Raw genomic sequence first — 144179 nt, 5'->3', positions numbered from 1 at the left:
AGAAACATCGACGTGAAGGGACACATCGAGTGGCTGCCACCCGCACGACCAACCAGGGCCGGGGACAAACTGCAACCGAAGTACGTGCCCTTAGCGGGAACCGAACCCGGGTCTCTCCGGACCGCAGGCCGACACTCTAACCGCTGAGCCAAACTGGCCAGGGCCAAAGCACCAGATTTTTAAAATCCTTCTTATGTGTCAGTCTCTGTCGGGGTGAAACACTCTTTGTCCACAAAGTTTGCCCGACCTGCTCTCGATCACCTCTGCCCCTTCTCCCACATCCCTCTCTCCCCTCTCCCTCTCTCCCTCCCTCCTCTCCTCTCCTCTCATGGTGTGAGATCTCTCTGTTTCTCTTCCAAGTACTCTCTGCCTCTTTTCATGCTGGCAGTTCAGGATTCCCCGCCCTTTCCAGTTCTGTTTTTCTACCTTTTATTCTAACACAAACAGTGCTGCCTCCTCCTTGAAGTCAAGGCTGGGACGTTGAGCTGTGGGTACTGTCCCTTTTCTCTTTCCATCCCACAAATCCGAGAGGGCACCACACACAGGGTGTATGTGTTTGCTGAGGAGAGCCATCTCTTCAGCACCAACTTAACATGGGGCCTGGCTCAGAGTTAGTATTGATTAGCTTTACTTTTGTAATCGAATTGCTGAGAAACAGAATTTCAAGGTTCGGAGGAGTCGGAGGTTCCTGAGCAGGCACAAACACAAGCCCCGTTCTAGGCGTGCGTCTGGCGTCTGTAAAGCAGAGCTAAGGTGTTGCAGAAAACTTTCCAAAGGAGTGATGGAGAAAAATAGCAATTACTTTGTGGTACCCTCGCTCTCTAGTTTTCCCCTCGCGAATCTGGGAGGAGATGAGAAGAGAAGAACGAAAGAAGGAAAAAGGGGTGGAGCATGGCCAGGGCCACCACCGTTCCAGACGTCCCCCAAGTCTCCGGCACCAGACCTGGTCACCGGAGGCAGGGCTGTCTGCGCAAAGACCAGACGAGCGGTAGCATGTGCAGTGTAGCCCATCCACCTTTATTTATGTATTCCTCAAAAATATTATTATAACAACAATATCGTCTTGTTTCAAAAGAGTATCGAGCGGTTTAGCTAAGTTTTTATGGCAATCTAATTATAATGTTCCTTTTCAGTAAAACTCTAGTTGCATGTTTTTCAGGAGACCAGATACTAAAACTCTTTTAATGGGCTCAAAGAATATCCCTACGGTGAGAAATGGAAAAACACACAGAGTGAACATAACCCGTAAAAGGTTTGTGAAAGAAAAACATCTGAACCACTCCTGAAGATACTTGTGTGCTACATAAACATAGAGGATTTTCCCCAGAACACTTGCATACGGCATGAAACGCTGATAACTAAGAGCCGAGTAGCAAGATGTTCTTTCTGGAGCACTGCAAATCACCCTCGGAGCTTAAGGACGGAAAGATCAATGTGGAACACATTACCGTGGCAGAAACGCAAAAGAACGATGGCTGGGAGCCACGGGTTCACTTTTCCAGTAGTTGTTAGAAGCTTTTGTGTGTTCTTGTCCCTGCATCAAAAACCCGAAATCTGTGAGCTCTAATGATAGATTTACACTGGGATTCGAAGGACAGCCAGAATGCAACAATGATCTCAGGTTGCCAATCACAGACGCTAATTTAATACAATGAGGGCCAAGATCAAGATTATAAGTGTTTAAGGCCCCTAGTTAGAGCCGATGGAACTAGTTAATGCAGTTTCCATTTTGTTCACATCCGAGCTCAGGAAATTATGTCTCATCCATTTGGAAACAATACCTTGGAAACATTAAATTAAGGGCAGGAAACTATATACCAGCTGAATGAAAAAAGAAGCAATTCCTGGGCAAAGTCTATGTGAAGGTGAGGCCTGACTAGCCCACAAATTCACCAGATGATGGAGTCGGATAACCTGCAAACCATTGTTCGAAATTCCAAAGGCTTACAAAGGGACTCAGTTTCCAGTCCATGCTATGAGTTGGTATGATTCCACTTTTGCATAAATTAATCACAGAACTATAATAATTTCCTGCTAGGGTTCCAAATTTAGAACCTGGTTCCGCCTTCCAGTCTGTACTACAGATCTTTCTAACGCAAGTCAAGTATTTGAAGGAGCTGACAGCACTAACCTCAGCCCAAAGTTTTTGATCTGCTTCTTGTCTCTCATCTTCTTAAAAGCATTGCTCTCTGATTTTTCTCTCTTGCCTGCTTTAGTGGTAGATCTCCCAAAAGATGTATAGTTTGGGTGGCTTTGGCAAAATGCTTTTATGCCTTCCCTCTTACATAAGCCTGAAATTGTTAGATCTGGATTCAGTTTAAAAGGCACAGAGTACAAAAAAAAAAAACAAAAAACCCCACACACAACAGAAAAACAGAAGGAATTATTTTGATTCTCTCAAACTTCATCATACACATGGACAGACATATAAGGAAGAAGAGTCTACTTTCTTGATCGCTTTTCTAAATAAGTATGTTTGAATGCAAAAATCTGTCTCATACAGGGAACTTGAACATCGCTAACCATTTCTGAATGCATGGAGCCTACGTTTTAAACAACAATTTTTTAGAATGCTTCATATTTCTTTATGACAGGATCAGGACCCATCAATTCACTGTCTCACGCACCTCTGAAGTATTTCTCCACACCCCAGTTGTCGGAGCCCTGGTTTAGGGTTTGAGTATTTCTTGCTGGGGTATGGCAATGGCTTCCTTGAGTCATCTCGCCAGATTCTAGCGGCAGCATCCTTCATTCCAAATACTTGGTATGGCACCCGCAGTGTTTGGTGGCTTTCCTTGCCATTGTTCCTGTCTCACCTGTGCCCTGCCCACAAACACTCTGCTGTCATCCGCTCTCCTGCCATGCGGTGGCCTTGTGCTGGAAACATCTCTGATTACAATCCCATTTTCACCAGATCTCTGCTAACTCAAGACATAGCTCAGCACCACCTGTGCTGGGTCAGTGATAAGACGAAGCATGGTACAGATTAGTGGATACATATTTAGGTCAGTGATAATATTAGTCTGTCTCCTATGTGAAACCATACTTTAATTCAAATCCTTTTACACCAAGCTTCCTGTACATTCCTAATTGTTGGGTCATTTTAAACAGATACATGGGGCGAAATGGCACAGAACCATAACAGAAATTGCAGACACTAAGACACAGGGCCAACATTTTAAAAAGTATAGATGACAGGGAGAACTATGTTCTCCTAGACATTCTTGGTGTCACAGTACATGGGATGGGCATACAAGCCTTACTGTTGGAAGAGTAAAGAAAAGATGACCCCTGAAGGTAGAGGATACACAGGTGGCAGATATTTGGTTTACATGCCAGTCTGTCTAACAACCTCTCTGCCACCTCTCATCTAACTGTCATTATCGTTGTTTGATGCTTGAGGGCATGGGGACTTGTGGAAGGAAACTCCAGGTTTTCTCATGCCTATTAGTAATCATTAAAAAGAGCAGTTTTCGCCCTGGCTGGTTTGGCTCAGCGGTTAGAGCGTCGGCCTGCGGTCCAGAAAGACCCGAGTTCGGTTCCCGCTAAGGGCATGTGCCTTGGTTGCAGTTTGTCCCCGGCCCTGGTTGGTCGTTGGAAGCAATTGGTTGCTTCTCACACATATCCCAACCAAGGCCCTGCAAACCTGCAACCCAGGTACTTGCTCTTGCCTGGGAATTGAACCTATGATCCTTTAATGAGTACGCCAGTGCTCTAATCACTGGATTACACCTGCTAGGGCCATTTTAAAAGGATGTTAAGTAACAGAAAAATTCTGAAATGATATATGTCAATTAAGAATATTAAGAAATTGCCCTGGCCAGGTGGCTCAGTTGGTAGGAGCATCGTCCTATACACCAAAAGGTTTTGGGTTGATTCCTGGTCAGGGCACATACTCAGGTTGCCATTTTTATTCCTGGTCAGGGCGTGTACAGGAGGCAACCTATCAGTGTTTCTCTCTCTCTCTCTCTCTCTCTCTCCTTCTCCTTCTCTCTCTAAAATAAATAAAAACATATTCTTGGGCAAGGATTAAATATATATATAAAGGAACTAACAAGTTCTGACCAAGATGTCCAAGCAGGTTGTGGTCAGCAGCAATGTCCAAATCAGTGGATGCATCTCAGACAGTCTTGCCAAAACCATCCAGCTTACAAAGACCGGCCGGCATTTCTGGAGGGTCCATCGGAGGAAGCACTTATTCAAACTTTATCTTTGACTGTCACAGAAAGGGAGACAAGGATAGGGGCATTGTCAACAAATGAGCTGACTCTACAAATAGCTGGATGAAGAGGAGAAGACACACAGAACCAATTGAAAGTGAATCAAGTGGAGACCAGCAATCTGTTGGCTGATACAGAAAATATCAGAGATCAACTAAAGGAAAATCCTGATTCTGTCTTAAGTGCAATTGATAACCTAGCCACTCTTTGGGGAGTGACAGAGTCCGAATTCAAAATGCTAGAAGCAAAAGTGGACAAGATGTAAACCAATGTGTCTTTTTTACATTCCGGATCAGTGTAAAGTCTTCCTCCAACTGGGAAACTATACCCAAGTCTTCTTCCAGATGAAACTGACCTTCCACAAGTTATCATACCTTTTGGTCCACCAAGTCAGACACAGAGCAAGCCTCCTGATCCATGGGAGATTGGTAGCTGGTCAACAATCACCACAATCTTGAATGCTTAATGTGAGAGATGCTACAATGTCTCTGCCCTGATTGACTACTATTTCATCATGAGAGTGTCCCAGTGCCATGCACTGTGTGCATCGTTGCCATGACAAACAATAAAAATAATGAATATGAAATTCTTTATTGCTTGTTGATGCAGTTCACGTTCTACTTATTTACTTATATGACTGTGTATTTTTAATCTTCCCCCCAAAATGAACCTATATTAGTTATCTAAAAATATCTTTCCAATTTGCTTGAGGGGTGCAGAAGTCAGATTCACGATGAAGCTGTAGGTCCAGATTAAAGTAGATCTCAGAATAGAAAAAAGGGCTGATTTTTGTTTTCCTGTTAACTTTTATAGCTACATTCATATTCACAAGACAGGACACTATTAGGCCAGATTTATACATCAGGACATGAAGTGGAAAGTAAGCAAGTGATTAATTATTCTGTTGTATAAAGACAGAGAAGACAGGAAGTGGTTTACCCAAAGCCCCTTCGGTGCTGATCACAGTGTACATGAGCAGAGTTAATCTATGATTCAGTCTTTGCTCAGCTTTATGTTCTTCATATAACAAGAGTTTTTTGTTTTTGTTGTTTGTTTTTATAGTTACCGAATTGAGGATTGCAATTTTCTGCCTATACTTGGCTTGTGGAAATTTTGTTCTGTCCCAGTTTATTAAAGACATATATGAACTATCTTGCCCAAATGTTGCATCAGTATAAACTGACTAATAATACTTAAGATCTAAGGGCTTTATGAGATTTGGCAAATTAATGTTGAGTTTAAAGCAGTTCTAGGCATTCAACTCTAACACATGAACGTGATGTATTGCAAACTAAACATTTGACCATCATATGCAAATTTACTATCTGGTCTCATGGAAAAATGCCAATGAGGCTACAAAAATATAATTCCCCTAAAGGAAGAGACTATAGACACCCCATTGGATGCACCTGCAAGATGATACGTAAGAGACTGGAGGAAAGGTGGCTGAAGCTACTACTGGAACATTTAAAGCAACTATTAGGAGCTTTTGTGCATAAGTCACATATAACCAACCTTGAAGTTGTGAATCCTTTTTTTTAAATCCTCAACTGAGGACATTTTTCCATATTTTGTTCAGAAAGAGGGAGAGGGAGAGAGAGAGAGAGAGAAACATCGACGTGAAAGGGACACATCGAGTGGTCGCCACCCACACAACCCAACCAGGGCTGGGGACAAACTGCAACCGAGGTACGTGCCCTTAGCGGGAACCGAACCCGGGTCTCTCTGGACCGCAGGCCGACACTCTAACCGCTGAGCCAAACCGGCCAGGGCGAAGTTGTGAATCTAAATCATAGCTTTTGTCAAGAGATTGAACATTGGAACATCCTTTTAAAGTGCCTAATGACTGATAGTAGCTCGTCTTGTTCATGCTTAGGTGAATCTTGGTTGTGAAATTTGGTATATGTCTAATGCCAACTACTGCTCTGTTCCACTTCAAGTTGCATAAGCTTGATTTCAGAAAACTAATAAATGAACCTATATATAGAAAACAATACACACACATACACACACAGCTTAGTTCCACATGCGATATTTTGACAGAGAACTAATATAGCATGTTCAGAGTCAAGTTTATATATTTAAGCAAATATGGTAAAAGAACCAAGCACATAATGCCTTGGCAAACTTAGAAGGGGTTATTTGGATCAAAACTTCCTAAACATATTTCATCTGATTTCATACCCATGAAACATAGGTTCTGAAACCACGCTCAGCCACGAGAGATCATCTGTGCCTTCAAGATAAGTTAACTTTTTGGCAGTTGCTAATAAATGAACCTGTGACCCTCTGGCTGGCAGCTTGTTTACTGGAAAAACTTTTAGAGAACAAAGAAAGGGTGGGAATACATTTTGTATTGTCTGCTTCTGTTTCAGTAGAGCTCTGGGCACCAGTTACTGTTTCTTTCTTTCTTTTCTTTTGTCTATCATTCTTGGAAATGTACAAAAACCTTCTCTTGCTGCTGGAGACTTGTGTTTATTGCCTTTGGGGAGAGAAAGAGAGAGAGAGAGAGAAAATAAGAGATAATAGGGAGGTCCATTTAAAACAATAATTTTTTTCATTGGGAGTGAATTATTGTTTGGAACTTTTTTTTTTTTGGTACGTGCCCCTAGCAGGAACCCAACCCGGGAGGGACTCTCTAGTCTGCAGGCCAACGCTCCAACCGCTGAGCCAAACTGGCCGGGGCTGTTTGGAACTTTTAAGATCAACTGCTGATACGTGATAGGTGGTTAAATAAACAATTTAAAGTGAGAGACACCTTGCCATTCAAGAAGGATTTTTCTTCCTTTTTCTCTATTATATAATCTTGAAATGAGTACAATGGCCTACAAAATAATAATGGTTTTAATACTGCATTTGGACAACCATTCCCAAGAACTGAGGTCTCTGTAGTAAATAATTACCCAACAATCTCACAAGATAAAGGCAAGGCCCCTGTAATTAGTACCACCTTAAAACCTGACTGAAAGTAAATCAAATAATCTAATATAAAAGGTTGATGTATTTTTCAACATTCCAAGAATTGGCAAAATATTTTTCAGCTTGACAAAATAACAGAGGTTGAACCTATGCAAATGTGATTTAATTTAGTCTTTCTTTGCCCATTTCTGGCATTCCGATTTCTTCTCTGCTCTTTCCACCACCGACCAGTGCAAGCAAATTTACATTTAAACCAGAGAAGGGAATATTTCTGTTCCCACACTTGGAAAAGGGGAAGCATTTGTTGCTTCTACCCACTCCTTCCCCCTTAATTTTGTTACATGGGATTTTTTCTTTTATTAAAGACTGGTTGAGGGTATGTGTGTGTGTTGAGTCAGGGGAATCTTAAAAATGAGGCATCTGGTTACTCTAAGATCAAAACCAAATCTTCTTTGGTCTCACGTGAAGTACAGTTGGAACTTGCTGTTCTTAATTCAATTACAGCCCCCCTTTTTATTTATTTTTTTCCCTTAAATCGAAGGCAGAGTACAATACAAGACAGACAAGAAAGAAAAAAAACAACAAAAAACAAAAGGATGATCAGACTCTGTAGGCTCTCGAGAGATTTTCCCCTAGGCTTCAAATCGACAGCTGAAGTCAATTTCACCCACTCACAAAGAGTGGGATCCTTTGTTATGGGGACTGCATCCCAAGCTGCTAAAGATGATGCTTAGGGGCTTGCTCCACCCACTTGAAATTGTCAGCTCCCCAAACTAACTGTTCCAGGCATCAGACAGGCAGGACCTAACCCCTTCTATGCTTCCATTGTCTGCTTTCTTCCCCTCCCCCCGAAGTACCTAATTCTTTATTTGTTCTCGAGCACCTGCTTTCATTTAGGTTGATGTGACTTTCTTCAGTAGCATGCTAGCACCTTCCACAGAAGGACACGCTTAAGGTGTCCTGGCTGCATAGTTTATATTTTATGTTTAAAGACAACGCTACCAAATCCCCATTATCCATGCTAAACTCTTGGCACGTTTTCTATGTTTTCTCTTGCTGGGAACAGGACCCATCTGAAAGTATTTTTACATGGACACAGGGATTTTACTCAGAAAGATTGATTAGATACTTATTATTCTCTGAATCTACGTCGTCTGAACTTTTTGATCGTGTTTCATAAGTAAAAATCATTGAGCATCCTGTATTGTGTGCTTATGTTTACGTTATCTACATGTACTTCTATATAAAATACTGTGAAGCATTTACAGAAATGGAAACCAGAAACTGATCTCAATATATATAAATAATACATTCTCATCCCTTTTTTGTCTGTTTCTTTGTACATGTCCTCAGGTAAGGACATGGCACTTTGGAGACCAGCGCTTTAGTCCAGTAGTTTTCAAACTCTAGCACATAGATTCCTAAGCCTATCACAGAGCTTCTGGGTCAGGATTTTTGGGGTAGCACACAGAAATTTCTATAAAGCTTCCAGATTAAGGACTGCACTTGAAATGATACAGCCCTGATCTATAGAACAATTTCTTAATTGGACCACTCTGGGTCCAGGTTCATTTTTAATGTAATCTTTCACAGAGACCCTGAATGTAGGATCTGAATACATTTGACCAGAGTGTATGTGTCAGCTGACCATGATTGTTTTTTTCTCCTCCTTTGACAGTTATTTTTACATACCTAAATAAATATGCATTTACACTTCCCCAAGTCAGATCAACTGGAGTAAAGGCCATCTGAATTCGGTGAACGGGGCTTCTTGAAATACAACTGCTGTGGAAGGATTATCTGGAAATAACCTACAGATATAAGAATTAGATTAAAGTGCAATGAATACCATAGTATTTAGATTCAATTTGATGACTTCGAAGTAATTTGAAAAGATTGTGTCCTTAGTAAGTCAAACAGTCTCTGAAATATTGTTTAAACTTCCTGGAAACGTGCTCACATAATCAATTTGCTTAGCAAACTTTTAGGTCAAGGACATTGCAAACCTCATAGATGCTCAGAGACACCGAGCATTTTCCAGGCTAGTGAAATTATATGCTATTTTTGAGAACATGAGCATCCTCAAATTTTCTATGCCTTAAAGTTTGATGGAAGAGATTTCTGTGCTAAATAGAACACTTGTTTATCCCAATCATTCATTTATTCAAGAGAGTATTGCATACCCACTGTGTGGCAGATACTGGGCTACACATTTGTGATAGTGTACGTGTACGCTGCAGTTGTGAAAGAATTATACAAATACAGGTACAATTGTAACTAGTAAGTGAGCTGCAAGGAGAGGTGTATGACGTTATGAGAGTGTGGTGGGGGAAATGACTGAATTGTCCCAGGGGAAATGTGTACAGTTTCTTTCTAACCTAGTGGCTTGCTCTTAAGTATTTGATTGGTGGGAATTTCAAGGTTGTCAGCACACGACTAAAAGACAGAACATCAGATTGAACAGACTTTCAGTGGTTATACAAATCACTGGATATACTGGTTCCAAATGGTTTCAGAAGAGCACCAAGAATAAATAATACAGCAATGAGAGTGGCCAAGACAATGGCTGAGGACCTGGGGCCGGCAATTGACTGGTTGTATTAAAGAATGGGGGTGAACAACTAACTTCCTTGCCAGGAAGACCCTGAGACGCATAGCTGTTACTACCAGATTTGCCAATTTTTTTTAACAAATATATTTTTATTGATTTTTTTAGAGAGAGAAGAAGGGAGAAAGAGAAACATCGATGTGAGAGAGAAACATCGATTGGCTGCCTCCTGCATGTCCCCCACTGGGGATCGAGCCCAAAACTCGGGCATGTGCTCTGACCTGGAATCAAACCGGGACCTCTCAGATCTTGGGTTGATGCTCAGTCTGTTGAGCCACACAGGGGGGCTGCCAATTCTTTATTTTTTTCTGAGTGACGTGTGACCCCCCCAATTTCCCAAGTAAGCAAACTGTCCTTGCCATTTCGAAAGGTTCACTTTTGTAGCATCTCTCTCTTAGTGCACATGACGATGAAGTCCTTGTGCCACACACAGGGACCCTCTCAAGGATCCTTCAGGTTTCAATCTGCTACATGCACAGAAGGCATTATTACCCTTAATTTAATCACAGAGTAACATTTTCATACTAATCAGAGACTTGCTGGCTTTAATTAACATTATTCTGTGGGAAGGAAAAAACCACTCTAACAAATTTTAAAATAAGATGTTAGCAGGAGTGTGATAAGTGTGTCATTCTTAGCTTCTCCTGGTCCACTAGTCAAAGGGGTTTATTCTGGGGACCTTGAGGATATTTTCACTTGTATTTAAACCAGACCTCTGTGCAGAACTTTGTCCTGTGGAAATAGATATCTGTTGAAACGGATTCTCTTTTCCATCTTCTTGCAAGAAGAAAAATATGTCAATGTTGCTTTTCGAAGGAAACCGCCTTTTTAAAAAACGATTTGCAGAATGTGGTTTATTCTTGAAACTGTCTCTTTCTGATCCCTAAGCCGAGGTAACTTGGTAGTGAAAATTCACCAGGTTTGGTAATACCCATTATGATAGGGATTAGCAAATTTACTTGAAACAGAGGAAATAGCTTGGCCAGTGTGGCTCTGTGGTTGAGCGTCGACCCCTGCACCAAGGGGTCACTGGTTCGATTCCCAGTCAGGGCACATGCCCAGGTTGTGGGCCCGATCCCCAGTGGGGGGCATGCAGGAGGCGGCCAATCGTTGTTCTCTCTCATCGATGTTTCTATCTCCCTCTCCCTTCCTCTCTCTCTAGAGTCAATAAAGAAAAGAACCAAACAAACAGAGGAAATATAGTAAGGCCTGATTTGTAAGTGAGCTCACTTTGGTTTCCCTGCTCTTCCTCTTTTCAGCCTCGTCTGGGGAGATGAACGGCAGATCTGCTCTGCGGAGGCCTTATTAGAGAATTTATAAACTTTGCAGTGTGCGAATCTGCCAGGATGGTACTCAAACAACTATTCTTCTGAAGTCATATCACTTAGCAAATTTTTCTGAATTAATTAATTCTAAAAAGCATGAAACTTTCTGGATATTGGTTTTTCCTGACTGATGAAATTAATATGTCTATAGCAGTTTTGAGTAGAAATCTAAGTTTCTACAGATTTTCACCAACGGATCTGTTCTTCACTCCCCGAATTATGTGGCAGCTAATACTATTGCCACTCAGGAATCTAAAACTCTCTCTCTTTTTTTAAAGGATGAGGAGTGTTATTTATTTATTTTATTTTATTTTATTTTTTTTATCCTCACCAGAGGACATTTTCCCATTTTTTGTTCAGGTAGAGTGGGAGGGAGAGAGAGGAACAGAGAGAGAGAAAGAGAGAGAAACATCAATGTGAAAGGAACACATCGAGTGGCTGCCACCGCACAACCGACCAGGGCCGGGGACAAACTACAACTGAGGTACATGCCCTTAGCGGGAACCGAACCTGGGTCTCTCCAGACCGCAGGCTGATGCTCTAACCGCTGAGCCAAACCGGCCAGGGCTATTTATTTACAGTGATACCTCGGTTCTCGAACGCCTCGGTTTTCGACCAAATCAGGATTCGAGAAACTTTTGTCTCGGAATCCGAACAAATATTTGGAACTCGAACTTCCGAGTTGAGCCGAGTTGAGCCGAATGGTGTTCATTCGGCCCAGCGCGCCTTGCTCGCGTCATCAGTGTGAGTGCAGAGAGAGAGCCACGCTTTGTGGAGTCCGCTTTCCTATTGGGTTTCATTGCTTCGGTTCTCGAACAATTCGGTTCTCGACCGTCCTCCTGGAACGAATTATGTTCGAGAACCGAGGTATCACTGTATTTTATTTATTTGTAATTATGTTTTCATTGATTTTTTTAGAGCGAGAGGAAGAGAGAGAGATAGAAACATCAATGTGAGAGAAAAACATCAATTGGCCGCCTCCTGCATGCCCCCTACTGGGGCTTGAGCCCACAACTCAGGCATGTGCCCTGTCCGGGAATTGAACCAAGACCTCTCAGTCCATAGGACAGTGCTCTATCCACTGAGCCACACTGGCCAGGCAGGGATCTAAAACTCTTTTTTTTTTTTTAATATTTATTTTTTCTGTATTGATTTTGGAGAGAGAGGAAGGGAGAGGGAGAGAGAGATAGAAACATTGATGAGTGAGAACATTGATTGGCTGCCTGCTGCATGTCCCCCACTGAGGGTCAGGCCCACAACCTGGGCATGTGTCCTGACCAGGTATCAAACTGGTGACCTCTTGGTGCATGAGTTGGCGCTCAACCACTGAGCCACACGGGCTGGGCAGGAATCTAAAACTCTTAATCTGGTGATGCTACCCTACAGTGTGTGCTTAAAAAGGAGCCACTTCTGCTATTTATTACAGTAAGGTTGTAGAGAAAGTGGAAATCCATTTTATTTACTTTTTATCTCCCATCTTTGGACAACTGCTGTACCTTAAGTGATGACTGACCTACTAAAATATTAATGCTTAGTACCTCACAATTACTTAATTCTGTTTCAAACATGGAAATTCAACTTAAAAAAAAATAAAGCCAACAAAGGACCTACTACTTTCTTAGAACTGCTCAGAAGGGAATAAAATACAGTGTTATTGATGAAACAAACCATAAACCCACACAAAAAAAGAGAGCATTAAGCCTCCAGTAATATGAGGATCAAAGATTATGTTATACAAGCATATGAATAATAACCATGCTTGCAATTCACCTAATGCCAGAAATACTACTTAAACATAGGTCATTAGCCTGGCCTTGCTAGTGTGTAGGTCTGTGTTAGATGTCCTGTTTCACTGAGGGGGTTCATGGGAGGACACTGTCAACCCTTTGATATCCAGGACCAATCTGACCGACCTGAATGTCTAGCAGATGTCCTCATCCTCCTTTGGATGAAACTTGTTCCTTTGGAGACTGGTTCTATGGCAGCCTTATCTGAGAAAGAAAAAAGCATTTATTAGTCAAAGTTACCAAATAAGTGTTCTTTCCCAATAGGGTATAGGATTCTAAAATTTTTATTGAGGCACACTCTTGGAAAAATTTGGATTTGGAATTAAAATGGGCTCCTTTTACTTTATTTCTGAGTTTCTCATGTGGAAAGTCAGGCTATCTAGTCAGAGACCAAATAAAAACAGTCATTTAAGATAGGTTACCCCTCCAGATAAAGGGAGTTGATTTCCTCCACTTGTTAATATTTCAAAACACAGTTGGACCAAACCCAGCTGCCTCACTAGCTCTGTGCACAGCGATGCTCGCGTGAGCCCTGCGTGGTCAGGAGCGGAATCAAGACCACTATTCGTAGATGGACTGTGGCGTGAAAACTCCTAAAGTAACCAACAGGAAGGGGTGGGGGGACAGACAGACAGACAGATTCACCACACGAGGGGAGCCATTTGTAATGCAGGCGTGTTTATGAAAACGTACGTTCTTCAAAAATAAATAATTCATTACATACTTGTTTACTCTGGAGTTAGATGGGACTTTGATCTCTTACCAAAGTAGGCTTCAGTTTCTGTCCTTACGACACTAACACTAACCGTCCAGATGACTGACTGGATTATTTCCGTTTTCATTCAGTTTTGGTGTCTTCTCCATGTAAATTATGTTAACACATGCCACGGAAGAGCAATTATAGAACCATTTAGTGGAGGATAATTACTAGTCAGACCTTCTCCACAAATACTAATGAGAGCCTCAAGAAGAGGATGCACTTGGGTCCCTGTCCGTGAAAGAAACAAACTTGGCAGCAGGCTCATCTGGAAGATTTTGTTAATATGATTTCATAGGCACATTTTGCCAACACATAGAAACAGACAGAGTTGAGACCGCCTAATGTCATCCATGTATACCAAACATAGGCTCATCTGCTCATTTACAGCTGTTGGTCATTTCACACTTGACAATGAGCCTGGACACACTTTTTTTTTTTATAGCATAGCCAATTTTATTGATATGCATAAGTAGTAATTTTACATAATAATATTTAAGTTACCTGATATTGAGGAAAAGAATAAGCATCACTCAAGTACCTCCTCTTCTGCAGAAAGGGTTAGTGCATTTTTGGTTATATTCGGGATAGTTGTATCATCTTGGAATTATGATTATGTTACTGTCTTTACTTTGAGAGTCAGTATGGTTGAAGGAGATGGGTATGAATATCAAGTTGATAAGAGGTGAATTTTTGAAGGTTATTTTATGTATCAACTTGACTGGGTCATGCGATGCCCAGATACTTAGCTAAGAATTTTTCTGGGTGTGAGGGTGTTTCTGGATTAGATTAGCCTTAGAATTGGTGGGTTTAGTAAAGCAAATTTCCCTGCCAATGTGGATGGGCAACACCCAATTCACTGAAGGCCTGAATAACACAAAAGTTTATACATATTATTTTGCTGGAGTACACTAACGAATACAAAGTATTCCTTTCTTCCCTTCTCTTACTTAATATTCCATTTAGATACTTCACATAATACCTGGTCACATAAATTGGACCCATCCACTTTTATTCTCATTTGAAAAGCTTCCTAACCCCTCTCTCTCTGGGTCTTGTCAGTCTGACTTTCTCAAGTGTGTCCATAACACTTAAGAGTTGAGAGCATTTTTAACTTTAGGTTTAATTGTAAAATTCATCATATGATTGGTTTTCCCTCTGATGATTATGATTTCAGTTCTATATACACAGTGAGTTTATACATTGACATGCAAAGTACATTTCAACTCTTTAAGAACTGTATCTACATTGCTATTTAGTGTGTGGCCTCAAAAATCAATCTCAATATTTATGATGAGTTTGATTGATTTTAGTTTAAATAAAAGATTCCATTTGAAAGTGATCAAAAAGCCAACCTTCATAGCACTAAATTATTCCTTATGGAGAACTCAAGTATAATTATTGTGAATGAATATCTTTTTAAAGTTACTTTCATAGGTTTTTTTTTTTTTTTCAGAAATAATGCACATGAATAGAGGTTGTCATTTCTAAAATTTTCAGTTAACTCTTGGAATCTGCTGTTAAAACATCTCACCAGAAAAATAATTGTCTATATAACTCATATTGCTAGCCCAATGATGGTTTGAGGAGACTCTCATTCAATATATACCCAAAAAGTCTGAGCCTATAACTCTTAACTCCTAATTTAAATAATATCAAATTTAGTTTATTATAATTTGATTTTAAGGTCCACGTATTTTACTATGAAATGACAATGAAGGGTGTAATGGGTTTATTGAGGCATCTGCTCATTGGAATATACATATGAAATGGTTAATTTCTCTCTTGTATCCTTCTGGGTAATGAGCTCTTAGGACAATCTTATCTGGTGATTTATGCTCAGTTCTCTTTCTTTAAAAACACTGTTTTTTAATCTCAAGTTTAATTCAGTACTCCTCTCCTCTCCGTAGTGTGGGTACTGGAAGAGAGAGGGAACATATGGTCTTACCCCTCGTCCTTCTCTCTCTTAGAAGTGCTAGCCTTTCCAACATTGGTGGCAAGAAAACAGAATTGGATGGCAGAGGTTCTTGCATGTGAATGTCTTTACATTAGTGGTGGGGAAATGTCCTTTTTCCTGTAACCGTGGCCTCTGATATTGAGATGGTCTACCTAGAGTCTGCATATTGGTTATGTTGTGGCTTTCTTGTTTAGCTTAATCCAGTCCCTTTCAACTTCTCCCTCAGAGGGACAGATGTATACCTCTGGAGCAGCTAGAGGCACAGACAGCTGGACCTGGACTTGTGCTCCAGGTCTGTGCCTCTGGCTGCTCCAGAGGTATACATCTGATATTTTCTTCCTGTTGGGCATTCTAATAATCGCTGGACCTGGGGCATCCTACAGCAACTTCCCTTTCAAGTAGTTCACTGAAATGAATGTGGTACATTTTCTTCCTTCTGAGATACAGACAGTGCAGAGATTGTGTGCAATCTGCTCTATATTTTAAAAATTCTAACTCAAGAATATGTTGTTATTGATTTTAGAGAGAGAGGAAGAGAGAGAGTCAAGGGTGAAACGACATTGAGAGAGAAACACTGATCGATTGTCTCTCCTTATGCCACTATTTTGATTACGTAGTTATATGGAAACTATTAAAATCAGACCTTGTATCTGTGAACTTGCTAAGTTTATAATTAGTGTTGCTGATTCCTTAGGATTTTCCACATAAACAACCATGTATTCTACAAATTAAAGAAATACTTCTCTCGTTTTTTATCTGGGAGTGTTTTTCTTTTGTGTGCCTATTTGCACTGATGAGGACTTCCTGTACAATGTTGAATATAAGAACAAAAAGCAGATGTCTGTCTTCTTCACAGTCTTAGAAGGGACACATTTAATATTTCACCATTAATATAATATTAACTCTAGGTTTCTAAAAATGCTCTAAATTAGGGATGTTCCCTTTTATTCTTAATTTCTAAGAGTTTGTATTATGAATGGTTGATGAATTTTGTCCTTTAGATTGCTTACCTTAGTTCCACAGATTTCAGCATATTTTTATTATTAGTTAGCTCAAGATATTTTTAATTTTTTTGTAATTTCTTTTTTGAACTATGGGTCAATTAGTTGTTCATTGCTTATTATAAGTATTTGTGGAATTGTTTGTTTTCCTGTTATTATTATTTTTTTTATTTTGGTCAAAGGATATATACTCTATTAGATTTCAGTCCTTTAAAATATATTAAGACCTGTTTTATGACCCATTATATTTTTTTCTTGGTAACTAGTAAATGTATACATGTATATTCTGCTAGTTATCAATGAGATCAAATTGGTTGTTCAAATCTTCTATATCTTTATTATTTTATGTCTTCTTCAATCATTCACTGAACAAGGAGTATTAAAATTTTCAACTATGATTGTGCATTTGTATATTGTTCCCTTTTGTTATGTCAGTTTGTGCTTCATGTATTTTAAACTCTGCTATCAGATGTAAACATATTTAGGATTGTAATATCTTTTTTTTTTTTTTCTTTATTGATTTTAGAGAGAGGAAGGGAGAAGGAGAGAGAGATAGAAACATCAATGAGAAAGAACATCAACTGGCTGCCTCCTGCGTGCCCCCCACTGGGGATTTGGCCCCAAACCTGGGCATGTGCCCTGACCAGAAATTGAACCAGCAACCTCTTGGTGCATGGGTTGATGCTCAGCCATTGAGCCACACCGGCCAGGCTGTAATATCTTCTTGATAAATTATTCTTTATTATTATAAAATCATCTTTCTTATCTCTTTTGCTGTTAACTACTTCTTTTCTGATATCAATATAGCTATATTATGCTTATTATTTGCATAGTATACCATTTTATACCTCTATCTCCAACTTGTTTGTGTACTTAAAATGTACCTTTTCTGAACATCATTTAATTGGTCTTGGTATATCTAGCAGATGTAACTACCTTTGCCTTTTAGTTGGGGTCATTCACCCCTATACATTTAATGTAGATATTGATAGGATTTCTAACTATCATCTTGAATATTTTTGTAGCACAAGTTATGTTGCCATTGTTCCTTTTTTTCTTATTTTGGATTAATCAATGGTATTTTAGTATTTCATTCTATCTCATCTATTAGATTTTACGTACATTTCTTTCTATGATGCTGATAGTTGTGTTCTAGTGAATAAAATATGCGTTTTTTGCTTATCATAATTTACTTTGTATCAATACTATATCAGTTCATTATAAGAACCTTACAACCATATTATTCACCCACCCCACCATACTTTGAGCTACTGTGTTATGTATTTTACTTCTAAATGTTATAATTTTTCAAATTCATTTTAATTTTTACTTTAAATAATAAATTGACATTAAACTAATTTAAGAAAAGAAAGTAAAACAGTCTATGTTTAGCTACATATTTACCACTTAGTGTTCTTTTATTATCCTTTAAATTTCCATCAGAGTTTTTATCTCTTTTATTCTAAAAAAACCTTATTATTTGTAATAGTGAAGATATGCTAGGAACCATATCTCAGCTATTTTTTTCTCAAAATATCTTTATATCAACTTCAAATTTAAAAGGTATTTTTGTTGAATTTAGATTTTTTAAAAAATCCTCACCCAAGGATATTTTTTAGAGTGGAAGGGAGACAAGGAGGAAAGGAGAGAGAGAGGAAGAGAGAGAGGAAAAAAAATTGATGTGAGAGAGGCACATTAATTGGTTGCCTTCCAAACAACTCTGACCAGGGCCAGGATCAAACCTGCAACCCTTGTACGTACACTTTACTGGGAATCAAACCTGAGACCCGTGGTCCATGGGCCAACACTCTAACTGCTGAGTCAAATGTGCCAGGGCTGGATTTAGAATTCTTGTTTGACAGAACTGTTTTATTTTATCTTTCATCAATTTAAAGTTGCCATCCCATTATATTCTGCCTTTCATTGTATCTGATAAATTATCTTTTTATTGGTGTTCCTCTTATATACTATGGTCTCCCTCACTCTAGTCCTTTGGCTGTTCTTGAAGATTAATCTTCTATCAAGAAACCTACTGAATAGGAGAAGATAGTTGCAGATCATATATTCAATAAGGAGTTAATATCCAAAATATATGAAGAACTCATACAATTCAAAAACAAATAACCCAATTAAAAAATGGGCAGGGATCTGAATAGACATTTTCCCAAAGAAGAGAGGCAGATGGCCAAGAGGCACATAAAAAGATGCTCAACATCACTTGTGAATAGGAAAATGCACATTGAAACCACAATTAGAATTAAAACCACCTGTTAGAATGACTGCTATTAAGTAGATAAGAAATAACAAGTGTTGGCGAGAATGTGAAGAAAAGGGAACCTTCATATACTTCTGGTGGGACTGAACATTGGTACAACCACTGTGGAAAACAGTATGGAAATTACTCAAAAAATTAAAAATAGCAATGCCATATGATCAGCAATTTCACTACTGGGTATTTATCCAAAGAATACAAAACTCGTATTTGAAAAGATATATGTGCCGTTGTGTTTACTGCAGCATCATTTACACTGGCCAAGATATGGAATCAACTACGTGTCCATCTACAAATAAATGGGTAAAGAAGATGCGATACCTATACACAACACAGTATCACTCAGTCCTAAAAAAGAATGAACTCTTACCATTTGCAAAAGCATGGATGGACCTACAGGGTATTATGCTAAGTGAAATAAGTCAGACAGAAAGACAAATACCATATGATTTCACTCATCTGTGGAATCTAAAAAATAAAACAAAAGAGAAAACAACTCAGAGATACAGAAGCAAATTGGTGGTATTAGAGGGGGTGGGGGGGTGAAGAGATGGGCAAAATAGGTGAAAGGGATTTAAAGGTAAAAACCTCCAGTTGTAGCCGTGGCTGGTTTGGCTCAGCAGTTAAAGTGGTGTGTAGACCAAAGGGTCTCAGGTTCGATTCTTGGTCAAGGACACATACCTAGGTTGCAGGTTCGATCCTGGCCCTGGTTGGGCTCGTGCTGGAGGCAATTCATCAGTGTGTCTCTCTCACATAAATGTTTCTCTCTCCCTCTCTCCTTCCCTCCCGTCTACTCTATCCAAAAATCAATGGAAAACTATCCTTGGGTGAGGATTAACAATGACAACAACAGAAAACCAACTTCCAGTTACAAGGTAAATAAGGCATGGAGATGCAATGTACAGCATAGGGAACATAGTCAGTAACACTGTAATAAATTTGTGAGGTGAAAGATGGTAACTAGACTTACAGTGATCATTTCCTAATGTAAAAAATGTGAAATCACTATGTTGTACACCTGAAACTAATATAATATGGTACGTCAACCATAATTCAAACAAAAATAAACTCATGGACTGATTACTAGGTCCAATATCTCACCAAGAGGTTTGTAAAGCTTCAAAATTATTATTATGATGTTAGCAGGTAAAAGTATACCGTCTTGCTCATGAGCCTCCAGTTCTAATTCGAGATAAAGTAATCACTTCTGTTTTTACTCCGTCACTTTAATATTAACCCCGTCTTTTAGGGGCTGGTTGCTCTTCAGCATTTTGCTCTCCTTCTCCTTCCCTTTGTTCGCCACGGCATGCGGTCCTGGCCGGGCTAACGTGGCACTTGGGGATGACAGTGTCTTCCAGGCCTCCGTGTTCTCCTCTGACTTGGTCTTTGAGAATCGGCCTCTGTCCTGGCTGCTCCTGCTGCTCATGGCCCAAGTCTGTTCTCTTGGCATGAGCCATGCGGGCGACTGCTCCCTGCGCCAGGCAGGGACTGCACTGCACTGGCCCTGCCGACTGCACTGGCCCTGCGGGTCACATGCACAGTCCATGACTCCCGATCCATCTCACTCTGGAGTTTTCCAGCCTGAAGCCCTCTGCCACCCAGCAGCTTGGCCCCCAGGGCTGGCATTTCTAGTTTAACCAAAACCCCTGACGGGGCAGCCAACACCTTCTGGATCTCTGCAATGCTGCATTGCAGCTGAGGGTGACTCCATCCTGAAGAGGGTCTAGGCTGGGAGTGTCTTTCTCAATGTCCAGTTCTCTTCCTGTCCACTAGACCAACTTATCTCGTTAAGTGAGAAATTGCTGTTAATGTCACACCAGTCCACTGATTTTTGTTTTGTTTTTAAATGCTTAGAAGAGACAAATCAAGTGTTCTTCATTTCTGAGGCTGAACTTAAGAGAGTTTTGATTTGAACTCCAATAGAGATGTGGCCTGGAAGATGAATAGCCAAAGCCTGGAGCACCCAGGACACAGAATAAACTATAGAGAAGGGTGCTGCAGACCTGTTAAACAGGAATATCTGAGTGCCATTTGAGAGTCTCAGGTGTGTGAAGGGGAATATTTCTTTAAAATATGAGGAAGCCATTCATCTTGGGCACCCAACCCTCCTAGAGCATGAGGAAACCCGGGCGTCATAAATCAGTGTGAATAGAAGGATGAAACAGGATGTAGAGATTCCATAACTAGATAAGATGTTATTATTATTAATTAAAAAATATATATACCATGGTAGACACACCTGTTGACATTGGCTTTTAATAAATCTGGCCTTTGTTTTCTGGGACCAATTTGGGAGGCTGCTTATCATGACTTGACAATCAGTAAAGTATGTAATCAAAGACATTTAATTAAAGTGTTTTGGTATTTCTTTTAGATATAAGAGAATGAAATGTAGTTTACCTTTATTTTTCTGGGCGAGGCATATATTTCATGAAATGTAAGTGACCAAACAATAAATATTACTGGAGACAGTAGCAAACTTCCTTTGTCAATAGATATGGTCTGTGTGTCTGCTTGCTTTTAATCACTTGGTTAAACAGTCATTCACAGAGAGAGTCCTTGTTCAATAGATGAAGATGTGTTTGGAGATACACGTTAGAAAAGTCCCAAAAGAAGGAAACATCTTTCAATTCAATGAAATGGTGGCATCTCCTGGAGGGGGTCTGGGAAGATGGGCGAAATCAAGGAGGTAGAGGACATCAACTGGGGAGGCCGGAGGAAGAAGCTTGGTTAGAAGAGACTGGGCAGAGAGGAAAAGAGGAGAGAGAATGAGAGGGTCGTTTCTGGAGGGTGGTAAATCAACAGACTGCTTTTCATCTCTCTTTTCTGTGTCTAAGAAGTGTAATGTAGCCATTAAAAGCGAGTCTCTACTTACTGGTTGTCTCAATTGAAAATCTGGGTTTCACTTAACTTCTCCAAGGCTTAATTTTCACATCAATAAAATGTTGTTTACTAATTGTACCTAAATTTTATGGTTATTTAGAATATTAAATAAGATGTATTAACAGCTGTAAAGGATGTGAACAATGTCTGGCATACAGAAAACACTAAATACGTTTTAAATTTGATTATTTTCACTTTATTTTATCATTATCCCCTCTGCAAAACCAAAAGAGAGAGAGAGAAGTTGAAACTCGTTCTCAGAAAGGAACTGATAAACAAGTTCACACTGGGATATTAACAACTAAATATATTTGGGGGATTGGCACTTAACTACTAGAGACAATAACTTAAGCCAAAGTACAGCTTCTTCGGTGAAGGCTTAGCTACTTTTATTCTCAAAGGGACAACCCTCAGTCTTCTCAAGTAATACCCACAGACAACCACTGACATTTTCTTGCTTTAAGTCCAATTGTTCTTAACCTTTTATACAAATTCAGTCCTTTTACATATTTTTTATTTTGAAATGATTATTGTTTCACAGGAAGTTACCAAAAAAGTGTCCAGAGAGGTCTGTGCATACTTTTCAGTTTGCCCCAATGGTAACATCATGAAAAACTATAATACAGTATCAAAACTGGGAAATTGACATGGGTAGAGCTCAGAGAACTTGTTCAGATTTTATCAGTTTTTCACGTGCTTGTGTATGTGTATGAGGTGTGTGTGCGCATGTGTGTGCGCGCGCGTGTATGTAATTCAATGGGACTATATCACATGTGTAGATTGGTGTAACTACCATCACAATCAAAATACAAAGCAGTAGCCATGCCCATTCCTTTTGCTTGCCCCACCCCTAACTCTTTTTTTTTTTTTTTTTTAGAATGGCTTTTACATTTTTATTTTTTTTATTTATTTTATTTTATTTTTTTTTTATTTTATTTTTTATCCTCACCCGAGGACATTTTTGCATTTTTTGTTCAGACAGAGTGGGAGGGAGAGAGAGGAAGAGAGAGAGAGAGAGAAACATCGATGTGAAGGGACACATCGAGTGGTTGCCACCCGCACGACCAACCAGGGCCGGGGACAAACTGCAACTGAGGTACATGCCCCTAGCGGGAACCGAACCCGGGTCTCTCTGTATCGCAGGCCGACGCTCCAACCGCTGAGCCAAACCGGCTAGGGCCCCACCCCTAACTCTTGACAATAATTAATTTGTTCTCCATCGCTATACTGTGTTATTTCAAATATGTTATATAAATCATACAGCGTGTATCTGTTTGAGGTTGACTTTTCTTATTAGGCATAATTTCCTGGAGTTCTGTCCAAGTGTGTGTTACTCATTTCTTTCTCTGTTTTGCTGAGTAATGTCCCATGGTTATGAGTGTCCCACAGTTTACCCATTGAAAGACGTTTGTATTGTTTCTGGCTTGGGTCCGTTGTGAATACAGCTGCTGGGAACTTTTGTATACAGGGTTTTGTGTGGATGTAAATCTTCATTTATTTGGGATAAATGCCCAACATTGAGCCTTATAGTAGTTGTGCATTTAATTTTGTGAGAAACTGTCATACTCTTTCTCAAAGTGGTTGTAGCATTTTATATGTTCACCAGCAATGTACAGTGATCCAATTTTACAGCATTCTCACCAGCATTTAGTGTTTATCACTAATTTTATTTAGGTATTTTAATAAGTGTGTAGTAATATCTCATTGTGCTTTTAATTTGCATTTTCCTAATGGCTAATGACATTGCATACCTTTTCATGTGCTTATTTTCCATCTGTATATCTATTCAGGGAAATGTGTTTTCAAATGTTTTGCTTTCTCTCTAATTGGATGTTTTAAAGTGTTGACTTTTAAGAGTTCTTTATGTATTTTACATACTAGTTTGTAGACAGATATCTATATTAGTCAGATATCTTCTCCAAATTTATAACTTTTTTTGTCCATATCATAGTTTTTTTAGAACAAATTATTTTAATTTTGTTGAGCCCAAATGATTAATTTTTCCTTTTATGGGTTATGCTTTTGGAGTCAAGGTTAAAAATCTCTTTGCCTAGCCCTAGATCCCAAAGATTTACTCTAAATTTTTGAAAAGTTTTATAGTTTTACATTTAATTACATGGATTATGTAATTTTAAGTTAGTATTTGTATAAGGTGTGAGATTTAGATTGCATTATTAGATTACTTTTTTTTTTTTGCCTATGGATATCCAATTGATCTAACACCATTTGTTGAAAAAGCTGTTCGTTTGTTGAACTTGTAACTTTCTCAAAAATTAGTTGACCCTACTTATATGGACCTATTTCTGGGTTCTCTGTTCTGTTTCAGTGGTATATCCCTCTTCAACGTTGCCTTATTTACTGTAGCTATATAGTAGGCATTGCCATCAGAAAGAGCAATTCCTCCAACCATATTCTTGTTTCTAAAAATTGTTTTAACTGCTCTAGATCCTATACCTTTCCATTATAAATTTTTAGAATTAACTTGTTACTGTGTACAGAAATTTTGCTGGAGTCATTAAGTTTTTAAACTCATGCATAGACCAAAAACAAAGTACTTTATTACAATTTCTTAGCTAGCAATTAGCAGGACTGGTATTTGGACTTGGTCTGATTTGGAGCTGTCTCTACATATCATATTATTCCCAGAGACCAAGTGTAAGACAAGTGCGTCTCCTCTAGGGTTGAATCTTCTGTCTAAGGCTGGTGGAAGGTTGAAGCTGGGTGGGAAGGGGTGGGGAGTTTTTCTAAATCTACAAATAATTGGATACGTTCTACCGAAAGCAAACAATTGCAAGAAATAACATTTTGTCCATACTAGTTACAAGACACTTTTTATTCATTCAAAATTCCCTTTAAGCAGTGACCACTTCATTTACAAGAGCCCAACCTGTGAAGTGAAAAGGGGCATAATACTAAACCATGCTTTGCCTTAGGATGGTCTTGGGCTCTAAGTCATCCTTGGTAATAAGTGGCTGCCAATGTCTTAGAAGATAATTCGATAATTTCTATTTATAATGAGTCAAACGCTCCATCACTGAGAACATCACCACCAAAGCTGAAGAACTTGTTTTCCTATAAATATTTATTTTTATATTCCCTAAAGCTAATTCCTGTAAACTTTTTCTTCCATGGCTTGCTGAGGAGAAAATGTTGTGAGTTTAATAGTGTAGCAGGTACTTGCAGGAAAAGAACCCGGTGATGACCTGAGGTCTGAAGCGCTCATCTCCATTTGCAGCCAGCCTCCGGGCAGCAGGGATTCTTAGCTGAAGAATTAAAGGAGCTCTGCCCATGTCATTGGGTGAGTGAAGCAGGCACTAGAACAGAAGTCAGCAGCAGCTCATGTACTGGGCAGGGAGGGTGTGTGTATGTGCATGAAAGTGATCCGGCAGTTAGGACTTTTTATAGCTTGTAGTCTTCCACACTGTTGTATAAACTTTCAGGGTTTTATAGATTGCACATCTATGAACTTCTTTTTTTTTCCCTGTGTAAAATTTGAGTTTGGTTATTAGAGTCAGACAGAGGACGTTTTAATTCTCTCCAGAATGGCTAGATTGCCTTAGACCAGTGGTTGGCATCTATGCGCTGCACTTTTTTTCCCCTTCGTCAGCTGTTTTGATTCTACCATGTCTCCTCCTCCCTCTTCTCCCTGCATCGTAGGTGGCGTTTGACTCTGCGCCTTTCAGCCTGGGTTAGTTAGGATAACACCAGGTGATGTAACAAAGAAACGTCTGAATCTCAGTGATTTAGCATAATCAAATTTATTTCTCACTAATATAATATTCCAGAGTGGATGTTCCTGATGGGGCAGCTTTCTTTGCTGCAGGACTTCTCAGAGCCTTGGATGTGCACAATGTGAATCTTTAGTCTCCCAGAAGGTGGTGTCTTGAATTTCACTATTGATGGTAAGATGCACTAATAGTTTCTATTCCACTAATTAGGAAAAGTATGCTAATTAAATTGTTACACGTCATTGATCATGAGACACATCTCAACTTCACAGATAGCAAATGAAAAAAAAGCACGTGTCTAAGAATCAATGAAATATAGCAATGTTTAGTTTTTCCCTCCTAATTATTATGAGACCCCTCCCTCTTTTTGTGGGGTTTCTGGTGAGAAGCCTGATCCACCCAACACACTTCACCCATTTCCAGAGTGGACGCCTTCTGAGGCCGTTCCCCTCCAGCATTGCACACTGTGACTTTGAATTCCCCTGTGAATGAGCAGGGCTCAGCCTGCCGGTGACTGACCTATTTAACCCTGACCTCACTTCCCCCAGGTAGCCCCTCTTAAGAGTGTAGAAACCATCCTTCTAGACCCAGCTTACACACATACAAATGCATATTTACTTGAAGAAAAAAAAAGAAAGAAACATGCCCTGGCTGGTGTGGCTCAGTTGGTTGGGTGTTGTCCCATGCACCAAAAGGTTGCCTGTTCGATTACTGGTCAGGGCGCATGCCTGGGTTGTGGGCTCGATCCCCTGTAGGGGGCGTGCAGGAGGCAGCTGCTCATTGTTTTGTTCTCATATCGATGTTTCTTTTTCTCTCTCCCTCTCCCTTTTTGTCTTTTTAAAAGTCAATAAAAACATTTTAAAAATATAGAAACAGAGTAGTATTACATATGTTCTCATAAAACTTGTTTTATCCTCACTTAGTAGACATTTGCCTTCTTACACAGAGAGCCAGGAATGCCTAGGACTTTAGCTCTCCCTCCCCTCCCCTGGAAGGCCATTAACCAGTGGTTACATGTGCCAGAGTGGAAATACTAGAAATCCCCGAGCAAGAGTACACAGGGTGTGCCTACGCTGTCTCCAGCTATGCCCTGTGGGATGGAGTCAAAGTTATTTTGTCCTGGACACTTGGCAAGAAAAGTCTGAGCAGAGTGTTGGGGACAAAAGCATGTCTGAGTGTGTTGGAGAGAAAGTGGGTGGTGAGAAAATGGGAGGCAGTTGTAGACAACGCACACAAGACATTCTCCTATAGAAGGGAGCAGAGAAATCCGGAAATGCTTGGGGAGAGAAGTAGAATCAAAGAACAATTTTTTTTAAAAAAAGATAAGAGCTATCACAGCATGTTTGTATGTTGACAAGAACGATTCCGTAAAGAGTGATAAAACAGCGAGGAAGAGGGAGGATGTAACTAGTGCAGCTAAGTCCTTCAGTACGTGGGAGAGAAGGGGAGTTGATTCACATGTGGAGAGGAGGCTTTATATTGGAGGGTCAAGGTTTCCTCCATTAATTATGAAACATCTCCAGAGAATCTAAGACACTTCTGTCATCTCTGATGTTTTATTAGCCCCTAAGTCCCACCGGTTATCTCCTTCTTATATGTTTCCAAACTGCCTGCCCTTTCTCTGCATCCTTAGTGTCCTTGCCTTCGTCGGGGCACCCATAACCTGTCCCCTGGATTGTCACAGTGGCTTCCCATTGCTCCTGCTGCCAGCTGTCTGTCCAATCCGGTTCTTCCATGCTCCACCAGACGTCTTTGTAAAATGCAAATGTGAACGTCTCACGCCCCTGTTCAAAATCCTTCATCCACTCTCCTAGCAGATGAAATTTTTCATTCATTGGCCCATCATAAAGCCTTTGATGGTCTGTGCCCTGCTTATGCATCCTGTGTCTTCTCCTGAATGTCCTCCAGTTTCTCTGAATGTGACACACACTCCTACACCTGTGTCTTTTTATTTTTTGCTCCTTTTTCTCAAAACACTTTTCTTCCACTTGCCTGTCTGGCCAAATCCTGTATGCCCTTCCTATCTCAGTTCAAACATTACTCCTCCTGTTAAGCAAACAGAGTAATGATTGGATGCATAATAGTGTTAGTTACAGCAACTGGTCCAAATGCTCAATTCTATGTAGTCAAACTACAGTTTCCAATTTGGGGTTTAAAAAGGGGGCTGCGGAAAAAGGTAGGTGAGCCCAGCTGCTGTGGCTCAGTGGTTGAGTGTCCATCCATGGACCTAGAGGTCGCTGGTTTGATTCCTGGTCAAGGCTCATGTCCAGGTTGCAGGCTCAATCCTCAGTGAGAGACATGCAGGAGGCGGGCAATCAATGTGTCTCTCTCATTGATGTTTCTATCTCTCCCTCTCTCCCTTCCTTTCTCTCTAAAAAAAATCAATACAATAAAACATTTTTAAAAATTTTAAAAAGAACAAGGTAGGTGATTGTTTCCTGTCAAGGTGTGAATCAGACTTCAGTTTACCAGGGGCCATTTACATCTTCTCAAAGGAGTGAGAAGCTAGCTCAGAAGTGTACTGAGGAGTACTCCCCCTGTGTCACTTTCTGCCAAGGGGTAAAATCCATGGGCTCAGCAAGTATTGGGGAGACTTCCACGGCATTTGCAAGTCTACCTGCCCCCCGCCCTGTGTCTCATGGAAGAGGGAATGAGGATGGCATAATGCCCCCCAAACACCCAAGATGTCCTCAGGAGATTTTGCTGGACTTCCTACGAGTGGCTTATTTTGGCAGGTACTGACCAAGGGAAGTTCTGCCTCTTCCCATCAGTACCCCGCCCCTGTGTAGGGTGGGATCTGTAATAATACTCACCCTGACAAAGGAGAAGTGCTATGGAGCTGAAGGAGCAAAGGCAGAATAACGCTGAGATCCCTTTAGTTCAAATGACAGCGGTTCAAAGTCCTGCGGCATTTGGGCAGAAGGGGCACCTGGGATGGTCTGGTGCTGGCGTGCAAAGGGAGAGCGAGTGCCGCTCAGGGGTGCCAGAGGCCCAGGAGAGCTTGCACTGGGCGAAGAAAACAAGGAGGAAGAAGCGGCATGCTGGGGAAGCACCCAGACCACTACAAAACTCACCAACTGCCACCAAAAGTGACAAGTAGAATATGTGAACTTGTAAATGTCACAGGGGAAACACTTGTGATTTATTGGAAAAGCTTCGCAGTAGCGCCTTTTGCCAAACAGTAACGTTTTTATAAAGAGGTTATGAAGCAACCTCTGTAATGAATGTACTTTCCTGAAAAAAACTTTTTTTTTTTTTTTTCCTTTGGTTAGTTTTTTAAAGTTTTCAAGGCTTTGGTGTCTCAGCTTCTTCGCTGGTTCACCGTGGCTGCCGCTTTAAGAAATGTTTTTGCTGTTACCGCTCCATTTTAATCTTTCACTTTGTATTAACAAAATCAAAACCAGCACAATTAGATACCTCCTGATTCTGATTTGTGTTAATACTAAGAGAATGTTTGAAATGGCACAAAATACTTCAAGTCGTGGTGGTGGCTGCAACATTGGAGTTCTGGAGGCAAACATCAAAAGATAGCTTGAAAGAAAGACCAAAAACATCTAAACCAATAATTCTTTACATTTGTGTTTTTATTTTATTGTCGTCTTCACAATGAAAGCAAGAGGATCGGATGGGGAGGAAAAGACGCTTGTAAGCTCATGTTAATCATCCAATTTAAAATGAAGCCAAAGGACTTTCTCCTTTGTTTTTAAAACGGACGATGAAGCCATGTATCTGTAACTCAGAAAAAAACAAAAACAAAAATAGCGACTAAAATATACACATAACAGTCAGTGCCTACCTGTCTCATTTGGTTAGAATAAGTGAAAAAGAAAATAAGCAAAAATCAGAAAGCAGGATTATAAGTAAGCTGCATTGACCCAAACACCCAGTTCCTCTGTTTTATATATTGGACATCCTGAGTGAGATTGAAACGCTGGAAATGAAATCAAGAGGAAATCTGCAAGTGATAGCAATTTGGCCACAGAGGGAGCTAAGTGAATAGCGGGCCTTTGAAACAATGCTGCAGTCAGAATTAGCAAGAAGTGCTTGAAGTCGCACCACGTGGATGGCAGTATCAGAGTTATGAAACATCCCCTGCCTTGATTACTCATTCCTTTTATTAGTACTATTATTATTTTTAAGTCTCCTAGCAATAACATTTTGGAGCTTAAAATGCTACCTTTGTTCCTCTTCCATTTTATGTCTCACATTTAAGCAGAGAGATTCTACTGTGTTCTACAGCCCTCAGGCCTTCAAGGAGGAATTTTTTACGGGAAATTTGGGTAGCTATCGTCTATTATTGTTTTCTCTCCCCAGTGATTTAGGTCGATTTTTAGTTGACTGAAACACAGTGTTTGTTTTCCTATAAAAGGCTCTTATATTTATGAAAGATAGAAAGAATAACCACTGGACATGATGAGAAATTTTTGTATTCTGCTCTCTGGATGATAAAAGAATGAATTGAAATGATAGGTCAAACATCAGCCACCCCAATGTCCACATCTCAGTATATGGGTCTGTGCTCTCTGTTCCCCATCTCCAGATTCATGGATGGGGAGAGGAGAGAGACAGAGAGAGGAGAGACAGACAGACAAACAGACGCAAACAAATTAATAGAACAAAGCCCATTTGGACCTATTGCCTTGGAGTCATTCAGTCACAGTGGCCCTGGAAGCTGTTCTGTATCGAAAGGAGTTTTTATTTATACTGTATGTATTATAGACAGATCCAAGGATTGTCCCGTCAGAGCTTCCTCCTGTTACTTTGTTGAAGTACCCGAGTCAAAGGAGGTACCTGAATTTCAGGAGATCTAACAGGACGACCCCCCACCCCGCCCCCACCCCCAGAGTCCCCGCCATCCAAATGCTATCTGAGCAAGGCAGCTGAACATTTCTGGGTGACGGAATAATTTTCCTGTTTCATATTATTAAATCCAGAATCTTTTTGTTTGAGTTTTATTGAAAGACTGGAGGGAGCATTTTCTTTAAAAGGTTCCAGAATGGGCCTGTTTGAATGTCAAAACCTCTCTCTGCTTATCAAGCATTTAACCGTGCTAAAGAAAGGATCTGCTTTTAAGTCCCCGGGCCAGCATACCTCAGTGACACGCAGGGACTTCAAATAGCAGAAAAGTAATCTTCCAGTTCCACTGAAACAAAGTTTCCAAAAGAGAAGGTGGGAACAGGACCCACCGACAGCAGCTCTGGGCGAGCTGGAGAGCTTAACTAACAATAGAAGCCCCGACCCCGAAGAAGCCTGCTCCCCCAGGAGAGAAGACAAGCCAGAAAACGTTTTGGCTCAGAATTTCCAAAGGTTAAATTACTGTGGCGCCTTTTCTCTCCTGCAGCTTTATGAATTTTGATATATTGTTCAGGAGATTCTCTGCCATTAATTCTAGCCCGACCATCCAGTTTCGGGTGGGGCGGTGTCGACTTAGAAACACAGCGGGAGTTAAATAAATCATGCTTTTAAAGTGGTTCCCTGCAAACGCACATGTATCACCTTTCACACTGTGTGTTTGTGAAAACGATTATTGTCAAGGAAAGCATTTGATTTCTAACCAAGCAAAGCAAGATGTATAAAACTTAGCAACCACGAAGATGAGATAGTGCTGGGGTTTCAGGGCTTGGGAATTTGAATACTTTTAAATATTAGACAGCTTTTCTTTTAAAATTTCATGTCTTCTCGACCATACAGTGACGCATAAAGAAGGCTTGCATGCTCAGCCTGAAATGATTACCTGATTATGAATTTTTATTTAAATGTTGAGTACTCTCATTTGCAAAGGTTAGAATAACAAAACTGCCATCACTTCCTGGCGCTTCCCATGGACCTAGCTCTGTGCTTTGCACTTTCTATACCTTATTAAACAGTTCCGTTGGGCAGATATTATTCTACCCATTTTACAGATAAGAAACTGAGCTTTGTAAAGTTTGAGTGTCGTGCACCACGTAAGTGATTGAGAATCCAAACTCTGATCCTTCTCTGTTCTGCGCGAACTGAGCTTCTTACGAAAGAGTTTCACTCACTTTTTCGCCAAGGGATTCACCCTGTTGGATCCTTGGGAAAACGTTGTCCCCTCACCCCCTTTTGTCCCCATGTGCTTAGCCGTGAAGCACTCAAACAGGAAAGCCAAGAAAACAGCGTCTAGGTCATTTATTGGCAGCTCTGATTTTGGTTTACGCTTCCTGCTACTTACCCTTCAGTTTCTCCAAAGACAGCCAGTGGGTTCTGGCAGCAGGCTCCTTTCCCAGTGGCTCTGGGCTCTGTGATTGAAGCTAGCAGCTCCATGGCGACCAGGAAAAACAAACGAGCCCTAGCCCACACCAGCCCTGCAGCCCTTTCCCCACAGAGTCTGAAAAGGAGCGAACTCGGGATAGCTCCAGAATTCCATCTGGAAACTGGCAGGAGCGCACGCTGCGCAGCAGGTCCCGTCTGCTTTTCACCCAAGGATCCCGTAGCACCAGGCAAATTGCTCCGTCGCCCTGGACTGGCCTCAGAAACCTGCGAGCATTTCGATGTGATGCAACTGTACTGAGGGAAACTCCGCGGCCCAGAGAGAGGCAGCGACGCACACATTCCGGGGGCAGTGACCACAGGGCAGAATTAGAAGGGCCTTCTAGCCTCACCAAGTCTCCCCAGCCACGAGGAGCTTCTGATGTGTCCAAGGATCTAGATTTGCCTTACGTGGATTTCAAAGCCTCGGCTAAATGAACAAGGACATACACAAGCCTGTTGAGGATATTATATGAATTCGGATCTTTATTCTGCTGAGAAAAGTGAGAGCTCAGAATAAAAAGACCAATGTGTTTGTTTTTTCTAAATCATATCATTCCCATTACCTGTGAGCAGCACACAAAACACGTAGGACGACGCACAGCCTGTGAGCTTTCCTGAAGAGAGAATAAATCATTAAATTAGGACAGAGGCAGACTCGAAAGGAGTGAGGATAGGACCCCTGTCTCTAGATGTTTATAGATCACTCGCTCAGTCCATCAAGCAATCAGTAGATAGATAGATAGATTTCTGAGCATAAATAAAGAATTTTGAAATGTTGAGTGACCCACCCATTGATTGTCCTGGTACAATTTTATGAAGATAATTTTTATTTCCGGTGCTGTTTCCTTAATTTATAGAGATGAGGTCAAGCTTTGTGATCCCCTTGGGATCTGGAAAGCTTCCCTGTGGCCTGGCATGAAGTGGGCGAAAGATTCAGTGGCCTTGTGACACCTTTGGGAACTAGATGTAAAGGATGAGCTTCTAGAAGACAGGGAGGTAAATAATGCGCTTTCCAGTGCTTACTACGTTGCAGAATGAATTGGGAAGAAAAGTAAATAATAATGAATACAATCCAATGAACTATCTCTGATTCCTTTTTTTTTTTTTTTTTTTTTTTACCTGGGAATAAAATATCCATTTGTTAAAATTTTGTTCAGGTCCAGCTGAAATTATTTTCCTCATCCTATCATTAACTTAGAGAGTCCAGGAATTCAAGAAACGTGAGCACTTAGTGAAGTGCTTTTCCAAACAATTTTTGTTTCGTGTTGCATCTGGGGGGAAAAAAATGTCAAGAATACACCTTTAACTGTTGACTATTTCTTTATAAATAACTAATGTGCGATCAGAACAATAGAACAATTGAAAAGATGACAAATATTTAAAGGTAAACGTATTTATTTTACATAATGGTGCTATTGTTCATGATGGCTGCTGTCAGTTTCCAATAGACAATTTCTTTTGCCTCTGCCTTCTTACGAGCTGTCTTTGTTTTAGTGACCGAATGTGGCAGACAAGGGCTTCTGCAAAGAGCAGGGAATGTGCTCCTGCTGCCGTTATCCTGAACTTGTGCATGTTAAATACCGAATGTAATTCATAGTTTCTTTGCAGGAATTCTCTCAAGCCGCTTGTTTGGGAGTTGTTTTGAAGACAAAATAACATAACTCATAAATAATCACAATATGTAGCTGGCCAACAAGGGAGGTGCCATGTCAACCTTCCACACAGTGGCTGCCCTGTTCTGTCCCAGGAGACAGCAATACAGAGATCCAGTATGAACGTGAGTGTCAGTTCATATTTGAACTATTAGTAAAGCTTGATTATGTTTAGGTTTTATGTGCACGCACAGTATATTAATGTAAGTTCATATATTTTCATCCCAGCTCTGCACAGTTAATAACAGGCACACTCTTGAGTTGCAGACATCATACTTTGGAGAACACTCACCCTTAGGAGCAAAAGTAATGGCATCAGTAATAGTGTGTACACAAATTATCACTACTATTTCATGAGTACCTACTAAGTGTGGGGCACCGAGGGGGTCAATTACATATTCAGTTCTTACAATAGCCCCAGATAACGGTTTGATTATTGCATTTTATAGAGGAAGAAACTGAGGTTGTAAAGAAAAAATTCGACCCAGAGTGGTTGAGTGATTTACCCAAGGTCACAGTATTTAGAGATAAATCAGGACAAAAAATACCTGTATTCTGTGTAACTACATTCTTTCTGAGCAAAGGGGGATTTGGCAGAGAATATGGACCTTCTCCACCCTGAATTCTCCTCAATGGAGGGTCAGATTTATGTGCTATCTGACCAGGAATCCCGGCCCTTCTCATTCTGCCCAGTCTACCAGTTGCTGTTGGAATTCCTTTAACAGAAATTAAACTTTCACTTTCAAAATTAAATAAGTGGTAACATTCAGACTGACTCATTTATATTAGCATTTCAGTGAGAGGTACCTGATCTTGTCTCCCATGGAGAACAGAGGAAAATGGGGGAACAGTAGACTGTAGGGTAGAAGGGGTTAGAGGTAGTACCAGAACCTCCAAGCAGGCACAACATGGAAGATTTGGATGCCCGAATACAAGCTCTGCCTAGTCCCCGCTTTTGCCTCAAGTCTACAAAACAAGTGTGTTATAAATTTTGTATCTGTCCCCTTGTCCTGTGTTATTTGTCCTCCTGTATGAACCTCTGGCCGCCCTGGCCTCTCGACCCTTCCGCTTCCTCCGTCAGAGGCCATCAGCCTGCTGGGCTCTGTGGTTTTGTGGTTTCTCCACCGCCTGCTCATCAGATTCCTCGGCCCTTTCCCTCCCCTTGTCGTCTGTCCATAGGAAGGCTTCTAATTTTAGGTTCAAATTAATTTACATTTCCCACAAACTTGATATTTGTCTCACTTCTCTTATAAATTATTTACACTGGAAAGACTGGATCATGAAACCAGAGCTAAAAATAATGTTATTCTCATGTGCTTATTTTTAAATGGGTGCATCGATCATATTTTACTCCATATATTTTCTCTTTCCTCAGTTTGCCTTTGCCTATGGGCCTCCCCAGTCGTTGGCTATGATGGGAGAGGATGTGGGTCTTCTTAACCTTCATTTATCAGTCAAGAGTCATTTTATTCATTCAACAGCTAGTCTTTTAATGGCCGACTACAGGCCAGTACCCGGTAGACTCAGCAAGGGATATAAAAGGAAAGGTAAAAAACCCTACATTCTAAAACTTTCCTAGAAGTGATGAGATGCAAACCTGCCACTATCACAAAAAGCCAAGTTCTCAGAGGGTCTGAGGGAAGAGACAACGCTTGAAGCAGTCCGTCTGCTTGAGGAGAGGAGGGAGGCGGGGTGGGCATGCTAGAGGGGCCTAGCTCTCCACAACTCCCCCCAGATGCAAAGGGCCACCAAGTAACCCTGACCCCTTGTCTTCGTTGATTCAAAGGCGGATACCTGATCCAAGCTAGAGCCATAAGCATCTCTTCTTCCGAGTTTTGTAATGTTTAACTGGGCAGCAGGAATCGGGATTGTTTGACAGGGAACCATGTGAACCGGTGGTTCTCACACCAGTTTGACTGAACCCAGCACCTTGCTCTGCTAGCAATGTAGTCGTGGGACATTTATTAACCTTTTCATCTTTGGTTGTTTTTATTTGGAAAACAGGAAAAAATAATGTGAACTTTCTTAACAAGCAGCTCTATAATGTAGATAAGGGAATTCATTTCAAGTGTGAAATACTGTGTATTCAGTTGCCATTATTATTATTAAAGATATATCTTATGGATACCACGAATAGAACCCCGAAGCAAGCCTGGGGGTTCCCTTCATTAGGGGGTGGTTAATCATCAGCTCCTTTTAGAGTCTCTCAGTATGCTTCTCCAAGAAAAAATAATAATAATCCTCTTTTTGACTAAAGCTATTCTGGGTTGACTTTTTGTTACTTGAAACAAACAACAACAAAAAGCTGTAATACAGCAGTGGAGAGTAATGGAGTTCTCCTCTTCCCCTGTGGTCATTTTCAGGACATTAAAAAAATGTTTAAATTCAACTTTCTCCACATTTGTTGCATATCCATATACACAAACAGAATTTGTTCACTCTGAAAACTTTGTGACACAGATGGCAAACCTCAAAAACAAGAGGATGCAGATGACCTAAAGCTGTAATGGAACTCTCCACATGTGTGTGTGCACACACACACACATATGTGAACACACACATTATATGTATACACACACACACACATACGGTGACCACATTCTGTGTATTATTCAAAATGAGAAGTTTCCTTATGCTGTTCTTTCATAGCAGACCTATATTATCCAGACAGGGAAATACATATATGTTCAGTTATTCACATGTGACTGCCTTTGAAAAGGGGTGGGAGACACAGCTATATGATGAAAAATACCAGATAGAAAAATTGGTCTCCATAAACATGCATATGCATGCACACATGCACCAGTCATCACATTTAGTCAACCTCATCCCTATGCTGATGGAATTATATCGAAATGAGCGGTTACTATGCTTCCTCCAGATTTCTGCCTAGAAAATGCACCTTTTATAGTTAACAATCGCTACATAGAATTCTCTAGCCAGGTGTATGAAAGAACTGAAATAACCACTTTTTATTATTTTAATTACACCACCTACTCCTATTTTTAAAAAATCCTCACCCGAGGACATACTTATTAATTTTATTATTATTATTTTTATCCCCACCCTAGGACATTTTTCTTCCATTTTTTGTTCAGATAGAGTGGGAGGGAGAGAGAGAGAGAAACATTGACATGAAAGGGACACATCCAGTGGCTGCCACCCACATGACCAACCAGGGCCGGGGACAAACTGCAACCGAGGTACGAGCCCTTAGCGGGAGCCGAACCTAGGTCTCTCTGGACCACGGGCCGACACTCTAACCGCTGAGCCAAACCAGCCAGGGCATAGGGAGAAAGGGGAAGGGAGAAAGAGAAAGAGAGAAAGAAACATCAATGTGAGAGAGAGGCATCAATTAATTGCCTTCCCATACTCACCCCAACCAGGGTTTGAACCCACAACCTAGATATATGGTCTGACAGGGAATTGAACCCACAACCTTTTGGTGTATGGGACAATGCTCAACCACAGTGGCCAGGGCTATCTATTCCTTTTTTTAAAAATTGTGGGATTCCTTTATGAAGTAATCCAGTTCTGGCTATGTCATACCCTGACCCATGATTTTATATTTTTCTTACTCATTTATTTGTCTAAACCTGGCTCCAGTTCTTATCAAACAATAAAAACTAAAACGGTGGCATTTACATTTATCAACAGATAATTCTTATCTCCCAAAGAGGTATTGCATTTTAAGAATTCTGTCAGCTTTACTGCCAGTTTGGCTCAGCGGTTAGAGCGTCGGCCTGCGGTCCGGTCCGGAGAGACCCGGGTTCGGTTCCCGCTAAGGGCACGTACTTCGGTTGCAGTTTGTCCCCGGCCCTGGTTGGTCGTGCGGGTGGCAGCCACTCGATGTGTCCCTTCACGTCGATGTTTCTCTCTCTCTCCCTTCCTCTCTTTCCCTCCCATTCTATCTGTACAAAAAATGGAAAAATATCCTCGGGTGAGGATAAAAAAAAAAAAAAAAAAAAGAATTCTGGCAGCTTCAAAAACAAATAACCCAAACAAAAGCAACAACTGTAGTTGTGTTAGAACTCTTTCTGTGGCCCAGGAAAGAAAGCCAGATTGTTGTAGTTGACACAGAAACGAGATGTGTTGCTGTTGGGATGATAAAGCCCATATGGCTGCCTGGAACTTGCACTGGTATCAGGTGGTGAGCAGGTCAGCGGGTGACCTACCTTGGCCACAGGTGGCCTGACTCCCAGCAGTTCCTTCCACGGCCTGGGTCCCTGCTGCCGAGGCCACAGTGCATGTCTGACAGAGGATCGAGCAGGGAAAGAAGCTGAGGGGTGAAATGCTGTGACAGAGACAAATGGCTTGTACCTGAAGTTTCCTTTTTTCCATTTTTTGTTTGTTTTATAAATATGTATAGATTATGCAATAAAAACAATTGGCATTTGCAAACGCTTACTCAGCCCCCAGCAGGACACTAGGTCTGTGGGGCACATGTGGGGGTTCATGAAGATGAAAAGGGAGCCTGTGCCCTAAGAGGAATTCGAGTGGAGGAGCTAGAGCTTGACCCTTCCACTGGACCCAGCGCCTCCGCTGGGAGGCCAGTGAAGACTACCCTGGGTTCAGGGCTGTGGGCGGTGTTTCGATCACAGCGTTGTCTACATCTTCCCCTCTTCCCCCGCCTTTTCCCCAGGAAACTCAAGCCATGTCTTCGTTAATGTAGACACAAGTTTCTACACAAAAACCAGACATAGGAACCATCAAGTAGGTAATGAGCAAAATAATAATCATAGTAATATATTAGCACTTTAAATTCCCATCCCCCAAAGGGAATTTTACTGATGGCAAGCTAGCTATGACATCATAGTTTACACTCGATCACCCAGCTGTTCATCGCTCTGCAGTTTCCAGTATTTCGTGTTTTGTTTTCCAACAAGCGAGATATGTTTTTAAGAACGCAAATGTATTTCATGCTGGCCACTCACTCAACTTGTTGCATTAGAAGTTCCGCAACTGATGTGTAACTAAAGGAAAAAAATCCTTCCCCTGTGCATTTTAAATGGAATGTTAGAACCATGTCAACAAATACGAAGTAGCATGATTTTCTCTGTAAGGATGTAATTACCCTGGAACACACAGATATCCCATCTTAGATGATACTACTTACTCATGAAGAACATTTGGAGGAAGAGCGTTTCCTTCATGGAAAATATACTCAGATTCAAATGATGTCAACCAAAGGAAGTTTCCTCAAGTTAGCCAAATGCAAAGCATTCAGCTCGCAAGATGGTTATTTTTCTAAAAGAAACCACTTCTCCTTATATGAGATTCCTTTTACATACACATTTAGGTCTTCAAAGGAGCAATTTTGATTACATAAACTGATCAATAGCATTTTCTGTGGAAATAAATCTCATGCGGGAAAAAAATTGTATTCTCCCTACCCCCAAAGGAATTTGGAACTACATTAAAACTTAAAATTCTTGATTTAGGACTATCACTCCTCCTCCCCCCCCCCCCTTTTTTTTGACAAAGCTGTCAAATATTTCTTCCCTTAAAATAACAATGTGATATATGAGAAAGATGAAAGCCAGACCAAGCACAACCTTGCTATGTGGAATTTAAAATGTTCAGCGCCATTACATGGTTGGAATCTGTCTAGCTGGTATACCAGTAGGACCATCCATTTTAGCCTCTTGTGCTGGGAAGCACAGTCACATAGAGGGACGTCTGGAAGGTTGGCTTTCCAGAAAGGCCATGTCAGCTCACTGAGATCTATAAATGTATTGTAAGGTCACAGAGACTACAAAAACCTAGTTGAACGTGTCATGTTCCAACCTGAAAATAACAACAAATATGCCATATTAAAAGATACAAATATCCTAAGTTTATTTCCTGGTTACAAGTTTCAAGTGACAGATTATCTGAATAATTCCATTTATAACTTATCCTGGCTTTGTTCTGTATGCCTGCCCACTGACTCAGCATTCCCAATCCCACCCCCAACATGCTGGCCACAGGAGGGGCTTGGATTCGCTCTACGTATACTACTACTATAGTCACTTACATGAATGGCTTTTTAGGTGTCCTTTATTATTATGCTGTTTAATACTGAGAGTGCACTAACCATGTATCAGATTAACTTTGTGTGAGTTCTATTTAGATATAAAATACAAATGACTGGGTAGTTCCTCATTTGAGTAGATCTGTTAATGAGTGGCCATTTCAATACATTAGAAGAGGCCAATATAAACTTAAATATTAATTAGCTCAAGGTGCCTAACATTACCAGCATTACCATGTAAGCTCCCACAGGGTGGGAATTCTCATCTACTTTGCTACTGCCATGTCTTCAAAACTGAGCAGTGCCTGGCACATAGTAGATGCTCAGTAAATACAGATTAAATGACTAAATGAGAGAATGAACTACATAGAAGAAATCTTTTGTTTGAGCAAGATCCATATGGACAAGAATTGTGAGACAATGCTAAGAAAGTGTGTTCTCTCAAAGTTGTTTACAAAATACGCTAGGTTGAAGATAAAACATGGGTTTCTTTTCATTTACCAAACATGACAGATTAATAGTGACTTTCTTGGACACTGTTGAGAAGAATTCTGTGGCTCGTCCAAGCTCAGTGGGAAAGAGTACCATAATCTAAGTCTGCTGTTGGGGGCAGGGGTGGGCCACAGGACCGATGTTTGCTGTTCCTGGGACAGTTTCCCACCTTGCTGGCTGGATGCGATCCAGACTTGGCCATTCTTCGGATAGACTCTCATCTGATTGAATGAATACTATCCTTTATAGTTGCATGGTGATCCTAACGGTTCATACAGGAATTAATTCAATTTCCTTTTCCCTATAAGATTCGGTCATGCTGACATACTGCCAGACAAAAATCTCTTTCTAATAAATCCTGTCCTCTATGGAAACCTGTGTTCCACTAGACTATGCAAGTAGAGTATGATTCCATTTTGTGCTACCGGTTCCAGGAGAATATTAATATCACACTCTCTCACCTATAACACAGTCCCAGGCCTCCAACCTCATTTCAGCATAACTCCAAGGTTCCAGGGTAGTTGTCCAAGTCTGTTGTAACATGCTTTCTGAAAATGCATTCTTTCAATTTTCTTTGTTTTTGCCAGAATGAACAAAACTGATTTTTGTCAGCTGTCAAATGGAGCAAGATGTTGGGTGTGGGGGAGGTTCTTTTCTATACTCTTAATTCTTGTACCAGAGACAAACGATGAGGCCATTGGTTGTCTGCTCCGGGAGAGGATTGTTTCCAATATTGCATAGCACACTCGTATCGGAGCAGATTGAAACAGTGCTAAGGTCAACAGGCACGTTGGCAATCTCGCTTAATTCAGATGGAGCCAATAAGCTATTGGCACCTTGGGAACAGCCGTCTTAAAATCCTAATTCCCTTAGATGTGTGGCCTCCCTTTTAGGTGGTATCGAGTGATTCTAACCGGCATTCTCGACATTTCCAGACATATTGAGGGATGTTCTTTTGTTAAATTCTCAGGTCATGTTAGTGAGTGTGCAACACATCCAGCCTGTGTATTCCACGGCAGATCTCCTGCCAACACGTCTCAGCGCTGACCTGCTAAGTGATTCAGACTATTTGTTCAGTCCCAGGGTTGAGTCTCCTCTAAGTAAGAAAACTACCACTTAGGCAAAACTCAGGCAGATCATAGAGTGGTTTATAACCATCTTTGCCTGTAAATTCAAACCAATATATTTTTTTTATCAGAATTAGATCAGTCCTGCCAGCTCAACTTTCCCTTAGCAAATGTTATTTCTATGACACTCTAAGTATTTTTATTTCCACTGAAATTGACTCAGACTACATAAAGCTACAGGACATCTGCACGCTTTTGATATGAGAGTGTTTTTTCCTCTCGTTTTTAGGACCTTTGTTAATTTGTATTTTAATTATACCGTGTATAAGTGCAGCTTCAGTGTCCAGAAGGGTCTTCATCTCTTCGCCACCCACAGGAACAGAAATAGCTTGTGGGAAATTTAATGGATCCAACTGGTAAAATGATTAACCTGGAAACAAAGGCAACCTGATCGATTGCTAGTTTCCTGGCTGCTATTTGCAAGAGCTCATAATGTTTACATGACAAAAATAGGCTCCCCAGGTCCCACCAATCAGATATATTGACTGTGACGCTCATGCCTTTTACTGTCCTAGTAAGGTAACCCCAGACACTGGAGCCTGTGGTATAGAAATAAATACTTATGAGTCCATCCGAATTCACATGTTCTATTGGCATCGGTGGGTCCTCATTCTGTACTGCTATTCCGGGCAAAGCTAACTTTCCCAGTTGTTGCTAATATGTTGCTTTGCTTCAGAAATATCTGGAGTGCTTATTGGAAATAAACATTATTGATCCTCACCACACCCCAGTACTGCCTTATAGGTTAGCAGTTGCCGTGTTCCTTAGTTGTAGAAATCCCAAAGAGGAAGACCCAGCTGTTCCTTTACCTGGTATAAACCAATACTTGATCTTGTTTAATACATGGGATTGACATTCTGTCTTCATGCACAAGTACAGCTAAACAAACTAACGTATCAAACTAAGTTGCTAAGGAGCCACTTTCTGGACTCCTCTGATACCCTCTTTCCACACCAGCCCCTCCACTGAAGCCCTCAGGCCTCTCTCTTCTCTGTGGTCCACCAACCACAGTTCCCTCTTAACGTTTGGCTTTTCTCTCTGTGTGCCCTCTTCAGAGGTTTTGTTCTTATGCCTGGAGCAGTCAAAGCCTTTGGTGGTTGACCATCAGTTCCCATCTTCGGGTCATGCCTTTGGCCGTAGAGCCCAGCTCCGAACATCTCCCTGCCTGCAGTGGGCGTTCCATTGGCACGTTCATGGCTAATGAAAACACAACTGTGTCAAAAAACAAATGCATCATCTTCCTGCCCAAATTCAGCCCTTCCTCCCACCTTCTATCCTGATTCTGATTTTTATTCATTTTGCCACCATTTGCCCAGTCAACTAAGCATGAAACTGAGTCATTCTTGACTCCTTGCTCTCTCCATCCAATTAGTCATCCAATTAGCTGAATTTCACCCTAAAATGTATCTTGCATTCATCATTTCCTTTCCATTCCAACTGCCACCACTTCAGTGCAGACTCATTGCCTCACTTTTACATAAACAATAATTTCCTTACTTACCCCGATCTTTCCCTTCATGCCACCCCCACATGAATCCTCTTAAAATATCATTTTGATCATGTCAAGTTTCTATTCAAATTTCCTCAGTGCCTTGCATCCTAAAAAGAAAATGCCATTGTCAGACTGGCAAGTAAAACTTGTGTGATTTCAAAAAACAAAATGCTTTAGACATCTCCAGACTAGCCTTTTGTGGCAGATATTATATTAGATAGCACATATTTTAACTACAATTCGTAGTCTATCTATAAGAAGTTAATCTCCAGCAGGAAAGTGCTTAAGGGATGCAGCCAGGATCATAATCTGTTTTCCTGACTCCTTTCATTACACCATGTTCCTGCCAAGCCCTTCAGAGAAACTCCAGGCCTCGCTTTGCCAAACACCCCCTTTGGTTCCTACCCCTTGCTGTGTTTCTCTAATGGATGCTGCAGTGACCTTTTCCTTTCTTCCCCTTATTGCTTTTCTGAAGTCTTGTGCTGATTCAGTTCTGCCTGAATCTTTCTTTCTCTCATTACATCAGGGACCTCATGTCACTCGCGGTTGCCTCGTTGAAATTGGATTTGTGTATCACCTGAAGCCGCGAGACTTTCTTCCCCATCCTCGTAGCTGAAGACTTTTCTATTTCACGGAAAAACATTGGATCATTTATAAGAGGGCCCCGATGTTACAGTGGTTCTCCGGGATGCACCCTAGAAGCTCTTGCATACTAAAACAAAAAAATGAAAAGAAAAAAAACAACAACAAAAAACAAAGAAGCGCTATCTAGTCTGGAACCCAAAGCAATTAAATAAGAAACTCAGGGTGTTGACTTGGAGGGTGGGGAACCGAGGCATTAATATTTTAGAATATTACATAGGTGATTCCAAAGTACAAAGATGAGAACCACAGCTTTACAAATTCCCGTCACCCTATTTATTTACCCACCTGTATTAATTCTCTCTGGGCGACCTCTGTGCTCATATTTTACATCATCCCTTCCTCTTGTACACAAGATTCATCCCCTCCCATCTGCTCATGGATCCCACCTCAAGATCTATTCATCTTCCCCCATCCTCATCAACATACAACTATGCTATGGCTTCTCCTTTTTGGAAAAATAATAAATTAACTAAACCTCTCTTGGCACCCACATTCCCCAATTATCTCCCTAATTCTCTCTTCTTCTGTGTCACAAAACTCCTCCATATGTCTACGTGAGAATGATTCTTTTCATTGATTTCCATGTGGCTAAACCCTGTGATAATCTTCAGTCATTATCTTACTTGACTTAATATGAGTTATTTAATTCAGCTGATCATGCTTTTTGACTGGATGTACTTGCTGTCCTTGGGTTATCTCCTCTCACTCATTCCTAGATGTCCTTCGATCTCATTGATCCTTTTCAAGCCCCTCTGCTCCCTGTTCTCCATCCCCCCATCTCTAAAAGCTGGAGTGCAACAGGCCTTAGACTCTTGCTCCTCTTATTTACTCTCATTTCCTTCATGAGCTCATCCATTTTTTTTAAACTTTATTGGAGTTCAATTGAAATAAAATAATCTGCACATATTTAAAGTTTACTATATGATCAGTTTTGATATAAGTATATACCTGTGAAATGATCATCACCACAGTGTAGATAACAAACACTTGCATCTCCCCTCAAAAGTTTTTTATTTTCCTTTCTAATCTTTGTATTCTTTCACTCCAATCCACTGGGAACCATTAATCTGATTTCTGTCACTAGAGAGTAATTTACTTTTCTAGAATTTTACATAAATGGAATCATACAGTTTGTACTTCTTTGTGTGTGCAGGGTGGGCTGGGGACCTGGCCTTTTTTCACTCAACATAATGATTTTGGTTTTATCCGCATTGTTGTACGTCTCAATAGTCTGTTGTCATTTATTGCTGAGCAACTTTCCATTGCATGAATATGATATAATTTATCCACTTAATTGTTGTTAGACCTTTGGGTTGTTTCTGGTTTTCGCTATTACAAATGAACCGATAAAAACATTTGTAGATAAGTCTGTTTCTGAACATATGTTCTCATTTCTGTCAGGTAAATTTCTAGAAGTAGAATGATAGAATGTTATATAAGGTGTATGCTTAATGTTTTAAAGAAATTGCCCAGCTCTTTTCCAAAGTGATGGTACCATTTTATATTCCCATAGGCAGTGTGTTAGAATTCCAGTTAACTCATGTCCATGCCAAGACTTTATATTAAGGCAAACTCTGCCCTAGAGCTAAGCCTGACTTGCCACTTGTGTGTGTAAATTAGGGGTGGGGAACATCTGGCCGGCAGGCTATATAAGGCCCGCAAAATTGTTTGGTCTGGCCCTGCCAAGCAACCGCAGGCGCGACTCAAAATTCAATATACCTAGGAGCTTTTTCCATAGCAACATACATTTATATTAAGTGAATCAAATTAATAACGTAAATTTTAAGGGACAAGCAAGGAACGCGCATTATGGGACAGGACACATACGAGTACATGATGGGACAGACACGTATGCTTCTCATCGGCTGCTCCGGGCCTGTCTCCCTGTCTTGTGGTGATTCAGAGGGCAGTCGGCACCAGCCAGGCTAGGAGTGGACGTGTTTCAAAAGTGTGAAAACACCGTGGCGAAACGACGGCGATCCAGTGTTGAGGAGATGAGATGCAATGAGATGATTCCTTGAGACGCTGATGACCTTGCCTATGATGAATGACAATGGTGTTGTTGACTTCTTTGTTGACACAGATGATAACTCCAATCCAACCTTTATCCACACATTCACGATCAACAATCTGCACAAAAACTGAATCTCAGATGAAGATTAAGGAAGTTACAGTACACAGAGAAGACTTCAAGTGTCAATGATATAAACATTGGATATGTTCCAAATCCAAGATGCAGGATTAAAACAGTGATCAAAGCAAAATAATTGAGTTGCTGGTGACCCACACATCGGATAGTTGTAAAAACTTAAGTAGTGTGACCTCCTACAAATGATGACTACAAAGAAAATAAAAATTGATGCAGACTGTCAATCTTTCCAAGAGAAACAGACAAATGATTATTTTTAGTCGAAGTCAAAGGCAAACCTGTGTGCCTAGTTTGTGGTGATGCATTAACAGTAATGACGAAAGCCAATCTGGAGCGTCATTCCAGCTCAAAACATGCTCAACTCAATGAATTGGGAGGCCAAATGTGTCTGGATAAAATCAATGGTCTTCAGTGGAGTTTGGAATCACAACAAGCTGCTTTCACGAGGCCTCATTGTGACAGAGACAATGTTGTTCAGATGAGTTGCGTAGTGAGCGAGCTAATCCCAAAGAAGCTGAGGCCGCATGTAGAGGGAGAGTTGGTGCAGGAGTGCGAGGTGGCTGCTGCGGAGTTGTTAGCACCAGACAAGGCAAATTGTTGCAGAGGGTTTGTCTCGGAGAACCATCTCAGATCAGATTACTGACTTAGCACAAGATATCAAAAACACACCGAAGGATCCTGCAGAGTCCCAGTTTTCCTCCCTGGCTTGTGAGGAGACAACGGACATAACAAATACTGCCCAACTGGCCGATTTCCTTCGTGGGGTAACTGCAGAGTTTGACACGCGAGAGGAACTGCTGTCACTGGCAGCCACGCATGGCACTACAGGAGGTGAGGACTTGTTTGAGAGACCTGTTTTATCAATGAAAACTTGGAGCTAACATGTGAGAAGTTAAGTGGCCTTACTACAGATGGAGCTCCAGCTGTGGTTGGCTCACAAAAAGGGTTCATTGCATTTGTCAAGAAAGAACTAAATCGTCTCAGTCTTGATCCAGGTGATTTAATTAGATGCCACTGCATCACGCACCAAGGAAGTCTGCACAGTCCTTGCAGCCCAACAATGTGATGTCTACAGTAGTGTCATGCATAAATTTTTGTCAAAAGCAGAGAGTTTAACAGCCACCAGTTTAAGGAGTTACTGAATGATGTTGACTCTGAGTCAGGTGATCTTGTTTATCACTGTGAAGTGCGGTGGCTGAGTCATGGGAACATGCTCATGAGATTTTAGGAACTTCAGCATAAAGTCAAGCAGTTCATGGAGAGGAAGGGAAAACCTGTCAGGGAACTCAGTGATAGCAAGTGGCTGTGTGATTTAGCATTCATGGTGGGCATTACCAACTACCTCTCAGAGCTGAACGTCAAGCGGCAGGGCCCCAACCAGCTCCTCAGCTCCCTGCTTTCAAACGTGGAATCATTTGAAGCTAAGTGAAAGCTGTGGAAAATGTAACTGGAAAGGAATAACACGATCATTTCCCCACTCTGGAAGGACAAAAGCCTTCCACAACCCTTGAATATGCTGGTGAATGTGTGAAACTAATTGAGGCATTTAATGAAAGATTCAAGGATGTGAAAAGTAAACAAATGGAATTGAACATCTTTGCTACACCATTCAGTGTGGAACCAGCCGATGTGCCTGATAACCTACAACATGAAATCATTCAGCTGCAAAGCGATGATGAGCTGGAAGCCAGGTATAACCACCTCCCACTGCTTGAGTTCTATACATGTTACATAAGCAATGATGGATTTCCCACTTTGAGGAGACATGCATTGAAATACACAACTGTGTTTGGAAAAGGTACTGCTTTGAACAGTTCTTTTCAAAACTTAACCATGCAAAGAGTCAACTGTGCTCCAGACTGACTGACGCAAACCTGGAAAAGCAGTTGTGAGCAGCATCATCATCAATACCAGCTAACACCGAAGGCAAGCATTTCCAGCTATTACACTAGGGGTGAGTTAATGAAATGTTTGACCAAATACAGCAGGCTAATTTTTAAGCTGATCGTTTTGTATGACCCGAGAATGATGTTAAAAATATCCAAATGGCCCCTGATGTAAAGAATAGAGCCATACCCATCATTCGCTTATTGTCTGTGTTTGCTTACTTGTTATGTGCAGAGTTGAACAGTTCTGACAAAGGCCATATGGCCAGTGAAGCATAAAATTTCTGGGTTCTTTATACAAAAAAAGTTAGCTAACCCCTGCTTTATATGGTCTTTTTAAAAATTTTAACTACTCAAATCATTAATAGCAGTATCTAATTGTGGTTCTAATTTGCATTTCCCTGATGACTAATGTGATTGAACATCTTTCTATGTGATTACTTGCCGTTCACTTATTTCCTTTTGTGAAATCTCTGTGTAATTTTTTCCATTTGCATTTTTTATTTGTTGCTTTGTTTTGGTTTGTTTATTTCTTGTTGAAGCGTAAGAGTTTCTTGTACACTTGTGAAACAAGTCCTTTCTATAATATATGTGCTGTGAATATTTTTTCCCATTTGATGGCTTTCATTTTTATTTTCCTAGTGACATTTTTAATAGGGCAGAGTTTTTATTATTAAGGAACTCCAATTTATCAGCTTCTTCTTTTTTTTTAAATTTATCCTCACCCGAGGACATTTTCCCATTTTTTGTTCAGATAGAGTGGGAAGGAGAGAGAGAGAAACATCGATGTGAAAGGGACACATCAAGTGGTTGCCACCCACACGACCCAACCAGGGCCGGGGACAAACTGCAACCGAGGTACGTGCCCTTAGCGGGAACCGAACCTGGGTCTCTCTGGACCACAGGCTGACGCTCCAACCGCTGAGCCAAACCGGCCAGGGCATCAGCTTTTTTTTTATGGTTAATTTTTTTTCTATCTAAAAAAATACTTTGTGCTAAGATTACAAAGATTATATCCCATGTTTTCTTCTATTTACTTTTATCTCTTTAGGCTTTTCTGTAAGACTGATATCAATTTGGAGTAAATTTTTGTACATGATGGATGGTAAAGTCAATATTTGCTTTTCCCCTTGTGGAAATCCAGTTGATTCAGCAAGATCTGTTGAAAGGTCTCCCCCCCCCTCCCCAATTGAACTAACTTAGCAAGTCTGTCAAAACTCAATAGATATATTTAGCCATATGTGTAAGTGTTTTTCTGGTCTCTATTCCATTCCACTGATATGTCTGTCTCTTGGTCATTACCAAAGTATCCTGATTGTGGTAGCTTTATACCAAGTCTTGAAATCAAGTGGGATTCTTTTTTTCTAAAATTGCTTTGCTATTATGTTCTTTGGATTTCCATATAAATTTTGGATTATTTTTTCTTTCTTTCTTTCTTTTCTTTTTTAACAAACAAATCTACTGGAGTTCTGACTGTATCGACTCCACATACAAATTTTGGGAGAATTGCCATCTTAACAATTTTCAGACCATTTTTATTTCTCCCAACAATGTTTTTTAGTTTTCAATATAGAGACCATGGATGTCTTTTATTATACTTGTTTCTAAGTAGACAGCGTAAGAGTACGTTTTATGGCATTAGTATGAATTACTTTGTTTTTGAAATTTTATTTTTATAATTGTTTATTGCTAATATGTAAGCATATAATTTATTTTTTTGCATATTAACTTTGTCTTTTATGAGCTTTCTTCACTTACTGGTTCTATTTTTTGTTTTGAAGAATCCTTGGGATTTTCTATTTTAAAAAATATATCATCTGCAGATCAAGGTTTACTTACTAATTTATGATCTTTATGATTTCAATTTTCTTTTCTTGTTTTCTTGCAATGACTGGAATGTAAGTACAGTATTCAATAGAAATGGAAAAGTGGTCATCCATGTTCTTGATATCAGGAGAAAACTTCAAGTTTTTATCATTAACTATGACATTAGTTATAAGTTTTTTGTAGTTTCCCGTCTATTAGAGAATGTCTTCTGGTATTCCTAGTTTGCTTAGAGTTTGTTCATGAATAGATGTTAAATTTTGTCAACTGCTTTTTCTACATCGATTAAAAAAATGTTATTTGTCCTTTAGTCTATCGATATGGTACATTATATCAACTGATTCTCAAATATGAACCCTTACGCTCATTGAGATTGCTAAACTTTCAAATCTGTAAATTTATGTGTGTTACTAAACTTGGGGAATTTCATTATTTCTTCAAATATTTTTTCTTCCTTCATCTCTTACTTCTTTCTTTATGTAACTACATCATACATGTTAGATTGATAAATATTGTCACACAAATCCCTCAGGCTCTGTTGAAATACATTTCCTTCTCCAGCTTTCAAGACCTTTTTATATTCTGCAGACTTTTGTGTACTTTTCATTGTCCTCGGGTGGTTGTTTATAGCATTTTTTTCCTAGAGTTTTTAGTTGCAATCAGAAGAAAGGTTGAATTGTAGTAGATTAATGCTGCCATAGCAGAATCAAACCTCCATTATTCAGTTTTATGGCTTTAAATACCATCTTTATCTAATGAATTCCAAATGATTATATCCAGTTTAGACCTCTCTCCTTCACTCAAGATTTCACTCAAGATATTTATACCCAACTATCTGCCTGACATCTCTAACTGTGATGTCTGGTAAGCATTTTAAACTAAATTTGTCTAAGACTGAGCCCCTGATCCACTCAAATTCCTAAAACTGGCTCTTTTATCCTTTCAGTTTTTTGGGACTTATCCTGAACGTTTTCTCACATACCACATTTGTACCATTAGCACATCTTGTTGTCTCTATCTTAAAAACATTTGAATATTTCTGTCCCCCTCCCCTCACTACCATCTTTATTCATGCCATTTCCACATTTCACCTGTATTATCACAATTATAGTTGGACTGATCTCCTGCTCATAAATGTTTGTTGCATTAATGATCCACCAGCCTTAGATACGTGAGATATTTGCACGATATTTAAATGCTAGGACTTGGCTTACAATGTTGACAAGTAAATGACTGAGAAGGTGAACATTACTTCCAGCTAATTGGACATATGGTTATAAATCAGGAAGCTAAACTCCACAAATATTACTAAAGTGGGCTCAGCCTAAGTAATACTCCTAAATTTAAAAAATATTTAGTAAATATGTATTCAATCATGCATTGTATTTGCTTTTTCTTTGAACTGGGCCACACCCATAAACTGGATGTGTGTGCTATCCCTAAATGGTAAGATCATATAATCAGAATTTCATAATCAAATTTCATTTAACTTTGTATGGTCTTATGGTGTTTGAGAGACCCTGAGTTGTTTGATTGACTAGTGGATATTCATTAGAATCTATCAGTAGTTTTAATCAGAAGGTATGACAATAACTTAAGGAATTTCCTGAACTTACATATGCCCGTTTTCCTACCCCCCCACCCTTTACCCTTTACTTGCATTTTTGCATGTTCCCCAGAGGGAATCTTCTAATCTGAGACAGGAATGTTTGGAAAACTTCCCCAAATTATTTTTATACCTGTAGAAACTGCTATTCTCTTACCCCAACCAAACTGAGTGCCACTATTGATAATGCAGATTTTTTTATGGCCGTTGTACACACACACACAATCACACATGCATCGTAGAATTATCTGTTTTATATTGTAGATTCTATAGGAAAAACACACTAATGAAATTATTAGTGTGCTGAGAAAATGCTACTATTGGAAAATTTTATGATTCATTATATTTTTCCCTTTAAAAATTTTTTTTTTCTTTTCCTCTATTGATTTTTTAGAGAAAGAGGAAGTGACAGGGAGAGAGAGATAGAAACATTGATGAGAGAGAACATCGATTGGCTGCCTACTGCGTGCCCCACACTGGGGATTGGGCCCACAACCTGGGCATGTGTCCTGGCCAGTAATCGAATCGGTAACCTTGGTGCATGGGTTGATGCTCAACCACTGAGCCACATCGGCTGGACCATTATACTTTTTCTTTAGAAAAAAATATATTACTTCACTTTTACTATTTTATTTCTTGATCTCCATAAGGGGATATGTTCACTATGTTTATATTGGAATCCTTTGCCTTAATTTGTATATTTATTCAATCATTCACAAATATGTTATTAAGCAGTGCCTTTTAAAAGGTCTAAATAAAAAACCATAAACATCAAAAATGAAGATAAAAGCTAATTATTTACTCCTACCCCCAGTTATACAATTTTTCCCAAGGGTAGATTATGTATTATACAAAATTATTGCCTCAAATATTTTAATTAAACCAAGTGGGTTTAAAAAAAAAAAACAAAAAAAGCTTTGAAGGAGGGGAATGAGGTGGGGTCATCTACTTAACATGAAAAATAATTTAAGTGCAAACAAGGAATTCATCTCAAGTTTATGTAGCATATTTTTATGGAGGAATATAAAAACCGGAGAGAACTATATGTAGGAAGCATCATTTGGTTTTTTAGTTTACCTATATTTTATAATAATAAACTTGACTCGGAAGGGGTAAGAAAACTATGGAACCCAATGAACTGCAGTGAGAGCATGAAGGTTATAGAACATTCCAAGCACATGGGGACAAAGGAGTGCTCCCTGGAGCCATAAAAGGAATGGTCTGGTGGTTAAAATAAAACACAAGTCAAATTCATTAGCGTTGTCCACAGTCAGCAGTGGTGATCTTCTTGCCATTCTTGGACCGAAAGTGCTCCATGACCACCACAACATCCGTGCCATCTTTCACCTGGCTGAAGACCACATGCTTGCCATCCAACCACTCAGTCTTGGCAGAGCAGATGAAAAACTGGGAACCATTTGTATCGAGTCCAGCATTTGCCTTGGACAAGATGCCAGGACCCATATGCTTCAGGATGAAAGCCTCATCATCAGATTTCTCCCCATAGATGGACTTGCACCTGTGCCATTACGGTATGTGAAGTCACCACCCTGGCTCGTGAATCCCAGCATAATTCTGTGGAAGCAGGAACATTTATAACCAAATCCTTTCTTCCCAGCGCTTGAAGCACGAATGTCTTCTGCTGTTTTTGTAACTTTCTCTGCAAACATCTCGAAGGAGACGCGCCCAGGAGCTCTCGGGGGAGGGTGATGCTGGACAGGCGGGGTGGACCGTGGCTGAGAGTGGGCAGCTCCCGGGCAGTGACATCGTTTGATTTTAATCTGGAAGAACAAGAGAAACAAAACTTAAAATCTTATGTAATTTTCTACCTGAAAAACAAAGATTACAAAACTTTCTTTTTAACACATATAAATTAAGGGCATTTTAAAGAGAGAAACAGCCCTGGTCAGTTCGGCTCAGCGGTTAGAGTGTCGGCCTGCGGTCCGGAGAGACCCGGGTTCGGTTCCCGCTAAGGGCACGTACTTCGGTTGCAGTTTGTCCCTGGCCCTGGTTGGTCGTGCGGGTGGCAGCCACTCGATGTGTCCCTTCACATCGATGTTTCTCACTCTCTCTCCCTCCCACTCTATCTGTACAAAAATGGAAAAATATCCTCCGTGAGGATAAAAAATAATAATAATAATAAAATAAAGAGAGAAACAAATGGAGCGACTAAGGGAATAAAGAAAAGCCAACTGAGAGTATCAGAAAACGAATGAGATTCAAGAAAAATAACCCTAAAGACTAAAAGACAGAGGCATTGAAATTGGGAGGGAGTGATACGCAGAAAGCAAGACGGGGGTTTGATGGCAAAAAAGATGCCATCCTGCCCAGTCCTCCTCTGGGCTTTCCCAGCACCGCCTTCAGAGGAACGTTTTTTCCTCCAGTTTCTCCTCCTGTTCTCTGTACTGCTACCATTTCCCATCAAATTTCTAAATTAACTTATTCCATCGAAACATATTCAGTCCAAATCTCTAGACTGCCCATCTGTGTTTCAACCAGCAACTTTTAGGATCCAAATTAAGTGTAACTTTGACTCCTCCAGAAGCTTCTACACTCTAGTGATCTGGTTAGTTTAGGCGTTTGTTGATTACTCCACACGAAGGGTGTATCGTAACTAAGTCAACACAGACTTCTTTGAAGTTTGGGGGGGGGAGTCTTATTAGAAACTATAACTCTTTCATTATTAAGAATAGTTCAATACAGTGATGCTTCTCCTGAAATCTATTGTATGATCTATATCATCATTTTATTCTAGTTAAAACACATTTCTCATATCTTTACCACCGAGCTATTCTTGGCTTATAACTTCCAGAAGGACCAATGTCAGAAAGTTTCAAGTGCTATGCTTATAAGAGCTGTGTTCACAAGAGCAACATATAGTTGTTCAAATGTATTTGAATTTGATTTTCATATCTGTAGATAAGCTGAAGCTAATAAGAGCATCTATGAGAATTCAGGAGTAAAGAAAAACAAACAAACAAACAAAATGCTGTGGCGCCCGGCTGGTGTGGCTCAGTGGTTGAGCATCAACCCATGCACCAGGAAGTCGGCAGTTTTATTCTCGGCCAGGGCACATGCCCCGGTTGTGGGCCCAATCCCCAGTGGGGGGCATGCAGGAGGCGGCCAATCAATGTTTTCTCTCATCAATGTTTCTATCTTCTCTCTTTCCCTCTCTCTCCCTTCCTCTCTCTCTAAAATTAAAAAAAAAGAAAAAAAAAAAGTGGTGGCTACCTCAGCCAAGCCTGCCATTTTCATTGAAAATAAGACAATTGTAGAGATTAAAGATGAATCATTACACCCTGGCCGGCGTGGTTCATTTGGTTGGGAGTCATCTTGTCCACCAAGAGATTGCTGAGTCGGTTCGCAGTGAGGGCGCATGCCCAGGTGGTGGGCTCGATTCCTGGTAGAGGGTATGCAGGAGGCAGCCAACTAATGTTTCCCTATCACACTGATGTTTCTCTCTCTCTCTCTTTCCTTGCTCTCTGAACATCAATAAAACATTAAAAAATAAAGATGAGCCATTATCTGGAGTTAGTTTCTTTTGATTGTAGAATTTTGAGTCCTTCATTCTAAAACCTGCAAATCATTTTGAACCTTGATATAGACACATCCCATGTTATACTAATTGAATATACTTCTGATAGATGCTTAAAGGCAAAAAGCACTTAAAAAAATACATTCTGGCTTTATGTAAGGTCAAGGGTTTAAAATTAATATAGTACACAGTTTCACTTATTTATTTTTAATGATTTTTTTTTTAAAGAGAGAGGAAAAGAGAGAGAGATAGAAACATCGATGTTGTGAGAGGAACATCTATCAACTGCCTCCTGCACGCCCCCTACTGGGGATCAAGCCCACAATCCAGACATGTGCCCTGACCAGGAATCAAACTGGGCCCTCTCAGTGCCTGGAAAGATGCTCAATCCACTGAGCTACACCAGCCGTGCCACCATTTTGTTTAAATAGGATGGAATAAAGTGTAGATTATAATCAAAACTCTGTATGTCTAATATTTGATGCCTAATAAATTTTTGTTTTTGTTTTCTTCTGTAAGAGGGCAAAGGGGTGCCTAATAAATTTAAATTAGAGTCTTAACTTTACATATACATACATATGTATGCACACACACACACACACACACATATACACACATATCCTTTGAAACATTACTTTGCACCTATAAAAGATTACTGTGGATCTCTGAATACTTAGAAAAAATAATATATAATATGTACACTGTAGTTTTAATATTATAATTAAAAGTTTTTATTTAGAAAGTTTTATTGAAATATTATTATTTTGTTTGGTGATAGCAGTGGAGATAAAGACATATAAAGGGCATCAGTTACATTTTGAAGACAGAATTACACAATTTGTGATGGATTATATCTAGAAGGAAGTGATCAAGAGCGCTAATAAAAAAACTATGAGGGTTCTGGCTGAACATTCGAGTGGATGGTGATGCCATTGAATTAGATGGGAAGAACCAAAGAATAGTTTAATACTAGGGAAGATAGAGAATAACTTAATAAAATTAAAGAAAGTTCAAGAAATGAATTTACATATAATGATTTTAGTGATCAGGCTGTCTACTACTTGTCATGGAGTGTTCTGAGCATTTTACATCCATCATGTTTTTTAGTGATGTCAATAATCCTGTGAGCTTGATGATGCTTATTTGATAAAAGAGGACATCAGGGCTTAGAGAGGTAAAATAACTTGTGTGAGACTAGTAAATGATGGAGCAGGATTCACATTAAAATTTGGTTGACACAAAATCCAATCCTTTTTATGGTTAAGCCATCACAAATGTCACACTACAAAAAAGATAATGTGTTACCTATATTATATTAATTCACAAATTATGAAAATAAACATGGTAACTAATTTATGGAAAAGGAAAGAAATTTATTTCATGACAAAAAAGGATTTTCCTGTCTGGCTGGTGTGGCTCAGTGGTTGAGCGTTGACCCATGCACCAAGAGGTCGCCAGTTTGATTCCTGGTCAGCGCACATGCCCGGCTTGTGGGCCAGATCCCCAGTGGGGAGCATGCAGGAGGTGGCCAATCAAGGTTCTCTCTCATTGATGTTTCTATCTCCCTCTTCCTCTCTCTCTAAAATCAATAAAGGGAAAAAAAAAAAAAGGATTTTCCTGTAATTCTGGGTGGGAGATACCACCAATAACTGTTTCAATAAAGAAAGAAAACTTGATTGATGCTGGATTCAGATCCTGTTAAACCAAGTGAGAAAAATAGAACATAAATTCAAAGAATTATCTTGGCTACTTTTAATTAAATTAACCCTCATGATTATGCTTTGAGATTATACACCAGCAATTGATTTTAATATGTCATTTAATAAAGCTATAACTATTTTGAGTATAATTGTGAAATATTCAGAAAATAATTTCAAAATTCCTTGGAGTAGAGTCATAAAGCCAGATTGACAAATCTCTGGCCAAGAGATCTGACATTCAGCTCTTTGCTAAAATTAATAAATAAATTTGCTGAAACTAAGAAAGCAATGTGGAACATTGAGAAGCATCTTGGCCTAGTGAAGTGATAGACCTGAGTTGGCCCCTAACTCTATTCATTGTTAGCTGTGAGACTTGGGGCAACTTACTTAACCTCTTTGAACCTCTCCTGAATTGCTTGTAAAATCAGATAACTCCAGCAGATATCTGGTAAGATTAAAGAAAATATGTATATGTACAATGAGTGGCAATGTAATTATAATTAATTCTTATTTTTGTGACAGCGACGATGATGATCATGATGATGATCCTGATGGCACTAATTATTTTATCTCAGTAGAAATGTAGTAAGTAGCATGGACTCTGGGGTTAGAGAGTCTTTCATTCACAACTCATTCTGGCCACTTACTAGAACATCTGTCAAATGGTGATCGTAATCTCTACTTCACAGGACTATTGTAAAGATTATGTAAATTAATATATAGTGATTACTGTTGCACCTGGCATTTAGAAAATGTTCAATAAATGCTGCTATTGATATTTATTGTGACATTAGAGTAGGTATAATGTTAACAGTAATAAATCTTAACAGAAAAGAATAAGTCCTATAAAAACCTCTTAATGCAAATGGTAAATTTCTTTAAAAAGATCTTAGAATGACCTCTTAAACATACCCCACTAGTCTTGATGACTGAGCCTCAGTTTCCATGATGGTAACTAACTTTACTTTCATGTTTCTTAGTTTCTACATTTGTTTTTATTTATCTTTAATGAAATTATATTAAGAAATACATGTGAGCCCTGGCCGGTTTGGCTCAGCGGTTGGAGCATCGACCTGCGGTCCTGAGAGACCCAGGTTCGGTTCCCGCTAGGGGCACGTACCTCGGTTGCAGTTTGTCCCCGGCCCTGGTCAGTTGTGCGGGTGGCAGCCACTCAATGTGTTCCTTTCACATCGATGTTTCTCTCTCTCTCTGTTCCTCTCTCTCCCTCCCACTCTACCTGAAAAATGGGAAAATGTCCTCGGGTGAGGATTAAAAAAAAAAAAATACATGTGAAAGTACTTTTAATGCCATAAAAGCCAACATAAACATAAAATATAATTAAATTAATGTTAATAATTATGATGAAACATTCTAAAATGTATCACTTTTCATCTATCTATAATCTGTCTATTTACCTACTTACCTACCAATGTATACATCATGTTTTTGTTTTTTTTTTCATCTTTAAAAGCACTTTCATATAGTATGTTATTTTCTACTTGAAAAAATCTTAGAAAATAAGCAGGTAATAATTATTATCCCCATTTTAGAGATAAAAGATGAAGCACAAGAAATAAAGTACCCATGTTTAGAAACTTTATTTCAAGACAAAATGTATATGCAAATCCAGCTCTCACACTCACTTTTATTAGCGTGAACCTGCTTTAAGCCATATTTTATGAGTACTTTGAGCCTTCTATGATACTATCCTTTTCATTAACTCATCCATTTATTTAATTCTTCTGTTCTTTTATTCACTCTTTTCATTCAACAAAAATGCACTGATGCCACCTGGTATATCCAAACCATCTTAGATAAAGAGAAACTTGTGAAGAACAGTGGAAAATAAATCAGAAGACTTGGATACAATTCCTGGCTATACCATTAACCATCTGTCTGATATGGGTCTTTTCTAATCCTTACCTGATGCTATTTTTCCATTGATTTTTAGATAGAGTAGAAGGGAGAAGGGAGAGATAGAAAAAGAGAGAGAGAGAGAGAGAGAGAGAGAGAGAGAGAGAGAGAGAGAGAAAGACACATTGATGTGAGAGAAACACACCAGTTTGTTTCCTCCTGCACCACCCCAAACAGGGCTGAGGATCGAACCTGCAATCCATGTATGTGCTCCTGACTGGGAATTGAACCTGTGACCCTCTGGTTCACAAGATGATTGATGTTCTAACCGCTGAGCCAAAATGGCCAGGGCTGATAAAGGTCTTTTTCATATGGATGGCCCACCAGCAATTTCTAGCTTAAATACCACCTCCTCCTTTGTGAGACCTTCTAAGAATATCCCGTATAAACAACGTATGCTTTCATGGCACATTGCTTCTACTGATCTCACATACCACCCATTTCATGCAGCTTTGCATAATAGTATTTGCCCTGAGTGAGTTGGATTTTCAAAATAGAAGATTAGGCGAATGAGTGGGCAATAGGCAGGAAGAAGAAAAGGCAAACCAGGTAGGAGAATAATAGGAGTAATTATGTGGAGTTGGAACCCCATTGGCCAGGACTTTTTTAGTTGCCACAGAAGTCCTACTCATACTGAGAAAATAACATCTTGTAGTTGCAAGTAATATGAAGATTATGCTAAGGATGTGGGTGGTATATAGACACAGTGATGGTCCCCCAAGGATGTTCACATCCTAAACTGCAGAAACGGTGATTATGTGATACTGCAAAGGAAAGCTGCCTCCTAATTAGGGGATTAAACAAGATTAAAATGGAGTAAGGTTGCTAATCAGTTGACCTTGAGCTGGGGTGACTGTTCTAGATTTATTTGCATAGGTTCAATGTACTCACATGGTTCTTATAAGTGAAAGAGAGGCAGAAGAATTGAGGTTAGAGTCAGAGAGATTTGAAGGGTCTACACCGCTGGTTTGTAGAAGTAGAAAGAGACAATGAACCAAAGAATGTGAGCTTCCTCTAAAAGTTGGAAAAGTCAAGGAAGCAAATTCTTCCATAGATGCTGTGGGAGGAACATAGCCCTGCTGACACCTTGATTTTAGACCACTGAGATCCATTTTGGACTTCTGATCCCCAGAGCTATAAGATAATACAGTTGTGTTTTAAGCCAAGTTTGTTATAGTGACAATAGGAAATGTATACAGGCAATAATAAGACCACAGGTATTTAGGCCATACATCCAAGCATTATAGAAATTTGAGAACAGTGATATAGCCCAGCCTCACAGGAAGACCAGTCTCCCTGGGGCTGGAATGTAGAAAAATTTCTTCAACAATTAAATGATCCTTTGAGATCCAACTCTGCTCTAACTTTCTGCTTATCTATAGCCTTGACTATGGGAGGATTTTGTTGATATTTACTCTTACAATTTATCAATAATATGAGTCAGCCCTTCTGTGTTTCTGCTTTTCTCTATATGTCTTTCCAGTTCTAATCCCAGTGCCAACTGGCTACCCCGTCCTTTCCTGTGCTTGCTCATTGATTGTATTAGTGACAGGCCTTTGCTGTCTGCTTTCCTCACTGTGTTTTCAACTTTTGCCCTCCTCTACCAGCAACTATATCTCTGTCCATATGACTGTCACCAAATGAGAGAATTTTAGTCATTTGATTGATCAGTATTAGCCATAGAGGTCAGAACTCTGGTACATGCAATTCTAGTAGATGCTGCCCAGACTGTATTAGCTGCTCTTAGATCAGGCATCTACCCCTGGTGCAATAATCTTGGCAGATAGGGAAGTGTTATGAATTACAAAACATGGCCACTGAGGGGCTGAGGGAGCTTACCCAATAGAGACTGTGTGTGTGCGCATGTGTGTGCGTGTGTGTGTGTGTGTGTGTGTTTACTTAACACTCAGTGCAAAATAGATCCTCTTTTTCTATTACTAAAAATATGAGTTATGTTATCAAACACCCTGTATTCAAATCTTGGTGCAGCTATGAGACTTAGAGAAAGTTGCTTAATGACTCTCAGTTCATGTTTTTACATTCATAGAATGGAGATAGCTTTAGTATCTACATTATAATTGTTGTGAGGATTAAATAAAATGATCCAATTAAGATGCTGGGCTTATAATAAGCCCTCAATAAATGTCAGATGCTATTGTTATTGTTTTTATGGCATCCTTGTTCTTTTGAGGATTAAATGAACAAATTTATACTCTTTACTGCTACATGTGCAAAGCCCTTCTCTCATGAGTAGAGCAGATGATCCTTGGAGATGGGAGATGGTATCTTTTATTGCTTTGGAATTACTCAAAGAAACTCATGCACTTTCTTTATTATGTAGATGTAACCTAATTTATTCCTTCTTTCAGTCAGAACTCTGAGCATCTAATATGTGTCAGAATCTGTTACAAGACATGGAGATACAAAGATTAATGGGATATAGTAAGAAAATAAGGGATTTTGGAGACATAAGGAAGGTAGACTCAATGAACCCAACTTATTGATCACTTGAACTTTGGGAGAGAAGAAAGGGAAAAAGTAACAAAGGTGTAGTAACCATACTTATGATCAAATCCAACTCTTTCATTTTATATATATGTACACATCAGTTGTTCCCTCAAAGACTCTCTGGGCCACTTGACCGTGGTGAATCTAGAAGTGTATGAGGCCTTTGGATTGGTTTAGAAGCAATGCCCTGAGTTTCCCTGTGAGACTGTCAGAGCTTAAAGCATGGTATCTTATTAAATATGTATTTGCCAAAGAGTCCAGCATGGGTCATCTTGCCCTTGGTTGAAATTGTGAGCACTAGGATAGCATCCAATGCTTTAAAAGCTGTGAGATCAGTCCTGGCTTCTTTGGCTCAGTGGTTAGAGCATCAACCCGCAGACCAATGAGTTGCAGGTTCAATTCCAGTCAAGGGCTCATACCTTAGTTGTGGTTAGTCCTAGTCCCCCCCGCCCTCATCGAGGTTGTGTATGGGAGGCAACTGGTTGATGTGTCTCTCTCACACCAATGTCTCTCTCTCTTTCCTCCTCTCCCTCTCTCCCTCCCTCCCACTCTATTGAAGATAAATAGAAAAATATCCTTGGGTGAGGATTAAAAAATATAATAATAAATAAAGATAAACAAATAAATAAAAGCTGTGAGATAAAATTCGATGTGTCGTTGTCTTTTCTGTGAGAAGATACTATAAATCATATACATTTCCCAAGTCTGACTGAAGAAATCTGCACACAACCATCATGACTTCTGACAGCTTAGCGCATGTACACAACCATTCTTCCTACTGTCTTAGGGTATCAGCCTATCATGCTCCCAAGTGTTCATCATAATCTAATGTTTGGGTTTTTTTTGATCAGTTGTGTAAAGTCTTCATTCATTCTTTTTTTCTTTTCTTTTATTGATTTGAGAGAGAGAGGAGAGAGAGAGAGAGAGAAACATCGATGAGAGAGAACATCCCACATGCCCTGCACTGGGGATTTGACCCATAATCCAGGCATGTGCCCTGACTAGGAATCGAACTGGTGACCTCTTGGTGCATGGGTCGATGCTCAACCACTGAGCCACACTGGCAGGCCATTCATTCTTTTGAAAGTGTGTTTTTCAAAATCAGGGTGCTGATATTGATGATCACGCTTAAGAACATTTACGTTACTGATAAATTCAAATTGTTTGAGTAATATATATTTCAACAAAGGCTTAGTATTTTCTTGCAGACAAATTGTTTAAAATGCCTTGTACCATAACTCCATAACCTCGTGTAAGTTCTGCGCTCCCGTAGCACCCTATGCATTTCTTTATTGTTGTCTTGACAACACAGTTACACATAATTTGTTGTATGTGAGTGTTGTATGAGAGAGTGTGAACCCTTTGGTAGCAGAATACTTCTCTCTCTCCCTCTCTTTTTCTCCCTAGAGAGAGTCTTTGTAACCTCTGTTCTAATGCAGTCATGGGATCTAGCATTTGGTATGGTCTAATATGTGCTGGCTGAATTGATAAGAATATGTTAGTCTTAGTCACTCATTCAGCAAATATCTGTATGTACTTATTATGCCTGGTACTGGTCTATGTGGGGAGGATACATTGATTTATAAGAAATACCTAATCACTCTCTTTGTGGAAGTTAAGTCTAGCAATTTATTTTTAATAAAGTCGTAAGAATAGTGCTGTTTTTGCAAACAACTCTTACTAATATGATTTCCTTTGAATGGTGAACAGCTGGGAACTCAGAAATTTTCTATTTATACAATGTTTCTAATCAAGCCAAGTTAATAATAGTTATTTCAAAGGTGGCTTTCAGTTCTTGTAAGGTTCACTGTAGTCTTTAGAGCTCCATGTCTACTATTTTTAATGGCTTTCTGCCCGAAATAGTTTAGCCTAATTGGGATGAGATGTGCTCTTTCCTTGATAAGAGAATAACTCTCATGTATGATAATAGGAGTTATGTGTGAACATGAAGAAAAACTTGACTCTTAATACCGTGGGTTGCATAACAGTTTTTCAGAGACTGCTTTTATGATTGATTGTCTCTCCCTAAATGGCTTCCATCTATCAATGTGATTTGAAGACAAAAATTGCTTTCTTATCCTGGGTAAGTCTCTCAAAACAAAGACCAACTAATTATTTGAAAATTCCAAAACATACTTTAGGATAGTGTTACAGAGTGAAAACACTTCCATTTGGATATCCCATAGGAGCTGCCATTCATTAATGTTTAAAACAGATGCTTCAGTGAGCAACATATTTAATTAAATCCAAACCTGTTGTTATTATTCCAGAAAATATTATTATTAGCACAAGTTCCAAATGGAACTCACAGAAACTTCTGGTTGGAGTTTGGGCAAGATATTTTAATTTAAAAAATAATTTACTTAAAATAGAAATTACCCCAGTTATCTAGATACATCATTTTAAACTCAAGGCCATGATGGTTGTGAGAGTTAATTAATTGCTACTTCGATAGAGTGACTGAGCGGAGGAGCTGGCTGGAGAGGCCAGACATGTCACTATAAAATGCTGAAATGTGCACATGAAGTTTTTAGTTCTGCTTCTCCAAAAGGAGAGAGGAAAAGGAGAAACAAATGTCTTCAGATTTTATAAGATGGACTTCATAGATTGGCAGATGAGTCACTAATTACATAGTTGCTCTCTTATGTGGGTCTAATAAAATTATTTGAACCCTAACAATGTCTAGCGATGAATTATTTAATTTTTATACAGTTATAATAAAAATAATTAGTATTTACTTAAAAGTCTAAATTGTCAACAAAAAACCTCCAGTAATTATTTTCGTAGTGCTGCATAATGAAATAATGTGTAATTAGTGACAGATGGGACTTTAAAAATTTAAAACATAGAAAAAAATTATATCACCTGTTTTGATTATTTTTTTTACATGAGTGAAATTAGAATTTGTGAGGATACGGTACAAAGAGAATTAAAAGAATTAATTCTATCCAAATTAATGCAATAGTCCTTGGGCATCTTTCCCTGGGTCCTACCATCCTTCTTACAATGTCTTTGGTTTTGAAGCCTGAAAAGAGGTTTGATCCATGTCATGCCAACTGCTTCACACTGTTTCAAAACGGACAACTTTAAGACAAAGAAATCTCAGAGTTTAGAAGCACAATTTTCTCTGAGGCCACGTTTTAATAGTACGATAACATTTTAGGTTAAATGAGCAGAGCCTGTTTGTTCCTCCAGTCTTTCCCGTGTCTTTTTCTGTGCAGAATGATGACACATGTCTTTCTGTGATCTATAAAATGGCCTGAACCATAGCTAAAATAATCAATATGCTCTCATCCTGTCCGTCTATATGATGAGCACAGCTTGCCATGTGTCTGTGGATTCTGTTATGGGCCTGTACTGAATATGAATGTCTACATATTTCTTATTGATACTCACTAGCACATGGCTATGCATGTTTATCATCTCATTTCTGACGTTAACTAGATTGTGACATGCTCTACCAGAGATATCTTATTCTCGTGGTTTTGTTTTGTTTCTGTCTCATTTATTCCCCTCTTCCTGGCCAGATGACTGCCGCTCACCCCGGTGCTTGCCTGCCCCTCCTTCTCGAGTTAGGAGGCTTAGCAATGATCCTAAGGAGAGGAGGCCCTTCCGACGGGTTGCCTTTCAGAGTCTCAACCTTCTCCTAAAGAAATGGACCTGTATCCCACAGCTGTGACAGAAAACACACTCGTGCTGCTGAGCTGTGAAGCCCTGGAGAGCACGGGTCACGGCCCCGTCATGTTCTGTCTGTAGAACCAGGCACAGTGATAAACCAACAGGTGCTCAAGAAACATGGACATTTCTATTAGCTTGTGCCATAGGTCCTGAGGGGAAAAGAAGGTGGGCTCATACTTCATGTTAAGAAATGCAAAAGTAGGGGACATTTGGGGCATTCGAAAGCTCCCAATAAGGAACATTCCTTTCCTGGCTGAATTTGAAACCAAATGGAGAGAGAGTAGATAAATATCAAAATATCGCTTTTATTATTGGGAAACACTATATAAAGTTTACTTATGGGGCTAAATGGGTTTGCTAACACTCTACTGAAGTGAGCACACACCCACCCAGACGGCTGTCTACTTCCACAGGGGCGACCTCTATCTGCATGGGGTCAGCCGACCAGAAAGTTCCTTCTCCACAGGGGGTGAGTCCTGCAGACCTGGAGGGGCAATGCCACCTGTGCCAAGTCAGTCCTACGAAACTCCCCTTTATAGATAAGTGAATCCGTGTTCCCTCCGTGGATAACAAAGAACACTGAAAGTAATGTATAGGGAAGTTTCTCAACTTGGAAACGAGTTATGAGAAGAAAGGTTTCCCTCAGTGTTCTCCATTTGTTTTTATTTCCTACAGATAGAGGTAAGGCTTGCCTAGCAAAGTAATCTACCTGTTAAGAGGTTGGAGTCGGGAAAATGGCAATGAAATAGTTGTTTTTTTTTATTGACAAACGCTAGGTCTTCAGAGCGTGGCTTGGGTTTACGGTCGGATACTACTCCCCCGAATTCCACTCCCCCAGACCTGCAGACACTCCCGGGAGAGCAGTGCCTTTGCACAGGCCGGGCGGAAGCTCACAGTGTGCCCTCTTCAAAGTGAGCTGAGGATTTAGAAGGTGCTGACTCTTTCAAAACGATTCTTTTGCCAAAATCCAGCAGAGAGATCAATGAATCACTCCTCCTCTCTTAGTAATAAGTGAGAGATTAGCCCGAGCATTGTGCTGGTTTGCATTCCGCCACGAAAAGAAAAATACATAAAGAGTAGGGCCTACGTATCTGCAGCAGGAGCCAAAAGAAAGTTTTCAGCATGGTCATAACTGGTTTGCAGAGAGATCACTCTGAATAATGTATTCAGAACAGGCAGTACTGAAGGCTGGGAGACAAGGTAACATGTGACTGAAACCACAGGATTAGATATGATGACTCACAGAGATTATGTGGAGGAAGAAGTAAAGAAAATAGAAGAAAAAAGAGCTGAAGATGACTCCCCAAGAAATACAAATATTTGCCAGATAGTTAGAGAAAGGAAGAAAGAAAGAAAGCAAGCCGGAAAAAGAAGGATGGAGGAAAGGAAGGAAGCTGAGAAGAAGCATCCAAGAGAGTTAGAAGAAAAAACCCGGAGAGGATTGCATAAAGAAGGGCGTGGCCAGTAGCGTGAAACATTCAGGGGTCCAATGAGATAAGGACTAGGAACTCTCCCCGGGGCTGAGCAACAGAGACAGGATTAGAAACATCTGTAAGAAGAGTGTCACCAGAATTATTGGACCAGAAGCCACCTTGCCGTAAACTGAGAAGTGTATGGAGCTGAGGGAGTGAAGCTGGTTTTCAGAAACCTGACGGCAAATGAGAAAGACAGTAACAATCGTTAGAGGGAGGCTGCAACCCCAATTGGCTGCAGCCCTAAGCCACAGTCCCTCACAGTTTAACCACGAATGGAGATGATTTTTGCACTCTGTCCGACTTCTGTATTTATCTCTCAATTAGTTTCAAATTGTGGTGGGGTCTGGGCAATGGGAGAGCAGTGCTGTTATTTATTAGGTGCTTCCAAACTCCCACAAAGGAAGCATGAAGGTGGATTGAAATAATTTGTGTGTGGGAAGGTATTGAGGAAGGAGCAGGTTTCCAACCTGAAGGTTTCTATTTTTTTTTTTGAAGTGGGAGGAAAGATCAGCTAATGATAAGGCAGGAGAAAAGTGGTAGGTAGGAGGCTAAAGGACGATAAGGGTTCAGAGGAGTTTCTGTGTGAAATGGGAATCCGAGAACAAATAGGTTATTGTAAGTGGCTAATTCAAATGTTGTTTAAAGGGTGCATTTTTAGTGGAACCTATGTACATGAATTGGGAAATGACTTCAAATTCAGTCGGCTTTCCAAGAAAATAATTTTGCAACTGAGACTCTTGGCTTCTCAGAAGCTAGTTATTCCTGGTTCTTTTTACCATTATGAGCGCTATTCTCGTAGTCCTCTTGTTGTCTAACATCAAGGGGTGATACGCCCCTGGGGAATCGCCATTGACCTTCTTCTGTGCCTCTATGCTATCTCATTAGTAGATCTCATCCACTCCCATGGCCTCGACCTAAATGCAAACAAGCATCATCAGATCTTAAACTTAGCATTCTGAGCGCACTGGTCACTTGTCACCCAGGCACCTGACAGTCAACAATGCGAGTGACAAACTACCCAAAACCTTTCACTTGTTTCCCAGTTCAGTTACCCTGACTTTATGTCTTCTTACCTCCAGTAGCTCAGAGCAGAGGGCAAAGTACATCATGCTAGAGAGCTTTCTAAGCCAGAGCAAAATAATAATTTGAGAGGTCTGGCTGACATTCTGAAGTCAAATATAAATGATTCACAGTTACCTACTGGGCACTGCTCTCCTCCTAATGACCATGTTTGGCTAGATCTGCACCAGCCGGTGTGATAGCAGCCGGCCTCGTGTGGTCATTGAGCCCTTGAAATGTGGGTAAGCACCACATTGGGATGCTCTGGAAGAACACAATACACACCAAACTGAAAAGTAATGTAAAAATATCTCATCAATCATCTTATACTGATTAAATGTTAAAATAATATTTAACTGTAGTAGGTTAAATTTGTTATTAAAATTAATTTTAAGTGTTTCTGTATATTTTTAAATGTAGCCACTAGAAACTAAAAATTACATATATTGCTAACTATTTCTGTTGTACAGCACTGTTCTGAAAGTAACTTATTTTGTATTCCAATTGAATAAATTTATACCTCCACTACTGCACTTATTTTATTGAAATTATACTGGATGTGTGTAGTGCTTTTTGGTAACCCATTACCTTAACCCCCTTCTTCTTGATATATACATTTGAGGCCTCCCTCCAAAGCAAGTAAAATTCCTGACTATTCTCTTTGGGAGTTAGGGCATTAGCACCCGGCTAGGCTCAGCCAATTCTATGCACCGTTTCTAGATTTGGACCTTGAAGTAGGGGAGGCAAAGAAGCGTGAACAAGGAGGTCTTTGTTCGGGAACGAGAGGAAGGCCACGGCGTTGCTGAGACTGCCCTGTCCCCAGCTGGCTGTGGTGTAAGCCGAGGTGTCCATTTGAGGTGGAATACGCCAAAGTGGAGATGATGTTAAGAGTAAAAGCACGAGGATGTTGCATATTATGATGGAATGGTATTCTGCAGATGATGATAAACTACTGGAATATGTTGAGCAGGAAATTGGCAGGTGATATTTACAGTGCAGATAGATTACTCCATAAGTTAGGAATGAGTTGGTCATGGGTTAAGAAAACCTCATTATTAGAGGTTTAAACCTAAGGGCACATATTGCATCCCTAACAAGAAATCTAAATGCAGTCAATATAAGGCAGTCAAACTTCAGGCTGCAGGATGTAAAAGATGAAAATCAATGAGACATAAAAGCCAACAAGAAAAACCAGCTGACCACCCCATTCCTCCCCATCCCACTTCTCCCTTGGAAATTCCCCCATTGTCACTGAGAACCACCAAATCTGACTTTTATATTTGGTCTCAGAATTTAAGTTCCTGTCCTGTTGTTTGTTCGCTTGTTTGTTTCTTTAACAGTTTTAAAAAGTTCTCAAACCCAAGCTCTTGACATCCTTCTCCCCTTCTCCTTCCTCTCTGTGCTGGCTTTTTATCAGATTGCTACCTTCTGATCACAGATTTGTCACTCCACTCATCATGCATTTACCCCAGGCATCTAAATTAATAAGGGAATGAAAGGGACACGCTGCTATACCCAAGCTGCTATCACGTGGCAAAGCCCTTCCCAGTTCCGTCTTTGTTGTTCCCTTATATTTCACTGCAGAGGACAGAATCACCCAACCACTACTAGCTGAAAGGGAGGCTGAGAAAATGAATATCTGGCAAGAAAACAAACAAACAGAATAACTCCTATGTGTTAGTCAGAAAAAATGGACAGATTCAGAAGGAGTAATGTAAAGAGACTTGAACAAAGGAACTATTTACAAAGAGATACTTGAGGGGTAAGAAACCACAGAGATAGGGCATTCCCGGAGGGCTAAGAGTAGGGATTACAATCATCTTGCCCTGAAGGGACAAATGGAGGAAATGGTTATTGAATTTAGAGACAGAGAGTCATATGGAAAGGACCAACTGACGGGAGTTGCAGTCTTTGATCACATGATAGAGCCAAAACACAGTGACTCCACAGGGAAGGAACTAAAAAAAACAAAAACAACAACAACAACAACAAAAAAAACACAACCGCAGCCTTACTCATTTCCCTTTGTCTGAACACCAGCTAGCTCATTGGCTGAATCCAACTCAAAGCTAGATTGACATTGTCCATAGAGGTCCACCCTGTGGGACCGACGAGTGTGAAAACGTAGGAAGAATAGATCGGGACAGGTAGATGGAGGGTCCCCAGCACAGCTTGCCTTGCCTGGATGAATCTTCTAGAGGTGGACATTTTGCTGCCAAACAGACTGAGGTGCTGCTAGAAGGAAGGAGGAGAGTATCAGTGGTGCTGGCAACATTCTCTGCTATATTCACCTTCGTGACAGTTTGGAGATGGATTTAAGATGGGAAATTTATCACACTTCCTTGTTACAGATGACGGGAGACAGTGACCATTGCTATTTGACAATTGTGTAAGGAGGATTTTATGTGAGATTACAAACCTGATTACTTCTTGATCAGGATATGCCTTTATACATTTGAATAACTGCTAGATTCAGAGAGTTGAGTTACATTTCAAATGAGTACATTTTGGTCTGCCTTAAATAAATGTAGTAAAATTTGAAAATGCTTTGCTTTGCAATAGACCCTGATCATACAGATTATGTTAACTGATAAAAAGAAGAATGAATAGAAAATAGAGTTAACTGGTATTACGCAGAGATAATTTAGTGGTTTAACAGGGGCAAGAGTCTGAACTGTACTTTCATCATCTGTAAATCTGGGACATTATATTAGACTGATCTCCTTGCTCTTCTATACCTTTAACTTCTAATTTAATACCTGCATATAATCATACCTACCTTTCTTCCACTCCTCCACCCTCATCCGTAATCCCTGACAACCACCAATTTGTACTCCATTACTAAAATGTTGTTATTTCAAAATGTTATGTAAATGGAATCACAGTATGTGACCTTTTAGGATTGGCATTTTTTATTCAGCATAGTTCCCTAGAGATTCATCCAACTGGTAGGCATCAATGGTTCTTTCTTTTTTATTGCTGAGTAGTATTCCATGGGTTGTAGGCACATTTTTCAGTTACACCACTCTTTGGTCAATTGTGCTCTTTAACTAAATAAGAGTGTTGAGCATTTGTGGACCAACTGCTTATGTGGCTTATCATATGAGTATCTAAGTTATTGTTATTCCAGGTGCAGCAGGCAGATCAGCAGACTCAACATCAGTGGGGCTTGTTGAAATGTCATCTCACTCCAGACCTCCAGAAGTAGACTCGGCAGGTGAAGAAGACCCTTGGGTGATTCATATGACCAACAAAGTGAGAGAAGCACTGATCTGTATCACACTGAGGGCATCCAATACATGCAGAGTTTACTTGAGGGTAGTTTCCCTCCAGGTGGGTCTCGACTGTACCCCTTGGAAGTAATTTAATATATTTTCTCTGAGCTTTCAGACACTTAAAAAAAATTAACTAGATTAATTTCTCCCAAGTTGCATTAGACCTATTACCAGTCTGTGTGAAAATATTCTCTCCTGTAGCCAATCTGGCAAATCCACTGGAGAAAACGGGGAACTGGCTAGTGGCCATGCTGTGTGCAGAGCACCACCATCTCCGCTACAGAAAGCCCATTGTCTAGAAATAATAGTGAGGTTTTGCCCACAGCTGAAATCTGCATTCAATCCCCGCTGTCCCAGGAGTGGAATTTTGCTTGGAGCCAAATTCGCAAGTCTTCTTAATTTTGGTGAAGATACGTGTTTTTGCAAGTGCAAATTCACGAAATTAAAGTTGGATTTTTCTTCTAGCTTTCCTCAATCCAGTGTTTTATGACAGGAAGGACCTTTGGGTATTTTCTCAAAATAGCAAGTACCCGGAGAGCTAAGCCAGGTCTGCTGTTAAGCTCACCACCCAAGTCTTTGTGAAAGATTGGCCTGGAAGTGTGAGGATATCGGTGTGAATTTTGACAGTCACCCAGAATGTTCCAGTCAGGTGTAACCAGTGGTTCGAAGGAACACCACACTGGAGAGGAAGTCCTGCACCTGAACCCATGGGCCAGTGAGCTCCCTCCACCTTCCAACCCTTAGTAATATTCACCTACCTTCTGCTTCAGTGTGTGAATTTTAGACACGGCCCTCAAGATAAATAGATTGCTCAGGGAACTGTGAAGACTGCCAAGCAGTCTGATTTAAAAAAAAAAAAAAAGAAAAAAAGATTTCTTTTAAAAATGTGTGAAGTGGCTCCAGTGTGGAAAACGCAAGCTGAAATGATTGCAAATACACCAAGTGGTATGTACTACAATTTCGTTATTGCAAGCAACAATTCAATTGAAAAGGTTACTTTGACTATTGTTTTAGTTGGAACGATGTTTGTTTTCATATTCCCAGTTGCTAAATGCAGACAGTCAGAATTTCTAACAATAGCAACAGTGTGTGGCCATAACAGCAGCGTTCTTGCCTGACATAGGTAGTGTCAAAATAGTTTCAGTCCCAAAGGCAATTACGCTCTTCAGTCGCATTCACCGCCACACTTTATACAGGGGAGACACACCACTCTTCACTCCGCTGCGCTATTTATATTGGAGCTATATCTTAGAATTACATTGTTGGATGAGCAATGAGTCTTTAGTAAAGAAAGGAGAAGTCACTTTTTTTTTGTTTGGAAAGCCTTCAGTTTGTCTCTTGTCCTATGGCAGATTTCTGTTACGTAAATTTCATAAGTTTTTTAAGTTAGATCCAGCTGAAGCTGAACAATCATTTATTTATACAGTTATTAAGAAAATACTCTTGTCTGGCTGATGGAGCAAATGAGTTAAATGAATCGAATAAATAGAGTATATTGGGATTAAGAAACCATCCCTGGCATGATTCAGTGAAGAAGATGTGTTACCTATAATACAATGGAATACTACTCAGCCATAAGAAAGGATGAAATGCTGCCATTGGAACAACATAGATCCTGAGAGTATCATGCGAAGCGAAATAAGTTAAATGGAAAAGGACAAGAACCATATGATTTTACTCACATGTGGGATGTAAAACAGAAAGCAACAAATGAGCAAACTAACTTATAGATACAGACAACAGTATGGTGGTTACCAGAGGGGAAGGGGGCATAGGGGAGAATGAAGACATGAAGGGGGTCAAATTTATGATGATGAAGGGAGACTGGATTCTGGGTGGTGAGCACACAATGTAATACACAGATGCTGTATTACAGAATTGTACACCTTAATCTTATATGTCATTAACCAATGTCACCCCAATGAACTTAAATGTAAAAAAGAAGCCATCTCTGTATAGTATAAAAATTTCAATACATAGAATACACACACACACACACACACACACGTATATCTAGGATTTATTTCCATTGCTATTCTTTTCCCTAAACGCACCAAAAGAAATTTTTCAGCCTCTGATGTTGGTGAAGGAAACATTCAAATCCAGTTTTTGAGTGGTGTCTCCCTCCCCGATACATTCTTGAATCCTAATATTCTAGAACTATTTGGAGAGGTTTTTGGCTTTCTCCTAAATCACATCTACAGAAGCCACATGTTTCCTGTGTATCCTCACACCACTTGTAACTTTTACAAAATCTAACTAAAATTTCACCTTTTAAAGTAGCTGGACTTTGTTTTTTAAACGGGTATTATTCTATTTAAAGATATAAGAAGGGAATGGCAATTAAAGGTGGATGCTGAGCTAATACCATTCACAAGATATCTCAGATTTTTTCATTTTGTTGAACTTCTAAGTTGCTTTTAAGTAGTAATTAACATGAAAATTAAGTTCACAGAACACCAATAATTCACTGGATTTTTTTTAAAGGCTCAAAGTATTTCAGGTGAATTTTTATTTTATTTTTCACTCTTGGCTATGTTATCATTGTAACTTTCCTATGAGAGTAAGCGACCTTAAGAGTACTTTTCAATGAATGCTTTTTTTAATCAAACCAATATCACTCGGAGGATCGATCTTACAGTTCATCTATGAAGCCATTTCCATAACATTTAAAGATGAGTTGTTCCACTAAATCTTTAAAATTAAGGATATCCTTCTCCACCTCACTGATATATAATTAAGAATCATTCTCAATCCAAATTATTCTACATTGCACATCTGTTTTCTCCTTGGTGGATCCTGGAAGTGCCTAGGAAGGTCTTCAGTTACTACAGCATCCTCTCTTGCTGCTTTGCAGATTTGCATGGGCCTTGAACCCGAGGAATGGAACAGATTCTTGGTGGTAGGTTGACCAGAAGTGCTTCTTCCTCTTTCAGGATTTATGGTCTCAAATTCCGATGTACCTCCTGAATTAAATGATACTGATCTTTAGCCAGTCAAACAGCCCCCGCCCCCCTTTTCCCATTACTTTTTCTCAATGTTAGCCTATTCTTGTCAGTCACACAGAACCAGGACTTCTTATATCTTCACTGATTTATCCTGAATTTCCAACATTTGGTATTTTATCATTGTTTATTTTTTATTTATTTCTGTTTTAACATTTATATCTATTTTTCACTTGCAATTTAAATACTGCAGAGGGAAGATCAATCAGAGATTAGTCAGGAAAGCAGGACTCGTACCAAGTAGCTGAATTGAGAGATTATAATATGCAGATTAGTTACAAAAATAATTGAGGATCAGTAGATAAATGGGGCAAAGATTAACAACATCTGAGAACCACCAAAATTCCTTGAGCTGAGGCAACAAATGGAAAAGAGGTTTTTATCAGAGTCTTAGTAGAATCTGGGAGTAATAAGATGCAATCCAAAAGAGAAATAGAGAAGAAATATTCTGCCTCCTTCCCTTTTCCTGACTTCCAAATTTTTGTCAGTGTCTACCACCATCAGAATCTACAAGAAGCCGCTGGGAAGGGGAGCCTGGGACATGTAATTCATAGCAGGGTCAACTATCTCTGATACAGAAGAAAGGTGGAGGAAGGAACAGGGAGGGATTTGAGATTCAACAGGCAGATAATTTTGTTGGGTGTTGGCAAAGTAGGTGAAGTTTTATTCAGGAGCATAGTTTTATCGACATTTATGCAAATGTTCAGGTCTCCAATTTATACACAAAGTATTTTCTGAATATTGGATGCTGCAGTGACATGCAACTTAATAGGAATTAGAGATACATTTATCCTCTGGAACAAATTATTAGGAATCAATATGTAATGGTAAAGATTAGCCAGGTGTAAGTTATGCCTTCCCTATGATAAGCTTTGTAAATGTAGGTCAGAGGAGAATTGGGACACAACTAAGGTTAATTAAGGTGCCTGGGTTATATCTTCTGACTGATTTGTGATGGACTTTGAAAGAAAACACCCACCTAATTAGTATTTATGTGTACAAATAAAGAATGTGCCATTAAGATAGCGTTATCTACATGATGTCCAGAAAATAAGAATTATAAGATTTTGTTGGTGGCCTTTCAACTCTGTCCAGAGAAGAGGGCGTATGACTAAGTATTTGATCTGCAATGTTTGGCATTCAAAACTGTCAATCAATCTCACATGCATAGTTATCATTAAATGGTCCTTTGGACTCTGGTCAATGCTGGATGGAATTACCAAGACCAAATACATCCTAAAAAGCAGATTTGTTGCAATCAGACATACCTGGTTTGCTACCTTTTTCTGTTAGTTTTCCGTTGGGAATCTGGGCACAGATCTGATCAAATTGTGGCATTTACATCTGTAAAATAGAAAGAATAATGTATTCCTTGTAAGGAGATCTATGTGTGCACTAGATTAACGTCAGTTCTTGTTGTTGCCTCTTTGTCCTGACTTTAATGGAGATGGATATATAGGATTATCATAATTTCTAGTTATAACTATAGAAATAATCTTGCCAATTCCTTGATGAGTATCCTCTGTCTTTATATAGCAACTAAAATACTTTTACTGTTATACTTCACTTACTATATTGCAATTGTAGAAGGCTGGTCATTATTGATGGTTGTGTAGAATTTGACTTCCTTCTTCTGTTTAGGAATATATATAATCTCCAGTTACCTAATGTCCTATAGAAGTTGACAGTGTCACATGTTAGCTTACCTAAGCTCCCTTGGAGGTAATGTGCAAACATGTGACCTAGATTCCACCAGTTAGTTGTACAAACCCAATAGTTGCAGGAACCATGAGAAACTGTCAGCATTGCTATTGGAAAGCATCTCAAGCTCCAGGGGTCACAAGGGCAGTGGGTCTAGAGAGGGCAAAGTGTCGCACTTTCTGGTTGGAGATGGTGGCAGTGATCTCCTTACCATACTGGTTCTCCTGTGTGATTTGGGGCATCATTTATTTTTATAATTGTTTGTATAATTGCCCTCACATTGTTTTCTAGTAATTCCTTGAGCAACCAACTCATTGTTTTAATAACTGTTCTGCATAAAAACACTACCATTGGTTTAAGTCATTTGCAGCTAAGAAACATAGCTGATGTGTTTATGTCTTGGTTCCTCACTTCACTGAGTGAACTTCTGAAAATGTAGGGTCTTGTCTTACTGATTTCTGTATACTCAGTGCTCAGCAATATCTGGAACATACTGGAGCTAGGATGGGGCTGTATATGAACACAGTCCATGCTTACCAAGTGGTCTTCTAGTAGAATGTAATTTACAGATTTGCTTCTCAAGGGGAGCAGCTGACCTAACAGACCTGAATACTCATATTTCCCTGTAAAAAATTCAGTGACATGCTAGTCTCAGAATCTTGTGGCTGTGCTTAGCATGAATCAGTTTTCAGAAGCACAAAATCACATTTCTGGGACTGCACAACTGCAGTCAGTCTCAGCTTATGGAAGTAACACTCTGTGAGGTAGCGCTGTGGCCAGCCAACCTATTTTAATAAAATTTCCAAATTAGGAAATCTCTAACTTGAGCAATGCCATCTGCATCTGCTACATTTCTCATTATTTTTCACCCATTTTCCCACAAATATTTTTCTTTTCACTTTTACCACTCTTTGGCAGAAATAAAGCTGGATACTTGGAAAGATAAAGTCATATTTATCTTTTAATTGCATAACAAAATGCTGCACTGTTGCAAACACTTAAACTGTCCCATTGCTTTGATTGGAGCAGCGGTTGGCTGCCAGGAGAATTTTAAAGAGAGGGACAAGAAATAGAAGAGTAGTTATTGACCCTACTCCAAAGTACTGCATTAAAAACTCACAATGACTTTGACTTTGCATCAGCCTGTGAGTGTGTTAACCACAGAGGAAAGAATGATAGATTATTTGAAATAATTATTTGGGGGCTGAAACTGATTTAAAGAATTCTGAGTAGGACTCGAGACTTGTTGAGAATCATTAGTCAAAGAGTTTTCTACGTTTATTAAAAGTTATACAGATTTTTAATGTCACCAAAGTCTTATTGTACATGATTCAATTTTCTATATTCTATAAACAATTGATCAAATATAAAGCACTTTTCACTTTGCAAAGAATTTCTCCATGCATTGGTTCATGTGAGCATCACAACAGCCCCATGTAATAGGTAAGTTTTGGGTCAGGTCATACAACATGCTGATTGTATAACTTTTCTCTCTGCCCCTTTCCTCTCATCATGAATTAATAGCCACAGGATACATGCATTTACAGCTTTATATTTTTCACTATTCATTTGGAACTTTTCTTCAGGCTTCTGAGAAGAACTGGATTATCTGGTATTATGTACATCAACTACACCATGCTCAGGTTCTCCATTTTTAAGGGTGTTTTTAATTATTTTTCCCTTCACTAAAATGTGTTAATCACTTTTCTAGAGTCATGAGACACAGCTTCTATTGCTTTCTCTCTTTTTTAAAATGTATTTTTATTTATTTTTAAAATTCATCTTTATTATGGAAAGTATTATATATGTTCCTCCTTTTCCCCCCATTGACCTCCTCCTCCCTTCTCCCACCCCCCATTACCTTCACCACGCTATTGTCTGTGTTCACTCATTATGTATATAAGCTCTTTGGTTTATCTCTTCCCGCCTCCCCACCCCTTTTCCTCTGAGGCTCCACAATCTGTTCTATGCTTCCATGACTGTGGATCTATTTTTTTCATCAGTTTATTTTGTTCACCAGATTCCACATATAAGTGAGATCATGTGATACTTGTGTTTCTCTGACTGGCTTATTTCGCTTAACAGGTCCCTCCATGCTGTCTCAAAGGGTAAGAAATTCTTTTTTACAGCTGCATAATATTCCATTGGGTAAATGTATCACGTTTTTGTGTTTGTTTTTTTTATTAAATATTTTTTCTTTATTGATTTTAGAGAGAGGGGAAGGGAGAGAAAGAAAGAGATAGAAACATTGATGAGAGAGAACATTGATTGGTGACCTCCTGCATGCCCCCACTGGGGATTGGGCCCACAACCTGGGCATGTGCCCTGACTGGGAATCAAACCGGCAACCTCTTGGTGGCATGGGTCGATGCTCAACCACTAAGCCACACCGGCCAGGCTGTACAATAGTTTTTTTATCCACTCCTTTACTGATGGACACTTAGCCTGTTTCCAGATGTTAGCTATTGTAAATAGTGCTGCTATGAACATAGGGGTGCATATATTCTTTTAAATTGGTGTTTCAGGATTCTTAGGATATAGTCCTAGAAGTGAGATCTCTGGGTCAAATGACAGTTCCATTTTTAATTTTTTGAGGAAGAGAACATACAAATGGCCAAGAGACATATGAAAAAAGGTTTAATGTCACTAATCATCAACGAGATGCAAATTAAAATAACTATGAAATATCACCTCACACCTGCGAGAATGGCCGCCATCAACAAATCAACAAACAATTAGTGCTGGTGAGGAGGTAGACAAAAGGGACTCTAGTACGCTGCTGGTGGGAACGCAGACTGGTGCAGCTACTATGGAAAACAATATGGAGTTTGCTCAAAAAATACTGTTTTCTCTTTAAAGCTATGTTTTTAATATGTACCACGGCTGATAGCAACTAACATGAACTTTAAAATATAGCCAGTATTTCAGGCTAGTCTTCAACAACAAATGAGTTCTCTACAGGTTTAACATAGAATGAAAGACTTACCTATTCTACTGTCAGATGAAGAATCAGAAAGCAGTAAATTATGGAATGATAATTAAGTAAGCTGGTAGAAAACATTAAATTGTGATAGAAATATTAAATTCAACAGGTTTAGTTGTATAAATAACATCTATTTTATAGATCTGAAATTTAGTTTTAAAATCTGGACATTTAGTTTTAAAATTGTGTGATTACTGGCATGTGAAGACAGAAGATAATAACTAAATATGTATTGAGAACTTTATGACCCAACAGTATGATGCTTTACACCTTTTATTAAAAGTTATCCTGACTCTGACATTCATAGTAAACAGAAGAGATGAGGGAAGAGAATGTGTAGGCACAGGCTGAACACCACATGTCAGTACACGGACATAAGAAGCCAATGGTATTTACAACGATATTTAGCAAAACGGTGTTTCTGGCCAAAGAAGACTCCTTCATTTAACCAAGGTCCATTTCCAATTTAAATAAATGTAAACAATTGTGATATGTATGTCAACACCTATATAACAGAGCCTACTAAAATGGTGTGATGAGGGACTCGCCAACAGAAGCCGAGAAATTAGCCTCTTTCATGATCTTGGGCAAAAACTCTAGTTTCTGTTTTGGCCGCCTTCTACCTGGTGAAGCAGGAATATCCCCCCCCCCCCCCCCCCAAAAAGGTTTATGTATGAAAAAGATCATTACATTTCTGGCAGGCATGTCAACTTGGAAAAGGGAGGTGACCTGCTATTAGATGATTTTGGAAGACCCTGGGACTGATGGTGAGAAACCAACTAACCTGATTTAAACAAAATTTCAGTCCTTGCGGCTTTGAATATCTCAAGCTTTATGAAGCTGACGAACATGAAGATAAATCCCATGGGCATATTAAATACTTCAGAGACCTTTTTGTGCAAAGATAAACATTTGAACATAGAGCAAAGAAAAATTAAAGCTCTGATATTAAAATATCAAATTATTAATATGTTAAAAGTAACTTTAAAGGTATAGCCCACTTGAAGGTAATGAAAAATAAGTATAACTTTGTTATGACTGTCCCTAAGAGTGTACATAAATGTGGTGTATGGCCAATAGAAAAACTCAAAGATTAAAATTGTAAATAAGAGGCAATCTTATTTAATAGAGGAATGTAATAATTTATAAAATTTAATCTATATCTGTATTACAGATATCTAGCAGACATGTAAAATAAGCTTATACCTTTGTTGTAAAATACGTCTTGTGCAATTTTAAAACAATACAATGCAATACTAAAATCACTGGCATTGACAATGTAAGTGTAAATGTAAATGTAACTATTAACATTCTATTTGTGTAACATTAATTAACATCTCTTTCTGTAGTTAAACAGCCAGAGAAGAGTTTATATGGTTTTGACAGTAGAAGCAAAAGGGTCTAGAAAGAGGGAGTTCCTTGCCCATTGGGAGGAAAACAGGGAGGACTGTAAGGTGTCTTCTCAAATATTGGTTTTCTGGTCTACCTGTAGGAGCTCTACCTGGAAAGAGAATGAGCTGTTTCCATGAAGAGTTACCATAATACACAAAAGTGGAAAATAATGCCACTATTGTACTCTAGAAGAGATTTCCTCCTTCAATGGTTAGGTACCTTGATACTCCAAAATTTCAAGGAAACACAAAACACAGCAACATGGCAGACCCCACAGGGACTCCCAGAAATGAATGAGTTAGATTTTGCATGAAACTGGATTCTTTACAAGTGAGGAGAAGAAAGGGAACACATGACTCCTTTAGTCCCAATAAACTTGGGAAGTCTAGGGAGACACAAATTACATTTGAAAGCTTAAGCTAGAATGCTGGCTTTAAGGAAGTGATCACTTACTGGAAGAAGACAGGCATGGAAGCATGAGAATAAGTTCAACCATTTTCTAATTCATAAATTGTTCTAGATGTTTGCTAGTAATCACCAAATGTGAAGACATGTATAAGATGACTTGCCTTAATGTGAGGTAGTGTGAACTTTGGAAACCCTATGTGGTGAATTGCAGAGGCAGGTGGTTATCTCAAGAGTTTTGCAGTATTGGTTTGAGGAAGGGTTGCCTGACGCATGGGAAACTCTTTGTACCTGTGCGCAAAGGTGAATAAGAGTGGAGATTTATTCATTCATTCAAGATTGTTGACTCTCCCAAGCAATATTAGGAAGAACGTAAACGAGAAACATCTTTAAATTTCATATATGCCTGAAGTTTTCAAATCTGCATACATCAGCATCATCTGGAGAGCTTTGAAAAATGCTTATTTTGCCTAGCTGGTGTGGCTCAGTGGTTGAGCATTGACCCATGCACCAGGAGGTTGCTGGTTCGATTCCCGAGCAGGGCAAATGCCTAGGTTGTGGACCAAATCCCTAGTGGGGGGCATGCAGGAGGCAGCCAGTGGATGTTCTCTCTCACTGATGTTTCTCTCTCTCTCTCCCACACCACTTCCTCTCTCTTTAAAATAAATGAAGGGGAAAAAAAATAAAAGAAAAATACTTATTTCCAATTTCTCCATCAGAGAATGTAAATCATAAGTTCTAGTAGGGCTTAAATTTTTTTGAAAAATTTCTGAAGGTTATCTCAATACGTTTCCAGGTCTGGGAACACCTGATATACTGTGCAGACAACACATGGGAAATCAGAGAAAGGAAAAATCAGAGCTTCAAACTGTCAGATAATTGTGCTTTGAAGAACTAAGACTTGGACCTGGTGTCACGCAAAGGATGAAATCTGAACCAGGGATACAATTATAAACTATATGGAAGGGGGTGTGCATGAGGTTACCCCTGGCAGCTGTAAGAAACAAACCACCAAATTATAATTGCTTAAAATAGTGGAAGTATATTTTTCCTTCAAGTAGCAATCCACTGATCGCTGGCTGTCAGTGCATCTATGGTAGTTTAGGGGGTTCCAGGGCCGTTTGTGTTGTAATTCCATCATCCTTAGGATTTTATCATCTTTTATATACAGCCGTGAAGTGCAAGGTCCATCTGCTTCTTACAACTCCCGACCAGAAAGATATCCATATTACTTCTGTGCGCATTCCAGTTGGAAGAAATAAATCCGTAGACAATAAACCACTTCTGTGACAGTGGGCAACAAATCCTCTCGTGAAATACATTTTTAAGTGATTTTCTGCATCAGATATTAACCTTTATTATGTGAATTCTTATTTTTGTGCTGATACATATTTTTATACGGCCACTTCTCATTTTCTACTTTCCTTAGGTGCACGAGCTGAAATTTACAATGTCGACGTGCGAAGAATCATCTTTTGACTTCATCAGACCCACATTCTGAAGCAGAGTATGGGAAGACGACGACCCAGGTAACTGATTAACTAAGTTACACGCGACCATGCTAGGTCACTTCATCCTCATAGTACTACAAGAGGATGCCTGGGCACCTTTGATTATTTTTGTCTTTCCATTGTAAGTAGAAAGAGACAATGGAACCAGAAGGAATTCAGCTTAGGAAACATTCAGTGTTTATACGACCCACTTTCTTGAAAATAGAGTAAGATTCATTATAATGGCCAAAAGGGGTCCCTTCCAAAAGGAGAAATGTGATAAAAATAGTCTTTAACCCTAGAGTGCCATGGAAAAGAGGGGAATAAAACTGGGAGCTCAAGCCTCCAGAATATTTAGATTTTGTGAGATGAGTAGGTGTGTGAAGAAGCTAAAAGTAATTTTACTTCTTTTGTTACACGTGTGACTTGTGTGAAGAACAATTGGGAGTCTCACACATTTAACACAGTTCTCACACTTTGGTGTGTTTCATTGTTGGGCTATGCACAGAATGTTTCTACTGTTTTTGTTCATGTGTTTTGAATAAAGATGGGTTTTTATATTCATTCTGACCTTGTGATGCTACCTTGAGTTGCACAGTACTGTATAAAAAGATAAAGGAACTTGACAATGATCAGTCTTGGCTAAAAATGAAAAAAAAATTGCTTATTGCTAAAGGGAAATGCAATTTTGCACTACTCAAAATTGAGCGAAAGTTTAGCCTGTTAAAATTATTGTTATATAGGAGTTTTGTGGCCCCAAGAGAAATCTCTTATCTTGTGATTTCTATGAATGTGAGCTTAATTACTCATGATTTGAAAATGTCTTGGGGAAATGAAATTAGTGACATTTGTCAATATTAATCTAATCCTTTCTTGATTATACTCTCTAAAGAAGAGAAACATAGATATGTGATTTGAAAAAACAAACAGTTACATTTTAGAAATAACATATACTTGGCTTTGCAATGTATTATATTCTTTCCTTTCATGAATACTTGCTGTACCATGCATGTTTTGTTTGGGAATAAATTATAGTAACAGTTAACTGTTTTTCTAGTCATAGCATAACAATTTGAAAACTTCACATAAAACCTGCAGAATGAGGCCAAGAAATACTTAAGGCCTTTGAGTAGCCATCATTGATGCCATAAAGTCCATGCACACAGTTCAGATACTTCCTTCTCTGAGACCATCACAGACCCTCAGTCGGGGTATATTTAAGTCTAATTCATTAATAGCTGTTGTAACTACTGTGAGAATAGAGGAAGTTGATTAGACAAAGCAAAGAGACTTCCAAATTTTTTTTTGGAAACACCCCAGAGCACCCTGGCCCTAGAAAGTTTAATGTCCATTTATTTAACAAATATTTGGTGACTGGGCAGTGTTGCAAGCGTGGCATTTGGAGCAGGAAATGAGAAAGGCATGGTGCCTGCCTTTGCTGAACTTTATTAACGGGGAAGACAGACAATGAACAAGTAAATAAACAAGCAAGTAATCTGGTGGTAATAAGTGCTATAAAAAATAAATCAGGAAAAGAGTTAGACAGTCACTAGGAGATGTTATTTTATGTAAAGTCATTAATAAATGCCTTTCTCATTAGAAGTATTTGAGCAGGGACCATGCCCTCTGCTTATCTTAAGGGAGATCTTTTCAGAAAGAAATGCAGGCCATCCAAAGCCATTGGTGATGGCTTTCCCAGGGCAAATGGGGATCAGGAGTTACCAAGTCTTCCGTAGATGTATCCCCAAGTCTGTCCCTGGTCATGACTGCACCATGCAGAGGTGAGGAGTGATTACAATAGGCAGCATCGTGGGAATTCTCAGTTCAGGCCAGCTACTTACTTACAGAGGCAGATGAAGACGAGAAGGACGCATAATACAAAACCAAATACAAGACAGACCATGGCATGCTAATGACACAGCAAATTCAATGTTCACAAAAGAGTTGACTCATTTGATTATGTGTAAATTCTTTAAAAACAAACAAACAAACAAACAAAACAGGTGCTATCTTCAAAGTACTTGAAGTTAGGACAATGCTCCCCAACCCTACCCCCCCAAAATTCTGTAAATCATCCAACAATTGTTATTCTTAAAGGTCCTGAGTCATGAAGAAAAGATTAAGTCAGGTTGCATATGTGCTATTTGAAAAGGTTTGGGGTGTTATTTTATGAAGATTTTATCCTCTGAAGAATAATCAATTTCCTGAGAAATCGGAATTCCCCAGGAGTTTTGATGTCTGTGATTATGCAGCTGTTTGTTTCCCTGAACATAAGAGTGATGACTGTGAGAAGGGCAGAGTGGAGTCTGTTGAAAATACAGTAGAGCAAACTTTTTCCATTATTGTTCACTGAAGACTATACTTGACTCTGATTTCCTTCGTTTCTACCTAATGTCCCTTTTCTGTCCCAGGATGCTATCCAGAATATGATATCACATTTTATTTGTCATGTATCCTTAGGCTTCTCTTGGCTCTAACAGTCCCTCTGACTTTCTTAGTTGTTGATGACCTGGACAGTTTTGAGGGGTTCTGCTCAGGTAATCTGTTAGGGAACCCTCTGTTGGAATCAGTCTGGTGTTTTCCTTATGATCAGATTAGAGTTATGGGATTTGGTGAGGAAAACCACAGAAGTAAAGTGTCATTTTCATCAGCTCATATCCAAGGTTCATACTACCAATTAATATGTTTCCATATTTTTAATGACTTGATAGCTTATTCCTTTATCACAGAAAAACGATTGCATCGTCAGAATATATGTTTATCCATTCAACTCTTCGAGAACATCTTGGTTGTTTCCAGTTTTGGGTGATTATAAATAAAACTTCTAAATACTCACACGCAGGTCTTTGTATGAATGTAAGTTTTTAAATAACTTGGATAAATACCTAAGACTATGGTCACCAGATCATGCAGTGAGACTATGTTCAGCTTTGTAAGAAACTGCCTGTCTTCCAAAGGGGCTGTAACACTGTGCGTCCCCAACAATGAATGAGAACTTTCGCTGTTCTGCTCCCTCGCCAGCAATCAGTACAGTCACCTGTTCTTAGAGTTTAGCAATTTCAATAGGTATGTAGTGGTGTCTCATCTCATTGTTGTTTATATTTGTATTTCTAAAGACAAAAATATTCAACATCTTTCTATATGTTTATTTGCCATTGATATATTTCTCTGGTGAAATGTCTGTTCAAATAAGTTGCCCATTTTTTTTTACTCTGGGCTATATGTTTACTTATTGTTGAGTTGTAGAAGTTCTTTGTATCTTTTAATTTAAAAAATACTTATATATATTCCACATTTAAAAAGGGAACTTGACTCAGAGAATATTCTCATGTGCTAAAAAAGTAAAATATACTGATCTACCGAGTCATTAGCTTTCTGTGTTGGTGTATGCAAAAGAAGGACTTGTGATTTTGCTGGTTGTCTTTCTTACCACTTGTGTATTGAGTTAGTATCTTGATTGTCAATTGCCATCATAAGTGGCTTCGACGTTTGAACTCTGTGCTGCCTTCCTCCAGTCTTCCTTCACAGAAATGCCAAGAGGCTACTTTTATCTGTTTCGTTCTGCTCTCCATCTCCAGCCATGTAGAATGACGATCACTCAGTAAATATTGGTTGAATAAGTGAATCTGACAATGAAATAGTAATTACATGAGTCGAGTGTAGGAATAGTTTGACATAGTCACTACGTTTTTTCACTTACATACAAATGATTTTATATCGTAAGGAAACACCACTGCCCAGCAACTTGCAAGATCACCTGTTGCTAAGGAAAGCGCACGCTGCCCCGAGGACCTGAGTGCTGGTTGTAGACACGCAGGCCCAAAAGGACCGAGCTTAACCGTGCAGCTGAAAGGCATAGACTTAAACAGAACTTCCTTTTTCTATCTTTGTGTGGTGTGTGTTCATAAAAACCCAACTTATTTAATATGGTGTGAAAAATATCTGTCATGTCTATTATATTTATCAAAGAAAATATTTGAAAACATGATCTGGTTAGTGTGCAGGTCATTGGAAGAAATTATTTTCCTAGCCCTGGCTGATTTGGCTCAGCGGTTAGAGCATCGGCCTGTGAACCAAAGAGTCTCAGATTCGATTCCAGTCAAGGGGCATGTACCTCAGTCGCAGTTTGGTTCCTGACCCTGACCAGGGTCGTGCAGGAGGCAACCAATCAATGTGTCTCTCTCACACAGATCTCTCTCTCTCTCCCTCCCTCCCTCCCACTCTATCTTAAGATAAATGGAAAAATATCCTTGAGTGAGGATAAAAAAAAAAAAAGAAAAAGAAAGAAATATTTTTCTAGACCAGCTCTCTAGTAAGAATCATTTTTTTTGTTGTTGCTCTTGTTATAATCAGATACCCTTGCATGTTTTATGTGGTAGCTGAAATTATTTGCAGCAAATTTTGAATCTTTCTGTTTAAAGTAATTTACAAGATATGCTTCAATTTCCAAATCATAATGGAGAATGTACTTTTGATAAAAAGAACAAAGGCAAATGTACTATGAATTTAAATAGCTGACTGATCTTCATGGAAAAAATACACAATGAGACTGAGAGATAATACAGGCACTCATCTATCCACATTTTATTTATCTGCCAGAAGACATGTTTGCATGTTAAGCTTTAGAGTAACTGAAAACTCCGCCCAACACTTATTTATTAAAATGCCTTCACAGATTACATTGTATGCATCTATACATACTACTCTATCCAAATGCAGATATTCAATCTACTTAGATCCTTTTATAAATCTTATAGTAGCATTTAACCCGAGCAGATTTAACTATTATTTATAGAAGTATCACAAATTGGTTTTGAAATATTAAAAATCTCAACTTTGCTGTGCTTCTGTTTTCTGATATTCATATGAAAAGATACTTAGACTCAGTAACATAGAAATAGGTGACCTATTGATATAGCAAATATGCAATGTGAATGAGTTTTCTTAGTAATTGCATAAAGATAATACACTCTGTATAACGAAGAAGGATTTTGCTTCCCTTCAGTATATGAGGATGGCGTGTGATTTTGACATACTGTATATTTCTGGGTTCCAACAATGTTTTTAATCCCTTAATGTGTTGACCCATGAGGTAAAAGCTACCATGTCACTCAAGTCTGGTATACAAGTTAGAAGCCTTTGTTCTTTTCCATTTGTTTGTTTGTTTGTTTTTGTTGTTAGCATTAATATGGACACTGTGTATATACTGGAATTGGGAGTAACGCAGGAAAATTGCTAACACCATTACTTTAAATTGAAATGCACACAATTTGCCTGGCTGGTATAGCTCAGTGGTTGAGCGTTGAGCATCGATTCATGTACCAAGAGGTTGCCAGTTCAATTCCCAGTCAGGGCACATGCTCAGGTTGTGGGCCAAATTGCCAGTGAGGGGCATGCAGGAGGTGGCCAATTGATGTCCTCTCTCATCGATGTTACTCTCTGCCTCTCCCTCTTCCTTCCTCGCTCTCTAAAATCAATAAAGAAATTAAAAAAAAAAAAAAATGCACAGAGTTCATCTACATAGAAGTTGTGAGACCCTTTTACCCGAAAGATTAAAATCACTGAATTTAAAAATTTAAGCAACAATGAAAACCTACTACATTCTAAGTCATCATTCTCTTTCCTCAAACACTGTACCTGTATAATATTAAACAAGCAACACCTTATATTTATTTCTAATTGCTTCAGTCCACAAGAGGAGCCTCGGTCTGGACAAACAGTATTTTGAAATGAAAAGCATATCCTCTTGGACAAGAAGTTGAATTCTGTCTTATTATCTTGTGTTACTATAAAGTAATTTTTTTAGCTCATTATGAAAGGCAGAATAGTTCTGCATCACTAGTTAAGCACTAATGACCCTACATTTGTGGGGAAAACTGGAACTAACCAACTTTCTAACTTTGTTTAAAGGATGCTTGTCATGGTCCTACACAGGTGACTACTTCAAAAAATAATTTCTTAATACCAACATTTTCATCTGCTTTAGAAGAAGATGTTAGGGGAAAATATGGCATTTGGTAGCATAAGCTATTTTAAAGCAGATGGGCTATGTCAATCTCCACCACAGTGTCTGACTTGTTCCTATAGATATTATAAATGTGCCAGAAACCCTGCAGATGTCACACAAGCAAAATAAAATAAAATACGGGATGCTTTTTATTTTATGATACTATAACAAAAATAACTGTGCCTTATCAGCCCTCTCCTGCTTATCAAATATGCAGTGCTAATAGTCAGCTCTTGAGTCTTTCTGAAATGACTGCCCACTCACAGAATCATAAAAATATGCTAAATCTAATATTTTAGTTTTACACATGGGGAAACTGAGGCTCAGCTGATGACCTTGCTTCTTATTTCTACTGTGAAATGAAAAGGGGGGAACTTGCACACATTCCCTCCACGCGATTCCCACCCACCAGCCTCACTCACAGCCTTCCCACCCATGCCCAGAGGTGAGCCATCTGCACTCCTGTCTAGATCCACGCGGTTCTCTTGTCTGTCTGGTCAAGTCCCCTTCTCTCCCATCGTGCCTACTCGCACCAAGCACTGCAGCATTTTTACCTTCCTTCCCGGCGTCCTTAATGTTCGCTGTGCGCTGGGCCATTCCCATCAGCGTGCAGACATGCTGTTATTCTCTCGTTTATTTATTTATTTTTTTTAAATTTTTTTTATCCTCACCCGAGGACATTTTTCCATTTTTTTGTTCAGGTAGAGTGGGAGGGAGAGAGAGGAACAGAGAGAGAGAGAGAAACATCGATGTGAAAGGAACACATCGAGTGGCTGCCACCCGCATGACCAACCAGGGCCAGGGACAAACTGCAACCGAGGTACGTGCCCTTAGCGGGAACCGAACCCGGGTCTCTCAGGACCGCAGGCCGACGCTCTAACCGCTGAGCCAAACCGGCCAGGGCTGTTATTCTCTCGTTTAAAAAAATAAAATAAAAATGTTCTTCCTCAAAATTCTCTCTTTACTTGATTTCTAGACCACCATGTTCTCTGTTTTCTTTGCCCCCTGATTATTGTTCTAATCCAGTCTCTTTTGCGAGATAATTATCTGATCACTTAGTGCCAGAGATCTACAGGCTTGGACACTGGTCCTCTCTCTCCTTCACTCACTGGCCTGGAACTCTCATCTGGTCTTAAAGCTTCAGAGGTCATCTATGTGGTGACAACTTTCAAAGTGACATCACCCAGCTACTTCTCTATTGAAATCCATCTCCAAATGGATGTCCGATAGATGCCCCAGATCCAACATCCTATAACTGAACTCAGATTGTTTTAGCTCATTTTGTTTTATCTTATCCCTAGGAGCTGTTCAATCATCGTCTTCCATTTCTCAGTCGATGGCAACTTCCTCCTTCCAGATGCCCCAAACAAAAACGTAAAATCATTTTTGACTCTTCTATTTCTCTGACATACCACATTCAATTCATCGGAACACTGCCATCACTTTCACAATATATCCAGAATCCAACATCCACAGAATTTACATATCACAATTGCACCTCTGCTACCCCAGTCCAAGTCTCTACCATCTTCCGCCTAAACCTTTGGTATTGCTCTCAATAGGTCTGAGGACTTCCTCCCAAGGAATCTATTCCCAACACAGAAGCTAGAGTGAGTCTTTAGACACAAGTGTGTCATGTCGTTCCTCTACTAAACATTCTTCAGTAATATTCTGTTTCTCAGAGTATAATCAGGAGTCCATGTGCAGGTATACCTATGTAAAGATATGACTGAATTTAGGGCAGTCTATTCAAAAGTCCAAAATACTGTGGAAGGGCATGGGCAATGACTTCACTGAGTTTTGGAGGGCCACTGTATCCTTCTCAGAAAAAAGGTAACGTCTGCTCTATAAATTGAAAGTTAAATGGGCATTATTTCAGAGTCTGGATGGTGAAGTGAGGAGGTGCACACAACACTCAGGATTTTTGAGCTTATACTAGGTGTCAAGAACTTTTAAACATATAAATAGGCCCTGGATGGTGGTTAGAGTGTCGGTCCTCAGAATGAAGAGTCTCAAGTTCGAGTCCTGGTCAAGGGCATGTACCTGGGTTGTGGGTTCTATTCCCTGCCCCTGTCAGGGTTGTGTGGGAGGCAACCAATCTGTGTGTCTCTCTCACATCGATGTTTCTCTCTCTCGCTTCCACTCTATCTAATAATTAATAGAAAAATATCCTCGGGTGAGGATTAACAAAAAATAAATAAAATAAAAATATAAGTAGTTCACATGTATTTATTAAGATAATCGTTCCCACAAACCTTCTGAATAAGTAGTGTTATCTTTACAGATGACAACAGTGACCCGCAGCTAGCTACTGGAAGAGCAAGGGTTCAAATTCACACAGCCCCTCTTCAAAGCTCAGACACCAACTACTGTAATTGGAGACATTAGCGAGACCCACATCCTGGAGAGCCTCAAGGTCCGAGTGAAAGAGATCAGACTTCATCCTAAGCGACAGGAGATATTTTTCCTACTTTTGACAGATCAGTGAATTAAGAAAATGAACTGGGCAGGAAGAGTGGTATAGTACTACCTTTACTTTAATGAACTGCCTAGGTTAAAACAAATCTATTCTCCTTTAGGGGACTTGTGACATCCCTTATAAATTCCAGCTCTTTTTCTCCCTCCCCTACTCCACCCCCGCCTCGCACCTTTGCATCTCACCTAAACCCTGCTCTAAACATTTGGGGGACACTCTTCCCACAAATGTGTGCCCACACACTAAACACTGCATATAGGTCCATCATTTTGACAGATGAAAGCCCTCTGGCCCGGGTTAAGAGTTCAAACTCTAAATAACACGTGACAACTTAGTGTTTCCTGACCCACAGGTCTGATTAGATCTTTGGTGTATTTCCTCTTCCTTAAAAAAAAAACTAATTCTCTTCTCTGCATAGAGGAACCAATTACCAATCACTCAATGCTCAGTTTAAATATAGATCTGAGATTTTTTTTATATTCTTAGCTTCCTCACCCAAATGGGTAAAGATTAATAGCAATCAGAGTGGGCAAGGTTATGCTCTACCATCAAACCCCTAATCTTGGGACTTTACATATCAGATGGTTTTGTTTTTATTTATTTATTTTTATGTTCTTCTTTATTGATTTTAGAGAGAGAGGAAGAGAGAAGGAGAGAGAGATAGAAACATCAATGAGAGAGAACATCAATTGGCCACCTCCTGCATGCGCCCCACTGGGGATCGGGCCCACAACCTGGGCCTGTGCCCTGACGGGGAATCGAACTGGTGACCTGTTGGTACATGGGTCAATGCTCAACCACTGTGCCACACTAGCCAGCCTTTTTTTAAAAAAATTTTATGCAAAGGCCACTGTGAAGCAGGTCTGGTGACTCCAGTGATGAGACTACTTCTATCTTATGATGCCAAAATCTCAACTTGAGGCATAACAGGAAAGAAGAGAGGTGTGAATAGACCTCTAGTTAAAAAATGCTCTGCCCAGACCTGGACTGTGCGTTTCTACTTTCGGTCAATTCGCCCGAATGGTGTGGCTCTGACTGACTGTAAGGTCCATAGAAAATATAAGGAGAGGTCAATACCACTTCCACAGGGAACAGTTAAAAATCACGAGATCAGTTCATCCCTTTCCCAGCTCTTGCTCATTCTATGTATTTACATCTCTGTTTCTCCATCAGAGCTCCGTGCGCCTGGAGAGCAAGACTCCACCATTTCATCGTTCAGTTGAGGTGGATTCAATTCCATTCAATTCTATTAACGTTATCGAGTTGCATTTATTAGACATCGTTAGTGTCGTCCGCCAGGTTCCCAGGAGGACACTGAGACAGAGATCAATGTGAAAGAAGTGGATTAGGAAGTGTTCTTGGGACCAGAAACTAGAGGGAAGTGGAGAGAGCACCCCTGGGCAGAGGGGAAGTTGAGGCCCGATACAATCAAAATGGAGGTCTCCAGGTGACCCCGCAGAAACCTAAGATAGCCCTTCAGAATTGTCCCAGTTTGGGGCTATAGGTCCAGTTTTATATCCCAGCATCAGCCAGTCATTGAATGCAGGCTGCCACAGAGAAGGAGGATGCAATCTTTTTTTTTTTTTTTCTTTATTGATTTTAGAAAGAGAGGAAGGGAGAGGGAGAGAGAGGGAGAGAGAGAAATATCAATGAGAGAGAACATCGACTGGCCGCCTCCTGCATGCCCCCACTGGGGATCAGGCCCACAACCTGGGCATGTGCCCTGACCGGGAATTGAACCAGCGACCTCTTGGTGCATGGGTCAACGTTCAACCACTGAGCCACACCGGCTGGGCTGTATCTTGAATGAAGAGGTCCTCTTCTGTCGGGAAGCTCCCAGAGGAAAATGCTGCAGGCCTGAAAGGGACATCTGGGCCGTGTAGCACAGTGTCTACTACCATTTAACAAAAAGTAAGCATAGCTCATTGAATAGTGTATTTGAACTGTCCAATGTAAATAAATATGACTTTGTCCTATCATGCTAACAAAACAGGAGTAGAATCCAATAGCCTAATGGACTCGTGTTTAAAACTGGAAATTACTCTGTTTGACAATTTGGGGCTTAGGAGTTTTATGACTTACAGTTTATTCACTTAGTTATAAATCAAATTTTATTATAGTTTTACACCATACATTCAGGACTCAGTATAGAATAGATTTCCTAAATGATACAAATTCTACATTTTCATCCTAATGTGTATTTATAGCCGCAGCTATTTAGTTGTGTGGGTAATTTAAGCTTCTGAGTTGGGAACTACTTTCATTGCTTTTTATCTATTCAAAAATAGTTTATATGAGCAAAAGCTAATGTCTAAATAGAATTTACTCAGCAACATAAAAATATGTTATGCAAAAATAGAGCCAGAAAAGAGTAACCGTTCTCTTTTTAATAGGCTCCAATAAATGAGAACGAGTTAGGATTGACTCAGCATTGAAACTGACAGGACTCTTAGGAATGCCATGCAAATAGTTTTTGTGATACCACATATTTATTTAACTCGTTTCCACAGATTTTTTTCTTCCTGTCTTTAAAGCAGAGATTTTTAAAAAGCCTGAAATAAAACAATATGTGATGGATAAGTTATGGATGCTTTAAAATATCTTAGACTGGATTTGTCTTACAAATACGTCTGATACCATTTCCTTTGAACATTCACATGTAGAAAGCAGCTCTATGATAGTCACACACATGTCTGCTTTGCACCCATTAGTTTGAGTGCAGTGAAATAAAAAACACCAAGATATGTCTGGAGAGGAGAGTTGCTTACAGTGTTTGAGGAGAGACAGACATTTGAACAGGAATTTACCATGTAGATTCATACAGATTCAGAGTGCCACATGAATCCATTACAGAGAACAAAAAGTTCTGTATGGGAGAGTGTTGAAAAAGGTGAAGTCATCTATTTTTTTGTGTGTATAATAACCACTTTGAAAATTTCATTGGTTTACATCTTACTCTGTGGCTTTTCCTACAACTTGAAATTATTTAGTTTGAAAAATGTGTAATTGCTTTATTCTTTCCCCAAAACTCCACTCCACTACTATCTGAAACTTGTTTATGCACGATGCTATTGCTAAACTCGCTTACCTAACCTCAGGGTTAGTCAAGCTCTGGACTAGCTCCCCTCCGGTCTTCTGAACCTCTGTTACTCACCGTCTAGGAAACCAACCTTGGCTTTGAGACTACTGTCTTCTGTTTAGGTTCATCGCTTTCCTGCTTTCTTTCCCACAATCTGCAAATCTTCGGAACAACCAGTGTCCCCAGAAACTGCTCTGACGCTTTTCAGAGAACTGTGGTGACTTTGTTATTTTTAATCCTTACCCAAGGATACGTTTTATTTTATTTTATTTTATTTTATTTTGTTTTATTTTATTTTATTTTATTATTATTTATTTTAGAGAGAGAGGCAGGTGGGAGAGAGAGAAACATTGATGTGAGAAACATCAATCAGTTGCCTCCCGTGTGTGCCCGACTGGGGATCAAACGTGCGACCTAGGTGTGTGCCCTGACTGGGAATCAAACCCACAACCTTTCTGGCATATGGGATGCCGCTCCAACCAACTGTCATCAGGGCTGTGATAACTTTATTTTTACATTATACATCTTCCATGTTTTCATTACTCATCACTTTTATAAATATGCTCTCCTTTTGCTTTTTATATTATAAATAATTATATATTTTTTTACTTTAGTTATGTGTAACGCAAATATCTTTCCCCCCTTTAATGTAAATCATCTTGACTCTTCAAGAATCTTCTGAATTGACTTACAGCTAAAACTTTGACTCCATACAATCAACTTTTTCTATATACTACACTACAGCTATACTAAACCTGAGGAGTAAGAATAATAAAATGAGATCCCTTCCCTTCTATGCATTTCTTGTCTTTTCTCCTTCTATTTATAGTCATATCTCAATCGCTGGATTATTTGAAGACAAATCAGCACCATTTCTTGTTCCATGTACAGTTCTAATTTTCTCTAAGAAAACGAATCTTTATTAAAAAAGGTTGTCAAACATAAGGTGAGGGAAGAAGATTTGACTTTGGGTGTTGGGCACACAATGTAATATGCAGGTGATGTATCATAGAATTGTGCACTTGAAACCCACATAATGTTATTGACCAATGTCACCACAAGAACGGTAAGTAAAAGAAAGGGCAGTTAGTTGAAAGAAACAACTCTCTTGGAAGTAAGGAGTTAACAGGAGTTGTGACAAAAAGCAGTGTTAAAAAGAGATGAGAAGTCGTGGACTTGACATCAGCAACCAGGAAAGATAGTTGAAATTCATGAATGTAAGAGGAACACTGGCTTTGCCAAGCCAGAATTAAAAATTGTTGTCGAGTTCAGACAAACTATTAATGCATATGTAATGTGGAAGCCAGAACTCCTGGTAAGTACTAGCCTTAGGCAATATTTCATTTTAAAACAGAGAATACTTTATATTATGATTCCACAAATGAATGTTGTCTAAATATTTTTGTTAATTGCAGAATATTTCACGATAATAAAGATCATCAAGTGTTGAAAATGTAGTGATTCATTTGACATTTAAAAAAAAGGAAGTACATGCATTTTAAGCATAAAAATTAAGGCTTGAACTATATTCACACTTTGTAAATCAGCAGAAATCATGGTTCTTCAGCTTCCAGAGGGTAGGCAAAAAGTTTTACTGAATATTTTATATTGCAATGGGAAGAAAAATCATATTTTATTTCGTTTTCTTTTTCCCCAGTATATCCTCAGTGTTTTACATGAAGTTTTGCATATAAAATAAATGTCCAATAAATATATCTTGAACAAATATATATTTATTATTGAGTAGCCCTGAAATGTGTCTCTGTGTTAAGTACTGGAATGACGAAGGAAGGAGCAGAAAGAGCACGCAAAGTTTTATTCATTTAACTAATATTTAGTAAGCCGTTATTACACACTGCTTCAAATGCTGCGACACAGTGTTATGAACCAAACAGGAAAAGTCTCTGATCTCATGCAGCTTGCGTTCTACTCGGGTGAGACAAACAACCAAAAAAAAAAATGCAAAAGTAAACAGGTTAGCTAATATTATATTAGACCATCTGCACGCAGATCAAAGCAGGAAATAAACAAGGGTAAGTGGTGGGGAGAGAGGACAGGAATAGGGAATTTCTATTATTCATGGACTGATCACACAGCTTTCTGCAAAGGTGTCACTTGAGGTGAGACCTCTGTGAGGAGGAGACAGCTATTTGAGGAGCCATTGGGGAAGGTGGTTCAGACAGAAGAAAGAACGAGTTCAAACTTACCGTGACTGGGAAAAGCTCGGTCAGGTCTGAAGAACAGAAAGGAGGCTGGTGTGGCCGGAGGGTACAGAACGTGGTAAGGGAGAGAGGGAGTAAGGAGCCAGGATATTGCAGCCTGTGCCCGAGGCAAAGATGTTGCGTTTCACGTTAAATGGAATAGGTAGGAATCCATCACAGAGATTTTAGGAGGAGGGGGTAAAGGAGATTTAATTTACAATTTCATAAATCATTCTGACTGTCTTGAGAAAGGTTTGGAGAGTAGTTGAGATCTAATGGTCATTAGGAGTCGATTTCCCATGACCAAGGCTAGAGATGATGACGGTTTGGGCTGGATGACAGTGGAAATAGAGTTTAGACATTTTAGAGATAGAACTGACTCCCATCCACATCCGAGTAAACCAGAATGATTCTAATGTTTTTGAGTTGTAGATGCAGGAGGATGAGGACTCATTGTATGAGATGGGACTGACTCCTGACAGGGAGAGAAAATGCTTTTGTTGTGGAAAAGCAAGAAATGGTTAAAGAAAGTTTGCAGTCTAGTTAACGAAAGACACACACACATCTACACATATGATACTAAAGGCAACATAAGAAATAGCTAAATAAATTATTAGTCAGTGAAGGAATACAGAGGAAGGAGTTATTAATTCTCAATGAATTATTTCACATGCATTTCACTGTATAGTATACCAGATTACCTAATTTGTAATGATGTAAATACCAAAGGCATTTAATTATTTTACATTGCATGAAATCTGGATGTGTATGTTTAGTCCAACCACTCAATAATATTGGAAAGGTCAATTGGAACTTTTAAAAAAATTTTCCCCATGGCTTCACAAATGGTTTAGATTGCTATACCATCATGTTCTCACAAAACAAAAATTTGGCTTAGAAGAAAGAGGATGGGAGGGAAAAAGAAGCCCACATCTTATTAGCTTTTTCTATTAGTCTGAATTTTTTTCTGGATGCCTTCTAGTTGATACCTATTACATCTTGTTGGCCTGGTTTGGGCCACATACTTACCTCTAGACCAAACACTGACAAAGGGAAACTAAATTGCCAGTATTGGTGAAGATCCACCAAAATCCAGCTTTTGAGTCTGGGGTCATTGCTTCCTAAAAATAATAGGAGTTTTGCAAGCAAAACAGGACTGTTGACCACACTGAATATAATCAGAGATTCAAGGGTTCCATTTTTCTACTGGGTCTGCAATGATAAAAGGCAACGTTGTTATATTTGCAAGATCAGTATATTGCCGGCTAAGTAAAATGTCTGGCACGTAGTAGTGAACCAGGCATTCGTCAAATACACATTATTAAGTGGATAATTAATATATATTTGTTCAATGAATCACAACTTACACATAAAGAATACAAGAGGTTTTATGCAAGAGATCAGAAAGGTAAAATAAATAGTGCAAGCAATTTCAGAATAATGTTAGAGCAAGATTCCAACTCAGATCTCTCTGTTCTAACACCTGAACTCTGCTCATTGAGATGCATTAACTTTCATTCAAGCCTAGTGGTACGGTTGACCACACAACCCTAAAAGGAAACTGAATTTAAGGTCCGAGAAAGGGAGAACTTCTCAAATGGAGTCAATAAATCCTGGGAAACTAGCCACATAATTTTTTATTTTCTCTCATTCCTTCCATTGACTTTGGCAGATCCACCATTTGAACTACTGAAACTACAAAAAAATTTTGTATCTTTCTTAATCCTGCACAATCTCTCAACCTGTGTACCAATGTCATCATGATCTCTCACTTCTTGATTGTTCCCTATTTTTCAAGTTTACCTGTCCTATAATGCCCTTACATTCTTCTTCAATCAAACTAGAACTCTTGATCATTCTGTCCCAGGAAGACCTACTTCTTTCGCTGACTGATCCTCCAGACCAATACAAATTTGTGTCAGTCTAACTTCCCATGTCATTTCTTCCTGTGACAGAGACACTGAAAATGGCTGAGAAAATCATAAAAAATGGTGTCCTGGGTTTATCACAAAAACATATTCTCCATCCCATTGCACCTTTTGGTATCATTTAGGCATTTATTTGCTTGTACCCCATTACCAGTGCCTTTTGCTTCCTAGAGTTACCCTTCCAAATCTCTTTTGCTCTCTTACGTCTTCTTACTTAGGACTTTTGCAAAAATAATTGTTTCTTCCTCTGGGAAAATAGTAAAATTGATCTCTGTCATCCTCTTGATAAGTCTGTGATTGCCATGTTAGACAGTGAGCTGTGATTTGCTTGATTAATGACATGTGAGTGGAAGGAAAGTGTCACTATACATGTGAACGTTTTAAAAGCCAGGGCATGACTCACCACATTCTCTTCCCCTTGCTTCAGTGATCATTAGTGTCAAGATGGAGCCTTCTATAAGCCTAGTCCCTGAGGGACCATGATGATCTCTATCCTCTCGTGATCCATGTTATACATGAAAAACAGAAACCAGTCTTTGCTGTCTTAAGTCAAAAAGAGTTTGGGTTTGTTTGTCACCACACATAATTCAGCCCATCCTGACTGCTACTACCACTTTGTAGAATTTTACATAACCCTCTCCTTGAAATTTCTCCTTTGGGGAAGAAGATATTTGCCAATGGCATATCTGATAGGAGTTAATATCCAAATTATATTAAGAACTCATACCGCTCAACATAAGAAAAAATCAAATAAAATAATGGACACCTCTGCCTATTAGATGAACTGAATAGACATTTCTCCAAAGAAGATATACAGATGGCCAACAGACAAGAAAAAATTCTCAGCATTACTAATCATCAGGGAATGCAAAGCAAAATACTACCACTATTCCTACTACTACTAAGAATGATAATAATGAGATATCACCACATACCTTTGGGTTTTACCATTCCATTATCTTCCCATCCTCGAGCTATAATTTTCCATTTCAACTTTTTAATCTTTATGATAAATACCTCTTTTTCTACACAACCTTCTCGCTCTCTTTTTTTCTGCACAATCACCTGAGATTAGTGAATCTACCATCAATTCTTCAACTTTTATCTGAAAACTAATAAAGTCTGTAACTCCAATAAATACCTCTCCCTAATTGTTCACACCCACATGTCCAAATTCTATAAACAGTTTTACCTGAACTTTTCTCTCAACTTCAATTTTTTCCTGATAATTCTCACTAAAGAGACTCTTTCTCCTGAATTCCATCTCTTTGTAAATGTTACATCAATCTACCCATATCCTAAACCACAAATCTGGAAATAATCATAGTTTTATTTCTCTAAGTCATTCCAAATAACCTGTAATTATATAAATTCTACACCTGAGATAATTCTTCTATTTTCTCCTTTGCTGTTCTCCTTCTGAGACCCCAGGATCCTAAGCCATGACAGGGTCAATAACCTGGTGAATCCCCCCACCTCCCCTGCCCCCTGCGCCATCTAATGCATAGAGTGCTACCAGAGTAGTACTTAGAGATTATTAAGATCACATAATTCTCATATTTAATAAATGACTTTGAGCCCTGGCCGGTTTGGGTCAGTGGTTAGAGCATCAGCCCACAGGCCAAAGAGTCACAGGTTCGGTTCTGGTCAAGGGCACATACCTCAGTTGCAGTTCGATCCCTGGTCCTGGTTGGGGTTGTATGAAAGGCAACCAATCGATGTGTCTCTCTCTCTCCCCCTTCCTCTCTCCCAGTCTATCTGGGGGAAAAAATAAGTAAATCAATGGAAAAATATCCTCAGGTGAGGATTAAAAAAGAAAAGAAATGACTCTGAAACTTTACTGCCAATAGCATAGCATAAGAAGTCCATCAAAGACCATTCATGCCTAGAATTGCTTTTCTTTATTCCTCTTACCCATTCCAATCAAATTTGTAGATATTGTTTTCTTGCTAAATTTATTTATGACATTTTCTTGTCTGGAATGCCCTTTCTTTCTTCTTCCTGAATGATCTCCACTTAAGCCTTTCTTTAGCTGTTCCTCCTCTGACAAAGGGAATTATTTCTCTCTGTTTCAGTATTAAACACAAATCAAACTAAAAACTTTTGCACAACAAAGAAAGCCACCAACAAAATGAAAAGGCAACCTAATGAGGGAGGAGATATTTGCAAATGGCATATCTGATAAGGGGTTAAGATAAGAAACTCCTACAACTTAACATTTTAAAAATTCTTTTATAAATGGGCACCTCTGCCCATTAGATGACCTGAATAGTTATTTCTCCAAGGAATACATACAGATGGCCAAAGTCAACCACCAGCAAGTGTTGGTGAGGATGTGGAGAAATGGAAGTTGAAGCTCTTGTGCATTGTTGGTGGGATTGTGACCTGGTGCAGCTACTATGGAAAACAATATGGAGGTCCCTCAAAAAACTAAAAACAGAAATGCTATATGATCTAGCAATTCCATTTCTGGGTATTTGTCTGAAGGAAATGAAAAAAAAAATCTGAAAAGATGTATGCACCCCTAATGTCATTGCAGCATCATTTACAATAGCCAAAGTATGGAAGCAACCTAAGTGTCCATCTATGAATGAATGAATAAACAAGAAATAGTATGCATACACAATGGAATATTTCTCAGCCATAAAAGGAATGAAATCTTGCCATATGTAACGACATCAGTGAAACGACAGAGGTTTATTCTAAGTGAAATAAGTGAGACAGAAAGACAAATACTGTATAATTTCACTTATTTGTGAAATCTAAAAGAAAAAAAAAATGAACAAACAAAACAGAAATAGACTCATTGATAGAGAGCAAACTTATGGTTGCCAGAAGCTTGGGGATGGGCACGGATGGAAAAGGTAAAAGAAGAATAAGAGGTAAAAACTTTTAGTTATAAATTAAATAAGTCAAAGAAATGTCATAAACAAAAGTATCAAGGAATATCTACTCTACAAATTTCATTGGAATGGGTAAGAGGAATAGAAAAAGGAAACTTTATTTATTTTTAAACTCATCTTTATTGTTGAATGTATTACAAATGTTTCTTCCTTTATTCGCCTTTGACCCCCTCCTCCTCATTCCTGCCCCTCCTGCCTTCCCCACACTATTGTCGGTGATCATTGGTTGTGCATATATGCATAGAAGTTTTTTGGTTTATCTCATCCCACCCTCCCTCCCCCTTTCCCTTTGAGGTTCATCAGTCTAACAACCAATTTGTACTTCTTAATTCCTTCATCTTTTTCACCCATCCCCCCAGCCTCCAGCCCCCACCCATCTGGCAAGCAACAAAAAAGTTCTCTGTATCTATCTATGAGTCTGTTTCTGTTCTGCTTGCTCATTTTCTTTGTGGATTCAATTGTTGATAGATATGTATTAATTGTCATTTTATTGTTCATATTTTTGTTCTTCTTTGCCTTCAAGAAGACCCTTCAACATTTCATATAATACTGGTTTGGTGGTGATGAATTTCTTTAGCTTTTTCTTGTCTGGGAAACTCTTGATATGGCCATTGATTCTAAATGATAGCTATGCAGGATAGAGTAATCTTGGTTGTAGGTCATTGCTTTTCATCACCTTGAATATCTCTTGCCACTCCTTTCTGGCCTGTAAAGTTTCTTTTGAGAAATCAACTGACAGTCTTATAGGAGCTCCTTTGTAGGTGATGGACTGCTTTTCTCTTGCTGCTTTTAAGATTCTCTCTTTGTATTTAACCTTTGGTATTTTGATGATGGTGTATCTTGGTGTGGACCCCTTTGGGTTTAACTTGTTTGGGACTCTTTGTGCTTCCTGAACTTGTATGTCTGTTTCCTTCACCAAGTTAGGGAAGTTTTCTGTCATCATTGTTTCAATAGTTTTTCAATTTCTTGCTCTCTCTCTTCTCCTTGAGGCACCCCTATGATGCGAATGTTGGCACCTTTGAAGTTGTCCCAGAGGCTCCTTATACTATCCTCATTTTTTTTGGATTCTTTTCTCTTTTTACTATTCTAGTTGGGTATTTTCTGCTTCCTTATATTCCAAATCAATGGGTTGCTTCTTGGCTTTATCTACTCTATTATTGATTCCCTGTAAATTATTCTTTATTTCAGTTAGTGCATCCTTAATTTCTGACTGGCCCCTTTTTATGTTGTTGATGTTTTCACTAAGTTCCTCGGAGGTCTCCTTAAGTTCCTTGAAGTTCTCACTAAGTCCCTTGGATGTCTCACCAAGTTCCCTGAGCAACCTTATAACCTGTGTTCTGAACTCTGCATCTGTTAGATTGCTTATCTCCACTTTGTTTATTTTTTTCCTGGAGTTTTGTTCTTTTCTTTGATTTGGGACATGTTTCTTTGTCTCCTCATTTTGGCTGCTTTCCTGTGATTGTTTCTATGTATTAGGCAGAATTGCTATGCCTCCTAGACTTCATAGGGTGGCCTACTATTGTAGGTGTCCTGTAGAATCCAGTGGCACAGTCTCCCTGATCACCCCAGTGATCATGGATCACCCCAGTCTCATGATGCACTCCTAGTGTGAACTGTACACCCTTCTCTCGTAATTGAGTCTTGATTGTTGTTGGCACGTCAGTGGGAGGGGTTTACTCAGGCTGATCAGCTGCAAGGACTGGCTGTGCCCACTAGCCACTACCTTGGAGGATCAGCTGTGTAGGGGCCCACCACACAGAGCAAGACTTACTTCAGCAGGGCTCTGGTACCCACTGAGTCCACTCATTGAGTGTGTTACTTGTGGAGGTGGTTGGGTGGTGGTGTTTCGATGTGGTCTGAAGCTGTCCACTGGATGTGCTGGCTCTGGGGCAAGGTCAGCCACTGCCTGTGCTCTATCCAGGGCCACCCGGCATAAGCTACAAAGTGAACTGCAGACGGCTGCTTCTTGTGCTGGGCTTGGAGGTGTCCAGGAAAAGCCAAGTTGTGAACCAAGGCTGGCTGCTTCTAGTGTCAGGCCCGGGGCCACTTAACAAGAGGTATGGGCTTGCTGAGACTGGTCCCTCTCGAGCCCCGGCTCAGCACCGCTCTTGTGGGCCTCTGGGTCACACAGGCCCCTCTGGATCCCGGCTTCCCACCACTCTTGTGGGCAGCAGTGTTGCACTGGGCCCTGTTGAGCCCCTGGTCCTGCAGTTGTTGGCTGCGGAGTACTGCTGCCCTGTGGGGCTCAGCTCCTGCTCAGCCTTTGCTGTAGTTTTTGGGGATGGTTCTCTGCTGCTGGTCTGTGCTTCTGTTGCCTGGGGATGGATGTCTGCTCCCCAGCCTCTGGTGCTGGGGGTATGTCTCGACTCTGATCGGGCTGCTACTGCGGGGGATGGTGCTGGGCTCCCGGCTGTTTTCGGTTTTGCAACCGGCACCTTGACAGCTCCACTACTGTGCACTGGGCTGTGTTGACACAGGGTGTCCACTGGCCCGATGGTGCCAGGTGCACTGGTGGGCTCAGGTACCAGATGCCGCTTGTTTGAGAGATTTTAGGAAACTCTGAAGCAGGATCCAAGACGGCCAATTCTATGGTAAAGCCTTTGAAAACAGCTTGGGTGGGCCTGAAAGTTGGGGGGGCGGGGCCCTAGGGAGTCAGCAGGGCGGGGCTACCAGTGTGAGCCAGGTTGCTGGAGTCCCAGATATGGCTTCTGTCTGCCGCCCCCGGGAAGGGCTCACCAAAGGAACAAAGGCCTCTCTCCAGCCCTCATCCGGAGGCCAAACCGTTCAGTTCTTCCCTGTTCTCCAGTGCCCCTCAAGCTGCCTCCCCTCCGTGCTCAGAGGGAGCGGGTCTGAGTAAGTCTGTGCGCGGGCCCTTTAAGGAGCTGCCTGGGGCTTCTGCAGCCTCAGCCTCCCTGAGCCTCAGTTCCCACTGGTTTTTCCAGCCAGAAGTGATGGGGATTCTCTTCCTGGCACTGGAACCCTGAGCGGAGCACCTGGTGTGGGACGGGGACCCCTCAGTCCTCAGGAGGACATTCCCAGCTGAGGTGTCCTCCTGATTTTTATCCGCCACACGTGGGTGTGGGCCCAGCCCGTCCCCTCCGCCCTCCTACCAGTCTCGGTGTGGCTGCTGCTTTAATTCCGTAGTCGTAGGACTTCCATCCAGCTGGAGGTCAGGCGGTTCTGAATGATGGTTGTTCTGTTGTTTTGTTGTAATTTTGATGTGGTTCTGGGACGACGGATACCGCGTTTACCTCCCCATCATCTTGACCCACCTCAGAAAAAGGAAATTTTAGACATGAGTGGTCTTTGATTGGCTTCTTATGCTATGCTGTTGGCAATAATGTTTCAGAATCAATATTTTAATGTGAGAATTATGTGATCTCACTAATATAATGTACATCACAGGGAATATTACAATAATATTGGAATAACTTTGTATAGCAACAGATGGTCACTAGACTTGTGGTGATTACATCACAAGGTATATAACTGTAGGTCTATAAATGTACTATGTTGAACACCTGAAACTAATTGTCAACTGTAATTTTAAAATGGTTAAACCTCCATTAGAAAAAACACCTATAGATAACATTTATTAAGCAATTGCTACCTATATCAATTTCCCAGGGTTGATGTAACAAATTACCACAAACTTGATGATTGTAAACAACAGAAATTTATTTTCTACTACTTCTAGAGTCGAGGACTTTGAAATAAGGTGTCAGCAGGACCATATTCTCTCTGAAGTCTCTAGAGCAGTGGTTCTCAACCTGTGGGTCGCGACCCCTTTGGGGGCCGAATGACCCTTTCACAGGGTCGCCTAAGACCATCGGAAAACACATATTTCCTGTGGTCTTAGGAACCGGGACACCGCTCCTCTGTCCGTCCCCAGGTGGGTCCGCCCACCTGCAGATACGCCCACCTGCAGATACGCCCACACACAATGTGAGGACCGGTATTGACGGGCGTGGGGTTAGGAAGGTTGAGAACCACTGCTCTAGAGGAAAAAGCTGCCTTGCTTCTTTATAGCTTCTGGTGGTGGCTGGCAATCCTTGGCCCTCCTGGGCTCACAGATGCATCACTTCAATCTCTGTCTCCATTTTCACAAAATCTTCCTACCTGTGTGTTTTGTCTATGTCTCTATCTCCATACAAATATTTCTCCTTTCTCTCACAAAGACACCAGTCGTTGCTTTCAGAGTCCAGTGTTAGTTCCTTGTGACCTTCTCTTAATTAATTACATCTGAATAGGGTCTATTTTCAAATAAGGTCTCCTCCACCAGCCCTAGGGGTTAGAACTTGAATATATATTTTTCTGGGGGTGGTGGTGGTTACGGGGAGACACACTCAAGCAAACTCTACCACCTTTTAGTATTGTGCTGAGGGGTTACAATGCATGAGGTTGAACCCTATATAATCAGCATGTTTGTTTATTAAGAAAGATTTGATTCTTGGCAATTTCATATGGTTCAATCTAATATTAACACAATGAGTTTTCATATTTCTATTGGGTAATATTATTATATTTTCATGTTAAGGGGAGAGCACCAAGGAGGTTAATTAACTTGCTTAAGGGCATGCACTTAGTAAGTGATGGAGCCAGAAAGTCAAACCGACTGAGCTAACTCCAGCATCTACTCACTTAAACATAGTATGTCACTTCTCTTGGCCCTATTAAACCCTGTTGTACGCAACTCTATTCTATCATTTATTCCATAAATTATATGTATGTTTCCCTGAATTCTATTCTCTGAGCTGCTTTAGGGAGTTCCATTCACTATGTGTTCCCAGCACTAAATATAGTGCATGCCATTATATAGAAAACATATGTTCTTTGAAAAAAAAAAAATACATGAATACATGATCTGGACAATGTTTATTCCCCTAGAGAGAAAAAAGAGCATCCTTGAAAAAGACAAAAAAAATTTCACCCATCCCCCACCCTTAAATTTTACTAAGGACAATATAGTAGATATTGAGAAGCTGTTGGAAATTTAGCCTTACTTTCATGTGACAGAGTAGCATCCTCTTGCCCTAACTCTGAAATCACCTTGATCTCATTCTGAGCTCCTTTTTACTGTTATAAAAATTCCTCTCACTCTCCCTTATTCTTAAGTGACAGTTAAGCCCAGGTTAAGCCAAAATAAATGGGCTCTTTTCTCCCACATGTGCAGAATTACTGAGCTTTAGCATCTGAAAATGTTTCTCTTTCTTTTTAAAAAAATATCAAAAGGTATTTTTTTTATTTCAAAGCAAATGAAAATTATTTTTTTTAATTAAAGAAAAGGTAATTTGAAGACGGATGTTAGTGTGTAATTAATAAAAGCGCAGTTCTGCTCCAGGATGTAATAAGCTAGAACAGTGTGACTCCCAGTTTTACAATGAGGAAGAGCCAGATTAACTTCAAATTCATACTCTTTGTGGTCCCATGAGAGACAGACTGAGTTTAAAAAACATAGATAGGTATACCATACAAACAACAAGCAAAAGAAGTTAGGGTAGCTGCATTAATATGAGACAATGTAATCTTTAGAAGGAATATTATCAGAAAGAGAGACGCTACATGATGTAAAGGGGTCAATTCTCCAGTAATACATAACAGCCTCAATGAATATGCAACAAACAATGGAACATCAAAATACATGAGGCAAAAAAAACCTCCTAAAACTGAAAGAAAAATTAGAGTACTCCACAATAATAGCAATTTCAACTCTCTTGTTTTAGTAATTAATAGAACAATTAAATGGTAAATCAACAAGGATCTAGAAGACCTAGACAAAACTAAAAAGCAACTAAATGCAACTAACATTTGTAGAACATCCACTCAAGACAGCATATTTCAGATTCTTTTCAATTGCAGATAAAGCATTGGTCAAGGTAGGGCATTTTCTGGGCCATAAAATAAACATCTAAAAAGTTAAGTGTAAATGTAAGAAGTCAGTTTTGGACCATAATGGAATTTAACTAGAAATCAGTAACAGAAAGATAGCTGGTAAATCCTCAAATGTCTGAAAATCAAACAGCGCACTTGTAAAGAACTCATGGGTCAAAGAGGAAGTTTCAAAGGAAATTTAAAAATATATTGAACTAAACAAAAATGAAAGCACAACATAAAATTTGTAGGCTGCAGCTAAAGCGGTGCTTAGAAGGCAGTTTACAACGTGAAGTACTTCTGCTAGAGAAGAAGAAAGGACTCGAACCATTCACGTAGCTTTCACATTGAGACTCAGGAGAAAGCAGAGCAAGCCAACCCCAGTGCAAGCAGAGGGACGTAACAGAGAAGAGCAAACATCAACACAGTTACAACAATAATAGAAAAAAAGTGAGTGAACCTGAAAGCTGATTCTTTGAAAGGATGAATAAAATTTTAAAACCTCCAGTCAGAGTGACAAAGATACAAGAGACAAGACATAAATTCACAATATCAAGACCAAAAGAGGGGACATCACTACAGGATATTAAAGGTACAACATCTCTAATAGAATGGCATCACCCCTCTCCCCACCCCCCCCAAAAAAAGAACGGAAAGAAGAAAAAAAAATTGTCAACACTAAGTGCTGACTGGGACATAGATCAATTATGCAGTACTGGTGGAAATACAAGAGGGTACAGCCACTTTGCAAAATAATTTAAGTTTCTTTAAAAGTTAAATATTTATGTCAGCATATAATGTTATAAGTAGATACCAGCAATTTAACTTCTAGGTATCTACTCAAAGGCAATAAAAACTTAGGTTCACGCAAAAATGTGTGTGCGAACGTATATAGCAGCTTCATTTAGTCTTTGGATTACAAATTGGACTTAATCGAGAGGTCTTTCAACTAGAGAATGGATTTTTAAAATGGTGGTACATTTGTTGAGCACAACTCAACAATATAAAGGAAAAACAACAACTGGTTCACGGAGAAACATGGAAGCATTTTAAATTCATTTTCATAAGTGAAAGGAGACAGACCCAGAAGGCTACATAATATGTGATTCTACCTTATTCCACACTTTGGAACAAAAGGAAATTCTGGGGATAAAAAGCAGGTTGGTGTTGTGAAGGGCTTGGGGCTGCAAAGAGGGGTTAACTGTAAGGGGTCAGCAGGAGAGTAATTTGAGGCCATGGTCCTAACCTGTGTGGAACTGTGGTGTTGGCTACATGACTCGAAGCATCTGCAAAACCCCTATGTATTAGTCTGCCGGGGGTGCCAGAATAGGATACCACAGACTGGAGGGGCTTACACAACAGGAATTTATTTCTCACAGTTCTGGAGGCTGGAGGTCCAAAATCAAGGCACTGGAAAATTTGTTTTCCTTGTGGCCTCTCTCCTTGGCTGGCAGATGGCCCGGGTCCTCACATGGTCTTCCCGCTGTGCGCACACTCCTGTGTCTCTCACCGCGTCCCAGTTTCCTCCTCTTGTAAGGACACCAGTCATGTTGGATGAAGCCCCACTGTAATCACCTCATTTAACTGAATCACCTCTTTAGAGACCCGATCTCCAAATACGGTCACGTTCTCAGATACTGTGTATTAGAACTTCAACATGTGAATGTGATGTGGAGGCATAATTCAGTCCATCATACCACGTGATTCTATGCCACAGAGAAGGGGTCTCTACTGTACGCAAAGGAAGAAGCCACCCATGTAGGTTAAGTTATAGGTATAGGCAAAACGATGAACACAGACTGACAAATGAACCGAATCGTGTTAAAAACAAATTCGTTGCCACCCTGGAGGATGGAGCTGATGCAAGTTACTTTGGAAAAGAGCACTTTGATGAGATAATATGAGGCTGGATACCAAAGGGAATGGGCACTGATTTTCTTATGGTTGGTAAATTTGTTCCTCACAAGGGTTTGGACTAGTAATTCGGAAATCATTTTATATGTATACATACATATTAAATATAGTGTTGATAAGAAAAACCAGATTACTTGCTTGTGAATAAAGAGGTTACATTAGGGAAAAAATGAAGGCTAGAATGATCCCTGTGTTTCTGGAATAAAATTAAGGTATTACTATAGAATCATGAATTGGCTTCAATAGTTCGGATTTAATACTAGTAATTGTATATATTGTCTTCCCTCTGCCCACCGAGAGGGGCTAGACATAGAAGCCGCAGGAGTGGCGAGTTACACCTAGTATCCCAGTCCCAGTTTGTAAATAACATTCTCAAATGAAAGGAATCAGGTCTCATTGGAGAACTGGTTGATTCCAGATTTGGTGGTAGGGAAAATAAAGTAAGCCTGGGGTACCTTGGGGTGCCAGAAAGTATGAAAGTGCAAAAAGGAAGGAAAAGGGAGAAAGGGGGGAAGGAGAGGGGGAGGCGAGGAAGGAAGGAAGGAAGGGAGGGAGGGAGGAATGGGAGGGGAGAGAAAGATGAAAGGGACCAGAAGGGAAGAACAGGGAAGGAAGGAATAAAAGGATGGAGGCATTTTAAAAGGACATAGAGGACAACCTAAAAGAGTTTCCAATAAACAAAAAACAACTTTAGCAAATATATAAATAATGACAATGCTGATTTATAACAAAGACTAAAACAAAGAGGCCATACTGAAGTAAATACATAAGCAAACAAATAAGAAGAGATTACACTTTCTTCTAGAAGAATTTGAATGAATGACATGGAAAGAATGATCCATTCTTCAACATCACTAATAAAATATCCCAATAATAATTGCTGCCAGCAAGGTCCACTGATGAATGCTAAAATTAGTGGGCTAAAATTTAAGCTAAAATAGAATATTTGCTGTCTCAAATTACCTACCCCAAAGCACTGAGTAATAACCAAGGGGAAAATAGTAATTTTATAGTGGGGAATCATGGCTAAAATCCCCTGACCAAGTGATCAAGCTTAACATTACCAGTTGTAGATAATGATACCATCTACCCCCTGATGTGATGCCCTGAGCATAAGTACAATATAATCAAGGTAAAAGTATCTCAGACCAACCAAATGGAAGGGCCTTCTACAAAGTAACCGACTAGTACACATCAAACGTATTATGATTATGAACGGCAGGACTAAAATTCTGTCACTAAAATTCTGTCACAATTTAAGGAGACACAACACCGAGATGATGTGGAGTCTTGAATTAGATTACAGAACAGAAAAAGAACATTAGTGGGAAAACTGGTGAAATCCCAATACATTCTGTACTTGAGTTACTATAAGAGGATCAAGGTTAATTTCTTAGTTTGTATTAACATTCTATAGTTATGTAAGGAATTAACACAAGGGTAGCTAGGTGAAGTGTATAGGAAAACTTTCCATACTATTTTGGCAACTTTCTGTAAGTCTAAAATGATCTCATTATCTCCAAAAATATTTTTCAAGTAAAACATTTACTTGGATAAAGCAGATACGGATATAAGCAGACAATTTATAAGTCTAGGAAGAGATTCTTCTGCACTGCCAAACACCTAAGGAACTAGATCAGCATAATAATCCAGTCTAAGGTGTGGTCATTTGAAGTATGTAGGGAAAGAATTCTAGACAACAAGGCAAAATGAACATTGAATAGGTGACCAAGAGCTTGTGAAACCACCATCTGGAAGAACTTGAACAACTAGCTAGATAATCAGCTTTGTTAGAGGACTGAGACTTTGTTTCTCAGGACAGATAAAAGTAGTCTGTGTTCTGTTTCTTCACATAGAAGATTTAAGAAATAAGTTCACACTATTCTATGACCTGTGTGTTTGCAAGTGGATTAATGGACATCCCCATAGTTCTACCAAAATATATTTTTTAAGCAAACCCCGGGACTTGGAAACATTCTAAGGAAGCATACGTCAGGAAATGTGGGTTAGGAATTGAATAAAATGTAGAGTTTTACATCTTTTTTTTCCTTATTCATTACATTTTAAGCCCAAGTGGTTTCCCATCTGGACCAAGAAATTGCATTGCTGAAATGTTAATATTCTTTCCTTTGGTATTATTTCATTTTAATTCATGTTGAAAAGGTGTATGGTCTAACAGACTAGAAAGTCCACCGATTGGACAGAGAGAAACTGTAAAACAATCTTTATCTTGGTAGACGTTACCAATGGCTTAATGTTGGTAGCCAGTGGTTTTCTGGTAAGACGATAAAGTTTTTAAATCTTTGGTTTTTCCCAGTGTGATTTCACTTAGGATTGTACCATCTGATTCATTGAAGAAAACTGCACCAGGGAACAATTCAATTTGGCAGCAGAACTTTGATAGAGTCAAGGGGATATTTCATTTCTGATTTGAGAGACAATTCCATATACTATCTTTCTTCCTTTTTCCATTTCTCTCTGTTTCATTTTCTGTGTTGATTTTCTTCTTGGAAGCTTTGCAGCTGAAACCCAGGTGGGTGGGTGTGGAGTTTTTCGTTTCCTTTTCATGGTTTCATTTCTTCTACATGGCTTTAAATCTCCACTGATTTGAACAGCCTGGCCGATCCTTAGCACTGACGTCAGGAGAGAGACAAGACTGGAAAAGCACCGAGAAGCACTTACTAAACATAGGTCTCACTGTATAAGAACTCTGTTGGTGATTGATTAATAACAGTACATTCTACTTTCAAAGCACTGCATTATTTTCATTTAGAATATAGTAAACCTAGGGTTGACGGCACTTTTATTTTTCATCCAGATAACTTGGCACAGTGTTGTTACATGCTTACAAAAAGGGAAGAAACACCAAAGAGAGATAGAAAAGAAGGAAAAGGAAGAAATTGTTACTCCTTACTCCTTACTTTTGAAGCGTCTTAGCATAAGTATGCAGTTTGAAGAAAGGAGGACTATTTATTTAACAAATACATAGTGATTACTTACTAATCGGGAGACACGAGGATGCTATGCTGACAAGCTAGAGGAAGTTCCAGACCTCTTTAAGCACTATAGAAAAATTATGATTTTTAAAACCTCCAAAACCATAATCCTCGATATTCCACGGCATTTTCCACGACTATTCTCATTTCAGGGAATGACGTTTCTGTGGCTCTCTCTGTCTCTATATTTTATATTCAGTCCAGACACAAAACTCAGCTCCCTCAGCAGCCTCTGCAGTAGATTCGTTCCTAAGAAGTTTTCACAAGTTGAGTAGAATTTACGGCCGATTGGGACTCCTAAGAAGCAGTTGCATTTTACACTAAGTAGGTCATTCTCTTCTCTTCACCTCTTTTTTCCTGTACTAGGCAGACCAATTTATCTCTTCTGACTCCTGGCTTCAGGATTACACAACCAAACACGTTAAGTTGCTTAGCTTAATAAGTACCCTGCACTGAAAAGCATCACCCTTATCAGGCAGCTGGGATAACAAAAGGCGTAATAATAATAATAAGCAAAATCACAACAGCAACAATACTGACCGCTCTGTTGCGTATATTTCAATGTTTCCCCAGCTCCCACCCCACCCGTCTACGCTGTACGGCTTTCCAACTTCAATATTGCATTTTCCTATTGAATTTCAATCACTGGAGAAGTATTATATGGAAAATAATGCAGGTATTCTAACCTCTGAGTTAATATTATTTCAAAGAAAAATGACCTAAATTTTCTGCATTCTATATTCGCAGATTGTTCACATCCTGAAATAAATTGATCTCTTTCAATAATAGTTTAATAAAAAATGATCTAGTCACTTGAGTGGAATACAAAGTAACTTTTTGTTCATATTTGGATTTCTAATATGTTCCCATCCAGTCCTTTACTCTCCATTTCTATCAAGTATAAGTCTTTTGATTTTAAATAGCAGGCATAAAAAAAAAAAATGAGCTTGATACAGCTTTTACATTTTTTAGATGACATGTTCCATAAACCTTAAATTTGATGAAAATTTTTGTGAGTTTATAGCATAGTTATTTGAGTCATTCTAATGAAATAAGACTTGAAGTTCAGAAAAGTAAAATCATCATGTATTAGAAAAAGTGTCACTTAGAAAATTTATGTTTAATATATAAATTCAACCAGGTGCCCAAGACATCATGATTTCACATAATGACCATAGGTTAGACGTGAACCACACCTACATAATTTCACTAGTGATTTGTCTGTATTGGTTCCAATTTTATTTCCATAAGGATTTATTAGGCTTGTTTTAAAAGTATTTAGATGTTTAATATAGATGAACAATCTTAGGGAAGGAGTAAGCAAAATATCAAATTATACATTCAAAACACAGGTTAATGATAGCTGAAATTGTTATGTGATCATAAAACTATGCTAAGGAAGGCAGGAAGGACAAAACAAAAGGCCAATTGCTTTTCTATTCTGTGTCACAGTGGAGAACAAGTATAATTGAATCCTGTTAAAAAATAAAGGAAAGTCAGTAATAAAAACTGAATAGCCAGAGAAGAATTTCAAATACTTGATTACTAAAGAAAATTTTAACGAGACAGGAAGTCGCCTTTATGTATGATTCTTAGTATGTATATCATTTGGAGCATTAAAACATTTTGCAAAATACTCGACTGAAGCCCATCACCAAAAGGAAAAGAACTACTTTAAGAAAGACTACCATTGGAAAATATTAGTTTTACCATTATACTATTTAGGCTTATTTCCCTAAGGTATATGAAAACATTGTTTTTAACAAATGTAATATATGAAGAAAATAATGCTTCATTTTTTTCTTAGATTTTAGCTTCATTTTTTTTTTTTTTTTTTAGTAAAGTAGTTACTTTTACTATATCCATGGAACCTACACTAAACTAGCCTTCATTGGGTATCGAATAAGAAGGCAGTTTACCCAAAGAAAGCTGTGGACTCAAGCTAATCACCTGCATTTAAGTAGGCCATTGATTTATACCTAGGCTCTCACATGGGTAATATGAATCCCAGCAAGAAGTCTGTTGGCTCTTTTAAACATATTTCTAGTTGCTAGGGGGGAAAAAGTTATTTTTCTAACATAATCTCAAATATAAAATTTGAGGGTCTTCCAACAGTGTCCCACATCTGTGAGGATAAAACTCTATGTCTTGATGAAAAGATAAGGAACCAGAGGATGCTGTGGAGCCTGAAAAATTAGCTTTGTACTTCTTCTCACACAGGTTACATACACTTTAAAAATATCATATCTATTCTATAACTTACCAATTATTTGTGTGTTCACTAGAGCTAAGTGTCGAGAACATAGACTTTGTAATCATTGAGACTTTGATTGATACTCTGGCTTTGGGGTTTACCAGATGTATTATGATCTGAGGCAAGCTACTGAAAGCTTCCAGGCTCAGTGTTACCTTCTGTAAAATGGGTTGTGAATACTTTTTCACCAAATTCATGGTAAAAATATTTATAAAATTTAGAAGAAAATGAACTAATGTTTACAAACTTGTTTTACATTCGTGACATATTGTAAATGCTCATTCTTTTTTTAAAATGACATTTAAAACTTATTCAGAGGGTATCATTTTCACACATCCATTCCAACTCCTAGGAAACAGTAGAATGGAAAAGCTGAAATAAATTCTTGAGAACATGAGTGCTATTAATTTCTCCATTTAGCCCTAACCCTTAGCACGTTGTTTTTTTTATTAAAATGCTACTTGATTTCCTCCATATTTAGTGTTGAGAGAAGTTTTTGAAGATGTGTGATGGTTCCCATTTGAATTCTAGCACCAGCAGAATCCTCACTTGATCTGCATTTCAACAGTCAACATTGAGTTTATCTCCACATAAAGCCTGTGTCATCCAAACTGGTTTAAATTTTGGGGATAGTCAGAATATATGTGGCAACAAAAACACATTTTTAGAGAAGAGGACATCTGCCACTGCCCATTTGCCCTTCCGTTGACATGTCCTTCATCACAAGTCCTGGTGTCTTAAACCTGTATTTCCCAGGCTCCCTTAACAACTGGTTTTAGGTTAGGCTTTTGTTAAGGGAAATCATCAGTGGGAGGCAGGGGGTTGGAGGAGGGAGGGACAAAAGATACTGTCATCCTTTCTCCTCTTCAGGCGTCATCTCTAGTTGTGTGATTGTTTCTCCTCCATGGTTCTAGCCTGGACCAGGCAGCCTGACTCCTGGCTTTGGTTACACCATGTTCTCCTTGGAACCGTCTCCTCCTACCTTGGCTCTTCTTCGTTTGCCAATCTTAGGCTTGCCTCATGGAGCCATGTTTGCAAACTCTTCCAGCACTAGTACAAGTTCCACACCTGGGCTTCCTTCTGACGAACTACATGACGGAATTCCGAATTCTTGAATAGCTTCTGAAATGTTGAAGACTGGAGTTTCTCTGTTGAACCTGTGATTTTCCCTACAGGGGCCATAAATAAATTATGAAAGAATAAGATTTTTATTCCATCCATCATAGATGCCTGCTTTATAACACCTGATTCCTTCAGATTATTTACCACCAGAAACCACCTAAACACTTCTAATATTTTCCAAACATGGAGTAAAGTGCCCCAAAAAGAGGGTCTCCTAATGTCACTAGGAATTGATGTGGCTGTCTTACCAGGACCACACTGTGTCCTTCAGACCACTTTCGGCTTTGCGTTGTGTAGATGATTCTGGTTTCAGTGTTTTTTTGTTTTTGTTTTTGTTTTATTGTCTTTACTCTAACCATTCTTTACCTGAGAAATACAATATCAGTTACTGTATACTTTGCAAGTAGTTTCAATAATTTAAAACACAACTGTAATTATGTACGTTCTGAGAGGCTTCAATGTAGGCCTTCGAGATTTCCTTAAGCAAATACTTAAAATGGACAGCTATCTCCCACACCACCAGCCACACCCCCTAAGAAAAAAGTCTTTTTAGTACTGTGTGTGTCAAAACTTGGCTTAGTTCTCAAAAGATTTCACTTTACCAAACATAATTTTGTAACTTGAGGCTCTCAGTTTTTACATTTATTGAAATGTATACTTAGTCTGCTGAAGAGTGTGCAGTTATCAATCATTGGCTAGTTTTTCTGAAGACACGGTTCCTTGGCTTCACATTCGTAACCTTTGTACCTTCCTGTGCAGTCTGCAACCCTCTGATACAGGGTTACAGTGTAGTGCTTGCAAAACACCTATTAAAACTCTACTTTTCAGTTTTGAGCTTCTTGTTAAAACCTGCACATTTAAAATTCTTTATGACATGCTTACATGAAAACATAATCTTTCTTATCAGAAGTCATGAAAAACCAAATCCTACTATTTAAGATAAAAGAGAGGTTTATTATGTACCACTCAATTGCTATGGCTACCATAAGACTCTTTGAAACGTTATACAACTGAGCGAATTCTTTAACATACATACACATTTTAGACCTTGGGGTTTCCTTCTCATTATCCTTCCACCTTATTCCTTTCTGCTTAAAAACCTAATTCCTCTTTATGTCCTATTTCTACCTTATTTCTTACCTTTACCTGTTGGTTGAGTCTTGGTCATTCATGCTTCCTACCTCTGCCATAGACATTTAATCATACTCTTTTTTTTTTTTTATCCTCACCCGAGGACATTTTTCCATATTTTGTTCAGATAGAATGGGAAGGAGAGACAGAGAGAGAAACATCGACGTGAAAGGGACACATCGAGTGGCTGCCACCCGCATGACCAACCAGGGCCGGGGACAAACTGCAACCGAGGCACATGCCCTTAGCAGGAACCGAACCCAGGTCTCTCTGGACCGCAGGCCGATGCTCTAACCGCTGAGCCAAACCGGCCAGGGCTAATCATACTCTTTTTTAAGGAGTCCAGCCCAAGCAATGGATACTATTCCTGGCTACTTTCCATTTCATTCCTCTGCGTTATCCTTTTTTTTTTCCCCAGATAAAATGCTTCATAGTATCCTTTTTTGGGTGGAAGAAGATGACTATTTTTTGAAATGTCAATGAATCTTCTTAAGGCTAGCTAGAGAATTAAATGACCAATTCTGTGTCATATAGTAAGCACTTAATAAATGTTGGCCATTATTTTTATTATTATTATTTCCACATGTCCTTTGCTTTTCTCTAAAATTCCTAAGTGAAGGGGGGAAAAGACTTCAAGGTACAGAGAAAGATGGCTTTGGCCTTTGTGTTAAAATATAGAGAGGGATCTTTCAGAAGCTTCAGTGGTACAACTGAGAAGAAATCAAAGAAATAAGACAGTATTTATGGTTCACTGCCAGTTAAAACCCTTTGGGTGAGAACTTTAGAAGCTTTGTAACTTTCCCTCTGTCCTATTTAATCTTATTTTCACTTTTTGTTTAGTTTCTTCTTGTTACTAGCAATAAAAACCAAAATAGGTGTGTGTTTTCTTCAGAAAGTAGATGAGACAAGAAAAACCATAAAACTGAACTCTAATCCTGTTATCTGTGTGACCTTGAACAAGTTACTAAACCTCTCTGAGGCTCAATTTCCTCTTTGTTAAAATATGGATAGCACACTCTATTTCTCAGAGTAGTTGAGGAGATGAAATGAGTTAACATTTAGTGTTCCTTGCATGATATTAAATGCCCTCCTCGCCCCCCAAAATCATATTAATGTTTTTCTTTATGGTAACTCAAGAGGAAATGAACCCAAATTGGTGTCAAATAATTATTGTTCTCAGACTACTGAAAAGCTAAATGATTTGATATTTGCTTATGTTTATCTTCCCTTATACCAACTAAAGATCACCAGCTTGGACACTGCATTGCGTAGACGGAGCAGTTAGTAGCATCGTCTTCTTATACCACCTGTCATGTCAACAGAGTCCAGGTAACTTTCTTCAGGAGTGGCTGAGGCCCACAGCTATAAAATGAAAATGTCAACAGCAACAGTGGGGAATGTCTCAGGGCTAAGTCACCTACTGGGCATGGGGCACTGTGACCTGGCGTTCTGAGGATGTGACAGCAGTGTCGGGCCACGTGGCATCCAGAGCTGGATTCCCAAGGCATACACTGATCAACTTGAACCAGGTCTTCCCAAAGGATGCTAAACAGTGCTTCCCAAAGGATGGACCATGGGATGTTATTTAAGTGATACACAGACCTTCAGTCTTATTATGATTTTGTTTTACTATAGTTAGAAAGAGAATTAACGTAGAAGCTTTTCATTAACAGATAGGTTCCTTTTAAATATACTTAAGTAAAAACACATATAGTGAGTTGATTTAAAGAACAATAAAGGTTTGCAAAGTCTAATGTTCACCTATAGCCAGGTCTCTTTGTCTTCCTGCCACTTGGAAGGACTTGACTTCTTTGGTGATATGTGGCATGCATCTAATTGCCAGGGTGGTCCCCTCCAGCATTCTCTTCCTTCTCCCTCTGTCCTTCTTTGGAGACCTGTTGGGATCCACAGAGGGCTTTGTGTGAGCCAAAATAAAGCTTAGTTTTGTCAAGCCATTGGGATTTTACATTTTGGTTATTGCAGCGTGAAGAAATTTCTGCTGACCAAGCAAGCCATATATGATGGTAGAAGAATATGCTAGAAACTGTAAAGTGGTCTTGGAATGACTGAGGCATGTGGAACATTATCATAGAGATATAAACAACACCCTATGAAAGAAGAACAGACTGGCCTTGGCAGGTTCTGGAAGGCTTTACAGAGAAAATGGTATTTGAGTAATCTTTGTCGGATGACGAGGGGTTAGACTGGTAGAATCAGGAGGACAGGAATGCGGGGGAGGAGGGAGCCCACAGGGCACAGTCATGGACGTGGTGATGCAGCCGCAGGGCGGTGAGAAGTAGTGTGGCTGCACCTTGGGAACGAAGGGTTGGGTTGGTAGGAGACAGGACTGACGTATGAGTCAGTAGCCAGTGTGAGTCAGGGAAGGGGACAGCTCACTCAAATGGTTGAATTCAAGGGCACGGAATGAAGGTCTGATTTCCAGAGGTGTAGACAGCTTTAAGGAAACCAGCAAGGACAGTGATGAGTGGAAGTCTGTACCAGTCTTTAGCAGGGAGGAATGAGGCCAGGAAGCAGAGTCACCTAACCTCAGCAAGAGCTCTGGCTACAGTAGGGCGGGAAAGAACAGCCATTGCCAAGTTCGCACCTGCAGGGGGAGAACAGGGAGTACTGTCTCAGCCCTTTTAACTTATCACTCTGACCCCCTTACCTCCCTTGGAAAATTTGACCACCCTAATTACAAAGTTTAAAAAATATATTATAGCCCAGTCAGTATGGCTCAGTGGTTGAGCATCAACCCATGCACCAAGAAGTCACCAGTTCAATTCCCAGTCAGGGCACATGCCCAGGCTGTGGGCCTGATCCCCAGTATGGAGCATGCAGGAGGCGGCCACTTGATGTTCTCTCTCATCGATGTTTCTATCTCTCTCTCCTTCTCCCTTCCTCTCTCTCTAAAACCAATAAAGACAAAAAAAAATCTATTGTAACCGAATATCAGATCAGCTATCTAGTACCCTTCATAACAAATTAAACTCTTTATCTCTTTATTTTTTTTAATCCTCATCCGAGGACATTTTTCCATTTTTTGTACAGACAGAGTGGGAGGGAGAGAGAGGAAGAGAGAGAGAGGGAAACATCGATGTGAAAGGGACACATCGAGTGGCTGCCACCCGCACGACCAACCAGGGCCGGGGACAAACTGCAACTGAGGTACATGCCCTTAGCGGGAACCGAACCTGGGTCTCTCCGGACCGCAGGCGGACGCTCTAACAGCTGAGCCAAACCGGCCAGGGCAATCTTTATCTCTTTATATATGTATTTTCCTGGAAAATCATTTGAAAGAGACAAGTGGAAAACTCGATTTTAAGATTTTGAATGGAGCTTGAGGTTTTCATTATTCAACACCTTCCTCTTAGAGTTGGATAAAAGTTTCTGCTTTTGTTTACCTATTTATTTTTTGCTTTGCTTTCTGTGAGGTATATCATTCTATTTCCTGTCATCAACTGTAAGATACAGGTACAAAGATAGTTTCTGTATGTGTTTAACAACAACAAAAAACCTATGCATTTAAAAAATATAATTACCACCCCCTCATCATTATTAATGAAGAAAAATGAATAAACTACTAAAATACAATCAGCATCTTCATGTCCTAGGAGCCACTTCTTTTCTATGGAAAACCAACATCCCCAATTGATACCTAATGAGTACAAATACAGTCAAAGATGACTGTGCTTATATGTTGTCACATGGCCAAAAGAAAATTGTGTATGTCAGTTAAGAATGTCCTTTGGCATAGTACCTGAACAGTTCAGGATTTTGGTTGTTGTCATTGTTGTGTGTGTTTTAGTACATGGGTATACACACTAGCTTGGTTACTGAGAACTGGGTTCAGTGTGGAGCAGACCCGGCGTTGATTCCTCGCTGCGTCCTTCTCTGGTTGAGTGGCCTTGGCAAATATTTAACCTCTTTGGACTTTGTTTACTTATCTCTAATATGGAGATAATACAGATAATAATTGTAGCTTTCTCTTTGGATTATTGTGAAGAGTGAATAAAATCTAGAAATCTATGGTGCCTAACACATAGTAAGTGCTCAATAAATGTCACCTGGGATTATCCTTATTAACTCTTATTCGAGGAGATTTTTTTTTTACATTGAAAAATAAGTGTAGCCCTAGACATAATTAGTGGAGCATCAACCTCGCGGAAGAGTCCAAAACGGATTTGATTTTTCTCATTGCAAGATCTTGTCCTATCGGGAGAGAATAATTACTGTTTTAAAAATAAACAACTTATACTTCAGTGCGATGTGCTACCTTGCTCTCCTTTCCCTTTTCTCCTATGACACGGAGGAATTACAAAGGTTAGGTAGGAAAAGACTCCATCTCGGTCCCATCTCAATGCACCGCGGGTCTGCAAACATCTCATCACTCACGTCACTGCCTGCCCCTGTACTCTCGCCACTGTGATAGTCTCCGGATCGATATACCAACCCTTGTGTCACTACAATCTTCTGTCCACAGGAGGGCCAACAGGACCCTTCTGCAAGGCAGTTTGGATCGTGTCATCCCGCAGCTCAAAACCCAACTACAACGAATTAGCCACTGCACCCAGAACAAATTGAAAGGCTTTATTCTTGAGATCTCCAGCTCCTGCGGAGCCTCTGCCTTTATTTTATAGGCTTCTCCTTTGCTTCACCCCTACAAAATGACACCTGCTCCGGGACCTTTGGGCTTGTTCATCTCCTGGAATTCCCCTTCCCCAGCTGCCTGCAGGGCTGGTCTCCCCAGTCCATGGAAGTGCCTTCTTCAAAGAAGCCGATCTCAGGCACTCCAGCTGAAACAGGCATGCCCATCGGCCTGTTTCCCCTTATTCTGGTCTTTTTTTTTTTTTCAGAACCTATCACTTAGAGTTTTGGGGGTTTTTTTTGTTTTTTTTTAATCCTCACCCGAGGGTATTTTTCCATTTTTTGTACAGATAGAGTGGGAGGGAGAGAGAGGAAGGGAGAGAGAGAGAGAAACATTGACGTGAAGGGACACATCGAGTGGCTGCCACCCGCACGACCAACCAGGGCTGGGGACAAACTGCAACCGAAGTACGTGCCCTTAGCGGGAACCGAACCCGGGTCTCTCCAGACCGCAGGCCGACGCTCTAACCGCTGAGCCAAACCGGCCAGGGCGAGTTTTGGGTTTTTTTTTTCAATGTCTGTAGCACGGGTCTCCCACTCTAGCAGGCATTCTCCATGAAGACAAGTCTTTGGTCTGTTCACCGCTGTATTGCTGGCCCCTCATGCTGGGTTGGACATAGAGCAAGTGATCAATAAGTCTTTTGGAATAAAAAAAATGGAAGTTCCACTTAGGAAAATCACTACTTGTGTACTTGTCTGATAACTTGAAATGATCAGTATGTGTCAGAAGGTTTAACCCAAATACTATCTTTCTAAGTTAATAAACCCAGTATTTAGTATAAAGGATGCTCAAGCATTTTTATATGGAACTCTCATAATATAAACCAGCACATCAATACTGAACAATTCTCTGTGTTGGTAGAAACCACGGTACTTAGTGAGAGAGAGAAAGAAAGTTCCCAGGAGACCTAAAGAATGGTGAATCCTACACAGAGCACAACTTTGTTTGAATGAAAGCTTTGGTGGTCCAAACTGTTCTCATTTACTCAACCTGGAACCATAGGTCAATCACTCTTTATTAGATAACTGTGCTATTCTTGTTGCCTGGCTGGAGATACTTAGCTTTTATTCCAAAAAGCTTATATTTCCAGTAATTTGAAAAGTAACTTTCAGGCCTACGTATTGGCTGAAGAATAAGATGTCCTTATCTAAAATATAAGAACCAGCATCCTTATGCAAATCTCAAAGTGAAAGTCCAGATTTTCTGTCATTTCTTTTCTGTGCGCACGCTCGGCCAGCATGGTCCCAGGTGAAGGCAGGGTTCACAGCTGAGGTGCCCCTCAGCAGCCCGCTCCATACCAGACCCCCTCACCTCTGCCCCACCTGCCACCTCTACAAGCATCTTTTAAAGTCGGGTCTCTCCTGCTTGACCAACTGGTCACCACGTCCCCAGTATGTTCATGTTCAGATTCATCCTCCGTGTGACCTCTGACCACATCTGCTTAAAATATGCCAGTGATTCCCTGAGTATCTACCAGAGCAAGTCTGAGCTGGCTCCTGGGACCTGGGCACCATCTGCTACACCTCCATGTCCTGCTGCTCTAAGTCACTTATGTCTCCAAAGCTCCTCTCTGTACTAATACAGTCCTCCGCCCTCAACTCCCTTCTAGCACAGAAGGGTAAAAAAAAAAAAAAAAGCCTCCATCAGGAGGCAGTGCTTAGTGTAGTAAAAGATCATCTGCATGCAGATGTGACCACATCGGAAGCCTTTTCCAGCTGGCCAGGTGTGTGGGCTCCGCACTCACCGAGCTCTCTCGGCCTCAGTGACCCCGGTGGAAAGATGGGGATCGCGTACCCACCTCAGTTGCAGAAATGCATCGGAGGCGTGTACAGCACGTGGCACACAGCGTGTGCAGGAGGCGGTGACTGTCGTTGGTAATTATTACAGACAGTGCCTGGCAGACAGCATGCCCTCACTAACTGTTCGTTCTCTTCTCACCTCTTGGTGCAGACAGTTTCATCAGAGGGCCTCTTATCCAGTGGCGTTATCTGCCAAACAAACCACCCACCCCTCTGGAGGAGTTTAAACCCTTTCCAGGAGCTTTCAAGTCCAAATCACTTAAGCGCTTGTTTGCAACCACATGGGCCCCTGCGCAGGCCAGTTGGTAGCCATGCTCTGGAAATGAGGCAGAGTTCAGATTTCTGCAGCATTTTTATGGGCAGAAACAACTCGATCTCAGTAAACACTTTCATTGCCATGTGGAGCAAAGCATCCTGGAGCCTTGATACGGCACATTCTGATGTCTTAAAAAGCCAAAGGGGAAAAAGTATTACATTTTTAAAAAATCTGGTGTCCCAGCAACAGGACATGACTAAAACAATAACAATCAGGGTGCCAGCGATCATAGGTAACTTTTCCCTTCTGTGGGTGAGGATACTCTAAACTCCCTGGGATTCATTTGAAGATATCGATGGGGGAAAATGACCAATCCTAAAGCCAGGCAAAGTTCCTCTGGACTACTGTTTGCCATCAGAACAGCAGTTCCAGCAGTATGTCATCAGAGAGCATCCATTCTGTCTGAAGGAGTGTACGCAAATTCAGATTAACATGCAGTTACAATGGGTAAGGGCTCCTTAATCGAACCTGTGACACGGCAGGTAGATTTATTCTGACAAGGTAATGAATGATAGGGCTTTGGTGGGAGTGCCAGTTAAAACCAATTACCACCAGCTTGACGAGACAGGCTGCTCAAATGCCTCCCAGGACTCACCCTTTTTTCCTGAGGCGGATATTTTTGTTGCTGGGCATGGTTCTTTCTGATTTGGGATGGTCCGAGTTGTTCTTCCTTTTAGAAATGCAGATGTAGCCATTGTTTTTAGAAAGCCTCCAAGTGGGTCACCCTGATTTATCCTTTTAGGACGGTTCCATTATGAAATGAGGCAGTTGCTTCCTGGAACTGGACCAATGCAAAGAACAATCCTAAACCCTAATTCACTGCAAACATTTCTTTGAATGCACAGCATTCATAGCTATTTGTTTAAACAAAAAGGCTGCAGTTAGAGCCCAGGAAAGGAACTAGTCATCAGAATCGGCAATGTCTGAGCATCTTTCAGAGGGGCCTGCGCACACACAGTTTGTATTAATTAAATTTGAACTGCCTTACACTGCATCCGTGTCCCTGTTTATAAGGTGGTATCTCAATGTTACATAATCTGTAAAGATTGTGTTTTTTGTTTGTTTGTTTGTTTTTAAGATTGTGTTTTGAGGTCTCATTTCCAAATAGAGTAAACTGATTACTCTCAGGTACCAGCTCAGCACACTGTAGCCATGCAATGATTGTCCAGCTCGCTGCAGGTTGGCTGTGGACACCCTGACATTCTATTCTCCTGGGCCTTATATTGAGGTCAAACCCCACTAATCAGCCATGCACCTATACTGTCAACTTCGTTGATGCAGCTGGGCTTGGAGCAGGAGGTGTGCTGGGATCGGACCCCAGCCCCATCATTTGCCATCATTCACTGTGAGCTGCCACACACAGCTCATTTCGAAAACTGGACAAATAAGAGACTCCCTATGAACCTCAGTTTCCCAATTTGTAAAATAGAACGATAGCACCTATTTAGTAAAACTGCTATGAGGATTAAATGAGGTAACTATATGAAGTTCTGGCTCATGGTCTAGACTCAGTAAATTGTAGCCTTTGTTATTCTTCCTTAAATTATTATTATTCTTTCAATGCTCAGTGATTTAGAATCTTGTTACCTTTTTTCTTTTATAACCTCTCATCTCATTTTGTTCTCCAGACCTGACTCATTCACTTCCCTAGAACTCTCCATCTCTGCCAGCCAGTTATTTTAGTTCCTTTGCTTACTTTGTCTCCTTCCTTCTCTGCAAGTTTCATAAACTGATCGTCATTTCCCCATCGGAGAGGCAATCACACCTGCACTGCCTCTACCACAACGGCTGGGACCCGCCCAGCGCGTGAGCTGTGTGGCGGTCAGTTTAACTTGACTTTGTAGGTATCTTGAGACAAAGAGTTTTTACTTCTTTTTCATCTTTTATTTCTTTCTTCTATATCCTCCTTCCTTCCTTCTTTCCTTTCTTCTTCGTCCTTCTTCTTTTTTGACATGAACTTTTTATATAAGTTTTTGCACTTACGGTTCACATACTATTTTACAAAGAGAAAATGATGTAACAATCTCTAGCACATGCAACTGGAAGCGAAAAAAATAATAACGAAGGGGATTCCTTTTGGACTTTTGTGATCTTCTAAAGAGAGAAACATTCGTTTGGTGAGTTGAACTCTAAAAGCAGATAGACCTTTTTGTGAGCGATGTATAAATTCTCTCGTTAAGAGAAGCTGTGCGTTTCGGAGTTACCTGAAAGTGTGTGGTGGAGACTGCCATATTGATAGAGCAGTTTGGGTTTGGAACTCTGCAAGCAGAGCAGGCCAAGAAAGAAAAGGAGGACTTGGATAATATGTGTGTCACATCTGGTTTTCTTATTAAAAATGCACCACTCACCATCAGTACTCTTATAAGCCTATACAAGTCAAATGATGTATTTTGATTGCTTCTGGGTTTCTTTTATTAGTATGTTGGCTGGTTCTTTGGATTTTTTTTTCTGTCTTCATTTCAGTTAATCAGTTTCTTATTTTTATCTTCCCAGAGAACTCAATTTCTCAATATGAAAGACTTGTTTTCCTGAAAATACAGAGAACTCTTATGGTCCAAATTGCCAAATTCTATGCTTAGTTCTGTTTTCTCCATAAGTGAAAATTCCCATAACCAACTGGCCATCTGATTAGTATATTGAGTTCCAAGAAACAAAAACCTCATTTCTCTTTGTGTCTGTTTTGAAAACCTTGCAACTATAGAAGTATGGAATAAATATTTCATGAGTTCTCCATTGGTTGTAACCACTAATTTTAAAAGAACTTCTTAAAAATCTAGGTGTGGGTTTCAGAAATGATCATTTTTATATATAAAATTCATCTTTTTGGTGTGGGTTTGAGAGTTGATAATTTTAATATATAAAATTCATCTTCTTTGTAGTCATACATATATATTCAATGATATCTAGTGAAGAAAGGTTTCTGCATCGTTAGTGCTACTAAAGAATAAGTAAGGGAGAAAAAACCCAGCATGTTGACAGAAGAATACCAGTTTATGAATGTAGGAGAAATGACACAATTGAAAAATAACTATCTTAATTTAATAATTAACTGAGGCAAAGATCAATGGGTGGTAAAACCATTGAGCACATTGTTACTAGGAATCAATATTCATGGGCTCTCACAGTATCACTCACAGATTTGTTACTAATTACAGAGACAGGAAGGAAGGTTCTTTTACAATGCAAGGATCTGGTAGACATGGTCTCAACCAAATCACCAAAGTTAGCATTGTCAAAAAGGGGACAACTGAAAACACCCGCTTTCTAAGATGACATAATGGGAAATGTACATTATTTCTGTAGTATTCATGGAAAAATATTCCATCCAATCTTGAATCAATTGGACGATTGTTAATTGTTTTATCTACCAATCTGCCAAAATTCTTGAAAATTTTAAATGTCATGTAAGGTAGATGGAGATAAAAAAGATACAGCAACCAAATGCAATCCATGCGTGGTTCCTGAATCGGGAAAAAAACGAAGGCAGTTGTAAAAGTTTAATATGGAATAAGTTTATGAAATCATATTACTGGGTCTGTGTAAAATGTGGGGTGTGCAGAGTATGTGGTTATATAGGAAGATGTCCTTGTTCTCACATGACATGTGCTGAAGTGTTCTTGGGTAAAGGTCATGATGTTTATAACTTGTTCAAATTATTGAGAAAAAAAATCCTTTGAGATAGCTAGATAGGGAGGGAAAGGGAGAGAGAGGCCAAGACCAAATTGGCAACATGTTTGTTGGTTAATCTAGGTCAAGGATATATAGGTGTTCGTGAGTACTTTTTTCAACCTTCCTGCAGTTGGAATCAGCTAGAGGTGTCTATTTTTGTCAGGAAAGCTGGTGCAAAAAAAAGCTATCTTTCTGGCAAGAAAAAAGGAGCCTTTCCATACACCTCACCAGCCAGTCTTCTGAGGACGGCGCAGCATCTTACTCTCAGAACGTACCTCGGGCCACACACAAGTGGTCTCTCCCCGGCCTGGCCCGTCCACTGCGCCGGGCGAGGCTGAGGGCCCAGGCGATGGAAGAGGCACCCTGAATCAGTAACAGGGCTTTCTCCTTCCGGTTCTGCACAGACAACAGGGAGAGCCTTAATTTACCTTCCCCAGCGGCGTACAGCATACGGCATATAGGTGGAATCATTCCATTTTGCTCCATTTTAGGATCTTCAGGGCTTTTGCAAACTGAAGAGCAAATTTGATTTGGTTTCAAGTTGAGTACAACACACTTTTTTTTTTGGAATTACACAGCAGCAGCAAAGGATTAAGTAAGGCCATTGATAGCATCTGTGCTGTCCTATTAAGCATGCTGAGAAAACAAAGTCAGAGCAAATAACCTGGAGCAGGATTTGAAGGGCAACAGGAAGGCTGCAGGATGCTGCAAGGTGAAGTAGAGAAACCAGTCCGCATCTAACCACAGAGCTGAACAGAAGGATTTTTTTTTTTTCAAAGCCTTTGTTTAAAAAAAGGGGAGAGGGAGTAAATAGCACGACTCCTCTGGCATTTGAGGTTCCTGGTTCAGCTCAAGCCCAGACTGAAGAGAAAACAGCTCTGTTGCTCTCAGAGAAGAAAAGTGATTAGGGGGAGTCATAGATAAGGTAAAACTTGGGGGAGCTGGTGTCATAGTTATTGTGCTTTTCAAAAGGGCCATTTGATTCAGTTCGACATGTCCAGGTTTTTACTTAACCCATCGCTTTACTCAGAATGTTAGAAACTCTCGCTCTGAACACGTTCATACTTACATTCACGGAGCTCTCCTTTTGTGATAAATCTTACATATGGTAGAGATAAGACCGTTCACTATGAATCCTGTGTGTGTGATTTACTGACGGAGTGGGAGAAATGTGGGAAGGAATGTGGAAAACCTCGTTTAATAAAAGAGCATGCCATTGCTGTATATCTTTCTCCAATAGAAGGGAAATATTTCTCCCTGAAGCTGCATGGGAATGTTCAAGACTATACGTGTAAAAAAAAAAAAAGGGTATTTCATTCATGAAAAAAAAAAATTACCCAAACCTCAAGTTTTACCATCATTTATGAAATAAGTTGTCCCTTCCACCTCCCCAGGGATCATGTCTTTGAGTAGCTCATTTTTATCCTGACTTGATATTTTGGTGAGGTTCACTTTTTCTGGGTAGTCTATAGGTAATTTTAAACATACTGTGGAAGAATTTATTACAAGTCCAAAAAATAATTTGTTTTAAACTTTTTATGCTACACAGCCTAGTGCACATGATAAAATAATTGGACATAGTAAAATAATCCTGACTTGGGGTTTTTTGGGTTTTTTTTGCTTTATTTATTTTTAATAGAAAGATGAACACTTTTTCATCTACCTTATTTCTTTTCATATTCATGTCTGAATTCAAAAAGTTTTTAATAAAAAAAAAAGAATAAGGATATTTAACTCTCCCAACACAATATTTCTTATACTGGAATTGTCCTCTTAGGGCTCGTATATTGATATTGAAATGCAGTTTTCCCATTTCCTTTCAGTGGACTTGTTTCAAATAAGTTAGGTTCAAATGTTCTAGAAGAATCTATGAGCAGTGTCACTCTTATTTATAAAAATGATTTTGGAGGGGGACATTTATGTAAGGCAGAATGGTAGAGCACACATTTCAGTCACTTCAGCACAGATGTCTGAGCCTGTTTCTGAACGTCTCAGTGTCGGGAGGAGGAGTCTTGCTTTTGCACAGTTTTCCATTCGCTATTTCAGCAACACCTTCAGCAAAGAGATCCAATTCCCCAACGAGGCAGATGGATTGTTTGACACCGAACTACCCTCCTGTCGGAACACCTTGTCACTTGGGGAGAACATTCTAAGTCCCTGTTCCCTTAATTAACTTTCATAACAACCAGTCATTTTGTCGTTAGACTGTTTTATATCAGTCTTGATTGCTGGTTTACTCTATTGCAAGTAAACTCCCGTTCACTGACCTGAAGCCATCACACGAGGAGGGACTGCACGACGCCGTGAGCAGAAGATTCGCGTCATGTGAAATCTGTGTGGAACATTCCCAGGTGTTCTGAGCAACTTTTAACACACAGACAATGCGTTCTGTAAATCCACAGGTCAGTGCTGGGCAATGTGGCTGAAAGATTCAGAAAACATGGACAAGACCAATAGCAGCTGCTTCCCTAAAGCCCAGGCCCACTGCTCAATTCATTTAACGTAATTATTATTATGTAGCAGCCACAGGGGCGCTCTGACGTCCTGTCGGTGTAACATGCAGATAAAAAATGTACAGATTCAATTTTTCTTTAATAGTCATTCAGGTTCTATCTGTTATTATAAAAATTATAGCAAATACCTGATAATAATGGTGATAAAGGAAATAATATTTAGTATTTATTGAGTACTTCCTATGTGCTAAGAACGTGAAATATTTTTATTTATTTACAATAATAGCTACAGTAAAACACAGCATATTGGAGGAAAGCAGGCTTTATTTTGATTTTTAAATGCTCTGTCCCATTTTACTTATGTGTGAATTCTCATGATTCATCAAAATCTTCTCCACTCAGAACTGCAGAGTATTCACTTCTACATTTTATTTAATTGGCTCATAGAGTGAGCTTTCTTTTTGATTCATAAGCCTTTGAGACAGTATTACAGAAAACCTACCGGCATTATCATCTTTTCACATTCCAACAACTGGGAAAGGTCTTCGGTGCCAAGTGAATGAAAGTAAATCCTGAATTTTTCAATTATTTAAGTATATTCATGCTACTAGAAAAAAAATGTAGTATAAATCAATAGAAGGCAATAGTAGAGGATTTCCTGTTTTTGCTTTTTTTGGGGGGGAAGTATAACATTTTTTAAAGAAGGCAATTATAAACTTCAAACCATCAGAGAACCATTAGAATGAGTTTGCATTAAATGTTACAATGTCAGCTAGTTCAAAGGCTACCCTGACATAGGAAACAAAAACGAGTGTGTTTATGGTTATTTAAATACCAAGAATGCCTGTTTGTACTTAAATAAAAATTATTTACACCTTTTTTTTTTATTTATTTATTTATTTATTTATTTATTTATTTATTTATTTATTTTTTATCCTCACCCGAGGACATTTTTCCATTTTTCGTTCAGGTAGAGTGGGAGGGAGAGAGAGGAAGAGAGACAGAGAGAAACATCGATGTGAAAGGGACACATCGAGTGGCTGCCACCCGCACAACCGACCAGGGCCGGGGACAAACTGCAACCGAGGTACATGCCCTTAGCGGGAACCGAACCCGGGTCTCTCCGGACCACAGGCCGACGCTCTAACCGCTGAGCCAAACTGGCCAGGGCTATTTACACCTTTTTTTTTTAGCTTAATAATAAATGGAAAATTCAAGTACCCTATAGTAGAAAAACTTTTAGCTTTTCCTGCCCTCTTCTTTGGGCTTTGAATTACTCCTTGCATGACTCTTACCTAGGTGCTGTATGAACGCTATGCCAATGTTTCCTAAAGTGAATGCGTTCTTTGGAAAATTAGGTTTTGCCAGAAAAATAGATCACTTATCAATGAAATAGCCCTAAAAAAATGAAATGTTCTTGTTTGTATGTTGTGGTTGGTTGGTATCTTGTTTACTGCAGGACTTCTCTCAGTAGAAGCACAATTCAATTTCACTAATTTTGGAAGAAAGGGAGTTTGGGTCTTTAATGAATCCCCACTTTGATCAAGTACAAAGTTTCCTGGCTTCAGGTGGCCGGAAAATTTTCATAACAAATAGAAAGAGCTCCTCAAAAGTTAATGATGTTCTGATCTGGAGCAGAGTTAACAATCAGATTGTAGATACAGGTATCTGCATGTTTATTGTCTACAGCTGAACCAAGCAAAAAGTATTTTCTTCTGATGAGACAGTATGATAACACACACCAAAAAAACCACTCTTGTTTCATGGTTTATTGAGGGGTAAAGTACATTTTATAGATCTTGAATTCTTAGACATGCTTAAATAGCAGCTTTAGAAATAACTTCTTAAATTATGACATTTAAGGATAGAATGAAAAGCGTATGATACATATAATTAAAATATTCCAACAATTAGACAATTCACAAAATGTTCCACTGCCAACTTCATAATTAGTGAGTATCAAGAGAGGATCATTTGAGATAAAGTTTGACCCCTAATTCCTCTCTGATGATAGTTATATCTATCAATAAATATTGACAGATATCACTACCAAAAATTTGTCTCTGCTTAAAGGACAAAATTGGAGTGATCCCAGTTAGTAGTGATGGGGTGCGGCAGATTTTTTTAGATTTGTACCTATATAGGAATTAAGAAACAACAAGTGGCACTTTTAAAATATATTGTGAAAAATGCCATTAATATATGTAAGAACAGTCTACATGGCTGCCTATGATGCTGAAGCATCCCTCCCCTTGCCCGTTGTTATGTTGACTGTCAATGACTTTGATTTTGAAGTCAAAGACAATGAAAGTCAAGACTAGCACAAGAGTTTTGCCCTTCAGATTAAAACTCAACATTTTTATGAATAGGGAAAGTATTTATCAATTATCAAAGAGCAAAATTAGTATCAGCTCTGAGAGACTTGAGCACAGAATAGATATGGTTTCGGTGAAAGTGAGTTGAACTAATATCTGAAAGACTAGGCTCAAATTGTAATAGACCTGGGTACCAGGCAGTACAAAAACATGAAAATAAAGGAGGATGGGATGACAGGTAAAAAGAAGAAAGGAAAAACAAAATTTTCATGTGGAACAATTAGCATCCTTGAGTAATTATACACTAAGTCCTTTACTGTAATATAACAGACTCTTAAAACTCTTCATGACACCAAATAGCTAATTCCTCCTCCAACTCTCAGCTTTCCATTTTTCATTCCATAAAGGCAGAATCTCAAGTTTTTGTAGTTTCCTATCAAAGCTCATAGCGCCTTTTCCTCTCATGCCATCTTTGAACTTTTTGTATTGCCAGAGATAATGTTGACCTTCTAAATTGCTTGATGGTATTCTTTTTCTGTAAATTGTGAAAAATGTGCATCCAGATTGGAACAGATGAGCCTAAAAGTGGAGAGGTTTTAATATTCCAGCTAATATTAACACTATGATATTGTTACATTTTTTTCCCAATCATATGAACCAGCAAGGTGTATATCACATACATTTATTATTTATTTATATACTTATTATAATATATCATAATTATATATCACATACTTATTATAATATATCATATTACTAATATGTGCATATAAAAATTATATATAAACAATTCTTAAATAAAGAGAAAGGACCAAATATCAGATATTCATGTCATTCTTAAAAGCAACAATATTTCTGCTTCTGTGGGAAGCACTGGGAGGTAAAATTACTCCATGTGATTTAATAACAACAGCTCATTCTTATCTGAATTGCGTTGATAAGATGAAGTAAGATATCATACCTGTGCATGAGAAATAGAGTGGGACAAGAGCCTAGATCAAGTGTTTTCAAACCTATTTAGCACATGGATCTTTTTCCAGAGCAAGAACCTCAATGCATGAAAATATTTTTGTTCTATTTATAGGTTCACATTTATGATAATTGTGTATCAAAAAAGTCATTTAAAATAAAGAGGTCATTCTGATAAAAATTCTGAAAATGAGTGTCACAAGTAAAAGTCAAATAAGCTTCTGCACTGAATTTTTTATAGTTTGTGTCTTATTTCTACAGGATTGAGTGAATTCTAATTCACGTATGTAAGTAGTTGCAATGACAATACCTTTTAAACAGCTTTGCAGGACAGCAGAATAAACATTCCTCCAAGGTTTGCACAAAGAGAAATGTATCTGGTTGCACAAATCAATGTGGCAGGAGATAGCCTCAACATGTTAAAATATGCATATAATTTTTATTATAAATTATAATTATAAAAGACAGGTAAAATACTCTGAATGGAGTTCAAACTAAAATTTTTGGAACATTCCAAAGGACCTCCTAAGAGTCACTAGTGGGATACAATTGTAATGTAGTGGCTCAGAGGCTCCTAAGAAGAGATATTCAGAAATGTTTCATTAAGACTAGAAAGAAGCAACAAAGTGGTATTTATAGTCACTTATTGTAGAGCTTTCTCAATGTCATCAACATTATCAGTGTTCTCCCCTAATAATTTAGATACAACCACACCATTTCAACTTAGGCTTACAAAGGAGGGTTACTGAAAAAAAAAGGAACTCTTACAATGATGGTTATCGTGGTGGTTTCGAACGCCAGTTGTCTATGGCCAACTTAAAATGGTGGGTTGGGTTAACAGAAAGTATTAATTAGGCTTTAGGTCTAAGGAGCAGAGAAGAGGAGGAAGCACAGCCATAGAGATGAGATCACAGATACAGTGATGCAGGGAAAGTAAAGATGGAGTCACCCAGCTAACCCTCTCACCCTTTCAGGACTCAGTTTAGAAATGACTGCCTCCAACAAGGCTCTGCCCATCTCCTAAAACTGGTTAGTTGCGTTCAGCTTTTAATGGGGTGAACAGAGATCATTTGTAGGGTATTCATTGTTGTTTTTAAATACTCTCTTTCCTGGGTTAAATTACGGGGTCCACATATGCTGGGGTACCTTCAGCTTCTACCTGTCATACATTATATGCTTACACCTGACTCTAGACTATATGTGAGGACAGAAGTCATGTTCATCATGTGCACTAAGACCTAATTCAGCGCTTACCATTGAGTTGGTCTCCATCAAACATTTGTGAAACACATGGACAGGTGAGGAAATGGTCGTTATTCATTACTACATAGAAGGAAAGAAGATAAATGAGAAAGATTATGATTATCACACAGGGTGAGCAATTGTGGATAGGGAAAGTGAAAATGAAGCATTCAAATATATGTTGGCAACGTTCATTCCTTCATGAACCTTGATTGTTGTTTTTCTCCCATCTGAAGACAAATGCTGCGACCCACTTAGATTTCTCTCATCTCGCAAGGGGTGAAATGAGATCACTTCTAGAGTGATCCATCATCAGATATGGCTCTCAGTGGAGAAAGTGGTGATGCTGATGATTAAGCAGAAGGCATTTCCCCCCCACCCCCACCCCCCAGGAGAGATGTTAGGAGGAAAAGCTTGCAGTCCTAGAAGTGCTGTTTTTCATTGAGATGCAAAGTTGAGATCTTAATCTCTTGGAACATGGCTGGTTCCCTGGACTGCTCCTTAAGAGACAGCCAATATAAATAATAATGCATAGTATCTTGTATTTATGTAGCTTTTCTCAGCTCTTAGAGTACTGTCATATGCATCACCTTATGAGATCTTCCCAGGGGATTTGTAAAGTAGATAGAAAAGGGGATTTGAAAATGGGGAACTAAAGCCCAGAGATAAAATCCAATCCCACGTGGCTAAAAAGTGGCAAATGTTGGAAGAGAACCTCATGCTTCCCGTTCAGATTCTGTGTGACTGAACATATACCTTCCTGGATTTGGGTATAGGAAACTGTATAGAACCCTTTCTGTCTTTTTATTTGGGTAACTATGGAAAGGAAACCCAGCCCAAAACACAAAACCATCTTTTAGTTGAACCTACAACAGGTCCCCAAATACTGTTGTTTTGTTCAACGTTGTCTCGTTAAAACGGTGATGAAAGAAGGAAATGATTCCCAGCCGGGGCCAATGTCTATGTGAAGTTTGCACGTTCTCTCCATGTCTGCGTGGATTTTCTCTGGGCATCTGGTTCCCCCCCCCACAGCCCCAAAGGTGTGTGTGTGCGGTAGATTGGCATGTCTCCATCGTCCCAGTCTGAGTGAGTGCGAGGTACCCTGAGATGGAAGGGCGTCTTGTCCTGGATGGGTGCCTGCCTTGTGCCCCGCGCTGCCTGCAGGGACTCCAATCACCCTGATCCTGAACTGGAATAAGCGGGTTGGAAAATCATCATCTTATTTGTTTTGTTGTTGTTGTTTTTATCATCTTTTTAAAATATCTATATAGCTCACATTTATTTCAGTGTTGACTATGGAAATGTCTTGGGTCCTTATTTAGACGTTTGTTGATATTTTTGTGACCAGAAATAGACCGTAGGAGCTTAACTCTTGTTTGTATCACTTAGCCGATGGTCAAACTGGTTTCCTTAGACATTGTTTTGCTTAACGTTGCCATTTGCAAGAACCTATTCACCATGTTAAGAGAGGACTTACTGTATTTCTGTGCTTCCAAAGATACATCGGGGAGATGCAGCAGGCGAAGTCTGAGTTAAGCTCGTGTGGTCCTGAACCGCTGTTGCAGTTACCTTGTTTTAAAAGTTGCAGTGTTGCATTTTAATGCCTGATGAAGTGTGTGTATTGTGGGCAGTGCCTTTATTCCAAAGCACTTAATAAGTGCTTTTCCATTCATCCATTCCCTTGCTCTTGAGAAAAAACAAAACAAAAACCTTCTCCCCAAAGTCCATTCGAATAATGATAGATGGAGATTTCCTGAACTCTCATCAGATGTTTCAAAGTTCTTTTAAAAGCTCAGAACTAGAGAGACACATCTGTCCACCATCAACTGTTATAATTCAAAAATCTTTCTAAATGACCTGAAACAGAAGTTGTGTGTGTTTCCAAGCCCCAGATCCCTTCTCTGTTGTGTCGGAATATATCCCTAGCACTCTATTTTACCTCTCGGGGTATGCTGAAAAACTGACCTTTTTTGATCTGGGCACATAAAGAACCTGAAAATGTTTTCCCCCTGTGTTCCTGGTAGGAAGAAGAAAGCAGGATTGGCCAGGCTATATTTCATACCCAAGGACGTGGACAGGAATGAGCTGCAGAAAGCCGGGGGTGGTGGCAGCTATGTATGGCAGGTGACAATTGAACAGGGACTTGTCAGGGAGAGAAATGTAGTTTCCCCGACAGGAAAAGCATTTCCAACTCCTCCTGCAGGTGGAAGAAACAATGAGAACTTCTAGGTAGTGCTCCCCCATGAGTGGCTTATGTATCTCACAGAAGAAAACTTTGAATTCATATTCATACTTAAAGTATAGATGAAAATAAAAATATCTTTACATAGTTGATGTACTTTTATAACCCCCCAAAATGGATGGAGATCCTTTTGGAATATTGTGTGGTATTATGTACTTTAAAAAAGTTTTACCCCCAGATGCATAGATCTATTTTTGGAATACTTTATCTGAAAAATACATTTATCTAATAAATCCTTTATAGCTATTAGATTTTAGCGGTTATGAAATCTCTCAATCAATAGCTATAAAGAGCATTACTACCCTCATTTGAAAACCGATCATTTCTTAGGTATTATCCCTCACTCAAAAAGGCTTGAGGCACTGATGAGGAGAAAACCTAGGTTTTCCAGCTCGTCCGTCAAGTGTGCTACATAAACAGGACAAGGTCCCACATTCCCTGATGCACAGAACCAAGGTGTCTCCATGCCACCGTGCTGCTGAGCCGCAGAAACGTAGGAGTAGTGAAGAAAGTCTACTTTGCACTTAATTATATTAAAATATACGTATAAATCTAGTTGACATTTACTTTTTTTTTTTCCCCAAAAAAAATGAGTTACAGCCTCAACAAGCAGACTCCTTTGGCAGCGATTCCGATGCTGTTTTTCAAATTGAGCTCAGGGCAAGAGAAAAGGTGTAAATGAGTGTGATCCAGTGAAGAGAAACATCTGTCCCACGTCTGCCGTCGGAGCTGGTTAAGTGATCGTAGCTTTAGTCCAGCCTCCGCTTCTCTGCCTGGTTTGGGGAGAGCTGGCTCCCAGGGGAGCTTGCGCGAGCTTGGGAGGTGAGAGGGAAGCAGAAGCCAGTACTGAAGGCTGAGCCCTTGGACCCGGCCCTGGGCAGGCGCGGGGTGCTGGGCAGGCGCCCCCTCCGCCCTCGGCCTCGCTTGTTTCCCTGACTGATGATCCCTCTGACAAATGGGGGCCACGGCTGACGGCATCAGGTAATTGGTTTCAGACCCCAGAAGGCCAGGATCCACAGCAGGAACTGCCGTCCCAGAGGGTGCAGTTTCCGCAGACATCTCCATCCTCCTCTGCGTGCTGGCCTCACGTCGGTGGCCAGATGTGTTTGCTTTCTGGGATTCCCCTGCCCGCTCCCAGCAGGCTTCAGGTGCTGGTTAGTGCCTGCTTCCCTGGCCTCTGACACCTCCCTTCCCGGCCTCTGCCGGGGCTTGGTGCTCCTGACTGCATTCTGGCTGGCAGAGGGGCTGAAAGGGAAACAGACAACAAACTATAAAACGGACAAGATGAACAACCCACCGTGAGGGAGGATTTGTTAACCACTGCTCAGTGGGACCCAGTTAGTTCAGCATCTAGTTTATGCAACCGATGTATTTCTTGAACTAATAACAAAAATAGCATCTGCTATTTTGTGGATATTTATTCTAACTCAGACATTATATACTCCCTCTTTCTTGTTATTGTGCTAGTAACCCATCAATAAGGTATCGACAATTTAGAGAGGATGAAAACCTGATTCAGGACCTTGCTGGAGGTTGAAACCGCCAGAAGGTGCTGAGTCAGGTGTGTCTCGACCCATTTCCCTTCCGGTCGTTGTCCCGTCCCTGCGTTTACGTGATGACTCATGTACAGCACTGGCAGCTCCAGGGGGGAGCCAGGCATAATGGAATAAAAAAGCCTGAGTTCCTTCTGATTAATAGAAGCTGCTGATTGCATTTCACCTTAAACGCCCCTAGTCAAAGCCTTCCAGTGATCTGTATCATCTTCTTATTGGTTAAGTTTTCGTATTTCGAATTACGGTTGCTGATATTTGCCACCAACGGCATCTGAACCCATATGGTGTATAAGAGATTCTGAATCTGAAGGATATTGTGATTATTAAGAGCGTCTCCACAGAGGTCATGTATTGGCCTTTTCTGTTGCCTGAGTTACAAATTCCTAAGCCCACCCAATTCCCTTTGATCTAATCACCAAGCAGATTTCTCATCAAGAATTTATTTTCTCAGATACTTTGAGACTGGGAGGCGATTGTACTTTATAATGTCAGAGACAGGGAAAGTGTCCCCTTCTGACTGGTGGAATAATTCCAATGACATACAACAGATTAACAGGAGAAAATCAAGTTTTAATGAATGCATCAGGGGAACACACATACACATGAAAACTCTAAAGACAGGCCAAATGAGGAATGTATGTCATTTGGACGAGAGAGGGGAAGGCAGGCAAGTCACAGGTACAGGAGAAAGAGCAAACATTTGGTAAACAAATTCTTTCAGGGCCACCCAGAAACACTGGGACACCCAGGAGAATCTAACAGCAGAGTTTTGCTTGGGTCCCCTCTGTCTGCCATGCATGATTCATATGTGCTGGGTAGATATGCTAACGCTGCCTTTGGGAAGCAGGTTTTCTGTCTGAATTTCTTTAGACAGATAAGGGGAAAGTGAAGAGCTCTTCTTGAATTTGTTGGGCTTTGTTTTCCACTCAAAATAACCTGCGTACTAGGGTGGCACACCATGGGGAGACTTGCCCTGCACCTCTTGTAATACCCATTCTATGCAATCACTCATTTATAGGAAAAATCCAAGATACTAAAATATACCGTGCTTCACAAATCCATGGCGACTTGAAATAACTATTTTTTTCTTTGGACATGAGTTGTGTATCTACGAGAGCGGGGGTAAAAAAAAGTGTAAAAAAGAAAATCATTATGAAGATGAGACATCCATTAAATGAAATAGAAAATCACTCTATTTACTAAATATTTACTAAATATTTACTAAATTTACTTCTAGGTTATTGCTGAACTTAAAAATTAAATATAATTTAGTGGTTTGTTTGTTTTTAATCCTCACCTGAGGACATACTTAGAGGAAGGGGGGGGGGCAGAGAGATACATCGGTTTTCCTATGTGCCCTGACTTGGGATCGAACCCGGGTAAGTGCCTTGACTGGGAGTCGAACTGGCAACCTTGATGTGCACAGGACAACGCTCAGCCAACTGAGCCACTCTGGCAAGGCAGTTGTTTCTTTTTTAATCTCCAAAAATAATGAGGTGGAGGTGAACAAAAGCAGTGAGTTAGGTCAAGAACAGATTAATGGCTTGTCCCTTGCTGAAGGGAACTTACAGCTCCAAGTGATGCGGGGAAGACAGACACATCCATTTTTTTTTTTTTTTTAATACTCACCCGAGGACATTTTTCCATTTTTTGTTCAGATAGAGTGGGAAGGAGAGAGAGAGAGAGAGAAACATCGATGTGAAAGGGACACATTGAGTGGCTGCCACCCGCACAACCCATCCAGGGCCGGGGACAAACTGCAACCGAGGTACATGCCCTTAGCGGGAACCGAACCCGGGTCTCTCTGGACCGCAGGCCAACGCTCTAACCACTGAGCCAAACCGGCCAGGGCAACACATCCAATTTTTAATCACATTCTAAATTCTGTCCCCTAAGGTAGATCCCTAATGCCATCCACTCACTCCATCTCTGCCTGAAACATGATAATCTTCAATGCCAGGAGTCCATTTAAAAGACAAAATAGATGAGGGTGGTTTACTCTGTTTTTAATTTAGCCCCCCCGCCAAATGTCTTTTGGCCTATTTGACTTACACCTGTAAACTCATTTATTATATTTAAATATAAAAGCACCAAAGAACCTTCCAGTCTAGAAATGGGGAGGGGGGGAGGCTAAGGAAGAGGGGATGCATTTTTGTTGGATCACATCCAACCTTCTTTTTAAAAAGTTTATTTTAACCCAGCCGGTGTGGCTCAGTGGTTGAGCATTGACCCATGCACCAAGAAGTTGCCGGTTCAATTCCCAGTCAGGGCACATGCCCAGGTTGTGGGCCCAATCCCCAGTGGGGGGCATGTAGGAGGTGGCCAATCAATGTTCTCTCTCATCAATGTTTCTGTCTGTCTCTCTCTCTTTCTCTAAAAATTAATAAAGAAAAAAATAAATAAGTAAAAAGTTTATTTTAGGTACATCTCTCAGGAATGAAATTTTAAATTAGCAAAGCTAAAGAATCAAAGTGGTTTTCAAGCGAGTCTCTGGTAGGATGTACTCAGTGACCAAGTCAGGCACAAAGAAAAATTGGAAGGATACAAAAGTCCATGTGTGATTTGCATGCAACAGTCAATGCCTCCCTAGCTAGTTGTGTGTGTATACTTTGAAACTTTATGAAATTTCTTCTCCATGGCTCACCTATTCTCATGGATCTTCACTGACCTTTCCATGTAAGCACAACATGTATGAGAACTTACTGGTGAAAACGCAAACCTCAGAGGGATGAAAAAGGGGTGACTCCTGGAAGTGTCTCCAGCACACACTTTTTAACTGCAATTTGCATTGAGATACAAGCTGAAAATGAATGTGGTGAATCTAGTCTAACTCTAGACAGGAACTGGGCAGAATGCAAGTTGGCTCTGGGAACCCTCTTTTCCTCTCTCGGAAGCATGTCCTGCTCTGCCATCGGACTCCAGCCGGTTCCTTTGGCTTGCTTTCTTCCCCAGCGCTAGGAGGATTCTGCTTGGGGCCCAAGAAACCATTCTTCTCAGAGTTCTTTACATCATACCAAGGGGTTCTGAAAGATTACATCAAGTTGATCATTCAAAATGGGGTTGCCCAATATAAATGTGGTTTTAGGCATTATCATGAGTAACAGGACATCTTTTTAGCCATAATTTTGAAAATTTTATGCTCCATTAATCACGCTTACGGTTCATTGTATAAATACAGACCAGGAAATAACGAGATTTACTGAACAGAAATTGCAGTGTGGGGGCACAAAAAGTAACTTTCCTCCCACCTTCTTCTGGCTGGGCTAATCATCAAATTGATACTGTTGTAATTAACTAGTTATTAATAACAGACAAGGAGCAAAGGGAAGGCCAGGTATTATAGGCATGTTCCCTGCAGAACAGCCCGGGGGGGTGGGGGGGGGGGGTGGAGAACTGGACAAAGGGAAGACAGACACATGGCCAGTGAAGCTGGGCTGGCCTAGGGAAGGTACTTGCTGTCAATCACACCTGGGGACAGAGATGGTTGGCCAGAATAGGCAATGGCCACTACAGGTGCTGGAGATTTGGGATATATAATCCCCTGTACAAATAAAATGTGGATATGTAATCCCCTGAACAAAGAACTCACTCTCTTGGTTCCTCTTGGCGCGCTTGGCTCGTGGCTCACTCTTGGCTTCCTGGCATTCTCCCGTGTGGCCCACGCCATGCAGACCACCACGCGGTGGACTCATGGACTGCAGCTAGCCTGATGCTGAACTGGCCCCGCTGCAACATGGGATGGAAACTGTGGACACTGGCTCTGAGTTTAGCTCTCCTGAAACCCCAGCTGCACTTCTACGACTGGACTGAGGGAAATGGGACTTCGAAAACCCAGGGGATGTGATTCCCTGTATCTTACCCTCCTGTGGGGGCCTCCAGAAATGCTTCTTCTAGCAGTACCCGAGAACCACATTCTCACTAGCAACAGGGGAAGACGACCCAGGGTTTCCATGGATAACAAAATTAACATGAAACAAATTAGGAGGAGAACATGTCCAAAATTTATTAGAGATATACATTGGGGGGGGTGCCATAAGACAAGAGACCCGAAAGGTGCAATTGACAATTGAGGTTTATATGCCATTTAGTACAAAGGAGAAGGGGGGCAGGAGCCTGGGATTTCAAGGAAAAGTAGGTCATTCACAGGTGGATGGGAAAGACCAAACATGTTGTAAACAAAGATTTGGGGCCACCCAGAAACAATGGGACACTGAGGAAAGTCTCACAAACAGGCTCTGCCAGATCTCCTGTCTGCTACATTCAGTTTATATGTGATGCTAAGGAAATGTTCCCTTTGGTTAAGTAGGTTTTTTAATTCTGAATTTGTTTAGGCAGGTAAGGGGTATGGTCAAAATTCTTTCTGAGTCTTTTGTTTCTTAATAACCAGCTTAAAATCGAAGTCCCAAAAGATATATTTTGGGGTGGCAAAATTTGGGTCGTCCTCAGTAACATCAGTGGCCATATGGAGATTTTTAAATGTACAAGTCACCCACAGAGGGTATTTTTGTCTGTTTTGTATTCTAATGTATCCCAAGTTCCTAGAATAGTCCTTGGATTGCAGCATGCCCTTAGTAAATGTTTGGCAAAAGACTGAATGAATAGTTGAATTTGTTTTTTATTTTTATTTTTTGTGCTCAAAGACTTAGACCAAGGAAAGGAGCCTCTTAGACTGCAAAACATTCTTTTTTTTTTTTTCAGGATTTATGAAGTGATAGGGATTATATGGTGATGACATCAGGACTTCATCCTGGGGTAGGTCAATGAATAACACCACAGGCACGTGACCTCGTACCCCACTTTTGCATCCTATTTTAAGCCCAAGATCCATGCTTCTTCCCATTTAACCCCCAATAATGCTAATAGATGTGAAGGTTTTCAATAGCGATTGGTTAATACAAGCCAGGTAATTTAGATGGGTTGTACTATATTATAAAGCCATAATCCTTTAACCAATCTAAACAGTTAGACAAGCTATTGACAGGTGCAAACTCTGGACCTGCTCTGAATATCATAGAGGCTGGACAGTTGTCACATTTAACATTCGATGATGGACACACAGTCAAAAGAATGAAAAGCAATCATCACTGGAAAAACCACAGATGACCATAAACTGTCATGAGTATTCACATTTAGGGAAATAAACACAAATACTTTTTTACTTTTCAGAAGGAAAGGGAGAAAGGAAGGAAGAAAGAGAATAGTGATGGGATAAATATATACTTATATAATTGTGTTTTCAAGGGTAGTCTCACTATTCAGAAGAATTCTACTTATAACATGAATTTAGGATTTTATATATCAGGAGCTTTCATTCACTAATTCTAGGCCAAAGTGTCTTCATCATTCAGGTTCCCATCATCTGCATTTTCCCACAATTCTTGACCTACAGCGTATGTGTTCATTTCCCCCGAGAATGAGTTGAGATACTCATTTATTTGTTTTGGTGGATTATCCTAAACCTTGATCCAATAAGCTTGCTAAATATACAGTCAAGAATACTGTGGCTCCCTAACAAATGGTAAAATGAATTCAGCCATATGGGACCTGGCAGCCAGTCAATATCACTGACCCACAGATACCAATCAGTTGCTGTAAGACAGAGGATGACAGTTGTTAAGAAGGACAGGAAGTCTCTTCAAGGACACTGCTGAGGCTAGGGAGGATTTGGCAGTCAATGGCAAATCCAACTCAATATTTAGAAATGACCACAGTCTTAAACACACTAGTTTATTGCTCTCATTAGACTAATAAATGTGCAAGAGATAAAGAGCAACCTGAAGGGACTGTTTCTACCCAGAGGATATGTACGCTTTATAATGGGGACCCAACAGAGTGCCTGCAACAACTCTAGCCCCTTTGTATGCATTTGTCCCCCCTGCGTGGATAAGTCGCTCTCAGCATAAGGGGTGTGAGGAAACTGGAGAGGGAAATGGGAAGGAAGCTCAGAAGCTTTTGGCAGAAAGAGCAATAACTATATTATTTGAAAAAAATTCAATAACGGAAATCCACCTTCTTCAATCAGCAAATATTTAATCATTCAACAAATGTTTGAGCTCCCAGGGTATCCATGCACAGGGACTATTGTTGATGAAAATGGTGAACAGGACAGTGTCTTTCCTGAAGGAACATACAGTCTAGGGCAGATTATGATGAAATGGCATTGGGTTTTATTTGTGGTGACTTAAGGATGTGTGTGTGTATTTTATATATATATATATATATATGTATCAACAGTCAGGTTGCCTTAAATTAAGGGAATAAAGGATACTTTTCCACTGATAGCAGAACTGTGGCCCTGAGAACATGTTACCACCAGTGACAGCTTTGAAGCTTGGGTACACCAGAAGGCAGCTTCCATTTCAATGTTTGGTCCTTTTTCAAAACTGTCATATTTTACAAGGTACAGCTCATAAACTTGAAATTCTCCTCTACTCCTTTGGGACAGCCTGTCCCGGAGCCTCGGGAATGTATTATTCTGGCGTATGATTGCATGCCGTTTGCAGATACTTTGTTCATATCTTCTGTGTAGACTACCCTGTTGTTTTATGTCTGTAAAAAGGCACCCACCCTCTGCTTTTAGGCAGCCGTCGACATTACTCAACAGGATACTTTGCAACCCAGCCTAAAGGGTTTGAGTTTGTACCCTTAGATCAAAGTCTGGTGTTACCCCCAAGGATCATAAGAAGTTTTTAAATTATATGCACCCCAACTAGAAGGTTCTCAGAAATGATTCTTCCAAAAATACTCTGTGCTTCCCTTTACCCCTAAACCACACCAACAAATTTATTCCACTGATTTTAGAATAAACAGCCCTGTTGACCCCCAACCAATCATCGATGATTCATAAACATTGAGGTCCCTGCTCAAAGGGTCCTAACGTATAACCAAACAATTTAAAACTATCAAAATAGAATTCTCAGTTTTCTCTTTATTTGATAGAAATGTAACATGCCAGAGCGTCTGTTTTAAAAATGGGTACCTGGCAACTCTGCGCTCTATCTTAGAATAACAAATACGTTTCTTCCTACCTGACGAGTCCCTGTGCCAACACTGTCTGGCTGCAGGTGGCTCAGTGCGGGGCAGGAGCTCTGTTCCAGGTAAGGGAGTGGTCACGGAGCCAGCAGTGAGGACCAGCTGCCGGCCTGCTGACATTTCCTGCCCAGAGCCCCCTCTGCATTTACTCCTTGTGTGAACGTTGGCACTTAAGCATCTCAAAATATATACTCATCTCTAGAATGAAGAGGCAAACTAAATCAGTGATTTCCTAATCCTGGTCCACGACTAGAGGAGGCATCCAATTCACATAGGGACCAGGTTTGAAATCAAGATTTCCTTGGTTTGCCCTGAATTTCTCCAGGGCCTGCAAACTTTCATTAAAAAATAATAATAATAATAATGTTCTTCATTGATTTTAGACAGAGAGGAAGGGAGAGGGAGAGAGAGACATTGATGAGAGAGAACATCAATTGGCGCCTCCTGCATGCCCCTCACTGGGGATCAGGCCCACAACCTGGGCATGTGCCCTGACCGAGAATCAAACCAGTGACCTGTTGGTGCATGGGATGATGCTCAACCCCTGAACCACACCAGCCGGGCCAAACTTTCATTTTGAACACAGACATTGAGTGTTACGGATGTGTCACCAGGTCTGACGACCACTGTCTTAGATGAGCTGTGACGTTTTTTCAGCTCTAAAATTATTTCCCAATTAGAGTCTAGAAAGAACAGCCAGAGCATAACTGAATTTAGTAGGTGGTCGTCGGCAGTGCCTGACTGGAGGACTTCCTGTGGAATTCCAAAGATCCCAGCAAGAGCTGTGAACAGGGCGAGACTGCGGAGCCTGCCCCTGCTGGTCCTTGGTGACAGTGAAGGAGGTGTTTCCAGCCGGCTTCCCAGCACGGCCTGCCTACCCCATGTCACCTCCCTCCATGACTGCCCCCTGAGAGTCACAATACGCCCCTGGTCTGTGGACGATTGTTATACTCACCCCTTTTATGTTTGAAGCCAAAAGGGGGCAAAGAACTGAGAAACATTCTCTCTCACTCAGGAAAAACAACATTAAAGGGAGCATCATGTAGATGCCAAGGTAAAAGATTTACCTCCGTTACTTCACTTGAAGATTTAGCAATGGAATGAAAAATAAAGAATTGGGGGGTGAGGGGTGGGTTAAGATTTAGTGGATGAGACTAACGAAGGGATGAAAAATGCTGAAGGGAGCAGTTCTGTCCCGTTTAATGATGGCAGCAGGGATTCTGACAGAACCTCCATTAGCAATTCCTCTTTAAGATAACTTAATTTCCTGATTAAACACGCATTTCTAAATCATATTGACATTTTAGGAGAGAAACAAATAAT

At 39.8% G+C, this 144179-nt stretch overlaps 1 pseudogene; it reads right to left on the bottom strand.

Annotated features, from left to right (window-relative positions):
- Window positions 1-51870: 51870 nt before the first annotated feature.
- On the bottom strand, window positions 51871-125536 carry LOC118631470 (annotated as a pseudogene).
- Between the last annotated feature and the right edge of the window lie 18643 nt (window positions 125537-144179).

The sequence above is a fragment of the Molossus molossus genome, unplaced genomic scaffold, assembly GCF_014108415.1.
Source record: "Molossus molossus isolate mMolMol1 unplaced genomic scaffold, mMolMol1.p scaffold_m16_p_16, whole genome shotgun sequence".
NCBI lineage: Eukaryota > Metazoa > Chordata > Mammalia > Chiroptera > Molossidae > Molossus > Molossus molossus.
The sequence above is the reverse complement of the archived record's forward strand: the minus strand, read 5'-3'. Positions and strand labels throughout refer to the sequence as shown.